Here is a 144179-nt window from a genome sequence, read left to right on the forward strand (position 1 = left end):
ATCCTATCCAAGATAGTCTCTGAAAAGAAACGAGACTGGGATACAAAATTATATGTGGTGGTTTGGGTGTATAATACAACGTTTAAACGAGCCACTAGCCACACCCCATTCAAATTAGTTTACGAGGAGGAGTGTGTCTTGCCCTTAGAAATTGAGTTGCTGACCATACGATTCGCAATCAATAATTCTTTGGGTGATGAAGATGCCTTATTTGAGCAGTTTACTACTATAGCCCACTTGGACGAGCTCAAATTGCAGAGTTTGTTACACCAAGAGGTAGCTAAATGTCAGATGAAGCGGTTACATGATCTAAAGGCGAAGAAGTATACCTTCATAAAAGGGCAATTAGTTCTGTATTACGATGCGCGTAGGGAGCTATTTCCAGGAAAGCTGGAACCTCGCTGGGATGGCCCTTACAAGTTAGTTCGAATAGGTAAAAATAAGTCCATGGTTTTATTAGCTGATCTACAAGGAGTGGAATTTAAGAATAAGGTTAATCTTAATAATATTAAACCTTATTATTTCTAAATATGCTAATGTGCTAAATGCATGCAGGTCCATGTTGGGGCTGATTTGAGACCTACAGGAGAGCTTAAACTAGTTCATGGGGCGGTTAATCCCTTATTTGGAGCACCCATATCTAGAGCAAAGATATCATCAGGGGAGGCTTATCTGGTGGAGTAAGAGATACAAAGTGGTTGACCAAGAAGACGGTACTTTTGTGTGGTGATGGACCTAAAAACGGACTGACACTGGCTCACGCACTAGCCGGGCCTCGTCACTACGCACAAGACAACCCCTCGGCCTCGCGGCCAGGAGCGTCTATCAAAATCTCTGCCTTCCTAAACATTGCGTTTGTAATACGTTGTAGTCCAACTGATCCTACCCAATATTACTCCTTAGAGGGAGTCCCTTTCACATAGCCAAAAGGCTCGAATCACATACACATGGGGTTCCTCCTACGGCTGAATGCCGTCAACCCTCTGCGACTCTCCTACACCTTGGGGATTGGCCCCTCGATGCGTGCTCAACATATAGACATATCGCACAAAAGTCGCTTAAGGTACCAAATAAGCGTGTCCAGGAATGTACCATTGTCCTCACTTGATCTCCCCTTTTAGGACCCGCGTCTACCTACAGCATGGGTACCTCACTGCCTCTCAACGTAGGTCATGTCCTAATAAACCAATTGCAATGCATGTCCAGGAGCTGATCACTGATACTTTTAAATTCTTTTCATGCTCTATGCATTTGGTAGATGCCTAGTGCTCAAACATTTAACAAAACAGTATTGTGCACAAGTGCAAAAACATTTGTTTAATGGTTTCCAACTACCGTTCGTGCTTCGTTGCATGGGCCTAGCACCGAGGTGATCCTCGTGCTACTAAGCTCTTAATTTTAATTATCATCCATCCTAAATGCTATGCATAGAAATCAGCAACTTTCCCATCATCTTCACACGGCATTTAGACATATTTCAACTCCTCTACCCTTCCCCGTTTAAATATTGTATCGTTGGATAGGTTTATAGGGTATTTTGTCATCATTTTATGTGAAAAAGACGGAAAAAGACACACTAGAACGAGAAGGTGGAGTTGAACTGAGGCAAATCCTCATGCTTCAATCCCCACAAACATTCACAAACATTGCTCTTATTTATCCTTATTTTTCGGAACCCAAAATGCATTTTTCCCCTATTTTTTAGGGTTTTTCCACCCTTTTCTTGTATTTTTCCTTATTTTCCTGCATTATTTAATTACTGAAAATTAAGAATAGGTTATGGGTTGTGGCCCTTAGTTCCTTCTTGCAGAAAAATGAAAGTTTAGTTGATGTTCCTATTTACTTTCCCATTTTTATGCCAAAAAACCATCATTTTCCCTTGTTTTCTCATGTTTTATGTGTTTTAGCATATTATTTTGAACCACAAGATGCATATTTTTTCTGCTTTTTTGATTAGGACCAGCAAGAACTCATAGAAAATAGCAACATGAACAATTTTTATCCCACATGAACAACATTTCATCCATCAAAAGCCATAAAAGCTCAAATTTCCTTTGAAAATTTTAAATTACCGCTTATTTGCGTGTTTCGGGTTTCATGTCCATGGCTGTAGATTCGGAAATGAGCAGCACTTCATGTCCAGCACAATCATCAATCACCATTTCCAGCCCGCGGAGCAATCCGATCCATGCCGGACAAGCCTCCATCATTCTTTCTTCTTCCTTCTTCTTCCCACATGAATTCCCCCTTAGAAGAGAGAGAGGGAGGAGAGAGAAAGACTGATTTTCTCTCTCCCTCTACAGGCCACCATTCCCTGCGCGGATTGAAGTGATGCGGAGCGTGGATCGATTGTTGAAGCCTGGCATAATGCACTCCATAGCTTGCTTGTCAAGCAGCATCACGATTTGGGAGGGGGAGGGGGCGCGTTTTTTTCGGCGGCTGAAAACAGTCGCCGCCCCCCCCCCCCCCCCCCCCCCCCCCCCCCCCGCCCCTACATCACGTTTTTTGAAAAGGGGGGGGTGCCAAAGGTCACCCCCCTCTCTTACACCTTTTGGAATTTCAAATTTGGGCCCCCTTTTGGGCACCCCGGCCGGTTTCGGACCAACTTCCGCATTCAGGCTCCGATTGACGTGCTGTAAATTTCTGGGCGTCCGCCTCGGCATCCCGGACAGGCCTGCAGCTCCCACATCCTGTCCTGACTGACAGAAAAATTACTCAAAATCCGGAGGTGTCACTTGGGCGCCCGTCGACTGCTTATGCTTAAAATCGTCCTAGATCGAGCCGCCGCCTTTGACAGTGAATATTTTTCCCTTGATACTCATAATTTTTAGCTATTTTTAAGCACTTCCCGTCACCTAAATTCCGCTCTCATTGGCGACCACGGGATAGGGCGACTCAGCCCGTCGAATCCACGAACATATCTGCACATAAACAACCAAAGAAGCATCAAACTGATACAAAACAATTATATAATCAAACTCAGCACAATGCTCCCCCTACCCCTGGACAGAACCAAGGCATATCATCCACAAGGAGTAGGCCTAGCATCATCTAATAGAAGATCCGAAGTGAGTCACGAACCAGCTGCTCCAACACAGCCAAACTAAAAAAACCTATCAAAGAGGTTGCCCTAAGTGGTAGTCTGCACTACTTACCAACTAAAGACAGCACAACAAGGAGCTCCTACTAGGCGAGGACTCCTATAGCCTGATCAAGGAGTATTTTCTTTCAGTACATTTCTTCTTTTAGGGTTTTTATTGGATGAACATACTTGGGCATGTAAAAAGGAGGGAGCTGAGCGTAGTGACCCAAGGAGAACAGGGCATCGGCCTCAGGACCTGTCTCGGCACCCAAGAACCTACCAAGCCCTCGCAAGGTGACACTTAATCCTTTTCTAATGCTCACTTTTATTTTCGCTCCAACCTTCCTTGTTTTGGTATTATATTTCCACCAAGAAGCCACCCCTAGGAAGACAAGGTATCGGCCCTGGGTCTGATTCGTCCCCAGGAACCTACCAGGCCTCCGCAAGGCAATGATCAACTGCTTATATATTTTCATTTCTTTTCTTTTTCTTGGGATAGGAGTTAGAACCCCTTTTTACACACCTTCGTATTTATATTCATTTGTTAGGATATTCAGAGTTTCTGGGCATCATCATTAATATCTTCTGGCAGGCTTCTCTAACTGCCTCACTACTAACAAGAACTCCTAGAACAGCTGCCTAGCAGGCTAGCAGGACAGGGCCACTAGGACTTCCTTCTAAAACAGGTCATTCAATGTCTAACAATGTCGTTGTAGGAGGCAATGACTACTCCGACCTCCGTCAAACATACTCAACCTAAACCTGGGACTTCATGCCTTAATTGCCGGTCCCCAACAAAAATGTATCCCCTCGACAAGTACAAATACAAATATAACAGGAAAGAAAGGTACTCGTAAAGGAGAAATATCACCTGGATTGGGCACAAGAAGCTTCCATCGCAGCAAAGGCTCCTCCAGGCTCCATCAAATTCCACAAAACACGAAATCTGTCCAGCACAACACTAAAACAAAACCCCAATTAAACGTACCTGCACTAGACAGGGAAATGGCCCTCTTGGCCTAATGAAATCAGACATGACTTTGCTACAAAACTGAATCGGCCCTCTTGGCCTAATGAAATCAAACAATACTATGCATAACATCCTCCTGGAAACAACCATGATAGACATCAAAGCATACCATTCCCAGGGGAACAGGGCTCATAGCCCTAAACTAGGTGCATTAAATTATGACCTATCCCTCCTGCGTATATCGCAAGAGGTGTTCGCATCACATGTTGTCTAATCAGTCTATGGGTCCCAGATAATAAAGGGAGATGAGTCTCGCTTACCCTCTGCATCACCCAAATCAACCATCGTCTGCCAAAGAGGGCATGTTCAGAAAGCATACCCCACAAACGACCGGGTCCTATCTCATCATCAATAGATATATCGGGACAAGGGCCACAATTAAAGAAGATGTCTTCTTCATACACAAAATTAGCCAATGAATCGGCAAACTGATTCCAGTTTCGTGGAATCAGCTGAAAAGACACTCTATCGAATTCGTCTAGCAGGGCTATAGCAGTATGATGGTACATACAAAGGATGGGGTTTCGCACCATGTACGTCCCATTGAGTTGATTTAAAACCAATTGAGAGTCCCCTTTCACCAACAACTGGCGGATATCACCCTTCTTTGCAATATTCAAACCCATAATCAGGGCTTTGTATTCTGCCATATTATTGGTAAAATTCGCCCCGAGATAAGCAGCTAACTTTATGACAATGCGGCGTCGGGGGTCTCGGATGACAACTCCTACACTTCCTTTTTTGCATGGACCCCTGGACGCCCCATCAAAGTACAAGGTGTACGTCCATAAAGGGTTTACATACCCCGCCATCCTGGACTCTACTCGTAATTATGATAATCGAAATTCAGCATATTCAACGGGTGGACTTTAGGCTCCATCCCTCCATCATCATTGAATTCAACAGGGATGCTCATCAAAATTTGTAGGTAGTGATGGCAGAAGACCTTGATCTCCCAAATAAATGTCCCGCCTTCTTGCTCAATCACCTTGTATCCTTTGCTCCACCAAATGAGCTTTCCCTGATGATACCTCTGTTCTAAATATGGGTGTTCTAAATAAGGGATCAGACGACCCATCAACCTCTATCACGATTTCCTTGCAGATGTTTGATCGATCTCCTAGACCTGCAAGGCAGTCATAGTATTAGGGCAATCAGAAGTAATAAGGTTTAATCTTATTAAGATTAACCTTATTTTTAAATTCTATCCCCTCAAGGTCAGCTAACAAAACTGTGGATTTATTCTTTCCTATTCTAACAATCCTATAGGGCCCATCCCATTTGGGCTCTAGCTTGCCTGGAAATAATTCACGTCGTGCGTCATATTACAGAACAAGCTGTCCTTTCTTGAAGGTGTATTTCTTGGCTTTGAGGTTGTGTAGCTGCTTCATTCGGTGCTTCGCCACTTCTTGGTGCAATAAGCTCTGTAGCTTAAGCTCATCTAAATGTGCCAGTGTCGTCAAGCACTCAAAAAGTGCGTCTTCATCGCTCAAAGAATGATTGATGGCAAACCGAATAGTCGGCAGCTCAATTTCTAAAGGCAAGACACACTCCTCCCCATATACTAACTTGAACGGGGTATGGCCAGTGGCTCGTTTGAAAGTCGTATTGTAGGCCCATACTGCCACGTATAACTTTCTATCCCAATCTCGTTTCTTTTCCGACACAATTTTGAACAGGATGCCCACAAGCTGCTTGTTGGTGCTTTCAACTTGCCCATTGGCTTGCGGATTATATGGGATTGTCTTCTTATGCTTGATTTGCCACAGCTCTGTCAAACCTTTGATCACCTTTTTCAGGAAATGGGTTCCGCGGTCCGATACTAATTCTTTCAGCGGACCAAACCGGCATATTATCTGCTCTAAAAGGAAACTAGCAGTTTCTTTAGCATCATCTTTCCTTGTTGCACGTGCTTCTGACCACTTTGTGAAGTAGTCGATTGCTACGATGATGTACCTCTTTTGCGTAGTCGACGACGGAGTAATAGGACCCACAAAGTCTATTCCCCACTTCTCGAATGGAAGTATCGCCATAATAGGGGTGAGTGGTCGTTTCCTATTCTCTCGACTATCATGTCGTTGGCAAATATCGCATCGCTTAACATACGCAAACGCATCCTGGAAAATGGCAGGCCACCAATAACCTGCTCTTAAAGCCTTTTGTGCTGTAAGCCGTCCAGCAAAATATCCACCGCAAGCAGAATCATGGCACTCTTCCAAAATGAATGGCACCTCATCAGGCATCACACATCGGCGATAGATGTCATCAACCCCTTACCGATATAATGTACCGCTTATCAAAGAAAACTTTAACGCTTGTTGCTTAATTTTCCTTCTCTCAGCTTTAGATAGTTCGGATCCCGCCTCTCCCGTTGATAAATAATGCGTTATTGCAGCATACCAGGAGGGAATAGATGCCGTATCTATCTTAAGTAACAACTCCATGTCACTACCTTCAGCCACAGATTCTTTCGGCTCCCCAAAGTCCACTAGACATTCCACTATGCCTTGCAACCTTGGTGGCTTACTCTTGATTTCATAATCAAATTCCTGCAAAGTGATTAACCACTTTGCTAGATGATCAGGCGGTTGTAACTTATTCATCAATAGTTGAAGTCCCTCCGCCTTCGTATAAAGCACGACTTTCTCATAGAGAATATAATGCCTGAATTTCTTGGTCCCAAAGACCATTGCTAGACACAATTTCTCCATGTAAGTATAGTTGATTTCGGATACCCCCAGCTTCCGACTAGCAAAAGCAATCGGGTGGTACCACTTCTCTTCCCAAATTTGGGCTAAACAGCAGCTGATACTATACATAGTGGCTGCTGAGAATATATAGAACACCTCACCTCTTTTAGGTGCTTTTAAAACGGGCGCTCTTGGTAGCTCTTGTTTCACATCCTCGAATGCTACCTTACAAGGGTCACCCCATACAAACGAACAGCTAAAGGACAATAAATTTGTAAGTGGCAACGTTCTTTTTGCTAAGGCGTTGATGAATCTACGGTAGTAACCAACCGAAGACAGAAAGCTATGAACCTCTTTCGAAGTGCGTGGTGGACCCATGGCAATTATAACTTTGACCTTCTCGGGGTCTATCGCAATTCCTACCGAACTGACCACATGACCCAACAATAGCCCATAAGGTACTCCAAAAACACACTTTCGTGGGTTTAGGGCGATGCAAAATTGTCTACAGTGCTCAAAGCATTTTCTTAAAATGATCAACTGCCTTTCTCTCACGGTGGCAGCCCCTAAGTCATCAATAAACACCTTCAACTCTTCAGGTGATATGTCACCGAATGTTTTATCTGCTGTTTGTTGCCACGAACCAGGCCCATTGCATAAACCAAAGGCCATCACATGGTACGCAAAAGTACCAAATACAGTGATGAAAGTTGTTTTCAACTTGTCCTCTTCTGCAATTGCCATTTGGTTGTATCCTGCAAAGCAATCCATAAACGAATATATCTCCCTACCCGCTAATTGATCCAAAATCTGGTCAATAAATGGCAACGGGTAGTAGTCCTTAACTGTCTGCTTATTCAGCTCCCTAAAGTCTACACATAATCGGATTTGATTATTATTCTTCTTTCTTATCACAACCAGCGAACACCATTCCGTGTGTTGCACAGGAAAAATCAAACCCGCTTTTCGAAGCTTCTGTAACTCTTCAAACAGCCCGTCCCTCAGTTCAAAAGGCATACGCCTTACTTTCTGCCGTACAGGACGACTGCCCTCTTTCAACGGAATTGTATGAACAGCAAGACTAGGAGGAATGCCTCTCAACTCATCATAACTCCAGGCAAAGATATCACGGAATTCCTGGATCAAGGCCACATAGTCCTCCCTTTCTGCTGAGCTGAGCATAGAACCTAATTTAATTGGCCGCGAATCATCAGGCGTACCAAGGTCTAGCTCGATAACATCTGCATCTCTTATACAATCTTGACCCTCTATCGGCTCATTCAAAGTGATCTGATAGATGTCCTCCGTGGTGGATCCCTCTTTGGACTCATCACTCGATGATGTCTCACTGCCAGATAAATCTTCTAATGTCTCCAATTCTGTAGAAGATAGAGGAGCTCTCTCACTCTGCGGGGACTTAGGATAAGCATCAACCACCACACACTGGGCACCTCTGCCGAATATCAGTCGACCAGCGGGTATATCTACTTGGCAGTCCGCTTGCAAGATCCAAGGTCGTCCGAGTAATACTTGGTAACTTGGCCGCCCTGCAAAACGAATCACCCTAAAGTCCAACAGGCATTCTACATTTGCAACAGTGACATGGACCTTAGTAATGCAGCCTTCTGGCTGTCTCAAACTATCATCTGCCATTCTGAGAATTGTGGAGGTATCTTTCTGGATCGCAAGACCCAACCTTTCCATCAGTTCAGAACTCATAATGTTGACCGATGATCCCATGTCGACAATGGCATAATCTACTAATATCCCATCGACATAGGCTGCAACCCTTGGGCAATGCTTCTCAGCATGCTCGAACCAGTCATCACCAACTCGCGCAATACCCAAAGGTTCTACGATATACTCGGCACGTAGGATCTTTCTAAATTCCTTGCGTACTCCTGGGGAAAGCTTAATAAGCTGTAAGAGATTCACATCCGGCTTGACTTCGCAAAGAGAGCTCGCCAAATCGAATTCATGATAGTTCGATAGAGCTCGCTTTTCACGCCAAACCATCCGCTCTTTAGGTCGTTGAACTGGCTTTATTGCCTCTTTCTTAACTTTCACCTTCTTCCTTGGTGGTTCCTTATCGGCTTTACTTTCTACGGGCTTCAAAGGTCCCCCTTCCATGGAAGGGTCCAAGACTTGCATCCCTTTGTCGCCTTGTTTAGGGTTTTCGTTGACAGGCTTATCCTTGTCGGCCTCTCTACCCTTTTGACCTCTTGTAAGGACAGCTTGCAGATTAGAGGTTTCAGCATCATTAACGCGTACAGCCTCAATCAAACTAACCCCACTACCACTTGGTAGCTCCTCCATTGTATTCTTTGGTCGTTGAAGTATTTGTTTAGGCCCGTCCTCTCGCTGGGAATCATTTCCTTGGGCACGATGATTAACAAGCCCTGGTTGCCGACTTCCTCGCTGGAGGGAACTGATCTTACTCCAGCAAGTAGCTGCTAAATGCCCGGATTTCCCACAAATGTCGCACTTAACATTTGGGCAATTTCTTGGATAGTGCTGCCCACCACACCATTTGCAACTAAACCTCGACGGCGCACCCTCCTCTGGGTATCTACTTCCTATCAAATTTTGTTGTTTCTTAAGGAAGTTGACATCAACGACTATTTGTCGATACTGCTCCGTAATCATGTCAGTATAATGCTTCATCATGTCCTTAACCTCGCCAAGAACATTGGAAGCACTCGACTCGTAGCCTTGGTCATTACTATGTCGTTCCATCAGCCTAACAATTCAATTAGGCATAGGTTGTTGAGCCACAGGCATAGCATTAGAATTGACCACCTGGCCTCCACCACTTGGAGCCATTTGACTGCTCGTAGGCATCGATATGCTAGGGGGAGCTGGTAATAAAGGCACATTCTGTATCATGTTCTCTCTCCCATTAGGGTTAGCCATCGCTATCCCTTGACCACTACTGCCATTGGCCATTGCCACATTATTTCCCAATTCTAAACCCATATTCGAATTTCCTCGAGAAGCGTAGGCTGCTTGTAGTCGGGATTCCACCTCTTGTGCTCGTGTAATGGCAGTATCTATATCCCCCAAGGAAACACTACTCAACTACAATTGGATATTAAAGTCCAAACCATGTAGGAAATATTGCAATTGGGCAGCTGCAAGGATAGGAATAGAGGTGTCCAACTTACGGAAAACCTCTTTTATCTTCTTCGCATAAGCACGAATATCCTCGTGTGGTTCCTGGCGGGTCACGTTGAGTACACGCAACCAATATTGCCCACCCCTTTCAGGGGCAAACTCCCTTCGAAAAGCTCCATAAAATGCATCAATGTTCAATATGGTTCCGGCTTCTAAACCATGATACCATATAGCGGCTCTTCCTTTGAGAGTCATATTGAAGAACATCATTAAATGTCATTCTTCTTGGATGCGACAGTTAAACATCAACTTTTGAAACTCCCTAATGTGAAGTTCTGCATCTTCCTCAACTAGCCCATTAAAAATGGGTAGCGGGTAACCTAGAGCCGGCAAATCCGTCGTTCCTGCTGGAATTGCAATAGGCTGCGCCATGACGCGGATCAGATTTGCACTAGGAATAGGGGACGGTGGGGTTACACCTCCCGTACTTGACGTGGACTGGCTTATAGAAGGAAGGGGAGCACTAGAGCTTCCACCTTCTCCTAACTTACTGCTTGTGGTACTAAGACCACTAGATCCAATCCCTCGTAAGGGTTCAGCGCCGCTATGCTTAGGAGAATATCTCCTAAAAATTTCAGCACGTCGCCTAGCTCTTTCGTCTCTTTCTTGCTTTTGGATCTCTGCTAGACAATGCTTATCAATAAATAACGGATCAATCTCAGTCTCCTTTGGCATAAACTACTAGTTGGTCCCTAAACAACCAGGATTCGAGAACCGCCACTTTTAAGCTGCTCTCGGCAGACGCACCACTGATGGACCTAAAAACGGGCCGGCACTGGCTCACGCACTAGCCGGGCCTCGTCACTACGCACAAGACAACCCCTCGGCCTCGCGGCCAGGAGCGTCTATCAAAATCTCTGCCTTCCTAAACATTGCGTTTGTAATACGTTGTAGTCCAACTCATCCTACCCAATATTACTCCTTAGAGGGAGTCCCTTTCACATAGCCAAAAGGCTCGAATCACATACACATGGGGTTCCTCCTACGGCTGAATACCGTCAACCCTCTGCGACTCTCCTACACCTTGGGGATTGACCCCTCGATGCGTCGCTCAACATATAGACATATCGCACAAAAGTCGCTCAAGGTACCAAATAAGCGTGTCCAGGAATGTACCATTGTCCTCACTTGATCTCCCCTTTTAGGACCCGCGTCTACCTACAGCATGGGTACCTCACTGCCTCTCAACGTAGGTCATGTCCTAATAAACCAATTGCAATGCATGTCCAGGAGCTGATCACTGATACTTTTAAATTCTTTTCATGCTCTATGCATTTGGTAGATGCCTAGTGCTCAAACATTTAACAAAACAGTATTGTGCACAAGTGCAAAAACATTCGTTTAATGGTTTCCAACTACCGTTCGTGCTTCGTTGCATAGGCCTAGCACCGAGGTGATCCTCGTGCTACTAAGCTCTTAATTTTAATTATCATCCGTCCTAAATGCTATGTATAGAAATCAGCAACTTTCCCATCATCTTCACACGGCATTTAGACATATTTCAACTCCTCTACCCTTCCCCGTTTAAATATTGTATCGTTGGATAGGTTTATAGGGTATTTTGTCATCATTTTATGTGAAAAAGACGGAAAAAGACACACTAGAACGAGAAGGTGGAGTTGAACTGAGGAAAATCCTCATGCTTCAGTCCCCACAAACATTCACAAACATTGCTCTTATTTATCCTTATTTTTCGGAACCCAAAATGCATTTTTCCCCTATTTTTTAGGGTTTTTCCAACCTTTTCTTGTATTTTCCCTTATTTTCCTGCATTATTTAATTACTGAAAATTAAGAATAGGTTATGGGCTGTGGCCCTTAGTTCCTTCTTGCAGAAAAATGAAAGTTTAGTTGATGTTCCTATTTACTTTCCCATTTTTATGCCAAAAAACCATCATTTTCCCTTGTTTTCTCATGTTTTACGTGTTTTAGCATATTATTTTGAACCACAAGATGCATATTTTTTCTGATTTTTTAATTAGGACCAGCAAGAACTCATAGAAAACAGCAACATGAACAATTTTTATCCCACATGAACAACATTTCATCCATCAAAAGCCATAAAAGCTCAAATTTCCTTTGAAAATTTTAAATTACCGCTTATTTGCGTGTTTCGGGTTTCATGTCCATGGCTGTAGATTCGGAAATGAGCAGCATTTCATGTCCAGCACAATCACCAATCACCATTTCCAGCCCGCGGAGCAATCCAATCCATGCCGGACAAGCCTCCATCATTCTTTCTTCTTCCTTCTTCTTCCCACATGAATTCCCCCTTAGAAGAGAGAGAGGGAGGAGAGAGAAAGACTGATTTTCTCTCTCCCTTTCAGTCTTTCTCTCTCCCTCTACAGGCCACCATTCCCTGCGCGGATTGAAGCGATGCGGAGCGTGGATCGATTGTTGAAGCCTGGTATAATGTACTCCATAGCTTGCTTGTCAAGCAGCATCACGATTTGGGGGGGGGGGGGGGGGGGCGCGTTTTTTTCGGCGGCTGAAAACAGCCGCCGCCCCCCTCCCCCCCTACATCACTTTTTTTGAAAAGGGGGGGGTGCCAAAGGTCACCCCCCTCTCTTACACCTTTTGGAATTTCAAATTTGGGCCCCCTTTTGGGCACCCCGGCCGGTTTCGGGCCAACTTCCGCATTCAGGCTCCGATTGACGTGCTGTAAATTTTTGGGCATCCGCCTCGGCATCCCGGACAGGCCTGGAGCTCCCACATCCTTTCTTGACTGACAGAAAAATTACTAAAAATCCGGAGGTGTCACTTGGGCGCCCGTCGACTGCTTATGCTTAAAATCGTCCTAGATCGAGCCGCCGCCTTTGACAGTGAATATTTTTGCCTTGATACTCATAATTTTTAGCTATTTTTAAGCACTTTCCGTCACCTAAATTCCGCTCTCATGTGGGAGATTAAAGTTTTCTGCCATCACTGTTTACAAATCTTAACAAGCATCCCTGTTGTGTTTCATGAAGAAGGTGGGATGCAGGTGTCAGTTCATCCTCTAAATATGTTGAATTTTGATTATCATACTTATGAATAGAGGAGTTCCTGATGACTGGTTGTGCAAACCCACTGTGGACGTACACGTTATACTTTGATGGAGCATCCAGGGGGCCTCATAGGAAAGGGAGTGTTGGAGTAGTCATCTGAGATCCCCGATGTAGAGTTACAATGAAACTAGCTACTTATCTTGGGGTGGGATTTACTAACAACATGGCAGAGTATAAAGCCCTCATTATGGGATTGAATATTGCCAAGAAAGGTGGCATTAGGCAGTTGTTAGTAAAAGGGGATTCCTAACTGATTTTAAATCAACTTAATGGGACATATACAGTCCGGAATCCTCTCCTTCGTATGTATCATTGAACTGCTATAACCCTACTTGATGAATTTGAGAGCTTATCACTTCATCTCATTCCACATTATTGGAATCAATTTGGGGATTCATTAGCTAATTTTTCTTATGAGGAGGACCTCTTTTTCAACTGTGGTACTAGTTCGGATGTTGTTATTGATGATGAGACGCGACCTGGTCGCTTGTGGGGAATGTTATCAAACCACATGTTATATGGTAGGCGATGGTTGATATGGGTAATGAGAAGAGTAACCGAGACCCATCTACCATTATTATATTGGACCCATAGGATCCATAGGCTGATTCAACGACATGTTATGCATATGTCTCTTGCAATATATGCAGGAGGAATGGGTCATAACTGGATGCATTTAGTTTAGGGATGAACGCCCTGTCTTTCCCCTTGGAGTGAAGCATGTGTTTGTCTATCTGCCTTTTTCCAAGGAGGGATCTATATGAGTAGGCTTGCTTGATTTCTTTAGGCCAAGAGGGCCAATTAGTTTGCAGTGTAATGTGATATTTCTTTAGGCCAAGAGGGCCAATTAGTTTGCAGTGTAATGTGATATTTCTTTAGGCCAAGAGGGCCATTCGTCTGTTTGGTGCAGGTACAGTTAATGGTTTCTTGTTGTAGTGATTGCATCATATAGGTTGACGAAGTCGCTGGAGGGAGCCTTTACTGCGAAGGAGCTTCTTGTGGCCATTCCAGGTGGTTTTGTCCCCTTTCCGAGTCTTTTCCCTTAAAGCAATTAATGATATATATACGTGTAAGGGTTACTTTCTTTTATTTGTTGGGGACCGGGACTTGAGGCATGAAGTCCCATGATTAGCCTCTGTATGTCTGGGGGAGGTCTGAGTAGTCATTGCCTCCTGCAAGGCATTGTCAGGCATTGAAAAACCTGTTTTAGATGGGAATTGTAGTGACCCTATTCTGCTGACCTTCTAGGCGGCCGTTCTAGGAGTTCCTGTTAGTTGTGAGGCAGTTAGAGAAGCCTACTACAATAATAATGGAAATAGACAAAACCCTAAATATCTGAAAGACAATATATAAATATACGGAGGTGTGTAAAAAGGGGATCTAACCCCTATAAAACATAGAAATGGAAAGAAAGAAAAATCTTTGAGTTGTTGTTTATCGTCTTGCGACGGCCTGGTAGGTTCCTGGGGACGAGTCAGACCCGGGGACCGATGCCTTGTCTTCCTAGGGATGGCTTCTAGCTGGAAAAATAAGAATATAAGAAGGTTGGAGCGAAAATAAAAGTGAGCGTTAGAAAAGGATTAAGTGTCACCTTGCACGGGTTTGGTAGGTTCTTGGGTACCGAGACAGGACCTAAGGCCGATGCCTTGTTCTCCTTGGGTCACTATGCTCAGCTCCCTCCTTTTTACATGCCCGAGTATGGACAATAAGAAGCTACAGACCCAATGTGCTAAATGAAAATATTTGGTAATCAGGCTATAGGAGTCCTCACCTAGTAGAAGCTCCTACTTGAGTTGTCCTTAGTTAGGTAGGTAGTTCAGACCACCACTGAGGATGACCTCTTTGATGGTTCTTTTTATCTTGACCGTGCTGGTGCATTTAGTTAGTAACTAGCTTTCGACTTTCTGTCAAATCACACTAGACCTACTCCTCGTGGATTTCATGCCTTGGTTTTGATAAGGGGGTAGGGCGAGAGCTGTGTTGTGTTTTGTTGTGTATCTATTTTTTATCAGTTGATGCTCTTTGTGGCTGTGTTTATGTGCAGAGTTGTTCATGGGATTCGACGGGCTGAGTCGCCCTATCCTGTGGTCGCCAATGAAATATGATTTTTGATGTCAAGAAGTGCTTAAAAATAGCCAAAAATTACGAATTCCAGGGAAAAATTAGACTTTGTCAAAGGCGACGGTGGCAATCAGTACGATTTTAAGTGGCAATGCCCGAAAAAGGCTTAAAAGACCCACTTGACGACAGTTGGTGAATTTTGACAATTTTTTGGCCTGTCATATGAGACCTTGTGAGATGCTCGGCATGGGGGGCTTCAAGACGAATGCCCAGAATTTTTTGGATCGTAATTCGGTCATCGGACGAGGAAATGGGAGTGCCAGGGAGGCCAAGGCCAATTGTTAAGTGGAAATGGACTTAAGGGATGCCAAAGGGCATGACCCTTAGGGGCTCCCTAAAGGGGCCCCAATCAAAAAAACGTTTTTTTTAAGGGAAGAAAAAGGCGGCTGATTTTTTTTCATGCCAAGAAGAAGATGGCGCCGTCATTTGTGGACAACCCCCCAACCGATTACATGTTTGAGATACTATTGATCTTCGCCCTCGATTGCTCCAGTCCACTCCTCAAATGGCTGCCTGGTTCAAGAGATCAGAGTTCAGTCTTTCTCTCTTCTCCCTCTCTCTCCTACAAGGGGCAATTCCTGCGTCTGAAGAAGAATGAAGCCCGGTTGATGAATGCTTGTCCGACATGGTACCGGATTGCTTCCCAATCGAAGGTGGGCTGAAGATTGTAGTGTGGAGGCAGGCTGAGTATCAAATGGGCCCTGATTTGCAGACTTGCAACAAGTTTCAAAACTCGAAATAATGAAAAATATACGGTAATGACATTTTTACAAAGAAAATGGCTCTTTTTTCGCATTTGATGAGGCTAGCAATGCTCATATGCGTTGAAAATTGATACACATGTTGTTTGTTGTTGGTTTTAGTCTTTCTTAATAAAAAAACTCAAAAAAATGCACTTAAAGTGTGAAAAATAAATGGAAAATATCCGAAAAGCATGGTTTTTAGAGTAAAAATGTAGTTTTTTGGGATTAAAATCGGATAAGCATGAAACAAAATGCCAATAAAATCTACATGGTTGTTGTTTAAGGACTCAAGAGTCACAGCTTTGAAATAATGCTAATTTTCTTCCATTTTTATTGATAATAAATAGGAAAAAATAAGAAAAATGAGGAAAATTGCTCTTTAAAAGGGCAAAAAATAGAAAATGGACGAGGAAAATTATGGATGTGTCTGTGAGTGTATAATGAGGATAAAGCATGAGGGTTTACATCAGATTATCCCCATTTATATGTTTTTGTGAGTATTTACTACTTATTTTATGTGAAATACACATGAAATTGTCATTTTACCTATCACTGCAAGCAAAACTTTAAACGGTAGGGAGAGAGGAGAGTTTGAGCGTTGAAATATGATATAAAATCGGATGTATTTGCTACACTATTCATATAGGATGACGTTAAGTTAAATAAAAGGAAGTATAACACGAGTGTAAGGCTCGATGTCTTCTCTCGTTACAGCAATCATGTGTTAGTGTATGGAAGCATGAAAAGAATGGATTTGCACAATGCACGAGGCTGTTTTCCAATTGTTTGAGCACTTAATCATATACACATTTGCATCAAGCATTGTTAAATGGTATCAGTTACAAGTTCCTGGATGCATAGCACTTGGTTTCTTTAGGACTTGACCCACGTAGAGAGAGTGAGCAACTCGTCTGTAGGTTTGGACGGTGGGTCAAAAGGGATGGATAAGTGAGGATAAGTGCATTCCTAGAACGTTAAGTATATTGGCACTAAGAGGGGAGTTTGTTTTGAATATGTCTATGTGTGGAAGCAACGCATCGAGGGGCCAATCCCCAAGATGTAGGAGAGCTGTGGCCACGGTAATTAGCTGGTGGGGTGCCCTTGTGTCTGTGATATGCGGTATTCATTGCTGATATATGTATATTCTCCCTCTGATGAGCAGACGGGGAAAAGGGAACATCCATTGGATTACAGACTATAAACGCGAAGTGATTAGTGTTTAGGATAGTGTATCCCTCGACAGACGCTGCTAGTCCGCGAGGCTGTGAGGTGGGGTTGTCTGTTGAGAGCATGAGGTCCGGTTAGTTCCTTAGCCAGTGCCGGCCTATTTTAGGTCCCATCAAGTATCCATAAGAAATGGATTAAGAAGAATAAACCTTCCTTCAGCAGCAACACTGGCTCTTGTCGCCCTAATCCACCCTTCTTAAGAGAAGATGATGACAATGCACCGTGCCAACAACCACTAATCCTCTAGCCTGAACATAACTCAAAGGGTTCCTATCATGTAACGTTCTCGGATGCATCTTCAAAAGATGAATCCTCAAGTCACGAGATAAATAACTCTCCTATAAGATCCGAAAGAGCTCTAATACCCTTTTAGCTTCCCAAGGAGCAAGCTAAATCCCCCTTGAAAGAGGAAGTTGGTTCCAGTGGATCATTAGAAGAGAAAACTACTCCCTTGAAGGAGTCAGATCTATACCTAGAAGAAGTCTGTGAAACCTCCATCCGTAAAGTGGGGACTAAGAAGGATCATTTTCCTATTCCTTTCACAGACCAATTGTTGGACATAGTAGCTAGACATGAACTTTATTCCCTCTTGGATGGATTCAATGGATATAATCCTGTCCAAATCGTAGAAAAAGATCAATCCAAAATGATCTTCACAACAAAATGGAGAACCTATGCTTACAAACTAATGTCGTTTAGGTTTCTCTAATGCTCTTGTTACATTCCAACGACTAATGATGGCCGCATTCCAAAATCATATGCATGATTTCATTGAAGTATACCTAGATGACTTATGTGTTTATAGCCTAATCTGCAAGCATTGGGATACCTAGAGCAGTGCTTTGATAGACATCGAGAGTATGGGATCTCTCTCAACCCCAATAAATGCTGAGGGGATACCTTGGCCATGTGACCTATTACAAAAGATTCATTGCACACTTTATGACAAAGGTAGCCCCCTTGAATAAGCTCTTAAGGAAAGATGCCAAGTTTACATGGACTACTATATGTCATGAGGCATTCAACACTTTGAAGTAGTGTCTGATTGAAGCACCTATCCTGCAATCTCTTGATTGGACGAAGGAGTTCCATGTACACATTGATACATCTGTAGAGAAGGCCTAGGTGCAATCTTAGGGGAAAAGGCCCCCTTGAAGTTAGATCAACCTATGTATTATGCAAGCCGAAAAGTAATCGATAGAGAAATGAACTATACCATGATGGAGCTTGAGTGTTTAGCAATGGTGTTTGCCTTGGAGAAATTCTGACACTACCTAATGTTGATGCACTTTAAATTCTATGTGGACCATGAAGCCCTATCCTTCGTGATGAACAAAGTAGATGTGAAGGTAAGAATGACAAGATAGCTCCTTTTGTTTCAGGAGTTTGACTTTGAAGTGGTTACTAAACCCGATCGTTCCCATGTCCTAGTTGATCATCTATCACGAATTTCTCGGAGCAATGAAGAAGAGCAAGATGACCCTGACCTTCCTGATGCTTCCCTCTTTCTATTCAACATTGTTACCCCATTGTACGTAGACATAGCTAACCTCTTGGCAACACAACAGTATCCCCTTGGTATTTCCAGCCATGAGAAGAAGAAGCTTATGTTGGAATCAACCCCCTACACCCTGTTAGGCGGCACTTTGTACAAGGAAGGTAAGGATGAAATCTTGCAAATATGTGTTGCAAGAGATGAGATTGGGATCATTCTAAAAGCATGCCACAATGAGCCCTCTGGAGGACACTTCATAAGAGAAGCAACAGCTAGAAAGGCTTTTCTCACAGGATATTGGTGTGGCGAATGTTAAAATACGTGGGATCTAAAGCATGGCTATGGTCGCTTGTAAGCATAGACTAAACTCATGATGACATTGACTGAAGACCACAACTGTTACACAAGTGAATTAGGTTCCAAGATAGAAGCTTGGACTCATAAACACAATCTTGTGTAGGACTGACAAGTACAAGACTGACACTAACTGATAAAGAAAAGCATCATCATGTATTCATTCATCTATCAAAAGTGGTAGTCAAGTATAATGCTTTATAGTTGTTGGATGGGTACAGTTTTCCCTTTTGTGCATATGGGATTCTTGCAGCACCTGCATGTCTTCATCCCAAACTGCATCATACAAAGAGGCTACATTAGGTGTGATTTCTAATATCTCAACACCCCTCCTCAATCACAACCAGAAAGTACAAAGTGTGTAGAGGCTTTAGTGAAAGTAACACCTGCAAAGTGTGGGCACACCATAAACATGGCAAAACACTGGTGCTGTCGTAGAAAAGGCTAAGTGTGGATACCAAAAATATGATGGTCATCCAGAGGCTATAGCAGGGGCCTTATAGAGGCTGTAGTACAAGGCTACATGAGGAGTTTATGAGCTTATGATAAAGACATTTGAGCTAGGCAATATAAGGCTAAAAAAGTCAATTAAAAATAGGATCAAGGACCGTGAGGCCCTTGCGGTTTTTAGCAATTCTTTTGACATAGATCTTCGATTCATTGCAGTTCTTCTTGTTTAGCTTCATGTACTTGTACTTCACTTTGTTTGCCACTTCAACGTCTTCATGATTTTTCTGCTTCTTCTTCTTCTTATTCTTTTGGTCCTCTTGATCTGCTTCTTCATTGACTTTTCTTGCAATAGTTGCATCAGTCTTTATGTCCATGTCCCCCTCAAGCAAAGGTATCATTGTCTTTGAGGCAGTAGAAATGTCTTCAAAATCTTCAAATAAATTCATCGATTGCTCTTCAAAACAAGTAAATCCATCCATCCCTGCAAGCGAAATAAACAAGTCTTCCATGTAGTTGAATTGAGAAACAATAGTAATGTTACTCTTCATGAGAAGCATCTTCATAAAAGACTTGATTTTGGTCATTCCCATGATGGAAATCAACTTCAAATGACTAAGAATAACCAACAATGAGCTGATCTTTGTATGTGTCAAAAGACACAAGCAATGGCAGTGAAGTATCAAAAGATATTAGTTTGAAATTTGATGTTTGTTGCTTGAGTTTGACTTGATGATCTTCAAAAACTCTTCATAGCTTCCCCTCCTTGCTGATTTGATGGTTGAATACTTGTTGAAAACTTCAAATTAGAGTGGCCTTGGCTTGGTTTTAGTGGCAGGAGAGAGGAAATGAAGGAAAAATGAGCTTGAAGGTAAGTGGCTATGGCTGTCCTGTCAAAACAAGGACCAATGACTAGTAAATGAGCTCCCAGGAGCTCCACATGTCGAATCTTTGAAAGGTGAGAAGGGTCGAAGCTTGCACTTGAGAGATATGGTGAGAGAGAAAGAGTAAGAGCAAGAAAGAGAGAGACAAGAAATGGGAACTCCAACTGTCACAATGTGTGATCGGGCCTTCCTTTATTCAAACTGTCACTAAAAGAATAAACAATAAAGTGATGGTGACGGGTGCCCGCCACTTGCAGTGTACAGTGGCGATGACTGTCAGTGTAGTAATACATGGGCGGCTAGGCGGAGGTGCCTTTACCCCGAACAACCTCCCACTTAAAGGCAAATCTTCCCTAGTGAGGAGTGAAAAGAAAAAGAAAAAAGATAGTACAACATGTACACATGTACAATAGGATGAGGAAAGATGTCATCTCATCCCACGCCCATCAATCTCCTGAGGAAGGCAAAGTGCTCTATAGAGAGGCCTTTCATTAACAGATCTGCAAGATTCTGGCCAGTTGAGATCTTGACAAGATCAACAGGCTTCTCCTCAACGACCCCACGTATGAAGTGATACCTCACCTCAATGTGTTTCGTCTTTGCATGGAAGACCGAATTCTTGGCTAGAGTCTATGTACCCCACGATTCCTGTATCCTAGCTGCCATAGCATATGCACATATTTGCAATGCCCTTCAGGTACCTCATGATACCCTTCACAGCATCCCAATGCTTCTTGCCAGGTGTAGCCATATAGTGTGCCACAACACCAACTACAAAGGCAATATCTGGACGAGTGGCTATCATGGCATATATAAGATTTCCCACTACGGATGCATAAGGAATCTTGGCCATCTCGGCCCTCTACTCATCTATTTGCAGACAATCAGCCTGTGATACCTTCACATAAGAAGGCAATGGATAGCCAATAGGCTTTACTTCTACATGCAGAAGCACTCAAGGACTTTATGAATGTACTCCCTTTGTGACAAGTAGAGGAGTCCTGATGCCTGTCGCGTCTATTGCGCATACCAAGTATGTGAGAGGCATGTCCCAGATCTTTCATCTCAAAGCTCTTCTTGAGTTGAGCCTTAAGAGCATCTAGTGCATCATGATCTTTCCCTGCTATCAATATATCATCCACATAGAGTACCAAAATCAATAAAGAACCATCACGCAATTTCTTCCTGTAAAGATACAGATCCATAGCACTCCTGCTGTAGCCCTGTGACTGCATAAAGGCATCAAACTTATGATACCACTCCCTAGGTGCCTGTTCTAAGCCATAAATACTTTTCTTCAATTTGCACACTAGGTGCTCCCTGCCAGGTTTTGCAAAGCCCTTAGGCTGCTCCATATAAATCTCATCATGCAAGTCCCCATATAAGAAAGCCATCTTGACATCCATCTGGTATAAATCCAAGTCAAGCTGAGAAACCAAAGCCAAGACTAAGCGTAGGGTGGTCATCTTAACCACAAGAGAAAAGACATCATCAAAGTCCACACCATGCTTCTGCTTAAAACCCTTTGCTACCAATCTAGCCTTGTATGCCAGCTTGGAGTGTCTAGGGGTACTTTTCAGCTTGTACACCCACTTACATGGCAAAGCCTTCTTGCCCTTAGGCAAGGAAACCAAATCCCAAGTATCATTCTTATGCAAGGAGTCTATCTCAGACTACATAGCCCTCTCCCAGGAGTGACTGTCACCCCTGTGCACAGCCTCATCATGTTGAGATGACAAGCTCAACACATGTGGACATTGATGATGGACCGCTTGGTTAGATGGGTCTACACGTCTAAGCACGTCGATGGTCATTATGACTCTCACATGGCCACTGACTCATTACTTACTATATTCAGGTTGTTACACCTATTTACAGCTGGCATAGTTATAGCGCCAATCGACTAGTGTAGTTGGTTATGCATTGTTTGACTTAGTAGGCCACTTTTCTTTATGTTGTACCTTATCTATACTTTGTGTACATTGTAAAGTGTATAGAAGAAGAAGAAGAAATCAGCAAGAAAACGTTTTGGCCTCCATCTCTCTTATTGTCTCTTGAGTGAGCTTCTCCTTGTGCATTCTGTGTGTGATCAGCGCAGCATCTTGAGCAAGTCTCCCCACCACGCGATTCTTGATATGGTATCAGAGCCGCACCACTGAGAGAGGCTGATTTTGAAGGCTGAAGCAAAAGAGAAGAAGCAAGGTTCGAGCAAGCAAGCCACAGGTAAGAAGCTCTCCCATCCTTCCACTCTTTCTCTTGGATAGTGCATGTGGAGGCACCGGAAGCAGGGTCGAGCAAAAATCTCAGATTGCAGTGAGATTTGGTGTGTGTGAAGAGCACTGTGTATTCTGTAGATAAGTCCTTTAGGGCTAATCCGCAGTTATTTTGGGCATCTGAGGCCGTTTCAGGCCCCGTTTTAGAGCCGCAAGGTTGCGGACAACAGTTTCAGGGTACACTGTGACTTCGACTGTATTGACCGAAAGTGGGTGCGCATGTTACAGATTTTAGATCTATAAGTTCAAAGGTGTTTACCAGCAAGTAAACACAAGGTTTATCTACAAATTGGTTGCAGATTGCATGTATTGTTGAGCAGATAGTGAAAAAGGCTGTCTGGTGTATTGTTGTATACTACAGGTCAAGGGTTGCAGAAGATTTGCTTGCTGTTTGGTATTAGTTTTGTGATAATGGCAAAGAAAGTGGAAGCCCCATCGTTGAGAAGCTCGACAAGAACAATTACCCTTCATGGAAGTTCCGTGTCACGAATTTCCTTATTGGAAAAGGCCTCTACGAGTTTGTTTTAGGTGAAGAAAATGAGCCGGAGGTGAATGATCCTCCAACTGCAGAAGAGACAAAGGCACGAAAGGAATGGAATGCAAAAGACAAGAAGGTAATGTATCTGTAGTAATTGACAATAATATGCTGGGACACATTCGAAATGCAAATAATTCATATGCAGCTTAGACCATACTTAAAAGTATGTTTTCTGTATATACAAAGGTACGAAAGATTCAACTCAAGCAAGAGTTGAATACATTAAAGAAAGGGAAGATGTCTATCAATGAGTATGCACTGAAGGTAAGAAGCATTGCAGATGCATTGGTAGCGATTGATGCAATGCCTGATGATGATGATTTGGTGTCGTCTACCTTAGGTGGACTTAACAATGAAAAGGCTTGGAAGTCTTTTGTAACTTCCGTATATGTCAAAAAGCCATTTCTAGATTTCGATGAGTTGGTCTCCCTTATGATCACTGAAGAGATCAACATGCAGAGCGAGACATTTGAAAGAAGTGGTGAACAGGTCCAAGCTTTCTACTCCAGTTCAGGAAGGGGACGTGGCAGGTTCTCTTCAAGAGGCTGTGCTACAGGACGTGGTAGTGACAACCAGCAAAACAGATTGAATCAGCAATTTGGCGATATGCAGGTTTCAGGAGGTCGTGGTAACTTTAGAGGCAGGGGGAGCTTTAGAGGAAGAGGTGGATGGGAGAACAGAGGTTTTAACAACTCTGGTATTGTGTATCACTACTGTGGCAAAACAGGTCATATTGCAGCCCAATGTTATGCTAAGAAAGATGATATTCGGAGTGGTAAGTTGCAGCAAGGAAACTATGTATCGTCTTCACGAAAGAATGAAGACAAAAATAAACGTATGTTTGTTATGCAACATAATGCTGAATGCTGTTATAGGAAAGGGAACACATGATGATGTTTGGTATATTGATTTAGGTGCATCCAATCATATGACCAGCCATGTAGAATGGTTTGGAGAGATGCAGAATTTGCAAAATGCAGGTTATGTGTAGACGGGTGATGATTCGTGCCACCCAATTTCACACATTGGAAAAGTTCCCTTGTCCTTGCATGATGGTAAGACAAAGAGTCTTTCAAATGTATTACATGTGCCATCTATTACAAAGAACTTGGTGTCAGTGGGTCAGATGGTAGAGCAAGGGCTGCAAGTCAGATTTAATGCAAAGGGCTGCTTTGTAGAAGACTTCAATGACAAGTGCAGGTTGGTAGCAAAGGGAAGTAGAGTTGGACATATGTTTACTCTGGATGCTGGAATTCCTACTATGAATGCTGCTATGTATGCTAAAGGAAAAGGTGTTGTTGCAAATATTGAAATTTGGCATAAACACATTGGACATGCAAATGTACAAAGGCTGAAATTAATGTAGTCCAAAGGGTTGGTTACATGTTTTCCTACATTTAGAGTTGCAGAATTTCATAAGGTATGCGAAGCATGTCAGTTTGGTAAGCAGGCAAGACAACCCTTTTCACATGACAGAGATGTAAGCAGAAATATCCTTGATGTTGTGCATACAAACATTTGGGGGCCTACACAAAATGTATCTCTTGGAGGCAGTTCATACTTTGTCACATTCATTGATGATTGTTCTAGAAAGCTGTGGGTATATTTTATGAAGGAAAAGAGTGAAGCGTTTGAGCACTTTAGAACTTTCAAGGCTGCAGTTGAAAGAGAAACACACTTGAAAGTAAAGTGCTTGAGGTCAGATGGAGGGGGAGAGTACCTCTTGAATGAGTTCAGTGATTTTTTGAGGTCTCATGGGATAAAGAGGCAGTTCACATGCAGGTATACCCCACAGCAAAATGGGATTGCAGAAAGGAAAAATAGGCATATTGCAGAAGTTGCACGTGCCTTGGACCAGAGACATCATCTAGTAGTCCTTGGTCTGGGAGACTAAGGAGTAGCTCTACATCTTCAGGTGCATCTAGTAGCACTACAGGTAAAGACAAAGGAAAAAGTAAAGTGTCAGAAGGCATTGATGTAGTTCTTGATGGAGACTCCAGTGGCTCAAAGAACTTAGATGATGAGCTTGGTATTCCTTTTGTGAAGACACCAGGTGTACAGAGAGCTCATAATAGTGTAAAGGCTCCATTGAGTGATCCAGTGGTATGCAGGTCTAGCAGGGTGAGATACCCTGTTAAAAGATTTGGTTTTGAAGGTTATGTAGCTCACCATTATGCTTATATGGTGAAACTAGTTGAGGATGTTGATCCCACATGTTTTGAGGATGCTGTTGGTCATGCTCGTTGGGATGCAGCAATGGATGAGGAGATGGCTGCATTACAGGCCAATAAGACTTAGGATCTAGTATCATTGCCGAAGGGCAAGAAAGCCATTGGATGTAAGTGGGTTTATAAGATTAAGCACAATGCAGATGGTTCTATTAGTAGGTACAAAGCTAGGTTGGTTGCAAAAGGCTATGCCCAGATATATGGCATAGATTATGATGAAACCTTCAGTCCAATTGCTAGGATGACAACTGTCAGATGTGTGATTGCTTTGGCAGCAACCAAAGGTTGGAGGTTGCAACAAATGGATGTGAAGAATGCCTTCTTGCATGGTGATTTGCAGGAAGAAGCGTATATGGATCAGCCAGCAGGTTATGAAGATTTAGAGCATCCCACGTATGTGTGCAGGTTGAAGAAGGCGCTCTATGGGCTCAAGCAAGCACCTAGAGCATGGCCTGACAAGATCAGAGAGTATCTTGTCAATATTGGCTTTTATGTTTCTGATGTTGATCACTCACTTTATGTGAGAAAGGGAGATGCAGGTTTGGTCATCATAGTCATCTATGGGGATGATTTGATTATTACAGGTGATAGTGATAGTGGGATTGCTGAAGTCAAGGACTTTTTGAAGAAGAAGTTTGAAATGACGGATTTAGGTGAGCTAACGTACTTCCTTGGCATCGAGATGATCAGATGTGATGATGGTATATGGCTATCCCAAAGACAGTATGGCTTGGATATGTTGTCCAAGTATGGTATGATAGCATGCAAACCACTTTCAGTCCCATTGGAGCAGAATGTAAAGTTGAGTGCTAACGTTGGGGATGAGATAGAAGACCCTACTATGTTCAGGAGGATAGTGGGGAGTTTGATCTACATGACCATTACAAGGCCAGACTTGAGCTACGTTGTTGGTCTTGTGAGTCAGTTTATGCAAGTACCTAGAAAGCCACATTTGGATATAGTCAGACGCATATTGAGATATGTGAAGTCCAAATTACATTATGGACTTTTCTATGAGGCAGGTACATATGTACAAGTGTCTGGATACACAGATGCAGATTGGGCTAGTAGTATGTCTGACAGAAGATCTAGCAGCAGATACATGTTCTCTCTTGGTAGTGTAGCAGTTGCTTGGAGCAGAAAAAAGCAATCTACAGTTGCTTTGTCGAGTACAGAGGCTGAGTATAGAGGTGCTGCTGTTGCAGCATGTGAGGTAGTATGGATACAAAAGTTAATGGGTGATTTGGATGTGCAGGTGGAAGGTCCAGTTGTCATTTATTGTGACAACATGAGTAGTATACAGTTGGCTAGGAACCCTGTGTTCCATGCCAGGACAAAACATATTGAGGTACACTACCACTTTGTAAGAGAGAAGGTACTAGCAAGTGAGATTGACTTGGTGTATGTCAGCACACAGGATCAGATAGCTAACATCTTCATGAAGACATTGGATACAGAGAAGCTTCAAAAGTTTCGAAGCCTCCTTGGAGTTGCAGAGATGCAGTTGAGCTTGAGGGGGAGTGTTGAGATGACAAGCTCAACACATGTGGACATTGATGATAGACCGCCTGGTTAGATGGGTCCACACATCTAAGCACGTCGGTGGTCATTATGACTCTCACATGGCCATTGACTCATTACTTACTATATTCAGGTTGTTACACCTATTTACAGCTGGCATAGTTATAGCGCCAATCGACTAGTGTAGTCGGTTATGCAGTGTTTGACTTAGTAGGCCACTTTCCTTTATGTTGTACCTTATCTATACTTTGTGTACATTGTAAAGTGTGTGGAAGAAGAAGAAGAAATCAGCAAGAAAACGTTTTGGCCTCCATCTCTCTTCTTGTCTCTTGAGTGAGCTTCTCCTTGTGCATTCTGTGTGTGGTCGGCATAGCATCTTGAGCAAGTCCCCCCACCACACGATTCTTGATACATCATAAGTGAAAGGCTCTCCTGCATCTGTAACCAAGACATAATGCATCGGGGCTAAAATCTATCAGGTGGACATCTGTCTCTAGTAGACCATCTCACGGTAGGCTTTGTTGCCTGCCTAGCTGCCTATCCAACACCCTGACCATGAGCATCTACTACATCTGTAGGCTGTCCAACTAGCTGTGCGGGAGCTCTTGACTCCTCCTGAAATATGACCCTACAGATCTCAACAACTCTCTCAGGTTGCATGTATATCGTCTTCATGGAAGACTACATCATGACTGCGGATGACTTTTCGCGCCCGCGGATCCCAGAGATGGTAACCCATCTTGCCTACATCCCCATAACCAAGGAAAATGCATTTGACACTCTTAGGATCCAGCTTACTTCTCTTGTCCCTGGGCACATGGCAAAATGCCTCACATCCAAAGACATGGAGATATGCATATGAGGGAGGTTTTCCAGTCCATACCTCCTCTGAAACCTGGAAATCCAAACCACTAGAAGGTGATCTGTTTATGATATGCACAGTTGTACTAACTACCTTAGCCCAAAAGCTCTGTGGTAGGCCTGCATGGCTAAGCATACTGCGTACATGCTCTGGATGGTTCTATTTATCCGCTCAGCCAAACCATTTGGGGGGTGTAGGGGGCGGTCAATTGACGCACCCCACTCGTCACTCAAAAGCATGCGAGGCATACTCACCCCCATTATCTGTCCTTAGGCATTTTAGCCTATACCCAAACTGGTTCTCAAACAATGCAAGACATCCCTGAAACACATCCAAGACATCATATTTCAGCTTAATGGGATAAGCCCAAACTTTCTGTGAAAAATCATCTATGAAATTAACAAAATACTTTGCACCACCCATAGGCTGACAAGGCATGGGCCCACAAACATCTGAATGTACCAATGCCAAGGGCTCACCCATGCGTGGCCTACCAGACTTCTTATGCGTAGACCTAGTCTTCCTGCCATAAAGACAATGCTCGCATGAATCAAAACATGCATAATCAAGGGACGGTAAGTATTGCAAACCAGAAAACATTTTCTTTCCCTTCAAAGACATATGGCCCAAATGGGCATGCCAAAGAGATACATGTGGGATAGAACCCACAGACAAAACATGATCAAGGGAAGAAGCAGATACAATCAAGGGATAGAGATTGCCAGCCTTGGCACCTCTCGCAATCACAAGTCCGCCACAAGTGATCTTCCATGCGGAGTCTCCAAAAGAGACATGATAACCTGCATCATCGAGCTGTCCAGTTGACATAAGACTGCGTGTCAAAGCAGGTACATGACGTACATCCTGCATAACAAAACTGCTACCAGAAGGAAACTGCAGCCTAACATCACCAATGCCCACAATATCAAGAGAGTTGTCATCACCCAAGCACACAGAACCCGAAACACTATGGTATGAATGAAACCACTCAAGGTGTCACATGAAAGAACGCACCTGAGTCCAAGAGCCAACACTGTGCATACATAGAGTGTATCTCTGTCATCTAGGAAGCACTAGAAGAAGCTGCAAGGATATAATCATCATCATCAACATCCTCAGGCTGCATAACATTGATCTCTTCAATTTTAACACTGGACTTTGCAGGCACTATGCTGCAATCAGAAGACTTATCCTGCATTTTGTCTTTCCCCTTATCTTTGCACCTTTCATTGTGCAGTTCATGGCATTATGGCCTAATATGGCCCTTTTTCCCACAATGGTGACAAGTAACATCTACATTCCTGCCATGGAATTTGCTACGTGATTTCCCACGAGACTTGGACTAAGATTTCTGAGAATCCCGTCCACGGCCACTACCATTGACATGCTTTCCATATCCATCATTTCTGCCTCTAACTATCATAGCATGCGACACACGAGACGCATCCAAATTCTTACGATTAACCTCTTCCTATAGAAGAGCACTCTCAACATCAGATAATTTCAAGGTAGCAGTAGAGGCACATAGTGCAGTGCAGAATACATCCCATGACTCATTAAGAGTACCAAGCAAGAAAAGAGGAGTGACATCCTCTGCAAAAGTGGTCCTATGAAGTCAAGTTCTTGAGTATAGCATGGAACTAGCTCAAGTCAGCAGACATAGTCACATTCTCCTTCATGCACAGATCCATAAGCTGCTTCAGCCAATACATTAGACTCGTGGGACTTTTCTTGTCATAGAGATTCTTGATTTTATCCCACAACTGCCATGCACTCTGTTCTTCCTCAAATACATTGTAATAAACCTATTCTGTGAGAGATAATACAATAGTGGACTTGCATAACTCATCAAGCTCAAGCCATTCCTCATCTGGCATAGTTGCAGGCGGATGCCCGCTCAACCTCAAAGATTTGATCTGCGATTTCTACACCAACACCTGCCAAATCTGGCTCTTCCAATAAGAGTAATTTGTACCATCAAGCTTAGTGATGTTGAAAATAGCATGATCAGTGGACAAACTTGCCATAATGCAGGCTGGAAGATTACAGAAGTGCAAAACTGCTTGCTGTTTACTGCAGAAAATGACCAAAAAATCACCAAAAATCGAGAGAAAATGGTGAGAAAAGTGTAACCAAAGATACTGTCCACCAAGTACTAGTGAAAGTACATCATTTTAGAATATTTCAACATGAGAAATCTATGTGAGTCCGGAGTTATATGCTTGCTGTAATAAATGACAGCAGGGTACAGTGAGAGTCAATTGCTGACCAAATCACTGCACCAAGTCAATAAATGATAGCCAAGACATGATCAGCCATAAACGGGCATAAATCAGCACCAAACAGTCATCAAGACCTTGAGCAAACACCCAAACATGTCACCAAAGCATCCGTCAATGAGTAGGCATACCCCCTGAACAGTAGGGAAAAGTATACATAACCCTCACAAGAGTGCAAAGCCCAAGCTCAGGTCAAAAGCAACTCCAAGATATCAGTGCATGAACCATGCAACATATAAGTGTAAGAGATCCCAATGTCTCAAGTATCTGCAAAATGTTCAAATAGCATAAACCTCCTACTCAATGTCGTTCAAGCATACAAGATGCTCCTACTGACTCAAAAGGCAGATAAACGAGCTCAACAACTCAAGCAAACCAAGTCAAAGTACCAAAGACAGGTAACCAAGACGATGCCTCAATAGCATCCCAAGAGCATGACGGCTACAAAGCAATTGTAAGTAGCATCCATGAGCAAGACATACATCCCAATAAAGATCTCTGACAACCAAAATGACATCCAATACAAAATTCCGGAATAGCAAATGAGAATCCAATCCAAGTCTTCAGAGAGCACTAAAGCTCAACAAGTACATCATACACTATGCCAAGACAAATGCATCAAGCCGTAGGCGTGTCGGGTAAGCATGTACCCAAAGAGCATATAACTGTCAAAGCACTGACCACTGTCAAGCATAGACCGATGTCAATAAGTGCAGGCTGAAATAAGCTCAAGCTTCCAAAAGCATCTGAATCCAATGAAAAGCTCGAAGTCATCTCTCGATGATCAATACATCATGGCATAACCCAAGACATACACCCGAAACCAATAGGCATATGTCAAAGCATGAAAGATAGCTTTAGCCCAAGAGTATTCAGCATGCATTTGCTATTATAAATTGTGTATTTCCAGCCCCACAATCAGGCCAAAATCATAGCATGACATGTAGCTTCAATCCCCTAATCAATCGGGATGCAATAGGCATCAAACCGGTTATGTATTCATGCCCAAGCAAGCATAGGCATAAACTGTGAATGTAGCACTAGCATCAAATGTATGTGGACTATTTATAACAATCCTGAAACATTGTTTTCAGCCACCAAACCAATGCCTAATCTCAAAGGATCAATGCCAAGTATCAATACATGTGCAAGAAGCCCGAAATGGAGCCCGAACAAGTGCTTAATGCCAAGGTAGAGCTAGAGCTGAAATGGCTGAATGGTGGCTGTCCAGAATTAGGCACAGATTTGTGTGATGTTGCTGCTGCTCCTCTGGTCCATATGGCAGGTTTGGAGAGGTTGGAGAGCTCAAACATGAGCCAAAGAGGCCTGGGAACAAGCCTCTAGCAGCCCACAACCAGTGGCAAAGATATATGAAGCTTGGAAGCTTCAATGGTGGCTGCCCTGTTTACCTAGACCTGTGGATTGAAATAAAACTCTGAAATAATGAAGCAATACCTCAATGTCAATGCCCTAATGGTGCCTCAATAGGCTGGGAAGAAGCTCGGGAAGCCGCGGAGTGATGGGAGCTCAAGAGAATGAGCTATGGCTGCCAAGAAGGAGACCCAATGCGAGTGGGGAGTCAATGGGAAGCTGAGAATGCCACGAGCCAAGCTCAAGAGTCGAAAGCCGTGCTCTGATACCAGTTGAAAGGTGAGAAGGATCCAAGCTTGCACTCGAGAGCTATGGTGAGAGAGTAAGAGCAAGAAAGAGAGAGACAAGAAATGGGAATTCCAACCGTCACAATGTGTGACCGGGCCTTCCTTTATTCAAATTGTCACTAAAAAAATAAAGAATAAAGTGACAGTGTGACGGGCACCCGTCACCTGCAATGCGTAGTGGCGGTGACTGTCATTGTAGTAATACATGGGCGGCTAGGCGGAGGCACCTTTACCCCCAACAATCTTCTCAAACCCTTTGACATGGAGGACCCTCACTAATGGGTCTAATTCCCCCTAAGAGGGTTTGTACTCGTTTTACCCAAGTTGAGAGATTTAAGCCTTCAAAGTGGTAGTTGTCAAAACTGCACCCAGATTTGGGAAAATACAAATGTCGGGCATGGTGCGCATCAATCTCCTTGATTTTTCTACCAAGAAGTTGCACCTTGACCTAAAGAACAACTGTCGAGAAGAAAGCTCGAAGAGATATGGCCTGGTTGATGAGACATGGCTGCTCCAACAGAGGTAGGTAGTCGATATCAACAAACACAATTATGGTAGCAACTCTGAAAAGAGGCAATGCTAAAGCTATAGTTGCCCAATCTCAATGATTGAGGTGCCAAGAGGAGCTCTGGAAGTAGAGAAACACTTCTGCAGAAGGAATTTTAGAGAGATTTAGCCTGTGGAGAGAGATATGAAAGCTTCAAGCTGACAGGGTGTTGCTGGCTATGGCTGCCATGGAAGCTTCATTGAAGATAGGAATGCAAATGAACTTGGAGATAGGGTCCAGTACTCAAATTGAGCTGAGCAGAGATGGAAAGGAGTTGAGAGCAGTGAAAGGAGAGTTGGGCCATACTTAGCTGAGCTCTAATACCATGTTAAAATATGCAGGATCTAGAGCATGGCTATGGCGGCTTGTAAGAATAGACTAAACTCATGATGACATTGACTAAAGACCACAACTATTACACAAGTGAATTAGGTTCCAAGATGGAATCTTGGACTCATAAACACAATCTTGTGTAGGACTAACAAGTACAAGACTGACACTAACTGATAAAGAAAAGCATCATCATATATTCATTCATCTATCAAAAGTGGTAGTCAAGTACAATGCTTTATAGTTGCTGGATGGGTACAGTTTTCCCTTTCTATACATTTGGGATTCATGTAGCCTACATGTCTTCAACCCAAACTTCCTAATACAAAGAGACTACGTTAGGTATGATTGCTAATATCTCAATAGCGAACCCTCCACAAGGATGCTTATGACTACTACAAATGTTGTGATGCTTGTCAAAGAATGGGAAAGCCAACCAAATCTAGCATTATGCCACTACAACCCATCATTCCCCTTAAGCCATTCGAGAAGTGGGAAATTGACTTCGTTGGTCCCATCGATCCACCAAACTAGAAGGAAGTAGAATAGATACATCCTGGTATGTACAGACTATGTTACAAAATGGTATGAAGCTAAAGCTCTCAAGCGGGATGATGGCAATAGCATGGCCATGTTCTTGTAGTACGAGAACATCCTCACATGTTCCTATAGTATGAGAACATCCTCACATGTTTTGGCATTCCCCTATAGCTCATAAGTGACAAGGGTACGCACTTTCTTAACAAGATTATGGAAGAATTGATAGAGTTGTACAATACGCCATCGTAATTCCACATCTTACTATCCCATAGCCAACAGCCAAGTCGAACTTACCAATTGCATACTTCGTATCAATCCTGACAAGAATGATAGTTGCACATCGTTGAGATTGGGACGATCAACTTATAGAGGCCCTCTAGGTGTACAGAACCTCTCATAAGGCTGCTATAGGACAAACCCATTTCCAATTGGTGTATGGTACAAAATTCATCCTCCCTGTTGAGTTCAAGCTACCCTCTTTGTGCATGTGGCTATCAAAGAACGCTTGGGAGAGATGATGAGTCCTTGGAATGTCCTCTCTTGCAGCTGGAATGTCTAGATGAGACTCGCAGGATGGTCTTACAGTGCATGGAAGCCATGCAAGCTCACAGAAAGGCCTATCATGATAGCTTCATCAAGCAGAAGGAGTTCAAAGAAGGTGACTTAGTCTTGGCCCATGATTCCCAATTTGGCAAGCTTCAACAAGGATGGATGGGCCCCTATAAGGTACTTACCACATCAACCCTAATGGCTCTATCCAACTACAAATGCTCGATGCTTTTGATGATTCCTTCCTAAATAATGGCTATCGATTCAAGAAGTATTACCTTCCCTAGGGATCTTGACAATCACTGCCGATAGAGCTCCCTCATTCTTTGCACGTCGATCAGTAAGGCTTTACCTATTGCTCCTAATAGCCCTCTTGCTTATCCTGACGAGGTGGCCTTGCTCTGTTAACCCCTCACAGCCACCTTCCACCCTAACAGTGCTCCCTTTCCATCTAATCCAGTGTAGAGGTGGCAAGGATGGTTTTGATACATGTTGTTCCTACCATGCTCCTTTTTCAAAAGAAGAAAAATAGAAAAAAAAACATATATCGATCATGGGAGAAAAGGACTTTGGTCCTTGTCATGGTGACCTATTCCTCGAGAAAATGTGGGAACACCCTCACAAATAGGGAAAAATAAACAAAGAGAAAAAAAAGGAAGAAAAAAAATCAAATCAAAACTGTTATGAGAGAAAATGAAGAAATTCCCTATCATAACATGCCTTGTTCCAAGAAAAGCTGGCACACACACCCTTGGACGAGAAGCTGGCTATGGAAAAGATGGTAAAATCCATAGTCCAAGACAGCAGAATTACTAGCAGAACTCTTCCAAAAGCAATTCCAAATCCGCATCCCTTGGTGTGTTTAATCCTGCAACCCCATCAATGCTTATGATTTCTACAAAACAAACAATATTTTCAATGTGCAATTTAAGTACTAGACATGTTGGCTACCTTCTTAGGTACTCCTCTTCATCAATCAATACAAGTTAACATAATCAACCAAATGTATCCCATCTTCATGGACAAACCTTGAGCAATGTGAGCTTTTATCCTAACCAGATGGATATGTGAGTATGGGTTGCCCTTTGTAATCATCAACAGAGCATGAGACAAAGGGTGGGGTGAATGACCGATCCTTGTCCTTTATATGCAACAGAGAGGTGAGATATGTGAATGGAGTGTTGCACGCATGGGATGGGCCTCTCAATGCACAAAGCATAAATTATTCCTGTGTGCACGGCACTATAAGGCCCCCTAGCCTTCCTTTTCGCATAGTATGCCACCACCAGGCGGGATGCACTATTGCACCATAAATTGCACACATAAAGCATACAACCATCAATCAATGGGGTGTGAGGAATGGGTTGCCCTCTTGTAATCATCAACAGAGCGTGAGATAGAGAGGGGGCTGAGTGTGATTGATTTTTCCTTCATCAACTGAGAGGTGAGGATTAAGTGACGTTATGATAATTGGAGACAAGTACATTCTCGTTTCCCTATGCATGCACAGGACATGCCTCCTTTGCCATCACTATATACCTCATTCTATTTGGCGCACTGCCCGCCAAGGCTCCCTGGCCTTCCTTCTTGCACCTATGCCAAATGGTTTGGGACGCATTGATGCACCATCAACTGTACACATTGGTATACTCCCTTTGAGCCATCTCTCTTGTCGGTCTCTAAACCAGGTGTAAGCTATGGGTCTGATTATTATTTATAGAGAGACGTGAGCCATAGAGCGAGCAATTGATCTAACATTCCAACATGTGTGACTGTCGAGATTGAGTACTATATGCCTCGCCATCGACAATTCAATCAATGCTTCATCAAAGCTACCTCCTTGGGTGCTAATGCATGGTCTCTACCATGCTCGATGCATATGATATGGCGCATTGTGGTACCTTCTATGTCGACAACTACGATCCTTTACGTGACTGCGACGATTCACCTTGATCATTTGCAAATCGAGCCGAGTTTTTCTAACCCTACCCCTACCCCTTTTGATTGCAAGAGTCAATCATGCTTTAAGTGTGGGGACGTACATGTATGAGTTATAATCAAGTGTCAGGCCCCTATTGATGAGTCCACCCGATCTATTAAGGTCTTAAGTGTAGGGATGCATCCCTATGCGTCCACTTTATGTACATTCATGGAAACATCCCTATTGCATGATTCAAGAATACTATCTCCTGGTCCTACCCTAATGGGGTCCCTTCCCCACCCAACTGTCTCCTTTTCACCTGGTCTTGGGGTCATTTTTTATCTATTTGACTATCTCATTTGTTTTGACGTGTTTTCCTAAGAGCACATCCTTTGATCACCAAAATAACAATCTGACCTTATAGCTCTATTTTCCCCTTTGAATTGGCCACTTTTCCTTTTTACCGCCCTCAGTTTGGAGCCACCGATCATGAGTTATTAATTTTTAAAGAATTTTTTGCTTATTTCATGTATTTCCATGTGAATGCATCTTTTTTGCCTCAAAACAATGCTATGATGTGATAACCCTGACCTACACCTTCTCCTTTACAAATTTTCTTTTTATTGCCCATCATTTTGATGTGTTGTTTTTTCATTATTAAATTTGTCATCTTTTCGGGTATTCTCATGTACCAATTTTGAATCTTTTTCCATGTGACCCTGTCCTAATCACCTCAGAATCCAATTTTGATCAGATAGACTTGTTCTAATTGTTTCCTTGCACAATTTTCCTTTTCCCCCATCGTGTTTCAGTCCACCTATTCTATTTTATTAAAATTTTTCTTAATTTTTTATGCTCCCTTTTTCTTTTTTTTTCATGTGAACACTCCTTAATGCCTTCAGAATTGCATTTTGACCTCACAACCCTGTCCCACAAGTTTTCTCTAACATTTTTCCTTTTTGTTGCACTCCGTTCCGATGCACAGATTTTCTCATATTAATTTTTGATTGTGTTTTCATTAGTATTTTTGTTGTTCTTTCTATGCGAATATGCCCTACCACCCCCAAACCCACGTTTTACCTTACCCATCCTGTCTGTCACTTTCTTGTGGACATTTTTCATTTTTATTCTTCCTTGTTTTAACTATTGGATTTTTTTAAAATATTTTCTTCCCATTTTTGGGCGTGTTTTTACCATTTTTTCCATGCAAACGGGTCTTATCCCTATTGGACCTGCATTCTGATGTGATCCGTTGGTCTACCCCATCATCCCAGATATTTTTCCTTTTGACTGCCCCTTCGTTTTGGCTCACGGATTTTCAGTATTAATTTTCGTGTGTGTTTTTCAGCTCAATTTTTGCCTTTTTTCCATGTGAACGCCCTTAATTGTCACAATGACATCTCATTTCACTTTTTCGCCCTCTTCCTCTCATCCTTTTACTTATTTTTCCTTTTTTTAATTTGTTCATTGCTTTCGTAATTTACATTTTAACATGTTGCGTGTATTTGTGCGAACGCCCACGTTTTGCAATTTTCCACACATTATTGTGTTCGTGCCGCCATCTTTCTCCTAGGTGTATGTCTGGCCACCATGCTGAACCCTCTATTGTCGCAAAATTTTTTACTCCCCGACCCGTGATCATACGTGGGCTGTCGTGGAGAGGATCTCCATGTTTTTTTAATAAATAGAACAAAACCAAAAAAACAAACAAACAAACAACAAAAGCCAAAACAAATAGAAACACAATAAATACCCCACAATAAAACACAAAAGAAACAACAAACAACCAACACTAGCACCAATAAACTCATTCCACGCCCCTTTCCCACCCCAACCGTTCTCCCCCCACCATCCCAGAAATTTTTCCTTTTGACCGCCCCTTCGTTTTGGCTCACGGATTTTTTGGTATTAATTTTCGTGTGTGTTATTCAACTCAATTTTTGCCTATTTTCCTGCCTATTTTCCATGTGAACGCCCTTAATTGTTACAATGGCATCTCATTTCACTTGTTTTCCCTCTTCCTCTCATCCTCTAACTTATTTTTCCTTTTTTTAATTTGTTCATTGCTATTAATTTTTTCATAATTTACATTTTAATGTTTTGCGTGTTTTTGTGCAAATGCCCACGTTTTGCGATTTTCCACACATTACTGTGTTCGTGCAGCCGTCTTTCTCCTAGGTGTATGTCCAGCCACCATGTTGAACCCTCCATCGTCGCAAAATTTTTTACTCCCCCGCCCGTGATCATGCGTGGGTCATCCTGGAGGGGATCTCCATGTTTTTTTAATAAAAAGAACAAAACCAAACAAACAAACAAACAAACAACAAAAACCAAAACAAATAGAAACACAATAAATACCCCACAAAAAAACACAAAAGAAACAACAAACAACCAACACCAGCACCAATAAACTCATTCCACGCCCCTTTTCCACCCCAACCGTTCTCCCCCCCACCATCTCCTCTCACGCTCCTCCACCTCCACCTCCTCCTCCTCCCCCTCCTCTTCCTCTTCTTTCTCTCTATTCCCTCCCTCCCCCCCTCACGTCATTCGCTAGTGGAGGCCGCCGTGGCCATCGTTGCCTCGCCACGTGGCACTGTACACCATCCGCACTACCACACTCACCATGCCATCTAACATTGCCGAGTCCACGTGTGGCGCCACTCGTCGTTGCTCTCATTGCCGACCACTAGTCGACCCCCCACAGCACCGCCCGCGACCTCCCCCGCAACGCTAGCTGTGACCTCCTTGCCATGCTCCTCCCTGCCACCTCCATTTATCCACCATGCCACCAACTCTCTCCCGTGGCCTTTTCTGGTGCGCCCCCGCCTACGCTGTCTAGCTGGCCGTGGAGCGGGCTAAATGGGAGCAGGTGGCTCCTCCTGAAAGATAACTTTGTGTACCTCAACCACTTTCTCAAGCTGCATACGCATTTTGTCTTCATGAAAGATGACATCATGGCTACGGTTCACTTTCCGTGTCTACGGATCCCATAGACGGTAACCCATCTCTCATGCATCTCCATAGCCAATGAAAATGCATTTGATACTTTTAGGATCCAGCTTATTTCATTTGTCCTTGGGCACATGGCAGAATGCCTCACATCCAAAGACATTCAAATTATCATAAGACGGGGGCTTGCCTGCCCATACCTCCTCTACAACCTGAAAGCCAATGCCACTACTAGGTCACCTGTTAATGAGATGCACTACAATAGTAACTGCCTCAGCCCAAAAGTGTTGCGGTAAGCTAGCTTGGCTAAGCATGCTACAGACCCTTTCCTAAATGGTCCTATTCATGCACTCAATCATACCATTCTAGGGAGGGGTGTAAGGGGTGGTCAACTGACACTTAATACCCCACTCATCACAAAACTACTCAAAAGCACGTGATACATACTCAATCCATTACCTGACCTTAGGCATTTCAGCCTTTTCCCAGATTGGTTCTCTCCTAATGCAAGCCAACATTGAAATGTGTCTAAGACATTGGATTTTCTCTTTATGGGATAAGCCCAAACCTTACATGAGTAATCATCTATTAAAGTAACAAAATACTTTGCCCCACCGAGTGACTGACACGGCATGGGCCCACATACATCTGAGTGCACAAGAGCCAAGGGCTCACCCATGCATTTCTTACAAGACTTTTTATGCGTATTTTTAGTATGCTTGCCATACAAACAATGATCACAAGAATCAAAATGCAAAGAGTCAAAAGGCGGAAGATACTGCAAAGCATGGAGCATTTTCATTCCTTTAAGGGACATATGCCCCAAATGAGCATGCCAAAGGGATACATGAGGGATAGAACCCACAGACAAAACATAATCCAAGGTAGCTCTAGATACAAGGGATAGAGGCTGCCAGACTTGGCACCTCTTGCAAGCACAAGCCTGCCACGAGTAATTTTCCATGCAGAGTCTCCAAAAGACACAAAATACCTTGCATCATCATGTTGTCCAGCTGACATAAGGCTGTGAGTCAACACAGGTACATGGCATACATCATGCAAAACAAAGGAACTACCAAACAAAGGCCCACAATGTCAAGAGACCTATCATCACCAAGACACATAGAACCAAAGATGGTACGATAGGTATAAAACCAATCTCTACAGGGTGTCACATGAAATGACACACTTGAATCCATAAGCCAGCACTACGCATACATAAAATGTATCTCAGAAGCCTATAAGGCATCACATGAAGAAGCTACAAGTATGTAATCTTCATCTGAATCAATGGCTTGCATGACATTAACCTCTTCTATCTTCACACTAGACATTGCAGGTACAATATTGTGCTCAGAAGACTTTTCATGTACTTTCCCTTTTCCCTTTTCCTTGCGCTTATCATCGTGCATCTTATGGCATTGCGGCCTAATATATCCTGCTTTTCCACAATCATGACAGGTAAGATCAGACTTTTGTCCACGGGACTTACTGCGACCACGTGACTTGGGCCTGGACTTCTGAGAGTCCCTACCCTTATGATCATTATCATCCCTAACATGTCTGCCACCTCTAACTGTCAATTCATGTGAAGAGCGAGAAGCATCATTGTTTCTCCTATTGATTTCATTTAGTGATGACCATCCCAATCGTCTTTAGCTCATTTGCTAAGAATCATGTTTCCCTAAGCTAAATCATAGCACCCACTCTTCCTTTGTCATGCTATACTCTCACTAGGGGACTACTATCTCGAGACTATGCTTGAGTACTTGCCTTGTGAGTTGTAGCTTCTTCTTGTGATTCTCCATTGTGTCATCCTCACATGGATCCCACACTTCAAGTAGTGTGTTAGTGAAACTTTGTTGTTGAGCTTGCATTATTATATTTATTGCTCTAGCTCTTTCAACTACCAAGCTCTTTTTACACTCAATTGGCGCTAAGTGGGTGGCCATATTTCATAGTGTATACATATTCTTCTCCTCCAATTAACTCACCTATTTCTTTGCCAGCTCTAGCTCTTGGCTTTGCCACTTCACTCAAGGATTTCCAATGAGGTTTTCTCTTATTTCTAGGTTTGGGTTAGGATGTTTCTTTGTTGCAATTCATAATCTAGTTTCTTTTGGAGTTAGGCATAATTATGCATAATTTTTTTGATCTCATTTTCCAACTCCATGAGCTATTTGGTTTTTCATTGGGCCTCCTCTTTTTCTCGTTTTCCTTCTTCCACCTCCTTTACCCATTGCCTTTGGAGCTACTTCAGGCTGTTTATGCATGAGATCTTCCCCAAAGATAACATCATTGCTGCGTACTACTTTCCTTTTCTCGGGATCCCATAATCTATACCCCATTTCACCTTCATCACCATATCCTTGGAAATTGCATTTATAGGACTTTGACTCAAGTTTGCTATGTTCTTCCTTACGTATGTACACAAATGCTTCACGGCCAAACACTTTCAAGTATGCATACGAAGGTAGCTTACCCAACCATGCTTCTGGGAAACTTCTCCCCCCAACGACCTTATTACTTAAGATGATTTCTATTTGATTAGTCTCTCCATCCTCCATGCAAGATTGATATCCCATATTGGATATTTTAAGCCCCTTCGAAGTCCTTCACCCTTACCCTTATTTAGAAGCATGGTCTCTCTAGTTCCCATACACTATGCCTATTATTATCTTGTCTTAAGGAAGCATGGGGTTAATGTTAACATGTCCAAATCCCCCATCTAGCCCAATATTGCCATAGAAGGGAACCTTCCTCAAACATTTGATCTCATCCTTTAGGTGGAGATCTCACAATTTAGGTGGTAATTAATATGGTCGCATGATAAGGCCAGGTCTTGCAAGGCTCAAGGGGAGTACAATGCTAGTATGAACTTTTCTTGATTTACAAATTTCAATAATCAATTAGTTCTCATCAACCACATCCACAACAACCAAGATAGTTCTCTTCAATTGCATCCACAAATAACCATATATTGAGGAAATAGCATTTTTACCAACAATAACTCCATTTTAAACAATCCACTTGCGTTCACAACATTCCAAGTTGATACCATTGATAATTTGGTGTTAGAATATCTTTTACTACAAGTTCTACATTATATTAGGCAACTTCTATCAACTCATGTTATCCTATTTATGTCTTATCTATGGTGCAACAATACCATTATCAAATGCTAAAATTAGACTCTCTCTCTCTCTCTCTCTCTCTCTCTCTCTCTCTCTCTCTCTCTCTCTCTCTCTCTCTCTCTCTCTCTCTCTCTCCCTCCCTCCCTCCCTCCCTCCCTCCCTCCCTCCCTCCCTCCCTCCCTCCCTCCCCTCTCTCTCTCTCTCTCTCTCTCTCTCTCTCTCTCTCTCTCTCTCTCTCTCTCTCTCTCTCTCTCTCTCTCTCTCTCTCTCTCTCTCTCTCTCTCTCGTTTGTTTAGGAATAGACTCGCTGCATGTATGTCTTCTGTGTGTGTGTGTGTGTGTGTCTGGTTTGGGGGGGGGGGGGGGGGGGGGGGTGGGTATATGGAGGCATGTACCTCCCGATGAGCTGGTGGGGGAGGTGGATGGCAGAGTACAAGGAAGAGGTGGATTAGGGTAGGGAGGGGGAGGCATCATGGGGAGTAGGAGGAGGATTTGGCTAAATTTGCAACTTAGGCTGCTAGTCCTCCACCTTAAAGCCTCCCTCATTACTAACTCAATTAACTTATTCTCTTGAAAAATTCATTAGTCACTAATCTATTGTCATGACTTGTATGTCTCCCTTGGGAAGAGGAAAGGGAGGGGAATTTTATTATTATTTTAATTTTATTTGGGGGGGAACAGGGGGTCACATGGGGGGTATGGAGGCATGTATGTGGAGTAGGGTGGGGAGGGCGAGGGGGAGGCATCATGGGAAGTAGGAGGAGTGGGCTAGTTGAAATGGTAGTCTGATTAGGCTATTATGACCCCCCTTAAAGCATCTCTCATTACTAACTCAATCAAATTCTTTTAAAAAATTAATTATTTACTAATCTATTGTTACCAATGTAGCGTAGTTAGATACTAACTGAACTAATTACTAACTTTTTAACCAATGGTTATTACTAACTTGATTTAACCAAAATTACTAACTAATATTAATCTATCTAACTAACTAGATTAATAATATTAATATTCTTTTCTTTCTTTCTTTTTCCTTTCATGTGTTTCTTGAAGGTTTGCATGCAGACTCAAGGCAAGGACCAAAAAGGGTCAAGTATGCTATGGCATTGTATAGTCGTATCTCATATATCCATTATGGACATTATATATTCATATTTTATATATTCATGATGATGATGCAATCATTACATCTTATTATGAAATAAATGTATTTATCTTTTTTTTCTCACAAAATGCGTGAAGAGATTTTCACTAATAGCAAACCATAATGAAACTATCTTAATTTTGTGGGGACGTCAAATGTGTGTTTGTGTTTTAGATGTCACAATTGACCAATGCAATAATTGAGAAAGTTGAGAGACCACTTGCATCCACACCCAAGTTGAGAGAGAGAGAGAGAGAGAGAGAGAGAGAGAGAGAGCATTGAGTTCGGCTAGCAAAATCCTTATAGCATTATGTTAGCGAGCTAGCATTGTTGAATCATTGGATTAGTACGTACCATACCCATGCAACAATGTCAAATGTGCAATGTTAAAAAATTTTCCTAATTTATATTTTTGTTGCTATGTAATGATAGAGATTGTGTCGCTTGAGGATCAACACTTATATGTCGTACCGTAGTGACGATGACACTATATTCATCGTATTAGTGTTGAAAAATGGTGTTGCTATGGACCCTTTTTGCATTAGTGATACACACATACATGCATATGTACAACATACATACATATGTATATTTATGTACTATATACAATGTGCATGAGAGACACACACACAAGCAGAGAAAGAGAGGGAGAGAGGGAGGGAGGGAGAAATAATGTGTGCATGTGCGTGCGCGTGCGCGTGTGCGCGTGCGTGCGTGGGTGTGTGTGTGTGTGGGTGTGTGTGTGTGTGTGTGTGTGTGTGTGTGTGTGTGTGTGTGTGTGTGTGTGTGTGTGTGTGTGTGTGTGTGTGTGTGTGTGTGTGTGTGTGTGTGTGTGTGTGTGTGTGTGTGTGTGTGTGTGTGTGTGTGTGTGTGTGTGTGTGTGTGTGTGTGTGTGTGTGTGTGTGTGTGTGTGTGTGTGTGTGTGTGTGTGTGTGTGTGTGTGTGTGTGTGTGTGTGTGTGTGTGTGTGTGTGTGTGTGTGTGTGTGCGTGCAAAAGGCCAATGTGGCCTATGAGAAAAAACCAAAGTACATCTCTGTCCAATGTCATCTAATCACGAAAGTGAAAGAAAAATGCATCCTAGTATAGGCTAACATCTAAAGATCTCTATAGAAAACTGAATGTATAAAATGTCTAGTTATAGCAGCTTCTCTCTAAATGTCAAGATCAACACATGCTCCCAACCATAATGTGTCAGGACTGCACTTTTCATGTATTGAGTAGTGAATCTCCTATGTCTCGTAATGATGGCTTTGATCCATGACTATGGTATGGGCTCCTCAGTCATCAACCGCGTGGTCGAGGTCGTCCTACTCGACAAAGTGTGATGGCCTGCATAGTGTGACTTCATGGCATGGGTGGGTGCTCTGAAATTGAGTGCAAAAACATGGGTGGCAAGGTTGTCTTACACAACTTCTATCTACATAAACATATACCCAGTAACCATACAATATCTAAGATATAAGGAAGGGGTACAAAATAATTTTCATTGTACATCATATAAGTGTAAAAAAGGGGTTCATATTACTATTATATGATAGCAAATATTTTTGCACAACTGATGGCTCATTTACAAAAAGTGAATTTGGATGCCATAGCTAAAAACCTATGTAACACTATAAAGTCCATTGGTATCCAACATATGATGCATTATATATTCCCATAATGGATAGTTGTTCCCATCCAACAATAACATTATAACAATGGCTTCTAGAGATGTAGAATTGAACAAATATGACTTGCACAAAAAGACACAAGACAAAATAGCAAACACCTATGTAAATAATGATTTCATGAAGAACAACTGTGGTGGGCTAAATGCAACACCCTAAGAGGTTGTGGTAACCTTTTAGCACATGAATGCCCCCCAAAACACACCCAAATTTGAAAGTTGATTTGAAAAATGTAGCATCAAGCTCATGATTCTCCTACCATGACTCGTCAAGGTGAAAAACATGAAAGTACTCTAAGATGTTCCAGACACACTACAAGACTTGAGAAAATATATATATGCATAGGAGAAAAAACTTCTTAAAGTGGGATGAAGTAGGCTTGCCATGAAGAAGTTTCAAGGAAATCTATGTATGATTTATTGAATATTTCAATACTATTTCATGAACATTTTATACGTTAGACTACATTCCCAATTATATATGAATAAATTTGGTCAAAAATCACAAAAGCATTATGAATTTAAACTAAAATAAACCCTAAATGTTACCATATATATACTTAGATATATAGCACAAACATATAAATAAGCAATATGATAGAATTAGTATGCTTCATCCATGCATGCAGGTGCACACACACACACACACACACACACACACACACACACACACACACACACACACACACACACACACACACACACACACACACACACACACACACACACACACACATGCATGCATGCATGCATGAATGCATGCATATACACACAGTATTTGCATATATGGGACAACTCTACCCAACATATCCTTAATTTTTTATATGTTCCTTACTCAAGATCTTAGAATCTTTGTACCAAACTTTTGGAAGGATCTTGGAGAACACATAGTTCACCCCACATATATTATTCATTTATCTAATTTATAATTATGGAGGTTCTATTGGCCATAAATGAGGTCATTTAATATCCGCCTTCTTGGTGTTGAAAGATATGATAAATGATGTATGCTCCAAGAAGAGATGCCCTAAATCCCATATGCATAGTGAGGCAGAATGCTACTATCCAACTACTATTAAGCATTGTACTTGACTATCACTTTGAAGAGTTGAATGCAATATATCATGATGCTTTCTTCTTTTATTTAGTGTCATTTTCATTGTTAGTCTCCTACACAAGATTGTGTTTATGAGTCCAACCTTTTGTCTTGGAACCTAATTCACTTGTGTAATAGTCTGTCAATCTATGTCATCATGAGGCTTGTATTCATCTTCCAACCTCCAAATCTCTTGTCATGCTCTAGGTCCGTCTTTTTGACATGGTATCAGAGCTTAATTGAGCACAGTTTAGCTCTACTCTACTCCTCCAATCTCTCTTTTTACCTCTGGTTAGTTCATTCTTAGCTCATGATTTCATTTCTCACCTCCATCTCCAGTTTACCTTCTTGTCTTCCATAGCCAAACTGGACCAGCAACACTTGGTTGCTCTACAATTCAGGGTGCTTCATCACATCACAAAAATTGAACTTATTGATGCCTGGACCAGCCAACATTGCTGAAATTCATTGATGTTGTCATGTTTGTGCTTGTCATTGTTCATACCATCAATTCTCCTCTTGCATGATGTGGTTCATTCTAAGCTATAGGGCATTTGAAGCCCATCACATAAGCTTTCTCTTGATAAGTTTTGAGCCCAAATATTCCACTATGGGAGCTGCTACAACAGAAAAACTAGTCATGTCCTGAAACCCCAAACAGAGACTTCGTAGCCATTTTGCTTCAAGCTTTTTTCCACTTCAATTTCTCACGGTTCTCAGCTCAAGTAACCCTATGTTACTCAGTTCTGATCAATTTAACCCTCAAGAAGAAGATTTGGAGCAGTCCACCTGAAGATCAAGTATCATCAAGCTTGACATCAAGTTTTTCACATCTAGTATCTTTTGATACTAATCTAGTGCTTCTTGGCACTTGTGTTTTTTTGGCACATTCAAGATCATTTGGTTTGCTAGTTTTACTTCAATTATTGCAATGACAAACATAAAGATTTTTAATATGGAATGCCCAATTTATTAAATCTCTTGTAAGCCTCAGTCTCATTGTAAAAGAATAGACACTACTCAAGTATACTCGTGGTAAGACCTCCTTCAAAATGTCTAAACTTGAGCAAATAGCCAAATTCAATTGTAAAGGCATTCACGTCTGGAAAGAAAAGACAATGCACCACCTCATGAGGAAAGACATCTAGGATCTATTTGAGAATGATACAAGAGATGCAAATGGCAAGAAGGAAGATGATAAAGACGGGTTCATTGAAGAAGTCCAGCTCAAGACAAAAGAGTGGAAAAAGATGAACAACAAGGCTCTAGGCATCATTGCGTGGGGATTATTTGATGATGTATTGCACCATATCTCTAACATCAAATATGCAAAAAAGGCATGGGATGAGCTTGACAAGATCTTGAAACTCAACTTAAATTCTCAAAAGTAAAATTACTCATGCAGTTCTATAAGTTAGATGTAAAGGATAGTTCTTCTATGACCATGCACATTAACAAGTTTAAGAGCCTAAAAAATCAACTTGCAACTTTAAAGAAGAACATAGATGAGGATGAAGCCATAGAATTGCTACTAGCATGTGTAAATCAAGAACCATATAAGAACCTTGTGTCTACCCTAAGTAATGTTCCTAATATCTCACTCAAAGACATTGAGCATTCTCTACTTGATAGAGAAAGTGAACTTAAAAACAAGGATGCAAAAAAAATCATCTCAAAGGACAATCTCTTGTACACCAAGGGAACTTATGGAGCAAAAGGATGTGGATGAGGATTCAACACCAACAAGGATCGGGTCACATGTCATTATTGTGGTAAGAATGGGCATATGGCCAGTGAACATTTCCACATGAAAATAGCACAACAGATACAGCATGGTAACCATCAAAATTAGGTCATGAATGAAGAAGATGAAGAAGATGCTTCCGCTATCGACAACAACTCTTTGACATATTGTTTTGAAGAAATTTTCATTGTATCTTTCCCATAGTGGATCTTGTGTTTTTCCATAGTGGATTTTGTTTCCCTTAGTGGATTTGCTTTGGTTTTTTAAATTAAAAAACCATTACCAAATATATAAAGTTTCAAGCTTTAACTTGACTAGGCTACCTATGAGCTAGTCTCCTGTACCATGTCATCATGTAGGGGGGGCAACAACCAGCAAGTGTAGAAACTCATCATTTAAGGGGGGGTGTTGAAAGATATGACAAATGATGTATGCTCCAAGAAGAGTTGCCATGAATCCCATATGCACAGTGAGGCAGAATCCTACTATCCAACTACTATAAAGCATTGTACTTGACTATCACTTTGAATAGTTGAATGCAATATATCATGATGCTTTCTTCTTTTAGTTAATGCCATTGTCATTGTCAGCCTCCTACACAAGATTTTGTTTATGAGTCCAAGCTACAGTCTTGGAATCTAATTCACTTGTGTAACAGTCATCCCATTGTCTATGTCATCATGAGTCTTGTATTCATCTTCTAACCTCCATAGCTCCTACCATGCAAAAGATTTGTCTTTTTGACACTTGGATGGCTAAATATAATTCTTAAAGCCTCCAATCTATCCTATATATCACCCTCTTTGCTTTTTTACATGACTAGGACATCATGAGTCCACCGAATGATGACAATGGCCCATGATACTCCCCATTTGGTCAAGCGATGTCTCTCCAAAAGGGTCCTAACTTTGTTTTTGGATACAAATAGAGATTTAAATTCCCATGTAGGTCTTATTGAGGGCTTGTATTCTTTCCTTTCAACAGGAGGTGTTTACTTTTGCTAAGTCTCACATTTTCTCAAGTGCCATTTGAATTCGTTCTTGATGGTATTTGATCTCAATCATATCTCATATTGGCACTTAAGTGCATTGAAATGAAACCACCATCACTATAATTGGGAATGTCTACTTATCTTTCTACTTTCCACAATTGAGGCATGTCCCCCTCTCTTCTAGGCCTCTCTCTTGTAATATCGCAATGCATTTTTAAGGCATATATCCATGTGCCTCTAGCTTTGTGCCACCACCAAGCTTTGCATTCATGTGTCACCTTCTCATTAATGGTTTCTAGTCTATGATTTTCATGCATATCGACTTTGCCTTTGTTGAGAATCAGGCTTGTGATTAGTATCACTGACATGACTACAACTATCATCATAGCTGTCACTCTACATGTGTGTTGAAATAACTGAGTCGGTCAGACTCAACTAGAGTTAGTGGTACGATCAGTTAGTGACCTAGTGTGTTTATCAATTATATGTGATTAGACTTCAATAAGCATTATGGAATAATGAGAATAAGATAACAATGAGAGTTCACTACTCTATTTTACAGCTCAATGTATTTGTCTCTCTCTCCCTCTGAATCTTGAACATGGTAGCAGAGCCATCATGAACGGGCTCTCTGGAGCATGGCAATGAAGGAGTCTCGATCTAGAGCTTGAAGATAAGGGTCTTCGCTGCTGAAGAAGAAAGGCGGCCTTTGTTTTTGTCAAGGTATGCATCAGGGTTTAGCATGGAATGAGTTTTCAGCTACTACATATTACAAGTATAGGTTTCTTAATAGATGTTGGTACATATGTCATAAATATTGAAATAACAAGAGATTCTATATAAACAACATGTAAACTACCTAGGAATGGCATTGTTATTTACTGAGTATTCAACAACAATGAAGGAGCCATGCACCATAGGAAAAGCATGTACAATAGTAAGGAAAAATTAGAGATGTTACGGTTCAGCTATGGAGATGTTTTCAAAATATGAATATGCAGGTGAACTAAGAATAGTGTAACATCTCAACGCTCTATCCAAGAGGGAAGACTCAAAAAATGAAGAATTCAAAAGGATAAAAAGAAAGGCCTATGGTTTCTTCCAAAAGGTTGGCTATATATGGAAGCATGCTAGGAAGTAGCAGTGAGCTCCATTGCAAGTTCTTAAAGGTAGAGCTACTAAACCTAGATTTCACTTTCAAGTATAAACTGTTACCTAAACACCACCACAAGGGGAACACTATGATGCCTTGATATTGGATGGGTGATCTGCAACTTTTTTAAAGTTGCTTGATGCATAAATACATGTATCAAAGGCTCTAATCCAAGAAATATAATGAACAAAAATATAGAGGAATGCATGGCATATAGATCTCCTTCTTTGGTTCTTGTAGAGAAAAATTTGGGCATGAGAAATATGGAAACTCACATAGATTCACAGCAGCAAAGACACATCCCTATCTTATTTGATTGTACTATTCAAACCCAATGTGGGATTCATTGTGGATGGCTTCAATCTCGTGGACAAATTTCCCTTATAAAAGATGAGCACACTCCATGCACTCATTATTTACCTTGCTTAATGCCTATGTCCACTTGATGACACAAGCATCTTCTCTACTCATTATGTGCATATTGCAGGGAATTGTCCAAATATCTGGCACCCTATGCTCCATATCCTCCAAAATGAATCCTAGAGAAACTAGTTTAGATGTCTCCTCTATTAATAAACATGACTGCTTGGATACCTTTGACATTAATGGTGCTAGTCCATAGAAGCATTGTCTTGGCATTGCATATCCACTCATAAAAAGGTTGAGTATTTTATAGGATTTAAGTGCTCTTAGTAGGTTCTATGCTCAACCATTGGTATGCTATTTTGCCATTACCATGACATCAGAGACATCAAATCTTTTAAAAAAGTCATCAAAGGAGACTATGCCTACATCCCATTTTTTTGCAGAAGTCATATCTTGCTACATAAATGGATTTTGGAGAAATGACCCACAACTCTTGACCATTTTGACATGGTCTATAACTTTGTAGTAGAATGTTTTTTTCAAATTCTTCACAAATTCTGAGATATTTAGCACAAACCTGTGCATAAACTAGCTGTTTACTGCAGTAAAGAGCAAGTCGTTCCAGGGCACTGGTGGCTTTCATGCTAACAATGTATATGCTCTTATTCTCATGCATTTGAGCATGATATTGGAGTGTTAAATGCTCAATTTTTGAGCTTATTTGCAGACTGGAAACAGTAAACTAGTCGATGTCCTAAATTTGGAAACAGTATACCTACAGGTTTGAAGTATCTGTCACGCTTATTTACTATTGATAAATGCTTGGATTATACCACTTGAGTCGTAGATGCTTTCTAGGATACAATGAGTGTCGAAAGCCCAAATTTTGGACTGATTTGTTGCTAGTTATACCAAGGTATTGATTGGTTATTGTTTGCAAAAAGAATACCTATCATCTTCACTTGGCATACATGCAATCTATTTTGACCGGTTGGACATGTATCAACTCTTGCATAGAGTGGCAACTAAATGACGTGTTTTGGGGTTGTTTTGAGGTCCGAATACTCTTGTCTTAGTAGAGAAAATACTCCTAGTTATAGCAGTGGACTAGCTATAAACAACCTGTGGAAAGAGTATTTGGCACTGCTACTTTTTACATACAGTACAAACATTGATGCATGTTTGGTCACATATTGAATCCCCAATGTACTGGAACATGTCTATGGTGGTTTAATGATATTTTTGAGATAAGACCTTGATTATTGCAAAGTTTATGATGTTGGTCATAACAGGCTGCTTGCTTGTCATAAACTATGGGAAATTCTAGTGATTGTCAGCATCAGTTCTATGCATCTATTGATGCTTGTATGAACATAGTTTGTTGCTGGGATGTTTTGCCACTACCATAGAATGTTTTGAAATAATTTAAGCTTGGTTCATGCCTAGTTGACTGTGTTTTTTCATTGCTAGAATACAATTTATAGCAAGGAGGTTGTCAGGAAACTCTACTTAAAGAACTACATGAAACTGTTCATGAACTACAAGAAACTATTCCTGAACTGCACCTCAAGGTATATGGCTATTGCAAAAACAATATGCTCATGATATGTTGCTAAAATATTGCATGATGGAGTGTAAAGCCATGGAAACACCATTGGATCAAAATGTCAAACTTGCAGTTGATGTTGGGACTGAGATTGAAAATGTCACTATGTATAGACAGATGGTGGGTAGCTTGATTTACCTTACTATTACCCGTTGTGACTTGAGTTATGTAGTGGGGTTGGTTAGCTAGTTTATGTAGAAACCTCTTAAGCCACACTTATATACACCCAAGAGAATTATGCGGTACGTGAAGGGTACTACTGATTATGGATGGTTTTATGAGCATGGAAAATCATTTAACTTAATAGATTATACAGATGTTGATTGGACTAGTTGTCTCTATGACATGTCAACTAGTGATTATGCTTTCAGTTTGGGCAATAATATGATCAATTGAAGTAGTAAGAAGCAACCAACCATTGTCTTAGCAGTATGCAAAGCAGTTTGGCTTGTAAAACTACTACATGACTTTGATATACAATGAGACAACAAAGTCACGTTGCATTGTGACAATCTCAGTAGTGTGATGCTGACTAGCAACCCTGTCTATCATACTAGATCCAAACACATAGAAGTTCATTACCATTTTATCAAGAAGATGATACTTGCTAAAAAGATTGATCTACTTCGTGTGAAGACAGAAGATCAAGTAGCAGATATCTTTACCAAATCACTTGGTAAAGAGAAGTTTGTGCATTTCAAGGAACTACTTGGAGTACAACAATTAGCTTGAGCTTAAGAGGAAGTGCTGAGAATCAAGCTCGTTATTAGTATCACCAACATGATTGACCTTATCTAAACAACTATCGTCTTAGCTATCACTCTACATGTGTGTTGAAATAACTGAGTGAGTCAAACTCAACTACAGTTAGTGGTGCGAACAGTTAATGACCTAGTGTGTTTATCAGTTATGTGTGATTAGACTTCAATAAGCATTATGGATAATGAGAAGAAGAGAACAATGAGAGTTCACTACTCTCTATTATATCTCAATGTATTTATCTCTCTCTCCCTCTAAATCTTGAACCTTACCAATTGTTGACCTAACCATCATAATTATATGCACTGATATGGACTCTTGTTGATGAAGCTACGATGCTTTTTTTAGGCTCTATCAAACATAAACATGCCTTCTAAATTTTGTTACTTAAAGTTCTTGCCATGGTTATCTACCTCCTTGCCTCATACAGTGTCAATATCCACATCTACTTTTGAGTTACCCATGATTACTTACATGGATACTATATTGACCTTTACAATCTACACTTATGGACCTATTGATGTCTTGGACTTAGATATCTATCACTATTAGTTTTCACTCATGCAATGTTACTGCTAGTTGCTTCCAATTACCTAAACAAGGACCACAATTGGATACTTAATTTAAACATGAAATTTCCAATAGAAAAAATCAAGTTCTTACCAATTTGTTATTATTGGATGGGTGAAAAAAGGTAATATGCTTGGGTAGTCATGTGTTCACTCAACTTTTAGCAAACTTGTACCTTTATTATTCACACACATACACAAAAGCTAAAGCATATCATATTGAACTTTGTTTTGACATGTCTATTCTCTCTATAGTCGCACCTTACCCATATTCTTAAAACATACAAATATAATAACCTCACCTTGGGTTTTTGTTAGGTTGCGAGAAAAACAAAGAGCATATCAACTTTTTAGCTTAGACTAGACATTGTGCTTTACCTTTGATTTGTTATCTTCAAGAATTTAGTGTTGCAATTTCTTTGGTGGGCACTTTGAACAATCTATTTATGATTGCTTTCACTTGGTGAGACGAATCAATCATCTTTATTCTAACTTCCAATGTTTCTAATCTTTGTGAAGTTATATATATTGGCATCAAATAAATTAGCATTAATAAGAGCATTGTGTCTACTAGAAATGTGTGTGAACTTATGTACTTATATGCATGATTTAAGATGAGATATTATTTGTTAATTTCAAGAATCAAATTATGAATTAGCTACCAAACATGAAGATTATGATGAAGAGTACCTCTTCCATACTACGTGATCCTTCCATATACATGAGATAGTTTCAAGGGGTAGACCCTTTGTCTCAGGCAAAAGAAAGTAGGTAAAGATGAGTGATAGGAAGACCCATATTGCTACAAAGAAGAAGAGCCCTGCCTTGAGATGGCAAAGCATGAGCAAAAACAATTGTGCTCCAGCAAATATGAAGAACAATATAATACATGTGTTGATACTTTGGCATGCTGACCTTATCTCTAAAGGGAAGATTTCACTCGGAATTAACACACCCACCGGTCCCCAAGACCAACTAAAAGCAGCCACATATATGCACACAATCACAACCATCACAATGCCAACATCCCTCTGAACCACATTATGGGCTCCCAAATAGAGATACATCAATGTTCCAATTATCACCTGCACATACAATTTTATACATACTTGTCAAAAAGTTGCAAACAAATATCATAATAACATTTGCACCATCATAGTCACAATTGAAGCAATTACGTTATAATAGTTATGATTAGGATTTTGTGTGCATCTACTTCTCTAATGGACTTGTGGTGCAATATACTTGTAGACTAGATAGAGAATTGTACCACAAAAGTATTATTCCAATTAGTAACGACACATGCACATCTACACACACATACATATCCACACCATTTGCATGTATAGAGATTCATGCATCCATATATGTTTTGACATTGGACATGCATTTAAAAAAAGTAAAATTGTCTTAGGAAAAGTAAAAAGACCATGATCAATAAATTATAGCGCATAAAGTGAGGAGCGATTTTTATACAAAGATAGTATACATTAGAGTGAAAATACATAACCATGCTTCTAGAGAAGACGTGCTTGTTACCTTGTTTGCATCCGTGTTCGTGCACGTGTGTACACATTCATGTGCATGCACACAAGTGTGTCTATGTCTATGTGCACGCATGTATAATCATCAAAAATGGTAACGAAGATACAAAAAGTGCATGATCATCAAACAATTTTTCCTTGTTTTGTAAATAAGGAGTAAGGAGTTGCTTCATTCACACTCCAAGAAACATTAGTCTCGATGCTATGTGTCATTTTCAAGTAGAGAAGAAGAGATTTCACAATAACCATATCTACCATGTTCACATACAATTTGAAGTTGCCTTGATAGCTCATGGAGGAATGACGTGATTTAGGTCTACATGGTGGAACATTAATAAAGGGCAATGTCCAATACCCATAAGCGTTTTATCTCAATACCTTGGTGTTGTAAATACACAAAGCATTTTTTATAGATTGTCCATTCCTTCAAAGATCCTACATTATATTCACATCATCTTTCTTTTTGAAATATTATGAACTGTTATGTCTAAGACCAAAATGAGCACTACATGTTGTCTAGATTATACCCAAACTCTCTCTTCCCTAAAACACAAGTCCCAAAGTATCATGTAAAGACGTGTGTGAAAGGGGACTTATATGTAACCTTAGTGCAAAGGTAAAAGAGTCAAAAGCACTTAGTTTAAAAAATCTCAAAAAATGTTCTAATTAAACATTTCCTTCTTCTCCTTGTCTGATATCATAAAGACAATGTGTCGTCTTCACTCTATTAAGAGCTGCCAAGAGCATTATCTTTCTTCTAGTCATCTCCGTCATCTAACCACCACCAAAAATGAGGGGAAGAGACAACAAATCACTCACCATCTCACAAAATAGAAGCCATTGAAATTCAAGCTATCATGCATGCTAAGGAGGGGACGTCCAATTCTAACAATAGAGTAAGTGAGGCAATCACTTGAGAAAACAATAAGTGGATAGCGCACGGTAGTTATCTAAGGCTTTAGCCTTAGAACAAATGCTATATAATAAGCCTTAGAAACAAGCAGTAAGGTTGATAGTCCTCTCGGAAGAGCACGCTATGAAGTAAGTGAGGTAATCACTTGAGAAAACGATAAGAAGTGGCTAGGGTAGTTATCTAAGGCTTAAGCCTTAGAACAAAGGCTATATAATAAGCCATAGAAACAAGCACTAAGGCTTAATCCTTAGAACAAAGGCTATATAATAAGCCTTAGAAACAAGCAGTAAGGTTGATAGACCTCTCGGAAGAGCACGCTATCAAGTAAGTGAGGTAATCACTTGAGAAAACGATAAGAAGTGGAAAGCCCAAGGTGGTTATCTAAGGCTTAAGCCTTAGAACAATGGCTATACAATAAGCCTTAGAAACAAACACTAAGGTTGATAACCCTCTTGGAAGAGCACACTATCAAGTGAGGGGGGGGGGGGGGGGGGGGGGGTGTCGGGGGCGGCGCTTTGGGGGAGGGAGGGAGAGAGGGAGAAATGAGAAGGGGAGGTAGATAGGTTAAAGAAGGGATTCAAGACACGAGGTTTGTCAATGCTCACTCACTCGATAGCCTTCATCGATCCCTTCCCTACTCATCCCCATCATCTTTATCAAAGTTCCTTCCCTCCAACTTACCTCCACTATCTCTCCATTACTTGAATCAACCACCTACTCTCCTTAACTCCTAATTGCAATTATTACCAACTCCACCCTACTACATCCCCTTCCATCTTAACCTCCATCCTTAATCAAGATATATCAAGCTTTTGTGCCAATATCTAGAAATACCATGTCACTCCCCTCCTCATCATTTTACCAAGCTCTCCCTAAGGATTCTTCTCTTTCACAAGCCAAGATTTCTTACATTGCTAAACTCTATGCACTCCATTGTCCTTCTTGCCTTGCCAAACTCTACATCAAGCAGTGTGAGCTCTAGAAGGCACTACAAAAGTCCAAGGGAGAGCGAAGCAAAGGATGCATTAGAAGAGTTAATGTGTTCATATTGATCCCAAATCGAAGGAACATTAAAGCTAGGCAAGAAGTTACACATACAAACGAGGTTTCGATTGCATCGGCTCAAGCCCAAGTGCTCAATCTGTCTTTGAGAATTACATTTTTCAATACAATAATAGTGAAGTATCAATTGAAAGTTAGGATAATATAGGGGGGACTACTCAAGTTTTTTCGAGGACCCTTATGGGTACCTCAAGATTCAAGTGAATGGATGAATGAGTAGTTGCCTAATAGGGAATTTCTAAAAGGAGCATCCCCTCCCATAATGGGATTAAGTCTATGCATAGAGTGTTATTCTAAGATGGTTGGATCTTCCTTGCTTACAATTATGATGGAGTGATTGTTTAGCAACTTTAAAGAACCTATCGTTAGGGGTTAAATCATTGAAATGTTAACTTAGTGCTTGCTCTCTTTTCTTTTAAAAAGGACGTTAACAAGGCAACGAGAACATAATATGTGATCAATCAAACTAAGAAGGGAGACTTAGGTTTAGCAAAAGATCCAAATAGTCTTGGCATCATTTCAATAAATCATATCCAATAAGATCTACCCCTTGAGCTATGTCAAGTTCATGATAGCTTAGATGAATCAAGCAAGACCTCGTGCTAAAGGGGATGGCACCTAGAATAGATTCCTATGCATAAGTTGTATTATAACAATTGCTTGGTGCATTAGAAAGGAATGTTTGAATGATTGTGTATTCTAAGTTCTAGTTATGCCAACACAATGTGAACTTTTGAAGATGTGTGTTTGACCTCCCTAAAGGTTAGCCATTAAGTTCTTCACAAGCAATTGTTCATCCGGTTCAGATGCTAGGACTAGCATCAAACACAATAGATCTCTCCATAGGGATTAGGAGTTAGCTAGGAGGTGCTTGGGCATGTTGGGACTAGTTTAACCTTGGGTGTACTAAAGCTAGTCTAACCCCCTCTAAGCCTAAGATGGGTTTTTCAAAAGGCCCCAATACTAGGTAAGGGTAAAATGGGCCTCATCAATTGGAATTCATGTAATAAGACAAAGTTGAAATAAAGGTTATAATTTCCAAAAAGAATCAATTTCTATTGCCTTTGTGTTCGTCCTTATGTTACATGAATGAACTTTGTTTTAGCAGGTTAATTAAAGAAGTTTGTATATTTTAAACTAATGTGATAGGTAATTAGAAAACTAAGTAAATCCCATCTTCAATGGGAAGCAAGAGGGAGAATCCTCAATAAGGTTATGGTAGGGTGGTCTCAGTTAGTCGAGAGATTTTCCACAAAAATGTATTAGACTAGGAACTTCTAGGAAGAGATGAATGCTTACCATCTTAGAGCATTGTCTTATATCTTAACTTAGTATTATTCTAAGGGACCAAAGTGACACTTTACCCTAGATGTAGAGGGGTCGGTTCATCTAGTTCCCCCTCATTTCTCACTATCTTTGAACCAAGTGCAACATAGGTTCTCTTTGGTTCAAGTTGTCTTGCATATATAGCTACCCATAACCAATGCTAGAAACTTTGTTAAGAGATTTGACAATCAACTAGGAGCCCTCTTTTCAAGTTATCCCTCATCAAAAGGAGACAAAGCTTCCCCTATGAGGGTAGATTCAAGTGATCCTACATCATGAAGTTTAAATATTCCATGATGATAGAATCTATCAATTCTAGACAGTGTCCATGTAATTCGTATGCTGTGGACACAAGTGTCACTTTTATGTGTGTATACCTAGTGTCTTAACATTTAAATGTAGTGACACTAGGGACTAGAGTTAGTTAGCTTAACTCTAGTTAGTTGGTGGAGGGCTAATTGGGTCAACCCTTGACCTAACTTAGGTTGTATCCTCACTCTTTTTGATTCAATTCAGCAAGGACACTCTACTTTCTTGTTCAACTCACTCACTCTCACTGTCTCATTTCTCTCTCCTCTATAGCCGATTCATTTTCTCACATTTGGTATCAAAGCAGCTGTTCATGCAGGTTCTATTCAACCACCACTAGCCAAGCTTGCTCCACACTCGAGGTCCTTCTGAGAAAGAGAAGAACAGCTAGGAGATTCTACTATTGCTGCCATCTCCACAGCCTGCCACCTCGACCCACTCAGTTTGCAAGGCCGTCGTTTTTGCTATTTGACACCACCGGCAATCCCATTAGAGCCTCCCATACCGCTGCTCTCCTAACTAAGCAACACCAGCTGCATCACCACCTGCGCCACTCTTATGCCCAGTTATAGGCGCTCTTCAACAATTATCTACTTGACAAAAGCTAGTGTTGCAATGCCAGATTAGCCTACTCATGCCACTAGTACTCGGTGTTGCCTATGCACGCATCGCCACACAGTCCAGCAAGCCACTGCCTGCTAGTTGCACCAATGATGCCACTTGTGCTTGCCACATGTGTGCATTGCCAACTGCTCGACTAGTACATTAGGTAGCTTCGCCTTCTCATGCACTTCTTCACCTGCATGTGCCCTGTCTACCCACTACCCTATACTACGCCTCCTACAGGTGACAATAACACCACCTATCACCATATTTCCACTACCTACACCTCCTAAACTAGCCAATATTGTCTCTCTAATGTAATTCTCTACCTTGTCTCAACATTTTGAGCTATCCGAATGTCTCAGACTCTATATACACATTCTAAGGCATCTGAAATTTGGGGCTTTTGCTCAAATCAACTTCCTACACACACTTCCACATTAAAAACATTGACATTACACCATTTCCTTAAGATTTGTGTAAGAAATTTGAGGTTTTTTATTTTTTAGGCTCCAATATGCATCACGAGGTAGATTCCAATTGTTGCTCACTATTGGCACATATTCCAAGGTCACATTTTTGCAAACATTCAAGCTATAAAGTATAAATTTCTTCAATCTCTTTGAAATTTTATGAAGAAATTTGGGGCTTTTACCTGGCACACATTCCAAGGTAGAAAACTGGCAATACAAAAATATTTAATTGTTGTTACAATCAAATTGAGCAAAACATTTTTAAAATTTTTGATAAATTCTCGTGAGACTCGACATTAAGTTGATGTAAATTGTACTTTTGTGGGCATGCATTTTCGAGGGACATGTGGTAAACTATGCATTGCTATTGTTTGCGAGCTAAGTGTTGATTTGTGTGACATTGGGCACACTTTGGGTTGTTGCTTTTTGTGCATAATTGATAGCATGGCACATCAAGGACATAATGATCAAAGCAGATCCTTGGTATCCTCACTCAAGAGGATCAACTTGATGGCATGAATTACCCATTGTGGAGTTTTATGGTCTGCAACCTTTTTGTGACAAACAACTTATCGCACTGTCACACATGGTTTGCAGCGACCAAGAGGTCTTGCACCTCAAACATCTTAGTGTAACACTCGAGGACATGTTGCTAATCCTACTACTATTTGATCCTCCTATCGAGGATCGAAGGAAGTGAAACTCCATGATACACATGTACTTTCTTTTATTACCTTATCAATTGAAAAGGGTAGTTATTCCACATATGCGGTCTTGTCATAGCTTAAAATTAGCTTGGGATGTACTTGAGCGCATGTTTGCAGCATACAATAAGACCAAGATATCCTATCTCCATAGAGAGCTGACCAATGTGAACATGGATACGCGTGATAGCATAACAAATCACCTTACATATAGGATTTGCATGAGCAATTGCTCAATATTGACAAAGTCACTTAGGATTCTAAATTGGTAAACATCATATTGAACTCTCATCCTGAGTCATATCTTGGTTTCCACACCTCTTTGATGTCATCTTTGAGAGGGGAGGGAGAGGGGGCAACAATCCCTTTCATTTATCGACTTCGAAGGCCTCTTGCTACAAAAAGAACAAACTCAAAAGGATGTTGCATTGTGTTCAAGTGAAGTGGCTATGCTTTCGAAGTATAAAAGCAAAGTTAGACAAAATGTAAAAAATCATCAAAAGGTTGATGTTGGTGGACAACCATCAAATAAGGCTACCCAAGACGCAAAAAAGTCAAAGAAAAAGGAAAAATATTATTATTGCAAGAAGCCTCATCACTACATTGATGAATGCATGAAGAGATTGGCCAACAAGAAAGGGGACTCTATTTTGGTTGTCCAAGAGACATCAGCCAGCAAATCTATTGATGGCGATGCTTCAGCCAACTTTATGAAGGAGGACTATGCATTTCTCACATTTAGTTTTGATTACTAAATGGTTGTTCAATATTTAATACTCTTGAAACACAGCAAACATGGTATTTTGACAATGGGGCATCAAAGCAGATCACTTCCAAGAATTGTTTGTTTACCTCTTTGCATTCAATCCCTGATAGAAAGCGTGTTAAATGTGGAAACAATAGCAGTTATGATGTATGTGGCATTGGTACAATCACTATAAGTGATACAGATGGTTTCGATTTCATGTTTCTAGATATCTCGTTTGTGCTTGGCATTACAAATAATTTATTGTCTATCTCTACTTTTAATAAGCATGGCTTTCAGGATGGCAAATGCATTATCAAAGACTGAGAGATGGATTAGATACTCAAGCTATTCGACACCCTATATAAGGGCCTCTTTTTTATTAAGTACTTATGACAAACAGTCTCATGATGCTCTAGCAATTACGATGACACTTCAAAGGTGAGATCATATGGTAGATGTCTCACCTATAGTGGAGACTCCACCTATTCATGCATGCAAGGGATGTATTTTGGGCAAAATGCACATATTTGCTTTTAAAAAGGATGGTGTAGTATGCGTTGCAGCTTGTACACTGATGTTTGTGGTTCCATGAGGACACGTGTACTTGGGGATCGTCTTTAGTTTGTCACATTTATTGATGACTACTCTCGATATACATTAGTATATGGGCTCAATGCAAAATCTAATGTGTTTTTGCATTTTAAACATCATATTTCAAATCTTGAGGCTAAACTAGCTTAAAAGTATAGACACTTCGCACAGATAGAGGAGATGAGTATATATCTCATGATATTTGCTTAATCAAGGCATTACGCATCAAGCCACTATTAAAATGAGATGTCAGCAAAATGGTGTTGTTGAAAGGAAGGATCAAACTCTTACGGAGATGACTTGTTATATGCTTAAAAGCAAGAGGTTGCATATTCACATGATTAATTTCAAATGCTAGTCACCTATGACATTGGTAACGTCTTTAAGGGTCTTTTCTTTCAATAAACATATTCTAAAAGCATTCACTTTCGATGATCTATCCAGTAACATCATTGATCCATTTTATAAGAAAGCTCTTAGATTAGAGTAGTTCATGTCAAAAGAGAAGCCATCAAAATGAAAAAAATCCAACAAGTCTACCACAAAACATCAAAATGATGGCAACAATGAATCAACTTTTGGTTCTAATCTAGAAGCAAAATCCAACAGTATGGAATCTAACTTTGAAGAGAACGAATAAAAAAAGTAACATAATAGTACAAAGAAGGACGAAGGAAAGAAAACAACAAAAAACACTAAGAATGAGTTCAAAAACCTAAGGTGCACATAGTGCAACAATCCCAAGCACATTTAGACAGCTTGGCCCAAAGATGGTGCAATATTTGTAACATGGTCATACAAAACACTGAATACTATCGATACAATGGCAAGTACCAAATGGCCCATCCCTGAGGATGGCAAGGTATTGGAGCAAACACTTCTAGCCAATGGACAAACCTCCAAGCCAATCCGGTTCCTACCCCGACCATTGTATATATCAATCAAGACTACCAGCAATGGCCGTGGTGGGCATGGTAGAGGTGGAAGAGGCCGAGGGAATTTTTGACCCTTTGCTAAACATTGTTTCTTTTGTATGCAAGGACACTAGTGATCCGAGTGTGCACACCCAAGTCTATGATGCACAGAAAAGACAAGGACAAGGCCCGATGCATATGCCCAATACAAATACAATGGAGATCAAGGAATTGCCTGAACCAGAGATACATGTGATTACCTAGTCCAACAAAGCCTACAAGGATGCCGCTTTGCAACCCACATGCCCTTCATGGACTGAGCAAGAGAAAATCTACCACCAAGTGGCAGGATGGACCACATGTGAACCAACGGCTACTATGAAAGATTAAACCCCAAGCTTTAATATGAAGGTCCAACCTGAAAATCGGCCTAGGAGCTCAAAGCAACCACAGTCTACTCAACATATCCCACCCCCCCAAGGAATGCAACAATATGCAAAGACTCATTCCCAACCAACATAGAAAAACCCAAACCCAACTTAGTTATAAATTTAGAGGCTGCAAAGTTTAAACCACAGTTGTACTTGGCACAATGAACAACACACCTGGGATACAAAGGAAACAAATAGGTTGCACAACAAGATCTGCAACCACGTGGAGAGAAGAATCCAAGCAGTAGCCTTGGAATTCAAAAAGGGAAGCAGATAGAAGCTCATCCTGGCTAGTAGAAAAGTACCAATCCTGATACCAACTCCAGAAAAGCTCACAAGAAGAATCTAAAAGATCATCTCAGACAGAGGCAAAGCAACACCTTGAATGCTAACCCTGGAGATAGTGGAAGTCAACAAAAGGAGTTAAATCCACATTAGCAGAAGGGAACATGCCACACACTTCAATTGTTTTGGACTCATCTAAAGCATCAATCAGATAGGGACCTATCAATATTACTATTCCTCTAGGTGGATCTACTAAATGTAATGTCAGCTTTCAAGGATCACCTCCTAAAAATGATTCAACTCGAGCACTCGGTATTGCCTTGAATCAAAAGTAGCGGCGATGACAATCCATGCTTTAAAGGAAAAAGTCCATAAGATCTAGTAACAACCCATCCCACAGTAGGTCTCCCGTCTAATCCAACCATTCCGATGATTGCTGCTCGGTGCAAGGACAAGACCATCCAAAATATCCTAGTCGACAACAAATCAAGAGTACATAGTGGCGACTTGCCCACAACTGGGACGATTGGTGGATTGGGAACCAATCCCCTTCCTAGTGAGGATGGCCAATCAACAGCAGGTACGACCTCTAGGCATTTTCAATTCTATACTTCTAAAAATTGCCACATTCCAACTTCTAGTTTCCCTCATAGTTTTGAATATGGAGCATGCTAGTGAAGATTACCATCTACTATTGGGAAGACTTTGGCTATGCCAAGCAATAGTCATAACTGGGGCAAGGATAAACCAACTATCCATATTAATCAGCACAAGGTAACGGTCTTCTTGACCAATATTGCCCCACATGTCCCACACTGCTGACCAACTATAACTAAAATAGTCAATATGGTTGAAGGCTTAAGTGATGATGAAGAAGAGGAGTTCCTGAAGGCTAATGCCAACTTGCAACCCTGGTGTCCCATTAATGTTCTCCAAATCAGTGAACAATACATGCAACCCCAAAGTTTGCAACCTCAAGCCCCAAAAGAGTAGGAAGAGGACAATAGTCCACACAATTTCGAAACTCAAAACCCGAACTTTATAAAGAGGAATATCAATATTGATCAGATTGCTTATGCTAATATCAATGAAATCCTGAATCAAGAGCGTGAGTTACAAGTGCACATGTAGAAAGTCACAAGAGTAAAAGAAGATGAATTTAACATAGTCTATCTAACCAAACTTAGCAAGATCAGTTATAAACTACAACTAGCATTTCACCAGCAACTCATCGATTTGTTGATCGAATTCAAGGATGTGTTTGCATGGGAATATTCAAAGACAAAAAGGCTGGATCCTTAATTATATCAGCACCAGATTCCTCTAAAATTGGATGTTGTTCGAGTCCGGATGCAACACTACAAAATGAACTCTCACATGGCTAAACAAGTCAAAGAGAAGCCAAATCAACGATGAGAGTAGGTTTCATCGCTCCAGTAGATCGAGTGGATTGGATTTCAATGATCGTCATTCTTTCTAATTGTAAATAAGAAATCTTCTCCTTACTACTCACAAGCTAATGGCTTAGCTAAGTTCACCAATAAGGACTTTTGTAAAATCTTAACCAAGTTGGTAGATCAGAATACAAAAGATTTGGGACACTAAGCTTCCCACATCACTATGGGCCTTTCAAACTTCCTTCAAAGTTGCCACCGACATGACTTTATACAAACTAGTATTCAACATGGAAGCCATTACTCCCCTAGAATTTGTAGTCCTGAGTTTTTGGCTTCAATGAAAGACCTTGGCTCATTCCAAAAGAATTACTTCCATTTCGAATAAAAGCCATTACCCAACTAGAAGAAGACCGAATCCGCAGCATGTATATTCTATCTGAGGTCCAAGCCCAACAGAAGCACCAAGTTGACCAGTTGAACAAAAAACCACTATTCCAAAAGGACCAGCTCGTCCTAGTCTTTAAGACCCACATGGGCAAAGCTCAAGTTCTGATGGTGCAGTCCTTTCTAGGTCTTTCATGATTTCAACACTAATTCATTCTATCTAATAGATTTACAAGGCAAGCTGCCAAAGCCGTGTCAACGAATTCCAACTCCGACACTATCATGATCAAGGCCTCCAATGCACATTTCCAATCACACCAAATTCCCTTGTTTCCACTTCACCATTGAGTTCTAGCATTCCTTCCCCACTTATTGCCCACCTCAAAATCGAATGGCTCTTGGAAGTCCGCCCCTATGCTAGCATGGCCTCATTTATGAAACCCACTCATTAGTTCAAGTAGCCAATGACACCCTCGCATCTCAAAAAACCCATTTTAATCGTGTTTGGTTATGGTGTGTTTTGCTGACACAGCACTCATGCATTGGCCACTCTCCTTTCGCATTAATCACACCATCCCTTAAGAAAGAATATCTTCCTCAACACCCTTATTTTGTGCCCAACACTTGTACACATCTCTACTTCACCTCTTCTCGCCCTTTCTGTCTCTTGCACTCTTTCACACTCTCTACCATAGCATCCTTCCAGCTTGCCATACCGAGGAGGTTACACCAATCAACCCTACGGCGCTTATTGATGCTCAAGCATGGATCAAGTCTCTGTAGCTCACCCAATTCGCCAACCTCCCATGGAGCTCTACACATATGCACCCTGACACACAATCCATCTTGGAGCATTTGATCAATGGCTCCACCATCCAAATCCAGGGCAATATATGCAAGCTCTCCACAAAGAGAGTATAGAGAATGCTTTGCTTGCCCGACCATGGTGAATAAGACCCACCATCCCTCCCCACTCCCACCATGGAAGCAATCTTCAGCCCCATCGTCAACAAGGAGTACCAGCTCACTAACCTGGTCGATGACCACAAGAGCAAGCTCGATGCCCTCAGATTCCTACTCAAGGCCCTCTACTTGCAAGCCAAGGCATTCACTATCTCAAAAAAGGTAGTTGTTCTTTTCTTCTCCCCTCCCGATGCTCCTATTGCTTAGGCACATGTGTAAGATTTATCGCCCTCTTGGAAGAACACGCTATGAATTGAGGGAGAGAGGGAGCGAGCAAAAGAAAGAACGAAAGAAAGAAAGAAAGTTATGTTAATGTCTACAAAAGGCTAAATCGGCCTATGAAACCAAAATGAATACATAGTTGATGAGTACAAATTGATGTTTATGCCCGATACAATGTAGAACTGCTCAAGAAGCACTCTCATCTTAGGACATCTCACATTGGTCTATCTAGCATAAAGAGGCTAAAGTGGCAAGGTAGGGTTCCCCCCTGTAATAACGGTGGAGTATCCTTTATATCTACAAATGATGCCTCTTGCAAGAGCATGGACCAACTAGACATGGACAACAAACTCTGCATCCATGGTCATGTCTAAGGTGGTCCCTCATGGTGGGGCCATCGATCGAGACCAAGGACTCAATGGTGGAGTAGTAGATGCTCTATAGAACTCCATGAGTTCACCTTACTACATCTTCCATTTTACCCTCCATTCTTAATCAAGATATATCTCTCCATTCCCATTCCTAGTCTCTTTAACTCTTAATTGCATACTATCAACTCCACCTTACTACGTCCCCTTCCATTTTACCCTCCATCCTTAATTAAGATATATCAAGCTTTCGTGCCAACATCTAGAAATGTTTTGTTACTCCCTTCCTCATCATTTCGCCAAGATCTCCCTAAGAATTATTCTCTTTCACAATACAAGATCTTACCTTGCTAAACTCTATGCACTTCTTTTTTACCTTATCCTTCTTACCTTGCCAAACTCTACCTCAAGGATGTATGAGTTCTAGAAGGCACTACAAAAGTTCAAGGGGGAGCAAAGCAAGGGATGCATTAGAAGAGTTAGTTCGTGATGGCCCCAAACCAAATAAACATCAAAGCTGGGCAAGAGTTAGCACATACGAACGAGGTTCAAAACGCATCCACTCAACCCAAGCTACTCATCTTGTGTTTAAGATTTACTTTTTTCAATAAAATAATAGTGAAAGTATTGATTGAAAGTTAAGATAATAGAGAAGGACTACTCGAATTTTTCAAGGATCCTTATGGATACCCCGAGACTCTAAGTAGAGAAACAAATAAGAAGTTGCCTAGGAGGAAATTTTTTAAAGGAGTATCTCCTCCCATGATGGGACTAATTCCATGCATAAAGTGTTATTCTAAGATGGTTAGATCTTCCTTGCTTGCATATATAGAGTGTTTGTTTAGTAGCTTTAAAGAATCTATTGTTAGGGGTTACACTCATTGAAATGTTAAGTTAGTACTCGCTCTCTTTTCTCTTAAAACAAATGTTAACAAGGTAAGTAGTATATCATATCTAATCAATCAAACTAGGAAATGAGACTTAGGTTTAACAAAATATCGAAATAGCATTGGCATCATTTCAATAAATCATATTCAATAAGATCAAACCCTCGAAACCATTGGTTAGAAGTGTATCAAATCCTTGGCTAAATTTTTCCTCTCTCAAGCTAATAAGGTATTATCCTTGATATGAAGTTTTGAGATGATTTAGTTGAAAAGAAACCTTAGAGCCTATACACTTAGAGAATTTCCTTCTATGATCCCTTGTTAATAACATTTTTCCCCCAACTTTTGAACAAATTGTAATGAACCCTTATAACCTAAGAAAGAGATTATGGTTAGAAGATACCTAAGACCTCAATAAGTTATCAATTTAAACCTAAGAACAATTGAAGTTCCAAAAAAACAGAACTATGCTCGATTAGAGATGCTACAATTACCCCAAGGCTGATTTTCCTTTCAAGAGATATGCTAAAACTTATGCCAAGTTCATGTCAAAATAACATGTATGCTCTGATACCATGTTAAAATAAGCAACAGTGCAGAGACACACTAGGATGGGGAGAAACATAGTGTGTACGGCAATACTGAGAGAGAAGAGAAACTCAGACACACAAGAAGAACACGATCATGATGCATTCAATCATGCTATGAGAAGAAAAGATAATACAACGGAGTCGAAGCTCAAAAGATAACTACACTATCATGTCTGAATTAGGTGGCAACACTTGCCAAAAATCTGCACAGTGAAGAGAGTGAAACACAATCCTCTGGGTAGTGGGCTATCGAAGTAATCACTTGAGGTGAAGGATAGTTGTCGAGGGAGCAAACAGTAGTCCTCTGATACTGGGGAATGACCTAGGCAACAAAACACAAATCCCAAAGTGTTAGAGCTGTCAAACACCGGGAGAGGGGTGAAGGTAGTCATGAGCTGCGAATCACAATGTCCTCCTGAAGGCGTATGAGGGCAATGGAAGGGCCCGGTAAGAGAAGGGAGGTGGTGGTGGTGACCGAAGAAGCTGGTCAAGAATGATTGAAGAGTGCAAAAAATGAATGAAGTGACTACCTATTTATAGGCATAAGTTGTCCAAGGTGGCGCACCACTATGTGGGCGCCCACTAAAAAAGTGTCCAAAATGTGGACACCAACCCTTTTTGGGATTGTTAGTGCTAATGTCGGAAGAGGAGCACCGAGTGGTCTATCCATCCGCCTGTGGAAAAGTCATAACACCAAAGTGTCAACCTGTACAAGGGAGCGTGGGTAGGAGAGGAAGGGAAAAATCAATAGATGATGCCGAACCCACAACCTGTCTTTGTCTTCTCTTATGAACAAGGTCTTTAGCTCTCTAAGCTATTGCGCTTTGATACCATGTCAAAAATAAAATGTTTGCTCTAATACCATGTTAAAATGAGCAATAGTGCAAAGAGACAGTAGGGTTTGCGGGTAGTAACACACAAAGTGCACGATAAACGCAAAAACACAAGAAAAACAAGGTGATGATACATTGAATCATACTATGAGAAGAAAAGCTAATACAGCAAAGTCGAAGCTCAAAAGATAACTACACTGTCCTATTTGAATCAAGACAACACATGTGGGAAATTTGCACATTGAAGGGAGCAAAATGCAATCCTCCGAGCAGGGGGGCTATCGAAGTAACCATTGAAAGGTGTCAAGGGAGCGAACCACAATCCTCTAATGCTATCAGAGATGTGGAAGATGACAACCAGCGATCGAGGAAGCGAACCACGATCCTCTGAAGCTGGTACATGACCTGGGCAACAAAATGCAAATCCCAGAGTGTCGAAGTTGTCAAATGCAAGGAGAGAAGCCCAGATGTTGATGCCAGGTGAATAATGATGACGCTAGATGATGGAGGATGAGTCGGGTTGCAAAAACACAAGTCCCAACAACCTCTGTGACAAACAAGTGATGCCATGTGATGAAGGAGGAGCCTGGCTGCAAGAACGCAGATCCCACCAATCCCTATGATACATGAGTGATGAAATCACTGACGCTCAATGATGGAGACTGTTGCCAAAGGCTAGGATGCTGATGTTAAGCTAGAGATGATGACGCCATGCAAGGAGAAGATCTCCACACTGAAAAACACATATGAAGGTGGAGCGTGATGGAAAAGAGTGTTGACACCAAGCAGATGATAATGAAGTCAAGTGAAAGATGCTCCAAACACAAAGCCTGATAATGGAGCGGGGTGCCTCAAGCAATTGAGAAAGGGTGAAAGCGACCACGAGCCACAAATCACAATGTCCTCCTGAAGGGGTGTGAGGGCAATGGAAGGGGCTGGTAAGAGAAGGGAGGTGCTGGTGGTGACCGAAGAAGATAGTCAAGAATGTCTAAAGAGAGTGAAAAATGAATAAAGTGACTACCTATTTATAGGCATAAGCTGTCCAAGGTGGCACACCACTATGTGGGCACCCATTGAAAAAGTAGCCAAAATGTGGACACTAGCCCTTTTTGGGACTGTCAATGCGAATGCCGAAAGAGGAGCACCCAGTGGTCTGTCCATCTGCCTATGGAGAAGTCATAGTACTGCATAGGCAGAAGTCATAGCACTGAAGTGTCAATGTGTAAAAGGGAAAGTGGGTGGGAGAGGAAGAGAAGGGTATCTCTATCTCCTAGTGATGCAGCGAAAATGAAGGGGAAAACCAGTACATGATACTAAATCCACAACTTGTACTTGCCTTCTTTGATAAACAAGGTCTTTAGCTCTTTGAGCTCTTGTGCTCTCATACCATGTCCAAAATAACAAGTATGCTCTGATACCATGTCAAAATAAGCAACATTACAAAGAGGCAGTAGGGTTTGCAAGTAGTAACATGGAGTGTGTACAACAAACACTGAGAGAGAAGAGAAACACAGAAACACAAGAAGAGCACGGTGATGATGTACTGAATCATGCTATAAGAAGAAAAGCTAATATAGCGGAGTCAAAACTCAAAAGATAATTGCTCTATCTTGTCTGAATCTGGTGGTAGCACCTGTGGGAAATCTGCACAATGAAGGGAGCCAAATGCAGTGCTCCAAGCAATGGGCTACCGAAGTAATCATTGGAATGTGTCTAGGAGGAGCGAAACATAGACCTCTAATGCTGTCTGAAATGTGGAAGATGATCACCAATAGTATCAAGGGAAAGAACCGCAATCCTCTAATACTAGGAAATGACCTGGGCAACAAAACGCAAATCCCAGAGTGTCGAAGCTATCAAACACAAGGAGAAAAGCCTGGATGCTAATGCCATGTGGATAAAGATGACACCATGCAACTGATGGAGGATGAGCCAAGCTGTTGTTAGAACACAAGTCCTAGCAGCCTCTGTGTGATAGAGGAGTGACGTCAAGTGATGGAGGAGGAGCTAGGCTACAAAAACGTAGGTCCTAGCAGCCCCTTGTGATAGACGAGTTACAAAATCACTGACGCTCGGTGATGGAGATTGTGGCCAAAGGCTAGGATGCTAAGGTCAAGCTTGAGATGATGACGCCAAGCAAAGAGAAGATCCCCACACTAAAAAACGCAGGTCAAGGTGGAGCCTAATAGAAAAGGGTACTAACGCCAAGCAGATGATGGTAACGCCAAGTGAAAGATGCTCCAAACACAAAGCCTAATGCTAGAATAGGGCACCTAAAGCAAAAGAGCAAGGGTGAAGGCAGCCACGAGCCATGAATCACAATGTCCTCCCAAAGGGCTGTGGTGACAGTGAAAGGGAGCTAGTAAAAGAAGGGAGGTGGTGGTGGTGGTGACCGGAGAAGCTAGTCAATAATGGCTAAAAAGAGTGAAAAATGAATGAAGTGACTACCTATTTATAGGCAAAAGCTATCTAGGGTGGTGAACCACTATGTGGGCGCCCACTAAAAAAGTGGCCAAAACGTGCACACCAGCCCTTTTTGGGACTGTCAATACGAATGCCAAAAGAGGAGCACCCAATGGTTTGTCCATCTGCCTATGGAGAAGTCATAACATCGAAGCGTCAACCTGTAAAAGGGAGAGTGGGTAGGAGAGGAAGAGAAAGGTATCTCTATCTCCTAGTGATACAATGGAAATGAAGGGGAAAATCAGTAGATGATATTGAACCCACAACCTATCTTTGTCTTCTCTTATAAACAGGGTCTTTAGCTCTATGTCAAAAATAAAATGTATGCTCTAATACCATGTTAAAATAAGCGACAGTGCAAAGAGACAATAGGGTTTGAGGGTAGTAACATAGAGTATGTACGACAAACATGAGAGAGGAGAAACATAGAAACACAAGAAAAACACGATGATGATGCATTGAATCATACTATGAGAAGAAAAGCTCATACAACAAAGTCAAAGATCAAAACATAGCTGCACTATCTTGTATGAACTAAGTGGCAACACCTGTGGGAAATTTGCATAATGAAGGTAGCAAAACGCAATCCTCTGAGCGATGGGCTATCAAAGTAATCACTGGAAGGTGAAAGACAACTGTCAAGGGAGTGAACTAAAGTCCTCTAATGTTGTTGGACATGTGGAAGATGATCACTAGCTATCGAGGGAGCGAACCGCGCTCCTCTAATGCTGGGGAACGACCTAGGCAGTAGCAAAACGCAAATCCCAAAGCGTCGAAGCTGTGAAACACAAGGAGAGCAGCCCAGATGTTAACGGCAAGTGGATAATGATAACACCACAAACAATGGAGAATGAGCGGGGCTGCAAAAACACAAGTCCCAATAGCCTCTATGACAAATGAGTGACGAACAAGTCCCAAGAGCCTCTGTGACAGGATGAACAAGTGATGGAGACGAGTGACGAACAAGTGATGGAGAAGGAGCATGGCTACAAAAACATAGGTCCCACCAGCCCTTGCGATAGACAAGTGATGAAATCACTTACGCTCGGTGATGGAGACTATCCCCAAAGGCCAGGATGGTGACGTCAAGCTGGAGATGATGATGCCAAGCAAGGAGAAGATCTCCACACTCAAAGACACAATAGAAGGTGAAGCCTAATGAAAAAGGGTGTTGATGCCAAGCAAATAATGGTGACATCGAGTGAGAGATGCTCCAAACACAAAGCTCGATGTTGGAATAAGATGCCTAAAGCAAAAGAGCAAGGGCGAAGGCAACTGCGAGCCAATAACCGAAATATCCTCCTAAAGGGGTGTGAGGGCAGTGGAAGGGGCTGATGAGAGAAGGGAAGTGGTGGTGGTGACCGAAGAAGGTACTTAAGAATGACGGAAGAGAGTCAAAAATAAATGAAATGATTGCCTATTTATACGCATAAGTTGTCTTAGGTGGTGCACCACCGTGTGGGCACCCACTGAAAAAGTGGCCAAAGTGTGGACACCATTGCTTTTTAGGACTATCAGTGCTTGCAAATGTCGAAAGAGGAGCACCCAATGATCTCTCCATCTACCTATGGAGAGATCATAGCACCAAAGTGTCAACCTATAAAAGGGAGGGTGGATGGGAGAGGAAAAGAAGGGTATCTCTCTCTCCTAGTGATGCAGCAAAAATGAAAGGGAAAATCAATAGATGATGTCAAATCCACAACCTGTATTTGCCTTCTCTTATGAACAAGGTCTTTAGCTCTTAGAGCTCTTGCGCTCTCATACCATGTCAAAAATAACAGGTATGCTCTAATACCATGTCAAAATAAGTGAATGTAGAGAGAATGTAGGCATGTCAAAAATAATAGGTATGCTCTAATAACATGTCAAAATAAGTGACAATGCAGAGAGTGTAGGGTTTACGGGTAGTAACACAGAGTGTGTACAACAAACACTGAGAGAGAAGAGAAACCCAAAAACACAAGAACATGATGATGATGTATTAAATCATACTATGAGAAGAAAAGCTAATACAACAAAGTCGAGGCTCAGAAGATAACTGCAACCTTTTTTTGTTGTCTTTGATAAACAAGGTCTTTAGCTCTCTAAGCTATTGCGCTCTAATACCATGTCAAAAATAACAGGTTTCCTCTGATACCATGTCAAAATAAGCGATAGCTCAAAGAGTTAGTAGGGTTTGCGTGTAGTAACACATAATGTGTACGACAAACCTTCAGAGAGAAGAGAAACGCACAAAATATAGTGATGATGCACTAAATCATGCTATGAGAAGAAAAGCTAATATAGTGGAGTCCAAGCTCAAAAGATAACTACACTATCATATCTAAATCAAGCAGTAACACCTATGGGAAATTTGCACAGGAAAGGGAGCGAAACGCAATCCCCCGAGCGGTGGGCTATCGAAGTAATCACTGGAAGGTGAAAGATAGTTGTCGAGGGAGTGAACCGCAATCCTTTGATGTTGTCGGACATGTGGAAGATGATCACCAACATCAAGGGAGCGAACCACAGTCCTTTGATGCTGGGGAATGGCATGGGCAACAAAACGCAAATCCCACAATGTCAAAGCTGTCAAATGCAAGGAGAGCAGCCCAGATGTTGATGCCATGTGGATAATGATGATGCCAGATGATCAAGGATGAGCTGGGGGCTGCAAAAACACAAGTCCTAGCAACCTCTTTGACAGATGAGTGACGTGAGGTGATGGAGGAGCCATGCTACAAAAACGTAGGTCCCATCAACCCCTGGGATAGATGAGTGATAAAATCATTGCGCTCGATGATGGAGACTATTGCCAAAGGCTAAGATACTGACATCAAGCTACAGATGATGACGCCAGGCAAGGAGAATATCTCCACACTAAAAACACAGTTGAAGGTCTCCGAAGCCTAATGGAAAAGGGTGCTGACGCCAAGCAGACGATGGTGACATTGGGTAAGAGATGCTCCAAACGCAAAGCCTGATGCTGAAATAGGGCACATGAAGCAAAAGAGCAAGGATGAAGGCAACCACAAGCCACGAACCAAAATGTCCTCCTCAAGGAGTGTGAGGGCACTGGAAGGGGTTGGCGAGAGCAAGGAAGTGGTGGTGGTGACCAAAGAAGGTGGTCAAGAATGACTGAAGAGAGTGAAAAATGAATGAAGTGGCTGTCTACTTATAGGCATAAGCTATCCAAGGTGGCGCACCACTGTGTGGGCACCCACTGAAAAAGCGGTCAAAATGTGGACACCAACCCTTTTTGGGACTGTCAGTGCGAATGCCAAAAGAGGAGCACTCAATGTTTTATCCATCTGCCTATGGAGAAGCCATAGCACCAAAGCGTCAACTTGTAAAAGGGAGGGTGGATGGGAGAGGAAGAGAAGGGTATTTCTCTCTCCTAGTGATGCAATAGAAATGAAAGGGAAAATCAATACATGATGCCGAACCCATAACTTGTCTTTGCCTTCTTTGATGAACAGGGTCTTTAGCTCTCTGAGCTCTTGCACTCTAATACCCTGTCAAAAATAAAAGATATGCTCTGATACCATGTCAAAATAAGCGGCAGTGCAAAGAGACTATAGGGTCTGAGGGTAGTAACAATGAGTGTGTACGACAAACATTGAGAGAGGAGAAACGCAAAAACACAAGAAAAACACGATGATGATGCACTAAATCATACTATGAGAAGAAAAGCTGATACAACACAGTCGAAGCTCAAAAGATAACTACGACTTGTCTTTGCCTTCTCTGATGAACAGGGTCTTTAGCTCTCTAAGCTCTTGTGCTCTGATACCATGTCAAAAAAAAAGTAGGCATCCTCTAATACCATGTCAAAATAAGTGACAATGCAGAGAGATAGTAGGGTTTGCATGTAGTAACATAGTCTGTACGACAAACACTGAGAGAGGAGAAATGCAGAAACATAAGAAAAACACGTTGATGATGCACTAAATCATACTATGAGAAGAAAAGCTGATACAACAAAGTCGAAGCTCAAAAGATAACTAGATTGTCATATCTGAATCAAGCAGCAACACCTTAGGCAAATCTACATAGTGAAGGGAGCAAAATGCAATCCTCCGAGCAATGGACTATCGAAGTAATCACTGGAAGGTATCGAGGAAGCGAACCACAATCCTCTGATGTTGTCGGAGATGTGAAAGATGATCACCAGCTATCGAGGGAGCGAACTGCAATCCTCTGATCCTAGGAAATGACCTAGGCAACAAAATGCAAATCCCAAGGTGTCGAAGCTGTCGAGTGCAAGGAGAGAAGCCGAGATGCTGATGCAAGGTGGATAATGATGACACCAAATGATGGAGTATGAGTCGAGCTGCGAAAACACAAGTCCCAGCAACCTCTGTGACAGACGAGAGACATCATGTGATGAAGGAGGTGGCTCACTACAAAAACGCCAAGTCCTAGCAGCATCCCTTGTGACAGACGAGTGACGAAATCACTAACGCTCAGTGATGGAGACTGTCGCCAAAGGCTAGGAAGCTGATGCCAAGTTAGAGATGATGATGCCAAGCAAGGAGAAGATCTCCACACTAAAAAACGTAGGTGAAGGTGGAGCATAATGGAAAAGGGTGCTAACACCAAGCAAATGATGGTGACGCCAAGTGAAAAATGCTCTAAACGTAAAGCCTAATGTTGGAGCAGAGTGCCTCAAGCAAAAGAGGAAGGGTGAACGCAGCCATGAGCCACAAATTGCTATGTCCTCTTGAAGGGGTGTGAGGGCAGTGGAAGGGGCTAGTAAGAGAAGGGAGGTGGTGGTGGTGGTGACTAGAGAAGGTAGTCAAGAATGACTGAAGAGAGTGAAATTTTAATGAAGTGATTGCTTATCTATAGGCATAAGCTGTTTAGGATGGCACACCACTATGTAGGCGCCCACTGAAAAAGTGGCCAAAATGTGGACACAATCCCTTTTTGGGACTATCAATTCGAATGCCAAAAGAGGAGCACCCAATGGTCTATCTATCTGCCTATGGAGACATCATAGCACCGAAGTATCAACCTGTAAAAGGGAGGGTAGGTGGGAGAGCAAGAGAAGGGTATCTATGTCTCCTAATGATGCAACGGAAATGAAGGGGAACCCACAATTTGTCTTGCCTTGCTCTGATAAACAGGGTCTTTAACTCTCTAAGCTCTTGCGCTCCAATATCATGTCAAAAATAGCAGGTATGCTCTAATACCATGTCAAAATAAGTGACAATATAGAGAGATAGTAGGGTTTGCACGTAGTAACATAAAGTGTGTACAGCAAACACTAAGAGAGAAGAGAAACACAGAAACACAAGAAGAACATGGTGATGATGCACTAAAATATGCTATGAGAAGATAAGCTGATACAGCCGATAATTGCATTGTTCTATTTGAATCAAGTGGCAGCACCTATGGGAAATCTCAATAATAAAAGGAGTGAAACGCAGTCCTCCAAGCGGTGGGCTATCGATGTAATCACTCGAATGTGTGGAGGGAGCGAACCAAAGTCCTCTGATGCTATAGGAGATGTGGAAGATGATCACCAACTGTATCATGGGGGTGAACCGCAGTCCTTTAATGTTGAGAAATGACCTGGGCAACAAAACACAAATCCCAGAGTATCAAAGCTGTCAAACGTAGGAAGAGAAGCCCAGATGTTGATGCCAGGTAGATAATGATGACGCCAGATGATGGAGAATGAGCCGGGTTGCAAAAACACAAGTCCCAGCAACCTCTTTGGCAGATGAGTGACACCAGGTAATGGAGGAAGAGCCTGAGTGCAAAAACACAAGGCCCGACATCCCCTATGATAGACGAGTTATGAAATCACTGATGCTCAATGATGGAGACTGTCGCTAAAGGGTAGGATGTTGACATCAAGCTAGAGATAATGACGCTGGGCAAGGAGGAGATCTCCACACTAAGAACGCAAGACAAGGTGGAACCTAATGGAAAAGGGTGTTGACGCCATGATGGTGACACAAGGTGAAAGATGCTCCAAACACAAAGCATGATGCTAGAACACGGTGCCTAAAGCAAAAGAGGAAGGGTGAAGGCAACCATGAGCCACAAATCGCAATCTCCTCCCTAAAGGGGTGTGAGGGTAGTGGAAGGGGTTGGTAAGAGAAGGGAGGTGGTGGTGGTAACTGAAGAAGATGGTCAAGAATGACTGAAGAGAATGGAAAACGGATGAAGTGATTGACTATTTAAAGGCATACATTGTCTAAGGTGGCGCACCACTATGTGGGCGCCCACTGAAAAAGTGGCCAAAATGTGGACACTTCCCTTTTTGGGATTGTCAGTGCGAATGCTGAAAGAGGAGCACCCAGTGGTATGTCCATCTACTTGTGGAGAAGTCATAGCACCGAAGTGTTAACTTGTAAAAGGGAGAGTGGGTGGGAGAGGAAGAGAAGGGTATCTCTGTCTCCTAGTCATGTAGCGAAAATGAAGGGGAAAATCAATAGATGATGCCAAACCCACAACCTATCTTTGCCTTCTCTAATGAACAGGGTCTTTAACTCTCTGAGCTCTTGCGCTCTGATACCATGTCAAAATAAGTGAATGCAGAGAGACAATAGGGTTTGCAAGCAGTAACATAGAGTGTGTACGACAAATACTGAGAGAGAAGTGAAACGCAAAAACACAAGAAGAACACGAAGATGATGCACTGAATCATGCTATGAGAAGAAAAGTTTATACAATGGAGTTGAAGCTCAAAAGTTAATTGCATTGTCTTGTCTGAATCAAGCGGCAATACCTGTGGGAAATCTACACAATGAAGGGAGCAAAACACAATGCTTTGAGCGGTGGCTATCGAAGTAATCACTGGAGGGTGATAGACAGTTGTCCAACGAGTGAACCGCAATCATTTGATGATGTTAAACATGTGGAAGATGATCACCATCTATCGAGGGAGCAAACTGTAGTCCTCTAATGATGGGAATGACCTAGGCAACTAAACACAAATCCCAGAGTGTCGAAGCTGTCAAATGCAAGGAGTGCATCCCAGATGTGAATGCCAGGGATCATGGAGAATGAGCCAGGCTACAAAAACACAAGTCCCTACAGCCTCTATGACAAATGAGTGACGCCATGTGATGGAGGAGCCAAGCTACAAAAACGTAGGTCCCTGGAGCAGCCACTGTGATAGACAAATGATGAAATCAGAGGCGCTCGGTGTTGGAGATTGTCGCCAAAGGCTAGGATGTTTATGTCAAGTTGGACTAAGCAAGAAGAACATCTCCACAATAAAAGACGCGGCTAAAGGTGGAACCTAATGGAAAAGGATGCTGATGCCAAGCAAATGATGGTGGTGCCAGGTAAACGATGCTCCAAAAGCAAAGCCTAATGCTTGAATAGGGTGCTTGAAGCAAAAGAGAAAGGGTGAAGGTAGCCATGAGCCACAAATCACAATGTCCTAAAGGGGTGTAAGAGCAGTGGAAGGGACTGGTAAGAGAAGGGAAGTGGTGGTGGTGGTGGTAGTGGTGACCGGAGAAGATGGTCAAGAATGATTGAAGAGAGTGAAAAATGAATGAATTGACTACCTATTTAAGGGCATAAGATGTCTAGGGTGGCGTAACATTGTTTGGGTGCCCACTAAAAAAGTGGCCAAAATGTGGATACCAACCCTTTTTGGGACTATCAGTGCGAATGCCGAAAGGGAATCACCCAATGGTGTCCATTTGCCTATGAAGAAATCATAGCACCAAAGTGTCAACCTGTAAAAGGGAGGGCGGATGGGAGAGGAAGAGAAGGGTATCTCTCTCTCCTAGTGACGCAGCAAAAATGAAGGGGAAAATCAATAGATGATGCCGAACCCACAATCTATCTTTGCCTTCTCTGATGAACAAGGTCCTTAGCTCTCTAAGTTCTTACACTCTTATACCATGTCAAAAATAACATGTATACTCTGATACCATGTCAAAATAAGTGACATTGCAGACAAACTATAGGGTTTGCGGGTAATAACACAAAGTGTCTATGGCAAACACTAAGAGAGAAGAGAAACGCAAAAACACAAGAACACAGTGATGATGCATTGAATCACCCTATGAGAAGAAAAGTTGATACAACAGAGTCAAAGCTCAAAAGATAACTGCATTGTCCTATTTGAATCGAGTGGCAACATTTGTGGGAAATCTACACAGTGAAGGGAGCCAAAACGCAGCCCTCCAAGCAATGGCTATCGAAGTAATCACTGGAAGGTAAAGGACAGCTATCAAGGGAGCGAACCGCAGTCCTCTAATGTTGTCGGAGACTTGAAAGATGATCACCAGCTATCAAGGGAGCGAACAGTAATCCTCTGATGTTAGGGAATGACCTCGGCAACAAAATGCAAATCCCAGAGTGTCAAAGCTATCAAACACAAGGAGAGCACTCTAGATGATGACGTCAGGTGGATAATGATGACGCTAGATGATTGAGGATGAGCTAGGCCACCAAAACACATCATAGAAGCCTATGTGAGATAGATGAGTGATGCCAAGTGATGGAGAAGAAGCCAGGCTACAAAAACGTAGGTTCCAACAACCCCTCTGATAGATGAGTGATGAGATCACTAAGGCTTGGTGATGGAGATTGTCTCCTAAGGCTAGGATGCTAACGTCAAGTTGGAGATGATCATGCTAGGCAAGGAGATCTCCACATTGAAAAACGTAGGTGAAGGTGGGGCCTAATGAAAAAGGGTGTTGACGCCAAGCAAATAATGGTGACGCTAGGTGAAAGATGCTCTAAACACAAAGCCTAATGTTGGAACATGGCACTTGAAGCAAAAGAGGAAGGGTGAAGACAGCCATGAGCCACGAACCGCAATATCCTCCTGAAGGGGTGTAAGGGCAATGAAATGGGCTGGTGAGAGAAGGGAAGTGGTGGTGTTGACCAAAGAAGATGGTCAAGAATGACTAAAGAGAGTGAAAAATGAATGAAGTGATTGCTATTTATAGGCATAAGTTGTCTAGGTTGGCGCACCACTATGTGAGCGCCCACCAAAAAAGTGGCCAAAATGTGGACACTGGCCCTTTTTAGGGTTGTTAGTGCGAAACCGTAAATGAAGGATGTAAACTAAATAAGTGGTTTCTTAACAATTCGTGACAACTTAGATGAATTGTGTGTTGCCTATACCAAAGGAGAGGGCATCTGGAATAGATTCATATGCATAAGTTATATTGCAACAATTACTTGGTGCATTAGAAAGGACTATTTGAATGATTGGGTATTCTAAGTTATGGTTATATCAACACAAGTTGAACTTTTCAAAATCCACACTAGACATCCCCCAAGGTCAACTACTATAAGCTCTTCACCAAGGAGTTGTTTGTTTGCTCTGGATGTTAAGGCCACCATACGACACAAGAGCTCACTCTGTAGGGATTAGGAGTTAGCTAGGACAGTAGGCACGCAATTCCTTCGGCGTGCTAGGACTAGTGTAACCCCCTGTGAGCTTAGGATGGGTCTCCTGAAAGGCCCTAATACTAGCTAAGGGTAGATTATGATTTTGCCTTCACATAGAATCCTATATATTGACTGAAATTGATGCAATAAGACAACAATTGTACAACTTTGAAATAAAGATTATGATTTCCAAAAATGATTGCTTTCCATTGACTTTGTATTCATGCTAATATTATGTGAACGAACCATATTATAACAAGTTAATTAGAAAGTTGTTTGTATATCTAAAACTAATGTAATAGGTCACACAAGTCTAGACAAGTTTCCTAGTTAAACTTGCACTAATTGGTTAAACTACCATGTGTTAAATAGAGATAGGCTTTCCACCTCTTTGTCTACCATGATGCAAAACTATCCAACCAACCTGTACTAGTCACTTTACATAGGCAATGGCCAATATTTTCACCAATAGGCACACTCCAACTTTGTGTAATCATCCAAGCCACAATTATGTGTCCAAATGAATGTGAAATGGGGTATGGATCATAGTATGGTGAAAGAGCTTCATGGAGAGTCTTAGATAGCTTATGATCCACCACAACTGGGACAAGGGGGGGATCACCGACAATGGGGCAATCCAAATCTTTTGTAGGAGACACGAATCTCCTCTCCTATCCTCAGCTTCTTCCCAATGCACCTCGTTTAGCATGCTCCTCCATTCCTTGACAAGGGCTTGTGCACCTAAGCTTGTGGCAGTAGTATGGGAATTTGGGTGCACAATAGATCCTCCCAGCTTATGTCAAGCCGTGCACCGCCTTTAATACGAGCACTAGCAATCCAGTGCTTCATGCTAAGAGTCCATGGCGATCAAATTACCTTATGTTCAACAATGTAAGACTAGCTAGCCTTGCCTTGTTAGGCAAAAGGAAAGATGCATTCCTCCTTCAGGCTTGCTGGTAGTAAACATGTGCCTATTGAGAAACCCATTCACCTGCAATTTGTGTTTTGTGTTTTGCATTTAGGGTTTCACAGTTGAACAGCCCCAAAAAGGGGCTGGGCGCCCACAGTGGGGCACCACCCTAGACGGTTGGCACCCTTCCTCCAGGCGCCACCCTAGACAATCTCTTGCCTATTTATAGGCTGCCTCTGTCACTCATTCTTCATAGCTAATTCATTCAGTCCATCATCTCTTCTCTCCAGCCTCTCCACTACCTTCACACCCATTTAAGAGGACATTGTGGTTCATGGTTCGTGGCTGTCTTCATCATCTTCCTTGTGCTACGATACCCTTGTTCCCTTATATCACATTCACTCCATGATTCAAAACTTCATCATTCCATTCATCAGAGTTTCTTCTCTCTTCTCTTCTCTTCTCAGTGTTTGCCAAGCTCACTCTATGTTCCTCGCCACAAACCCTACTATCTCACTGGTACGTCGTCTTTTGACATGGTATCACAGCTCGATCTGCTCAAACAATGGCAAAGATCGCGGGTTCGGCATCCACTTCTCTTTTTTCTTCCACTCCATCAACACCTTACCTAGCGGCTGCTCTCCCCTACACCTATTGTTTTTTGCCTGTGTTTCAGCCTACTGATAGCAAGCGGCTCCTCCTTGTTGTTGGCGGATATTCTCTACAACCCGGTAGCTCTTTCTTATTTGCTGAACCTTGTGTTTCTAGCTAGCAACTCCTCCTCAATCGATAGCTCCTCACTTCAGTTGGCAGCTCCACCATACTCTTGTACCCTACGTTTTTCTGCTGGCAGTTCTACCTGGTCCGTTGGACTGCTGCCAGTACTTCCTGACTACTGATGGCATTCCAACACGTACTTCTATTGCCAGAAGTTGTGTTTGTAGCCGTTGGCAGCTCTTCCAAGTCAGTCGATGGCTACTCCTAGTTGTTGGATGCAACCTCTTACTACTGGTAGCATCCTCCTTCCACCGGCAGTTCACTTCCAACCCTTCCACTACCCTCCCACCCCTTGAGGCGAACAATGCAGTTCATGGTTCGCGGCTGACCTCTTCCTTCTTCAGCAAGGCACATTGGTACCCATGGCTTCTCTACCAGCAGATGACCAGTCTACTAGGTGCTCCTATTGTGGCATCACCAAACACACAACCGATGCTTGCCGATTTCAACCTTTATTCCCCACCCCCCCCGGAGTATATGCCTCTCCCACTCAACACTACCTGTGCCACCTCTCCTTTCTGGGCCACAAAGATCATTTTGCATCAACTATCAGAGTAATATGCTCAAGGCAATCAAACGCATCTGATGTGCACTAAGTCCTTTCGAGCACATGGAGGATCGATTAGCGCTATGACCTCCTGGAGATCATCGCAATGCCAACTGCGGTCTTCTCCCACCTATTTTCAGGTACAATGGCTACCACGGCCCACAGTTCTACAATCCACTCCATCGAGAGACAGTGATTGTTTGATACCGTCTCCTCATCAATCCGCTCCTTCAAGAGACAATGGCTGCTCGACTCCTTCCTCTTCTTGGCTTCCCAGTCCGCTCCATTGAGAAGCAGCAATTGTTGCCCACTCATTGCTTAGCTAGAGCTCCACCCTTCTCCACCCTCGCTTACTCAGGTTCAAGAGGCTACCTCTGGAAGTTCTTCACCACCCCAGATACCTTATTCGGCACAACCGGCGGCACTTCCTTTGTCGTCCTCAGACATCTCAGAGTCTATGATCTATGTGTTAGAGATCAGTCGCCTAGTCAGACTGCACAGTCCACAATCCAGTCGGACTGTGCAGTCGAACTGCCACGTGGCAGTCCGACCTGCTTCCGTACAATCAGCTGCATTTAAATGCAGCCGACATGCAATTATCTGGCACCTAGATTTTGGCTATTTATAGTCGTGATTTCTAGGAGTCTCCTACACTCTTCTACTCGCATATTACAGGCTGGAGACTCGCGCAGATTCCGTCTCTGTTAGACAGGAGATTGTGCAAACTGCAACGGACTTCGAGGTGAACAGCAGGTTGCATCATCGAGATGGAGACACGCAGTCCAGCGCACTGCGCCCGTGTACATATCTGCATATCTTTGTATACAGCACACTTTATACAGCAGATCTTCATCTTCCACTGTCTCTTTCTCTCTCCTCTCTCTCTCCGTTCTCTCTCTTTCACTCTTACGCTTCCGCACCGCTGCACTCTTGACACTAGAGTTTTTGGATTCCCTATCTACCTCAAGGGGGGGATTCAAAGGGGGATGATCTTTCTTTGCCCTCCGAGGGGGCATCTACATCTACTGCGACTTCAGAGGGGGCTCCTCTTCCTCCTGCTTCAAAGGGGGTCCCCACCCACCGCTCAATCTTTCGCACACCCTGGCATAAGCCTTTTACCTTCTTCTTCTACTCTTGGATGGGGTGGCTTCCTTCCAACGGTCATCTCACCTATTGATACCCAGGATCTCGAGGATCTACCTAGATCGAGGCCTTGGAGGTTCAACCACGTCTTGGTGACGAGGCCTTCGTATTCCTTCCCGCATGGATGCACAAAGCTAGTGGCTTTTCTCCCGAGGTTGAGTTTCGAGTTTTCCAATTCACTCTGTCCACTGTTCTTTACTGCAAGTGAACTTTCAAGTGGAAATCTTGGATCTTAGGGATCCTCTACATCTTCTTCCTCCTCTTCTTCTTGCCTTGGTCAATTTTGCACAGCAAGGGATTGGCTTTGAGGCAAAGAGCAAGGGTGACATTGTTTAACCAATCTCCATAGCTCAAAGGGTGTAGAAACAGCGCTAACACACACTAAAGCATTTATGAACAGAGTAGCCACCATTTTAACAAAGGTAGAACCAAAACCCATTGCCTCGAGGACAGCCAAGATGAAGGACCAACTTGCCCGATCATATGCTTTATTGAAATCCATGTTGAGAAGCATAAATTCAGCTTCAGAATTAAGAACAAGATCCATTGAAAAGACAAGATTTAAAATGGCATCTTATATTGTCCTTCCATAGACAAAGCCATACTGCCTAGGATGAATTATCTTGGAGAGAGAGAATTTAATTCTTAATGCAAGCAGCTTCGCAAAAATCTTGTAAGCAAAATTCACCATAGTTAAGAGCCTCCAGTGGCTAGGTTTTCCTCCTTTCCAGCATCTTGGGTATTAGTTTGATAAGGCCCAGATTAAATTCAGCAATGATGGCAAGATTTTCTAATATAGTTAATTAAGTCAACCAAGTCTTGGCTCCACACATCCCACAGCTCGTGAAATCCGTCCACCATCCTCCCCCTTCTCAACTTGTCATCCAATAGGTACCGATAGTTATTTTTATTCATTTATCCCACCAATAAGTATTGTCCAACTGTAGATAGATCAAGGTTTTATGTGGCAAACATACAAATCATAGCTAAAATGCATTCATTAAATTCCATTTGTACCCATCCCATCAACCATTCATTGTTTTCAATGGGAGCAACATTACATTTTAGGGTAGTGTCACACCTAGAGTCTTGACTAGACTTTCAAAGTAAAAGTAGCCATACTTTTAGTAAGGAGTCAAAGGACATGCCACATGATGTTCAGTTTACTTGCAAGACTCCCAAAAAGACTAGTCCACCGAGCTGTGTGTGGTATGACCCTTAGCACACCAAAAGCTAACTAAAAGCATCTATTGAATGCAGCTAAACGTTAACTAAGCACATCCGCAGCTAACTAAGTACAAGCAACTAATTTAGGTTTTACTACAGAAATAAGCATCTGCCACAAGTTAACTAAGCACACCCAAAAGTAACTAGAAAGCCCCTAGTTTGGATTTTCTCAAGAGAGAGAAGAATCTGTTTAATGCAGCCAAAATTTAAGCGAGCACAGTACCTTATTGAGGTTTTCCAAAAGTTAATCAAGCACCTCATTGGGTTTTTACCAGAGAAAGAAGTGTCTGTTCTGCAGCCAAAACTTAATTAAGCACACCAAAAGCTAACTAGAGAAGGTAACTGGGTCTTACATGAGAGAAAAGCATTTGTTTAGTGTACCCAAAGTTAATTAACCATACAAAATGCTAAATAAAAAGCACCTAATTGAGGTTTTATCACAGAGAGAAGCATCTTTCAGTGCAGCCAAAAACTGAATAAGCACACAAAATGATATCTGACAAGCACCTAATTGAATATTAGAGAGAAGCATATGTTCAGTGCAGCCAAAAATTGAACAAGCACAACAGAAGCCAAGTAGAAAGCACCCTAAAAGAGGTCTTACCAGACAGAGAAGCATCTGCAGTGCTCCATGTATTAAGAGAGCGCGTCTGCCGACCTTGTCAACTAGCAGAGCTGCCAGAATGGCAGACAAAAGAGCTGCTGCTCCCAGGATGGCTGCAGAATACAGGGATGAACTGGAGCCCAATCCCAGCGTTTGGAAGAGGACAGGCGCATAGAAGGTGACAATGTTGATCCCTGTGAACTGCATAAACCAAGGAATAGCAACTGCCATCACCAGCTGAGGCCTGTATTCCCTCTTCATCATGCACCTCCATGGGTTCTCCACTGCCTTGGATGCTTGGCTTGCCTGTAACAAGTCCTCATACTCAGCCTGTACATTGACTGTCCCTCTCATCTTCTGTAGCACATGCAGTCCTGTCTCAATGTGGCCCCTTTCAATGAGGCTGCTAGGTGTGTCAGGCAAGAATGTGGAGCCCAATGTGATTAAGATGGAGGGGAATATAGAGCACCCTAGGGAGATTCTCCATCCCCATTTCTTAATCTTTGCAGTTTCATAGTTGATGAGGAAGGCTAGTAATACACCTGTGGAGAGAGCTATCTGGGACATGCCATTGAGCCCACCTCTCATGCTTGGAGGGGCCATCTCACAGAGATATATGGGCACAGTCTACAGGGAAAAAAGCATGTTGTTTAATAATGACATAGGTGTCAGCTCAAGTTAAGTGCAGAGGTGAAAGATAAGTCTTACATATATTATAGGAATTTGGTGATAGCACTACATGTCACACGAAAAGAACATAAGAAGTCTTCGACATTTTCCATGTAGGAACAGGTGCTCTTTTCCCTTGTCTTTCCCTAACATAGTCGTCAAAATCATGAGCTGCTGCTAGGGAGGCACCGCATACCTAGCTAGGTACGGAGAGGAGGCTGGGGGGCCGGGGCGCCCCCCACCCGAACCACACCTAGCAAGGTATATGGTCCCTCCCACACAGAAGCTCAACATGTTGTCACAACTCACAATGTGGGAATAACAGTGGGAATTTGTCTAAATTTTCTTGTGGAAGCTTTAGACATTTTCCTGCATACAGATCTCCGCTTCTCAAAACTTTGGAGAACTCCAACGTCATCATATTCTTCTTCAAGGGAGCTAGCACGTACCTAGCTGTTGCAGTGCGGAGACAGTGATAGCTGGTGCACCCCTAGCCTGTTGAAGTAGGGGATAAGGATCGACCGCAGGCACAGGGCGCAATGCAATCCCCTTCCCCCACTAGTGCAACAGGCTAGGTATGGGGTGGCTCTTTTGCAAAAGTTCATGATGTTGACAGTTACTGCATGTGTAATTAATTTCTTGTGTTATATGGGCATACTTGACCACGCACATGAGTAGCCTTTAGTGAATACACTCAACATCCTTAGGCTTACTCCATACATGTTAATCTGCAAGCCTCTAATAAGAATATGTTAACAAGCCTCTAGTGAGAAAACTCTGACATGCTGGGGCTTATTCCATGTATGGGTTAACTGTATGTGAAAACCATTGAGCAAACTGTAAAGTTATATTGAGGAGACCTAGTAGAAGACAAGGAGTACCTGGATGGTGAATCCAAGTCCAATCCCAAGTACAATACGCCCCAAAAGCAACATGGCAAAGTCTTGAGCAGCCCCATTGATCACTGACCCAACAATGAAGCAGATTCCTCCTGCCATGATGCAAGCTCGCCTCCCATGTTTCTTCATGAAGACTGATGCGCCCATAGCTGCAATCAGTCCTGCCAAATAAAGGGAGGATGTGAATGCAGTGAGAACCTGGCTGTCAAACTTGCAGTAGTTGTCAGTTTTTGCTGAATGCCTTTGCTCATAAACCTTGGGGAAAAATTTCAATAGGAAGTCATCCATGCTTGTAACGCCCCCTGCATAGCAAAACATTCCAAAAAGATCATCAGCTTCTCTCAATACAGAGAACCACAAGGTCTGTGTATCTGACCCATGAGACAATGTAGCAGGCTGAAAATTAAACAGGTCTGTGTAACTGAAAATTGAACATGGAGATAAAACTGTCTTGCAAGCATAGCACATATGCAATGTGAATTGAGCTCAACTAATCCCATTCGGGCGTCCAATTGAATTGCTGTGTGAAAAGTTGGCATCATCACAAGGAATGTAGTAGAGCAACAATCTCAGAGAGGGGGGATTTTTGCTCCTACCGGATATACCGAGGTCATAGCCAAAGATAAGCTGCCCGGTAGCAGCCGTGATGCAAGCAAGCGCCACGTACCAAGTTGTGCCTTTCGCATACCCATACCCTGCTTCACTAACCATATCCTGCACCGAAGAAAAACACACACCAACACTGTCTTTCTCTCTCAAACTTCTCTTAAAATCTCACACACACACACACACTCTCTCTCTCTCTCTCAAACTTCTCTCTTAAACCAGCCCCCTTCCCCTATACACACACACACACACGTCACAAACACCTTTGGAGGATATACAAACACCTTTGAAGTATACTTTTGGAGCATACTGGGATTCTTCCTATTGTGTTGGAACTCAAAACTATTCTCTTAAGACTACACGGTCTATATCTCTCTCGATTGATATATTAGCACATTTGAAGGATGCTTTTGTATATCTTACTATAGTTGTTTACAATTTTCTTCTAGACAATTTTTTCCTTATGAATATAAAATAAGGGTCTCAAACATATTTCCAAAATATAAGGTTTTTTTGTGTCTAAAATTGTTATCAATATCTACTTATGTTAAAGTAACTAGTTTGTTAGCTTAAAAGAGAAAATGTCAATGCCCATCTTACAGCATCTCCTTTCACACACATTATAAAAGTTGGTTATGGAAAAGGAGGTTGGTTTAGCGAATCAAACTAACTAACTAACTCTAGTAGTTGTAATCGACTAACCTATTAAAGCAAGCATGGCTTGATGGAAAAGGCAGATTGTAAGACCAAAACTAAAGCTCTATTTGATTATGTATCTTTCTCCAAGTAATTGACTTCTTCTCTTTCGAACTCTACAGCTATGTGTTATTGAAATCTAGTCTTGTAGGAATTTTACACTACATATAGTTAGGCTAATGCCACAAGGAACTATGGGCGGGGGAGGGGGGGGGGGGGGGGGGTGTTAAACCAAGTCCTAACCATTGAGCTACCATTTAAGGGACCTTCCACTCTCTTGCTCCATTTCCCTTGTAAGTACATAAAGTATGCTATATGTGGAAGCATGCCCAACTATTATACAAATATCATAGAGGTCATCATAAGGCCCGCCCTCATGCACGCACATTTCTATTAACTTTATCATCACCTTTCTTGTGAAAATGCCAATCCTTTAAAATGAGACCACTCTTTTGATTTGAACAATTGAAGACTATTTACAGACATGAAAGGGATACAATGATGTACCATCTTTCAAATGTTACTTACTACCATGCAAGTTAGGAAAAGCAAATCCATTTGCACATGATGCTCTATGACTTGTTACCATGCATTAATTTCCTCCCTGCTATGTCAATTCACAATTTAGTCACCAATTCCATGCAAGGTTGAAGTGACCCTTCCATTTCTTCTCATACTTTGGACCACAACATTGACAAAATTTGTAGCTTTTCCTACATGGAAAAGCCATAATGATTTCAAATTGGTGTATTTCATTGTCGTTTCACAAAATACTGCAAGTTTGGCTCTCACCATTTCATTTCCGAGTCAAATGTAGTTCTCACTAACAACCACAATATACTTGTATACATAAATATACAGAGTCATAGGGTATATACTACATACACTCTTGCACACAATATCCATGCCTACCTTTGAAGTAGAGTCCCATGAGTATTTCTATGTACTTAAATATGTTTTAATAAGCAATCCATATCGTCTATCTATATTAACATGAACTTTCGGTGGGGGTACACACACATCAAGTGCCCCCCCCCCCCCCCCCCTTGAAAAAAGGTGAGGGGCTCACTGTGCAAAATGTGATGACCCCACATCCCCACCTGCGCAACCAAGATTACTGACCCACCCATGCACTTTTGTCCACCTAACAAAGGGGGGGGGGGAGAGAGAGAGAGAGAGAGAGAGAGAGAGAGGCTAACTGAGACTGAGACTGAAAGATAGATAAATAGATAATAAGAGAGAATCTATAATAATATTAAAAATACTTAATAATTAATCATTTAAATGTAGATAATTAATAATATTAATATCAATAATAATTAACATATATTTATATATTAAGAAAAATAATATATTAATAATATTAACATTCTACATTATTATATTAATATAATTAATAAATCACTATAATTTACAATTGTAATGTATATAATAATATTAATAATACTTATATGATTAATAATTCTAACAAATACAATTATATAAATAATAATTAATATTATCAATGTATATAATTAAAGATTTTAATATAATTCAAAATATTCAATAATGATCAATATTATCAACATATATGACCAAACATTTTAACCTAGATAATAATATCAATAAGAATTAAGAATATCAACCTATATAATTAAATATTATAATGTATATGTTATATGAATATGTATATATGATTACGTACGGGTGTGTGTGTGTGTGTGTGTGTGTGTGTGTGTGTGAGATTAGACATAGTATATATAATTGATAATATATATAATATATTGATGTTATAATACGATATGTGTGTGTGTAATGCAATTATATGATTAGATGATTAGACATAGTATATATAATTGATAATATATATAATATATTGATGTTATAATACAATGTGTGTGTGTGTGTGTGTGTGTGTGTGTGTGTGTGTGTGTGTGTGTGTGTGTGTGTGTGTGTGTGTGTGTGTGTGTGTGTGTGTGTGTGTGTGTGTGTGTGTGTGTGTGTGTGTGTGTGTGTGTGTGTGTGTGTGTGTGTGTGTGTGTGTGTGTGTGTGTGTGTGTGTGTGTGTGTGTGTGTGTGTGTGTGTGTGTGTGTGTGTGTGTGTGTGTGTGTGTGTGTGTGTGTGTGTGTGTGTGTGTGTGTGTGTAGAGAGAGAGAGAGAGTAGGGGTATCATATTTCTAATGAAGTCTATATGCTTGGGTATGGGTTGTAGACCTTAACTTTTCACTCTAAGAGCATGGCATGCTTTCTTCTTAACTCAAGCTCCATTTATACTCCATTCGGTATGTAGGGTCCCTACATCAATGTTGCTAGATCATTTTTTACCTTTATTAATAGAAGCTCCTCATATTGAATTTCAAGGTTTAATCTTATTTTGGTGAGTCAACCTAATCAATGGATAAAGCATACACACATATGTGCACACACACAAAAGCAGCATGCTATGACCATGTTTAAAACTTTCACTTTAGTTTGAGACTTAGAGAGATAGAATATAATAAAAGCTTTATTAAATATGATAAGAGCTTACATTGACTTTATATAATGTCTACCATGCACTATAGGTGTGCAAGTGTTTAAACTTTTCTATGCTCTCTCTCTCTCTAACCCCACCAAATAAACTCCCCACCAAAAAGACCAATCCCTAAATCTTGATGCCCTCTTCCCATGTGCCTCTAAAATGCTAGACCCCCTAACTTGACCCCCCACATCTGTAAGGGTATGGGCTTTGTAGCTATACCATGGCGTTGGAGCCAGAAACACCTACATAGGTAGTAGTAGAGTGACTCTGAGCTTTGCTTGGTTTCCACTCTATGTGTGATTCCCTATACCCAATGGTGAACCCTCATATATGCAACACCACGAGGGTGTAGTCCTGATATGTGCCTCAATGTTGCATCTTTTGATAACATGAATACAAAGATTCCTTATTGATATATCTTGTGCGCCTTTCCGTTGTGCCTTTTTGTGCCTCATGATAGGTTATGACTTGAAGTCTCGATTTCCACTATATGTGTGATTCCCTATACCTAGTGGTGGTGAACCCTCATACGTGCGGTGTCACAAGGGTGTAGTCCTGGGATGTGCCTCAATGTTGTATCTTTCGATATCATGAATACAAAGATTCCTTGTTGATATAACTTGTGTGCCATTCCGTTGTGCCTTTTTGTGCTTCATGACAGGTTATGACTTATTAAAATTCCATGAAGGTCCGTAACAACATCAACCCTAACCGCCTATCAAATACTTAATGCTCCCCACTCCCCTCCCCCCTCCAAAAAAAGAAAGTTAAAACCCCCACCTAGCCCCCCGCTTGAAACCTAATCACCTCCCAAAAACTTAATGCTCCCTCCCCCCTTCCACATTGAAACCTTGAGTCCTCAGACTCCCCCACCACAAAACCCTAAAGCCCTATTCTCAAAAAATCCTAAAAGCCATGCATTATCAAGAGCTTCATGCCTACCAACAACTTGGATTTGTATCATTACATCTATGGAGAGGGTATACTATTCAACGAGTCATAATATTCAATGGCGGGTAGTAACCATTAGATTAGGTTAGTGTAATTAATCATAAAGGGGTTGATCTATTAAGTAATTGTCACAAGGAATAACCTACCATCAAACTTCGCCTAGACATCCACATTGTAAATGTTTCTTTGCCCAAAACACTTTAGAAGTGGGCTAATCTTATGGTGACTACAAACCTACCTCTAAATACAAAGAGAAGAATTAAAGGATAGATCTTTCACCCCTATCCAACTACCAATTGCTACCAAAGGGATTGAGTCCTTTATAACATTTGGCAAGACAAACTATGTGCATGCACCTTTGCCATCTCCATGTGCTACAACAATACAAGTAAATATTTATGGTACCAATTAAGGTGTAAATGTGAGCATCATGAGAATACAAATAAATCTTCATCTCACACAAAAGCTTTGGGTTTTGTCATGATTGGCTTTTTTGTGACTCATGCATCAATGCACCCCCTTGCCATGTAAAACATGCCTTTTAATCTCAATGTGAAGCACCAAAGAATACCTATGCTTTGAGATTGTTGATGTGAAGCACTGTAAGAATACCAACATGAAGTGTGGAGCACCTATAGGCATTCCATGCCTAGTCTCCTCTCGATGCTTTGCGTCGAGAGACTGGTGCTTGAAGCACTAGTATTGTTCTCTTGGTGATTGCACTAAAGCTCAAAGCACTTCTCTATAAATGTAGCAACATATTTAAATATTTTTAAATATGATTTTAGGGTGCATTTAAATTGAAACTAAGAATGTTGTTCCAAATTCTTATTTGTATACAAAGAGCCTAGATCATTCTAATGCTTCACCCCAATATTCTACTACACGATGCGCCAATGTTCTCTTGATGATTTGCATTGAAGCTCAAAGAACTTCTCTATAAATGTTGCAACATATTTAAAAATATTTTTAGCATGATTCTAGGGTGCATCTAAAATTAGAGTGCATTTCACATAATACACCACATTGCACCTGCCAAAGCATTGGAACGCATACATGTTTCACACATAGGTATCACATTCTGTGTTTGTAGCCCATGTGCACGAAGGTGCATTCCATGTGCTATGTTTATGATTCTTGAGCCTTTGCAAGTGCAACACATTAGGCATATAGGCTATCCATACCTCAATGGATGCTTATTGTGAAGTGCTCCATAAGTACTCTCTATTCATTGTGTCAGGCACAATATAAGCATGCTCAAACATCTTCATGGTGCCCCATCCTTCCAAGCCTTGAAGGCTAATACTTGATGTTCCAAAGTTTGAGAACTATGCCTTGTTGTCCAATCATAGTACATTCAAAATTGATCCATTCCTACTGTTATCTAGGCTTCATGCCTAGATGTGCCTTGAATGTGGTGGATAGTGCGCTTTGCATGATATGCCAATTGTCTAACAACATGACTTCAACTCACATTTGTGTATATATTTTGTACATGATAGGACCTTTTGGCATGTTGTTTGAATGGCTATTTGGAGCATGGGTTTTGGGAGCTATTCTATTGATTTAGGTAGTAAAAAGTAGTTTTCATAGAACAATATCATGCATATGGGAAAACATAGCACTACCAAAGGCAATGGACAAACTTTGCCAACTCTATCATCTCAACTTCTTAATGGTAGCACACTATTGCTTACAACTTATAGGACTATATTTATAGGACTATTTCACACCAATGCTAGCATGTAAGGAGCCTTTTTTTGCAAGGGACCTTCCTTTTCAAATGTTTATTTTGTAGCTATAGAGACCCCAAAAACCATTATGAAGCACTTGTATTATTAATAGTTAATATATTGCACTTCCATGTCAATTATTGAAATAATAACTTGATTTTTTAAAAATCAAATGTATTTCTTACATATATATAAAAACATGCATTAAATACACCTAAAATATTTCTTTGATAAGAAATATTAGTGTTTTCCCTATATATTTGTAGTTTTCATCTACAAATAAATAGTTTAAATTTCCAAGACCATTGTTAAACAAAAATTTGTAGAAGGATGTAAAACATATCTCTAAGCATAGGGATTAATACCTCAAATAGCAAAAAAAAAAAAATATATTTAAAGCTATAGAGGAACATAATCTCTACTTTCTATGTCCAAAATCCCAAAGTTAAAGAGAAAATGTCATAAACATAAATTTGTACAAAGGATAGCTTCCTCTTCCTTCCATATATTGTCAAAACTTGTGCCCTAAGCACATGGAGAGGTGAACCTATCTCACGTTTTCTCTTAGAATATGTTATTTCACCTAGAAGTCAAAAAGAACACAAATTATTAACTCGCATATGTACTCAATCTTAGTTTAAAAATAAGTAGGTCATACCTGGTGAGGTAATTTGTTGGGTCTTTACGTTCGTTGAGCAACTTGCAGATTGGGGGTGAAATTGATGTAAAGTCACAAAGCAAGATAGGTCCTAGAATTCCCCCTTACTCTAATCATGGGGGGTATGCTTTGTGTGTGAGTGAGATATAGTGCCCTCACAATCCAATGGCAATATGTGATAGCATTGAACATAGCTATAATAGCAAATGTTTATCAAAAAACGAGTGCCCATATCAATAAAGTAATCATTGGGCAACCTCTCTATTACATGTGTTAGGCTTCTACAAATGATATCATTTGAAGCCAATGGATGAAACATCTCTTGTAATTTTTTACTCGAACATAGTAGTAGCCATCTAAAGAAAAAGCTAAAAGGAATTAGTAAGAAATTAATTTGAAAATAGTACTATGGACTAAATTTCTTAATAACTAACTAATCATAAATAACTTTCAATAACAAACTAAGTTGAATGAAGCACAAAGTAACATTATATTAAAAATTTCTTAAAAAGATAATTACTAAACTTTTGAAGCAAATACTGAAAGACTTTCCATTTGCACCCAAATATTGACAAATAGTTGAAGTAGAAAATGAGTGGTTTAGGGTTGAACTTCCTTATATACAATGTTCACTAAGCAAGACCTTCAATCTATGCGATGATTTTATTCAAGAGAAAATACATATGAATATGTTCATAACAACTTAAGTACTAAAGTCTTTGAAGTAGGCAATGAAAGACTTTATACTTGCACAAAAATATTGACAAACTGCTAAAGTAGGAAATGAGACCTTATAATAGAACTTTCTTATATACAATGTACATGGTGGTATTTACCATATCCTCTTTCTTACTAAGCAAGATCTTCAATCCATGTGGTGATTTTACTTGAGAGAAAACAACATAAAATTGCCCATGAGTAAAGACTTGGGCCTTTAAATATAACCCCAAATATGATAGTGTTTGTCCTTGAGATTTATTAATTGTCATTGCAAATGCTAAACAAATAGAAAATTACATATGTTTAATAGGGAAAGAAAGTTGCAATGCAATTGGGATAAAGGTTATTCTTGGAATAAATGCTCTGTCCCCAACATTGGTTCCTATTATTATCTCAACCTTGATGACCTTTCTATTAAATACCTTGGATATAATCTAGCACCATTGCATAGACCTTTAGTAGGATTCAAATTTCTAAGCAATAGTATTGGAGCATTTTTTTATAATAGCATTGCATGAGGAATACCTCCACCAAGGTGAAGAGATTTAAGATATTCCATAGATTATAGGAAGGAATTCTCATTAGTCTCTACATTAGATTCGACACTATAATATTGTCATACCTCTCCCTATATTAACTACAATGCATGATATTTAGCATTTCCACCTCACTATTTTGGTATGCAAGAATGGTACGCTCATTGAAGAAGGACATGTGATCATTTAGGCTATTTACATCTTGATAGATACATCTAACCAAGTCTTGCATTGACCCCCCATTCAAAACCATTCCAACTGGAATTTATAGTATACCATCCTTATCTGACAAACATTTTCCATCTCCAATGTTTTGTAACCATTTGATAAAATGATGCCCATCGACTGCCACCCACATGTTCTGTGTTAGTTTCAAAACCTTGACATACTCCTACAAATTGGGACAACAAAGAGTTGCACCCACAATATCCTCACGACTACCCTTTCGTACACAAGGTAAGATTTGCCTAAAATCTCCACTAAGCAAAACAACCTTACCACCAAATGGCTTATTACTATGCATTAAGTCCTTCATAGTCACGTTAAGCCCTTCAAAAGTGTATCAATATGTCATGGGAGCTTCATCCCACAAAATAAGGCTACTTAAATTCAATAATTCAGTAAGGTTACTCTAAACAAGTATATTCCAAGTAGAATGGTTATCCAATTGTGTAAGGGCATTTTAAATTTAGAGTAGACTATACAACCATTTGGTAAAAATAATGTGGCAATACTAGAAGATGGTGTGGCTAAGGCAATGTGATCTTGACTACATAACTTTGCTAGTAAGCATTTATAGAGGAATGTTTTCCTTGAACCACCAGGACCATCTAGAAATAATATTTTGCCTGAACCATTATCAATGGCATTCATTATAGCTAGAAAAGCATTCCTTAGTCCATCATTAAACATAACTTCCAAAGTAAAGAAAGTTTTCTCTTCTTCTATTCTATCATAAATTAATAAATCATCCTGCGATAAAGGGTTTGAATGGTGATACATTCTTAGTTTAGGTAATCCTAGATAGTTAGCTAAGGTGCGACCATGTTGATACAAAAGATATTGCATATGCATCAATGCTTCATTAGTAGCCTCATCCTATAAATAAACATTTGGTCTATTTTGCAAAGACAATTGATATACTATATTCTCTAAGTGGTACCAAAAGTCTTCCCAAATTTGACTAGGTCATGTCGACTCACAAAATATCAAAATAGAGACAAATAAAATCCTCAATTGTATACTTGTTTGCATCAATGCAGCTTCTTGCAAGCACATATGCCATCCATCAGTTGCCAACATACATTTTGCTATGCAAGCTTCTTTAAAAGTGGAATAGGTGACATTATCAACTGTACACAAGGTCTCAAAAGAAGTACACCCCCTACATACAATAAGGAGTAATTGCAAGCAGTATTGTTCCCCACATGTAGGAGCAACAAAATAGATCCGACCATATGTGTTTCCCTACTTTCTCTTTGTCCATACTTTCCTTTGTGCATTCCAAACCCAATACATTGGGAACTCTTGACATAGAACTGCGTTGGCCTCATGATGCATATGATTACAAGTAAATCACTTTGTCAAAGATGTTTTTTGAACATTTTCATTTTGGATCACCTTGCAAATATTATCTGTGTCACGAAAACATGGATATTATGATGATCAATTGTATCATGATCACCTTGCCTAGGTATAATTGCAATAATCTCACTTATAATCGAAAGAGAATATTGTCTAGAAGTGGCCCAACTCTCAAAAATAGTTATTCTCAAATCCACAAATGGATTGGCTTACAAACATGCACCCAATTGATCTAAATGCTCTCGCATAAACATTGTGATCATGCATCATACATTGAAGCTCCTCCAACAAATAGGTAGAAGACCAAACATAGCTTCTATGCGATTTGATAGTTCATGTTTAGTATCATGAATATAAATTTGTGCAAATTTTGGCCTTTGATTTTCAACCACATTTTGTAAGAGAGAACCGATGCAATGATATATTAATCCATGAACTCAAAAAGTATAACCACTTCCATATTGAGGTAAAAGCCCCTCTATTCTTGCACCCATTGAAATAAATGCCAAAGCATTATTGTAGGCATGTATGTTCTTTTTGAATTCTCTACTATGAGGGTTTAAGCCACCCAATAAATTACATAATGGTTGCAATGGCAGGTGTAAAGATGGTAAAAGCACATTTCCACATCTATAACAATGTTTTCCTATCAAAATAGAGTGTTTACTCTTTGACATTATATGAGGGAATTCGGGAATTCTAACATAGTTTGGGAATTCCCAATATAGTTAATATTTGGCCACATAATCAAATCTTGCCCCCTTACTTAAAAGTGGAGTCTACCCTAATTACTATATAGGTCATCTTTCCAAGTTCCACTTTGAAGCATGTGTTAAGATTTAGCCACATGGACAAAACTTTTTCCCTTATTTGAAAATGGGACTTGGGAGATATCCAAATTCTTTAATAAGGTGTTTTTTGTTTCTGACCACTATAACTTAGCTATACAAAGCTCACAAACCTCGCATTGTATTCCAATATTATGTATAGTTGGTTTTGGATATAGAAGAATGGGTGCTAATGGATGAAATTTTAAGATTGGCAATTCATGAATAATAGAACAAAATCCACCATTTTTAGGAAGAAACACAAGGTGCTTATTCCTACATTGCCCAGCCATCATCTCAACATCAAATTTACTTCTATTTTACGCTAGTTCTCTAACTAATATCCATTGCATTATGTTCATTGACAACTAGATGCACTTCTAAACCCGGCATTTCATGGGCAACAGAAAAAAAATCCACGATTCTAGAAAAATATTGGAAGATTAGCTTTTCATGGTACACTGACCATTTGAACATCAATTTGCATTCACAGTATCTTCCTGATTATTGATACAATGTCCATTTATAGTTGACAACAGAATACTGATAAGTTTTCATTCATAGTTCCAATGGCAACTTGTAAGCTAAAATATATTGTGCAACCACCATATCTTTGTTGATCATTAACCAAGCCCATGCTCGTATCCAAAGATAATAAAGATATAGAATGATCTTGCCTCTTGAGAATGGTATTGTATTTATGAATATCTCTTGTAGACATAGATACATGCATATTCTATATGCAAAAATTAGCTATATATAGCTAGGTTGAGGCAATCAACCACCGAGATCCACTGACTGCTTATTGTTTCAAGCGTTCAAAGTTGAGCACTAATGGCTACCTCTCACATAGCTAACGCGCTATCCATCCCTATAAGTGTAGTGAGCTTACCTCCATGCCCAATCGAGTTGCCTCCTCTCTCGAGCACTCCGATAGCTCCATGGTCCAAGTGCTAGCTTCAAGCAAGCTCCATTCTCAAGCTCCATGCTCTAAGCTCCATCACCGTGAGCAAGACAAGAGAAGAGAAGAAGAAAGGAGAAGATGGAAAGCTTCTCCACCACGGTCCCTCACCCTCACACCCTCACACACTCACTCCCTCACACTCTCACACTCCCTCTCTCAAGCACAAGCTCAAGCAAGCAAGAAGAAGAAGAAGAAGAAGAAGAGAGCCACTTTTGGCCACACATAAGAATGAGCTTCTCATTCACTTTTCAACTTTATATACAAAACCCTAAATCCATTTTGGGCGGTCATCCCCTTATCCCCCTTTTTACATGGCCGCCCTTTTTCCCATTGTCCTCCTATCTTCCTAGCTTCCTTCCTACAGCCCATCTACCTTTACAATTTGCACGAGTGAGAGCCCGGCACTCTTAAAATAAATCATGGTGTGATTTGCGCTCTTTTACAAAAGTATCGACTTGCACTTTTTCTTGTGCGTCTTTCTCCTTGATTTAGGACTTTTTTGTACTTCTTGTGTTTCCAGATTCGTCTTGGCACACCTTCATCTTCCGTTTAACTTTTGCCTTAGCCTTGTCTTTTGCTTTAGATTTTTCAGATTTTCCACCTTGTTCGTTTGAGGGTTTTGTCTAACGGTTAACATTACTCCCTCCTAGACTAGTGTCAGTCCCATGGCATTCACTATTGTAGGTAGCAAGATTTGGCATGCACCGAAGACGTGGGTGGAAGGGACATTTGTGGTTTAGTTGGAGGAGTTTTGGTGGTGGTGTGGATGAAGCGCATTGGGGGCACGCTAGTAGTCTGGGTGGATGGTGGTAGGGTTGTTGGAGCTAGGGATAGAGCTGTATAAGGACACATAATTATGTCATTTATAATGTCACTTTATACCTTAGTCGGGATATGAGGAGTCACATTGTCATGTGGACGGTCTCTTAGTTGTCATGTGAGGAGTCACCAAGGAAGCCTTTAAAAAAGAAGCATAGACTTTGTAATGTCATGCACATATGGAATAACCAATTGTCAGTAACGTTCTCTCTCTCTCTCTCTCTCTCTCTCTCTCTCTCTCTCTCTCTCTCTCTCTCTCTCTCTCTCTCTCTTCCTATCTCAGTGTGTGTATGGAGTTCCAGTGGGAGTCGTTTTCCGATGAGAGTCTCTCGTGTGTCTCGTGTATCTCTTTCTCTGCGCACACTCGTGATGGTTTACTCATAACACTTGGTGATCACGCTGTTCGATGAGAATTCACAATTTCATGTGTATGGAGAGGAGATGGCGAGGTGATAGTCCCTGCGGATGTAGCAAAGCAAGAATGATGCAAAAAATGTGGCAGCGTAGGTCGGCTAAGCGGGCAAGAGAAAGAAGGCAGCATGTCAAAGTAGTTTTGACGCTAGATGTTGTGGCCATAGAGGGGTCTCGGAATAGAAGATGCAAAGCGCCAAAGGCTGCAAAGCAAAGCATGGAAAAGGCTACCGCCTTGTCTGCAGAAGCATGGTATCAAGGCAAATTGGTGTGCAATATGTTTCAAATGGGCTTACAGAAGGAAGCACAGATGAGCATGGTTGATCAGATCCGAGAAGGCAAACAAGGAGCGTTGGTGTCGAAAGGCATGAAGCTAAAAGTGTTGAGTGTAGAATCGATTGCAAAAGGAGCAAAGTATGGATGTAGTGCTGATTCAGTCAGAAATTGGGAGAAGGGCGAAGCACAGAAACCCTTCGTTTTTTCGCTGATGCTAATTCGGGCGTTTGTTCTTATGACCCAAGCCTTTTATCAAATTAACTTGGGATATATCAAGTCTAAGTCTGTCAAGGGAGAGTTCTTTGTTGCTAAGGTTCTGACAAAACGAGAGCCAGATGTGCAGAATGCCGAATCAGAAGAACCTTTTATTTTTCTAATGAGCTGTGATTATTGCAAAATTTCAAGGGACTATTCATGTGTTGTGTTCAGAATCGGAATTCGAGATGTTTTTTCCTACAAGCAGCGAGTCTTGGATGCAGAGGATGTGATGATGTAGTCGATGAGGAGATTTTGCAGCAAGCTAATGCAGATTTTAAAGTTTTCGATGGTGATGTGTGAGCAAGTTCAACGTAAGGTGTCAATCAAGAGGAAGTTTCTCAAGGTAGCGGCATCAAGAGGAGTACTTCAAAAGTGGATTCAGGAGGGTGACTTTTTGCAAGGACGGAGTGATCTGATGGGGACATACCAGGCAAGAGACAGGATGTACCACCTGGTGATGCGAAGCCTGCAAGGGAGCACAATCTTGGACGAGCGGATGGAGGCATCTTTTGGTGAATCAATGCTAAAGAGAAATTTTCATTTGGATGTCAACCCTAGGATAAGACATTTGACCTCTCTCAAGGGAATTTGTGGGTTCTCAAATTGCTACGCAATTTTTCCCTCGTGTGTGCCAGTGTATAAGGGCACATAATTATGTCATTTATAATGTCACTTTACACCTTAGTCGGGATATGAGGAGTCACTTTGTCATGTGGACGGTCTCTTAGTTGTCATGTGAGGAGTCACCAAGGAAGCCTTTAAAAAAGGAGCATAGTCTTTGTAATGTCATGCGCATATGGAATAACCAATTGTTAGCTACATTCTCTCTCTCTCTCTCTCACGTTTCCTATCTCTGTGTGTGTATGGAGTTCCAATGGGAGTCGTTTTCCAATGAGAGTCTCTCGTGTGTCTTGTGTATCTCTTTCTGTGCGCACGCTCATGTGTATCTCTTTCTCTGCGCACGCTCGTGATGGTTTACTCATAACAAGAGCTGTTCGGTGTTGGGAATTGCATGGCGGCTAGCACAGGTGGTGGTCTGTGGAGATTCTGCACACGACGATTCTTTGGTGGGCTTGCATGATGAAAATGGACAAGAGTTCAGAGTTGAGTGTTGATGAAGAGCCGACGACATTTTTGTTGGAGTCTGCAATGCCTGTAATTGGAAACCTCGCAGATGTGGTCTCTCCATGGGGGTAGTGCTAGTCTTCTAATCGTGCACAAGACATAGTTTGATTAGTTTGGGAGATAGGTCGATGAACTCTAGCCACGATCTGAGAGTAATGTCTAGCACTTGAGGACCCAAACTGTGTATAGATTGTGGTGTAGATGTTATGTGAGTGCACGTGGATACTAAGATATTACATAGGTAGAAGACTATTGGTCTTGTGCCTCGTAACAACGTGTGGATGAAGCAAGGGTTCAGTGGGGTGGAAAAATTTGCCAATGTTGAGGAGAAGTACATATGAAGGTGTATGAGACATCATTTTGCTTTGTGACAACACAATGTAGCATAATTGAACTCATCGATGCCTTAAACTTTTGGTAGCTCATAGCTACTTGTCTTGCTTGACGAGTATGGTGTACTTTCCATGGTCATTCATGTGTTGCTTACCACAATCGATTGCAATGCTACTAAAGTGGAGTGCAAAAAAGGAATCGTGCAAATGGGTTAGGGTGACAGGCCTAACCATAGGCGAGACAAGCACCCTAGATATGTCATGCCCTTGATGTGCCCTGAACAATTGTGGGGGATCTGAAAAGGACTAGGGGATTAGGGACGGAGCCAGCTGACCAAGGTCACTGGATGCACCTAATTTGAGGACCCCTAGGTGTTGTGCTATGATTGTGAGTGCTTTTTCTGTTTGCATTCTTTGTTTATTTCTTTTTAATTTTAATTTTTAGTCTTTTCTTTTTGTTTTCTCTTGTTGTCTTTTTCTTCTTCTTCTTCTTTTTTGGAATACAACCATTGCAATACGTTGAGGCGATCAGCCTTTCATTTGGATTGGAAAATGTAGAGAGTCAAAGGCTGTGAAGATGGATATTACAACGATGATTGTATTACTAGCCTCATTGCTAGGAGACCAGTTGTGGAGATGGGGAGATACACTTGAGATTTTGCAAAACTTCTATGTAACATGCGATGTCGGTACAATTGAGGTAACGATTGTCGTGAGCCAAATGAAGAGTTTGACCCAGAAAGAGAGAGTAGTCAATGACTATGCTTCGGGACATGCGATACGGTCTTCAAGGGTGATTTTCACTTTCGGTAGTGAGGCTTCCATCATGGCTCTTTGTGGAGTTGGTGGTCTTGTGGTACCCTAGACATTGAATGCTTTCGTATAGAGAACCTGTGTCATCTTGTATCCACTTGACAACTCGTGAGGGTACATGCAAGTCATACGCTTCAATTATAATGAGCGAATGCAACGCAAAGAGACATCACTTATTTAATTCCCATGGTGTTGACTTAGATGCATATCACCTGTGCTTGATTTTTGTTAAAGGCGTAAAATATATTAAAAGTAGATATGGAAAGTTTGCACAATTGGAGACTTTGCCCCTTTTAACCATCTAATGACAAAAAGTCGTGGCCAGATAGCACTTCGTAAGCATTACGTACAAAATAGGGCTATTCTATTTGTATGAGGTGGGGTGAGTTTGGGTGACCAAGAGATTAGGGCGTTGCCGGTGGGGGGACTCCTACCACACCGGGCAGGAGAGATATCGGCTAGGACCCAAATGGTTTAGTCCCTAGCCGCTGCCGTATCAAGAATGCTTTGAAATAGTTTAGTAAATTCCTTCCTTTTTTTAGCTTCCTTCTCTTCTTTTGAGTACCTGGTGCCTGAGCGTCTGGGGAGCGCCTGCACGGCAGAGGCCGCTACTCCCCGGGTGTTCCCTTGAGCCTTCCTCTTCTTGGCATGGGGAGTTTGCGGCCTGCGTCTTGGACGATGTTGCTTTGGGCCTCACCTCGGTGCATACCTCTTTAGGGTAGGCATGTAGCGTTCTAGTGGAGGAGCTCGTGCCGTATGCTCCCTTCTACGAAGGAGAGCTTCTTTGTAGGCCAGCTGCATTGTGTGCTCCATGATGGGCTATTGTGGGGGAACCTGCAAAATGTGAACCAAGGGTTAGGCCCTGAGGCAGGATAGAACGATTCACATGAAAGAGATTAAACAGTGGATTATCAAGCGTATATGACGAGGAGGGGTGAGGTGAGGCATGCAGTGTTTGTTGTAGAGGGACAACCCCCGTGATGATGTTCGTCCTTCCTTAACTGTGGGGTGTATTCAATCCAGTAGCAGATCTTTGCTCACGCCAAGTTGTGCGGACTGGTTTTGATGGAATGGGGCAGGGCTTGTCCCTAGAAGGATGGATTGAAAACGGGGGAAAGCACATAGAAGGGGACGATGCTTCATGTACACCCTCAGAGGTGTTGGTCAGGGCTTCCCATGGTGACAATGAGGGCTACATGCCCTCCACCTGGAGGCAAGAAACAGTCACACAAATTCTAGACGTGTGGTGAGAGGAGGACCGTAGGAGCTCAGCTTGTCAAACCTAAACTTTTTCTCCCTGCGCTTGACTATCATTGCTTGTGTGTGTTGGTATTATCTATACATAGTTACATAACTCATTGTTTATTTATGTACATATTTATGAACCCATGTCACTTCGTGAGGATAAGAACCAATTGTAGAACTCAGGACTGTATTGGAGTGTGGCACACACATCCAATACTCATGGCAGCTTACTTAATATCAACAGATATTTTGCAACATCGAGTAGCATGGTACCTTGTCCGAGTCTAGTCGCAACATGTAGCTCCTCCTCAGTGAGGTTTTTATCAACCAGAGAGTTCTCTTGGCTAGTTCCGGCTAAGTTGATACCCCTAATGGCAGTCAGGACTCAAAGGGAAGTTGGTGCCACATAGGTTGAGTCTCTTTGAGACTGCCATTTGGCCAATCGCTCCTCTGAGACCGTCATAATCTAGGCTCCTAGTTTGGCTGTTGTAACACGGTTTTCAAACCAACATTTTTCAAATTGACTTTGACTCTCTGATTGTCGCTTTAGTTGCTCTATCTCTAAGAGATTTGGTTGGAAAAGTGCTTCGTTGAATGTCATAGTTAAGCATAGTTCGTCGGCCTCCTCGTCAAAGATGAGTTGCATGTGCTTATGTAGGAGCGTGTCATAGTGGTTGTTAAGATATTCCTGCTCTTCCCAGGATAGAGAACATGGCAAGTATTCTTCAAGCTACTCCCTAGGGAATGTGCTCATGTCTACAAGGATGTAGACACGTACGAATAAATTGAGTTTAGCTTCCAACTCAGTCAAGCACTCTGTGATACTTCTATGTTCTATGAAGGCTTGCTCAGTTGCTGTTACACGTAAGGTTCTAGGAGTTTCTCTAGGCTTTAGCATAGCTGGGGGGTCGGGCCTAGATGAGCAAGATTGGTCAATGCTAGGATTACTTATATCCTTGAGGTTTTTGTGTTTCTCTTGAGGCTTTGCTGCTATTGTGTCATGGTTCTCCTCAGATGTAAATGGTATAGTTTTGTCAACCTATGGTGACAGTGTTGTATCCACTCTTGATGATTGGTCAAGGCAAGTTCTGTTATCGGTGGATTGAGTGTTGCAAGCAACCGTTGATGGTAATGGTTGCTTTGACTTATCAGAACACATGGATGTGTCTGAGGTTTCACCACTGTTAGGAGAGATGGCAATGGGTCCATTGGTGGATGGGCTTGATGTTTTATTCCTTAGCTCTTCAATGCTCTTGGTCTCTATCTTCTTGGCATCTACTGCCACTTACAACTAATGTTGTTTTTGTTGTTTTCTCCTCTTTTTCTTGGGCAATTGAGGTGCATCCCTTGAAAACTCGGGACCTTGAACTAAGTCAGTGGGTTGACGTGCGTGATCAGGCCTCAACATTCTCTATTTCTGGTGTGTCCTCATGGGACATAGCTATGACCTGTTGAACACCCTCTCTAGGTTGTGAGGATACAATTGCCTCTCCCCTTGGAGAGTCTAGTTCCCTCCGTTTAGCTCCTCATCTGATTGCATTGGTTATAAGTGCAAGTGCTGTGTTTAGAGCTATTTTTCTCTTGCTTTAAAGGTTCGGGTGACTCTAGTGTAGAACCAAGAGACAATTTAGGGTTCTTGTCCTGTAGGCTTGGATGGAACCAACTGAAGAGAGTGAGGCAAAAGACATATGTGCTAACATCAAGTACCATGCTCCCTGCTCCTAGCCTACTAGCCACATGTAGATCTTCTTCTAGAGTAGTTTATCATACAAGGGATGTTTTTGGATAGTGGAAAATGGACCATTGCCAACACTCTTAATGAGGTTGGGGCAACATACGTGGGATCATGTATTGATGTCCAAAGGGCTTTCCTTTGCTTGGCGTTTGGCTACTAAACTTTGATTGGAGTACCATTTCTACACAAGCTCACCTTGTCCTTTCCCTTTTTGTTTGATTGCTTTGAGCTATTCCTTACTTGTCTCACATTGAACAGTATAGAGTGAGGGGATCAAGCACAAATATCTAGATGTGGCTTTTAGGATGTCCTTTATGGATTCTTCTGCAACAACTACATAGCGGGAGCAAACATGTAGTTGCTCGTCCCAAGTTAGGGGTTCAACTATGAGCTTTGTGCACTCCGATGTTGGCCTTCCAATGTACACATGGACGTATGCACGTGTGATGGCTATCAGCTTGTGATCAAGCTCTTCATCAGGCACTTCACCTCTGGTTCATTGGCGAGATGCGCCATCTCCTTGGCCAAATCTTCGAGATATTTCTCCTCAAGCCTAGGCTTTAGGTGCTTTGGCAGTGTTGGAGGTGTCACGGATGTTTGCTACGACACCTCTTCCATAGGTGAATTGCTAAGGACACGTTCCGTAAGAGGCATTGTCATGGTCAAAGGCTGTGACTGCTGTGATTCCTAATTGGAAGTAGTAGCGGCTAGTTTAGTGGATTGGCCACTATTGGTAGACTGCGGTATCAAGTCCTTAAGCAAATCAGAAGTGGCCGTGTCTTTTGTTGCCCTTTGTGCATTCACTTGTGTAGATTGAGCTAGTCACGATGAATTGCACATGCATATCCTTAGGTTGAGAGCTAAGGGTGGAGTCATGTCCCACCTCTTGGACATTTGGAAGCTTAGATGGAGATAGAGATTGGGATTGAGCAGCAACACTTGACGACTGATGTTTTGCTTCTTGTGTCCGTTTAGGAAAAGAGGGTGTAGGAGACTTGGGACTCCTAGGTAGGCTTGGCACTGGGGCTGGGAGATTTGCTTGTGGGCTGTTAGATGATTCTCCCATTTGCTTTGTTGAGCAATCAACCATACCATGAGCAATGCTATGCCTATGATGCTCATTATCCTATTGGGAAATCAAAGGCTCCTTGGGCACTAGTGGCTTTTGTGCACACTCGACGGTCACATCTGATATCCACTTGTTAAGCACGCTAGGCTGAGGATCTACCTTTCGAATAGTCTTGTTTAGTTTCTTGATTTCAATCGCGAGGGGCTTAGTCACTCCAATGTTGTTGACTTGAGACTTGGTTTTTCATTTAGATTTCCTCCTGTGCTTCTTCGCTTTTGATACAATCTGTAGTTCAGCTGACAAGGTGGTTTAGCAGGGGGTTTTGGTACCCAAATCCATCGGTTACCTGCGTAATACCCTTGAGCACGTAGCAATGCTTTGGATATCCATCGTAGCATTGTGCTAGCTCTCCATTGATACCTTCATCTATAGTAAGGCTTGGGCTTCTTTTGTGATCTTCTATGATACTTGTAAGTCCAAAGCCTATCCTTGACATTGTCTCCTAACCTTCTTATTTCAAGCATGGCCTCGCTCACTGGTTCTCTCTGTTCAACATGTGCTTGTATCAACTCTTTTAACAAGTCCTCGCTCTTGTTACTGGGCTTGCTTGGTATGCCAGAATATTCCTTCTCTTTCCCTCGAGGCTTGATGAGGTCACCCTTGCTAAAGGTTGTTATTATCCTTACACTTGGTAGTGTCAAATGTATCCTCTGTGCTACATAATCGGCCTCGCACTCTGTTGCCCTTTTGAAGGGTCTTCCTAGGAGGGTTTCCTTCCCACAATTTGCACTATTTGGAGGAACATGGAATAGGATAGGCAAGCTTTCAATTTCAATAGTTACAATGATTTTGCACTTTCCCATAAGTGCTTGTGGGTGTCCCTTGTAAGGACTGAGTTGCATTAGTTGACATGAGCTCTGGCTAGCCTAGTAGGGTCCATGCTTCATAGGTCAAGATATTAAAATATACTCCTTTATCGATGAGAGCATCGACATTATATTCTCTTTTTGCGGTGAGTTTGACCCTAAGATAAGCAGGTGGTACTATGTCTTCATCTTCTGGGTCTTGGCTTATAAATTTAAGCTTTCTGATACATGCCTTTGAGTCCCCAACTACACAGCAAGATGTGGATTCTCCACTGATGTCTTGGGTCATCTGTGCAGTGCCATTCAAGGTGCATCTATCGTCAGGATTGTCATGTCTAGTTATCCTTGCAGTTGTAGCTTGATGTTGTTGCATTTTGCTTTGACTAGTTTAGCAGTCCAAATGCAACCTATACATGTTTTTGTAGTGTGGCCTTTTGGCCCGTGTTGGCTAGATTGGCCCATTGAGGTTCTAGGGTCTCCATTTATATTTGTTCAGGTATGGGATTTTGGTTGTTGTTTTGCAAGTGAGATTCTATGCTTATGTAGAGCCATTACTACAGTAGGATCTAATTTGGAGAACCTGTCGCGGTGCGCATTTTCTCTCCAATCTACTTGGGAGAGGTGCGGAGGGGGCCCCCTTTGTGGGAGTTCCGGGGGGCAATCCCCCTCGGCCCGCAGGACCATTATGCTAAATACCATGTGCGATTGGAAGGATCATTTGTAGACAAGTTTTGAACTACTTACTCTAGATCTCGGCCTAGTGTTAGATCTATGATGTGCTTTTGGCTCTGTATGGTCTCTAGGCCAATTTTAGAATCTGCATGTTAAAAATTTTGAAAAAATCCAAATTCGGCCCAACAAGTCCGAATTGCAGGGGCCAAATGTCCGATACGGCCCATCAGAATGGTCGAGGGTCGAATGCAATTGGTTCGAATGTCAAAGTGGTTGTTCAGGGTTGAATGGTCAAACGGTAGTGGGTTGAATCACCCTGGATGAGGGCCGAGTGGTTCATCTGAATGGGTTTAGGCCGATTGGTTGAGGGCCGAGTCAGCCGGGCCGAATGCGAAGTTGGTCCGAATTGTGAATTCAACCGGGCTGAATGTCAACTTGTCCAAGTGGGGTTGGGCCAAGCTGACAAGGCCAAGGGCCGAATTAGGTGGGCCGAATGCGAAGTTGGTCCAAATGGTCGATTCGGACAAGCCAAGTAGTGGGTGTCCAAGTGGTAGTGGGCTGAATGGCGGAAGAGGGCCGAGGACCGATTCTGGGACTCAGCCCAGAATCGCTGTCACTTGGACGGACTGCCAAACGCGGCACAATTTTGGCTGACACAACAATAAATAGCTGGACGCACACGATTTAGGTCACAGCCTATCACACACACCTCCAGATCAAAGCTATGGATAGAGGGGAAGAGTTGTATATACTTGGAATAGCAAATGAACTCCAAAATGGAAATCGGCAAACAAATCAAACCCTCTTGCTTTGTTATGATAGCAAAAATCCCAATGCTTGTTTTCCTTCTTTTTCTTTATTTTTTCCTACCCTAATGCATACAAATCACAAAGCAACACCTCTAGAGAACCCAAAGTCCTCCTCCTCCTCTACAGTAGCACCTCTGGAGAAGCTAGAGTCCTCCCATTTTGTCTCCCTCTTGGAAGAATCCCCTCTAGTAGCTTTCAAATAGAAACTAGGCCCTCTTGCCTACTCTTTCCAAGTTTCCTCCTTATTTCTTCTCTTTTGACTTTTCACGCTACATGCTGCTTGAAAAATCTTCCATGGTCTTCTCTATCAACCCAAGATGAAGACAAAATCTTTCCTTCTCTCTTAAGAGTTGCTCTCTAGAGAAAAAGAAACTAGTATGCAATCATGGTAGGCCTGCTCAAATCATCAAGATGCCCTCAAGGAAGACATTGAACCAATACTTGAAGTCTGACTGTTGCTGCAATACTTTGCAATCTTTGAAACCAACAGTTACTCCAAATACATTGTTGTTTACAATAGTTCCCTAAACAAACCTTGTGAACTTCTCTTTAGAAATTTGAAGAATATGAAGAGCAAGGATGAATCAAAGTGAAGCCTGAACCAAAGAGTATAAAGAGACATGTCTCAATATCAACATTAGATTTCTTCTCCTGATCTCAATGACGTGTTCCTATTTGAAGCTGTACCCTGCTCTTTCCAACAATAATTTTGCCTTGCGCAAATACAATTTTCAAAAAGAGAAGTCCACCCCACGTTTCAATCTTCATCTTGAAAGGGATGCAGGAGATGCGGGAGAGAAGAGCACACACAATGTAGGTGCTGTCAACAATGTTATGACAGCCTTATTGTACTTTTATACATATACGAATAAATAATATGGATGATCATTGTACATGGGCATGCCCAAGGGCCTTTTACCCCACATTTAGCAGTAGACCATGTGCATACACGGGTGGCCATAAAGATCAACTGCTCCCTGACATACACGGGCAATAGCAGCCTAAATAGCATAGATGCCATACAGCAGAGAAGCAGGACGGCCATAACTGTAAATCCCAAGCATTATCCAAGTCCACTGATTAGTAAGTATCCCGCATATCAAATGCAAACGAGCAATCACAACTCAATAGGCAATTGTCAAAACAAGGGATCAGTTCACTGCTCAATACCTGTAAGTGCATCCAAGTAATAGCCAAGATCCATAATCAGAGCATCAAATCCCATATAACATCCAAGGTCGTAACGGAAAAAACCAAGTCGTAACGGAAAAAGCCAAGTCAATGTCCAAATCCTCAAGGGAATACTCAAATGAATGTCGAGATGAGCTCAAACAATTGCCATCCATAGCCAAAGCATAAAGCATTTACCAAGACATTATAGCCTGTACTGGGTAGCTTAGGCATAAACCATGTCATAGATGAAATGCTAGTTGTAAAGAAGTGACAGTCAAGCCAAAATCGAGCTCTAATCTCAGCTCAAAAGCATTCCGGAGCATAAACAAGACATGTGGCATAGTCCAAATACATCATGATATCATACTGAGTAGCCGGGAGTACCCCGTGACCAATAGGCATAACCCAACTGTAGCATAAATAGCTTCAGCCCTGAAGTTTCCAGCAGCAAATAATAGTCCAAAAATGAGTAAAATAATGCTCAAACCAAGCTCAAATCAAGTGCCAACTCATAGGCATACATTCCATGACATGTAGGCACCAACCGGGCATAATTGGGCATCAAATGCCAAGACCTGTAAGCATAAAATTGAAGTAACAGGTGGCTGCCCTATTTTGGACAGATCTAGGACTATTCAAAATAGTCAATGGCTGAGCTAAATCAGCTCCAAATGCGTCTCACATAAGAGGCATAACATCCACAAGTGAACCGATATCAATAGACATCAATAGAAGCATCACATAAGCCATAGGCATACAAATACATGTTGTCTCAAATCTGTTTTTTTTGTACAATATTTTGTCCTAAGAATTTGGCAAATCCAACATCACCATCGCGTTCGGAGCATACCAAAACCCCAACTTAGAGTCTTACCTTGCCTGAATCGGGTTCTGAATGCCCGAGATATGACAAAAAGAGTGATTTTTAAGCCATTTTTGCAAACATGCACAAATAAAACGTGAGCATGATGTTGTACTTGAGGGGCCAAATCAGGGTGGGTAGGGGATAAGCAAGAGCCTAATGAAGACCTACACAAGCCTAGGACAAGTCCAAGCAAGAGGTGAAGAGAACAAGCTTCAATGATAGAAGCTATGGCTACCTCTTCATAAAACCCTGATGTTCATGTCAAAGAATGGCTGAGAATTGAGTGAGAAGCAAGCTCTCATACCTTGTGTAGATGCCGGGAAGAGCTCACGAAGGAGTGGCTTTGATACTAGTTGAAAGGGATGTAGGAGATGCGGGAGAGAAGAGCACACACAATGTAGGTGCTATCAACAATGTTATGACAGCCTTATTGCACTTTCATATATATATGAATAAAGAATATGGGCGGTTACTGTACACGAGCAGGCCCAAGGGCCTTTTACCCTAACACATCTTGCTCCCATCATTGCCCCATCTACTGTTCAAGCTCTAACTAAAGCCTTAGATCGGCCCCATGTGGTATTGTTCGCCCCAGACACATAATAGATCTACCCTAGGCTCAGAATGCGCTCTTCTTAGCAGTTTCATTTATCACAAGAGCCGCTGCAATCCCTTTCTCATCAAATAGGCAATTGATGTGGAGTGAAAGCTTTGAGAAGAATTTGTAGAATAGGTTCACATATTGACAAATGAAAACAATGTTGAGCCAGAGTATGTAGAATATGATGGCCTTTGAAAAAGGAGAGCTCCAAAGCAACCTGAGCTTGAGCCAGAGTATGCAAAATATGAATCAGTCTGCAAATCTACATGAACCTTATAGGCTACAAGGATACGAATATGAAATTTTTCGGATTATGAAACATTTAGTATTTAAATGATAAACCTTCCAATTGTGCAGACATACAACAAGATACAAATGATTAAAAGACCTATATTCGAGTAGTAATATGGGAGTAAATATATCGACATGTAATCTAGTGGCAATGATAAATGACTAGTCGAGTAGTGTAATCGATGATTGGTCAGAGATGCTACGATAATCGGAGGAGAAATGGTCAGAGGTGCAGCTGGTGCAAGAGCCAGAGGGGGGAGAGGATACTGGAGGAGGGGTGGTTGGAGCTACGATACTAGGAGGGGTGGTTGGAGCTATGATATTGGGAGGAGAACTAGTTAGTGGTGTAGGTGCTCTTGTGCTAGGAGGAGGGCTAGTCGGTGATGCAAGTGTTGCACCAGTGGCCGAAGGCCAAGAATCCGCCCAATCCTCTCTCTCTCTCTCTCTCTCTCTCTCTCTCTCAGTACACGTGTAGCTCCCTTATAGGCATAGGAAATTGGCCCAAACTTTTCTCATGAAGCTAAGGTGTCTTTAGGATTAATTATGAGCTATTGGGGCTTGTACAAGGATGAGGAAACTTTTTTTCTTTGGATTTGAGAAAGCTACCACATGAGTTTAGGTAAGAGCAATTCATGTAGCAATGGCTCATTATCTTTTCAAGAAGCCAATGCTTTAATACTTGATGAAGAGTTGCCAATGCAAATGCAAGGGAAGCTACAAGAGATAACCATAATTAATGTCCTCATGGTGAAGGAAGGTAAGAAGAAGAAGAAGAAGGAGGAGAAAAAGAACCACCACTAGGTTTGTGGTAAGATGGCTCGCGATCTTAGTTGAGATCGTCGGCACAAGAAAACCCAAACATGTGGGAGATTCAGTTGCAACTACTAAGACATAGCCTTTGACCGGTCCAGTGTGGACTCCCCCACCTAAGAACTTATTCTCTTACCTCAGGGCGATAAGTTCCTAGTTCACCTAGCCATAGGCAAGATTATGGGAATGAATGTTGGATGGGAGCAACTAATGCATTCCGAGGAAATATTTGACATTCAATTTGAGACTATGTGATCATTGCTTTTTGGGTGTACTCTTGTTTTACTTCCTTGCATGAAATTCAATGCTAGTTCTTCGAAGGAGATTTCTAAGCCTAATCCTTGGTGTGATTTGTGGCTTGGGACTAAATTCTACTTTGATATTATGTGGCCTTCTTAATGCTACATATGGTTAATAACTATTGGATAGTCTTCTTTGGCTCTAAGCAGCTCTTACTTGGACTATTTTTGGCATTGGTAAGATATCACATGTGGGGATTTGTTTCTTTATCCCATGCTTTGTACTTGAGGAGTCTTCTTCATGCTATCTTCAAGACATATCTAGTTTATGCCCATAGGACTTTGACATCCATGGTTCTAGCATTTTGTTGACTTTCTTATATCATTGTAATCTTCTCTTATTCATAATATTTATTAAGAATCAAGAGAGGGTGTTAAAAATACATATGTTTCTCTATGAAGTGCTATACCGGTTTCTCTGGTGAGGCCCCTCTCAACTCTCTTCCTCTCAGGACTCATCCCACTTACAGCCTATTAGTAAGGGCAACTCAATTTGGCATCCCACACATTATGTGCTACACTCATTGTTGACTTGCTCTTGGTTGATGCTTCACTCTTAGCCCTATCTTGTCGTGAGAGCTGTTGGTAGCTCACTTTGGGATAACTCTTGTGTGGTCTCCATCATTATTTAGTTACTTTCCATTTGTCCTCATTATGAAGCTCACGAAACAAGGAATATAGTGGAGCACCATATAGATAATGAATAAAGCCCTTGACAATAAATTTATATTTGGCCCATTGTGGAAGCTCCTCCTTAAAGGATATGTTGTCCATGAAAAAAATTAATAATATCAATAGCCATAGCTTGAAATGCTCAGCATTAGCTAGGTGGTTAGGCAAGGATTGATTTTTCACTTAGATTGTCTATGTGGCTAAATGCTAGTTAGATGGTTAGGCAAGGATTGATTCGTCACTTGGATTGTCTATTTGGCTAATTACTTGGGTCCCCTTCAAGGAGAATATATTTGTTGTTAATGAAAATCCTAAAATTTCCTATTATATTTCACAAAAGGGAATGAAATGTTGGGAGAACTTGTGGGAACACAAGAAACGAACTAGGTGCCATTGTAGCCAAATAATTATCATACTCCCTAATGTCATAGGAAATGGATTGATTAACCCAAATTATATCAAAGTTTAAGGACATATTGTGCACCCCTGCTTAGGATCAAGCTCAATCCTGGATAACTTATTTGGGCTATGAAGGTATAGAAAATGTGAGAAAAATCAAAGGCCCAAGGCAAATGACTAATTTCTCAAGCCATATACATTTTGAGGTCAACGCAGAAAAACTCATGTATGCGAGTGAATATAGAAGTCTAATTTTTATAACATGGAATACCAAACTTTTTGTTAGTTTAATATGTTTCTTTGGAGGCTAGTTATGTTGATTTTTCCATAGCTATTATAGTCTTAGTAAGTTGATGACTCTTTTACACATTGCCCTTTGTGCCAGGTTGAAAAAGAGAACTCTTTAAATCTCTTTTTGTATTGCATATGCATAAAAAAATGTGTGGAAGAAGGTGCACAAATGGTAAACTACAATTGGTTCCTAGTTTCTACATGTATCGAGCAAAGGGGATTCCTTTCTAATGTAATGCCATGTATACTCCTCCTTGAACTTTGGAGCTTGACACCAATTATTCTTGCACCACATCTTATTATTATGCTAGGTGCTTGCACTACATCTCGTGATTACAATAGGTGATGACATCTTACTATCCCTTCCACTTCCATTTAATACCTCAACCACATTGGATGATGGGCTCATTATATTATCTTAATGCATCAACATAGTTGTCCTATGAAAATAATTTGTTTATCAATTATTTAGAACTAATATGGTCCTTGACTTCTCCTTCGTGTTGTGTCATTGAAGTAGTATGAAATTTTTAGTGCATTGGGATCTAGGTTTCTTGTGACACATCACATTCTTCATGTTCTCAATCCAAGCTATTGATGGTGTTCATCATTGTATAGACTCTATCCTACTATAAACATGCGTAGTCTCCATCAAGTTTCTCTGCCCTGCCATGCTTTTCACAAGATGAACCATCTAGATGTTTTTATGAAAGTATTGTAAGTTTAGGTTATAGATGAAGGTAGGTACATAAAACAATGAGGTAGGTGATGATGTAGATGATGGAAAAACCAATATGGTTGCATTTAACTTTGTGTACTTTGTAGAGGTCTTAAGGCATCACTTTATATAGCCATGTTATCTAAATATTTTACATATATACATGTAAGTTTACATGCGTATGTATATCTAACTACATTTGACCAACTATTAGCAACCCATTAGTAGAAGACCAGTAAAAGATGTATGCTAGCATATTAATTATGCCAACTTAGAAAAGCATTAATGGTGTAAAGATTTTCTAAATAAATCGTGCACTATCAATAGTGGGGACATTATGTGTGTATGTGTGCACATGCATGCATACATCCATGTGTGCGTGCGTGCGTGCGTGCGTGCGTGCGTGCGTGCGTGCGTGCGTGTGTGTGTGTGTGTGTGTGTGTGTGTGTGTGTGTGTGTGTGTGTGTGTGAGATGTTTATACTTCTTTGTATTTAGGCATGTGAAAAACAAATAAAAGCTTTGAAGTTGAACACATTGTCCTAATTAAAACTCCATTTTTTAAATAAACATTAAATAAGGGATGTAAACAAAATGCACATGCAAAAACCCAAAAGACTAGATCTAATTGTCATATACAATACCATGCTCGTACACATGCATCATTAAGTGAGAGTGAGGTTGTTGATGGATGGTTGTGTTTGCTTGAGAGAGAGAGAGAGAGAGAGAGAGAGAGAGAGAGAGAGAGAGAGAGAGAGAGAGAGAGAGAGAGAGAGAGAGAGAGAGAGAGAGAGAGAGAGAGAGAGAGAGAGAGAGAGAGAGAGAGAGAGAGAGAGAGAGAGAGAGAGAGAGAGAGAGAGGGTGTGTGTGTGTTTTAAATTAGTGTTGTAAATAGGGATATTTTTAGTGTTTTAGCAATAAAAGACACATCATTTGATGAGAGACAAATCCTATTCCATGACATTCATGAAACCAACTTGTAGTTTAAGAGCTAGAGTAGTCCAAGATCTACATGAATACAAGTTCTTTAAATAATTAGACATATTAATCCAAATGTGAATAGGAAGGTCATGTCCCTAGGACTTAATAGTCCTTCACAATAGTTATCCCTTTTGAGTGTGGTTTAATATCTTTAAAAGTAATTACATTCTTGATATATAGTTCCTAGTATATAGCCTCAACCATTTTATCTTACGGATTGTATATTGTTATATACCCTCATCATAGAAAAGGAACATAGCACCATCTCTATCTTGCATGCAACCTGCTCCAAATGAAGCACAACATGCCATGGACTTCGCACCTTCAACCACATATTGAGGTGTGCCACCATGTGAGATCAACTAGGAGAAACACAACTCTTTATTCAAAACATCTCATAATGGACCTAGAGGTAATCAACTCCCATGTTTCTTTTCACGCTAGAGTATATGTATGTGAGTGAAATATTTTGCTCTATTGCACCCACTCACTATCCCTCTCTAGCATTTAACACATGAGGAGTGCATGCAACCTATGCAAGCTCCTCCATCAGGGGTTCCCCCCAAAGGTCCATAGGTTGCTCCTATGTTGCCATAGCAACTTGCAAGGAATCAAAGGCCTTACTCTTATATGTTGATTTCTTGACCCACAAAGAGAGAGAGAGAGAGAGAGAGAGAGAGAGAGAGAGAGAGAGAGAGAGTGTGTGTGTGTGTGTGTGTGTCTGTGTGTGTGTGTGTGTGTGTGTGTGTGTCTTGCTAGATTTCCTTCATTAACATTGAAATATTGTCCTATGTTATCATCAAGTGTGATACATAAAATGCAAATCCTCACATAATTTCTCAAGGTTTTATCATGCATGAAACCTATGTAGTGATACCCTATTGAAAGGGTGGCAAACGTTGTTGCAAGCTACTTGCTTTAGCTACAAAAGGGTTGAAATAAATGACTATTGTATTATATCATACCAAGAATCACTATAGCAAAGCCACAACCAAATAGAAAGTGTAGATCAGATAGGAGAGCATCCTTATAGGAGGATTTGAAATACTCAAGATTGGGTAGGTGTCTTTGTGAGAATTGATTCGTCACCTAAATTATCTATTTTATTGAATGCTTTGGGTTTCAAAGTGGATATATTTCTTATTAATGAAACTTATACAATTACAAGAAATTATCTAGGTACCTTTGTAGCTAATTATTTTCTAATACTCCTTAATACATGTGCCTTGAGAAACCAACCCGTTTGCCTTGGGGCTTTGATATCTATCACATTTTCTATTACAATACTTCTAACATCGATTATGCTTAATCATACGTAAGATGAGCAATGTGTCCTTAAACTCTAACATGATTTGGGATAATCAGAGTGATTATAACAAACTAATGTATGCGAGTAAATTAAAAAAGCTTAACCTTACCAAGATGGAATGCCACATCATTCATTGTAACTTTTATATGTTTCTTTGGAGGCCACTTATGTTGAAGCTTTCCATAGAGGTAGATAAGTATGTTGATGATTATTTTAGGACATTACCCTTATGGAAAAGAGAATTATTTTCATCTCTTTTTGAAATGCACATGCATTAGAAATGTTTGGAAGAAGATGCACAAATGGCACATACAATAGGTTCCTAATTTCCATAAATATTGAGCTAGGTGACAAAGCGCTCAATATTAAATTGGTGATTAATATAGTTACCTTCACACGGCTTGATGTACCACCATATCATCTTCAGAGGATTAAGTAGAAGAGTTTTGCCAAATTTTGTAAAAAAGGATGAGAGAAAATGTCATATTATTGAGTGACCACTTAGTTTAAGCCTGAATTTTTTGGTGACCACTTCCCATCAATTATATATTGGCATGACTATGCCATAAAGTATAAATTCTTGATATGGTTATTTATAATTCTCTAGTATGAAATATGGAGAATCGAATTCCCTAGTTATATGGCCTACAATTTCCTAGTATGCTAGGTGGGAGATGGGATTCTCTAGTTACATGACTTTCAAATCCTTAGTTTAAGATGTGACTAGGCGCTCCGCGCCTAGATTCGCCCGGGCGCTGGGGCCGGCGCGATTTTTGCGCTGGGGGAGGGGGGGGGCAGGTGCTGGATGCATGGCACCCGCACCCGCACCCGTGTTCTCTTTTTTTTTTGGGGGGGGGAGGTGGGTAACTAATAGTATAGATGAATAAAATTCCTTCGTTATATATAAGGAAATCATATATGAATGCCAAAATTCCCTACCATGAGATATGGGGAATGTAATTCTCTAGTTATACATAGGGAATCCATAGATATATACCTAGGAAAAAGTAGAGATTTTCTTACATTTGATGAGTTTTCCTATGTAAGAATTATTGATGAAGGCAGTGCTATTGCCAAGGACCGGATCCAACGGCAGGCCAAACGCAAATGATTCTCTATGCGTGTCTGCGTACCTCTCTTCTGTGCGAGAGCTACTAAGAGCTCTCTCTCTCTCTCTCGCGATGCGGCTACCCTGTGCGAGAGCTACTTAGAGCTCTCTATCTCCTCCCAGACATCCGGGCAGGTGCTGGACATGGCAACAGACAAACATGTTTTCTGTGAGAAATCCTGAGCTGTATACAGCTTACAAAAGGCACAGTACGAGATAGCCAGGATGTGAAAATATGCTTATTGTATATTCCAGATGGCCCTGGCCCACATCGTTATAAAATCCAATATCTTGCTATGAAATTTTTGGTCCTTGTCCGAAAGCAGTGTTTCATGAAACTTATATTTTCTCTCCAATCATTTGCAAGTTTACATATGTTTTTCTCCTTTATTTGTAAACTTTCTTTTTTTTTAAAAAAAAATGCTATCTTTATTTGCTTGAAGAAAAGGAGAGCAAAGTTCTAGGTTTGGGTTCTAAATTGGAGGTTCGATGGTTTGGTTGGGGACTACCAAAGCAAAGCCTTCAATAATATATAGATATAGATAGAAACCCCCATTTTATTTGATTGAGCGCCCAAATTTATGACACAATTGGTCCTATTTTCTAAATTTTGATTGGTCCACTTCAACCATTTTTCAAGGTTTCTCAGTGTCATAGATCTCCCCTCCTCTCCGTCACAAAACTTTGGGCAAAATTTTCATTAAACAATTAGCTTTGCAAGTCCCACACAGCGCTGTAGTAGAAAATTGACATCCAAAATTTTGATTATGGCCTCGTTCCATACAAGTGAGCATAGCATGGTGCCATAACTATAATGGTGAAATTATGTGCAATTTGAAAATGTGACAAGGGCCTGATAGCTCACTAAATCGGCCCCCTTACCCTACACACACACACACACACACACACACACACACACCCCACCACCACCCTTGGAGGCTACACAAACACCTTTAAAGGATACTTTTGGAGCATACGGGGATTCTTCCTATCATGTTAGAACTCAGAACTATTCTCTTGAAACTACATGCTCTCTCTCTCTCTCTCTCTCTCTCTCTCTCTCTCTCTCTCTCTCTCTCTCTCTCTCTCTCTCTCTCTCTCTCTCTCTCTCTCTCTCTCTCTACATTAACACATTTGAAAGATGCTTTTGTATATCTTACTATAGTTGTTTACAATGTTCTTTTACACAAATTTTTCATTAAGAATATAAAATAAGGGTCCCAAGAATACTTCCAAAATATAAGGTTAATTTTTGTGTCTAAAATTGCTATCAAGATGTGCTTATGTTAAAGTAACCAATTTGTTAACTTAAAAGAGAAAATATCAGTGCCCATCTTATAGCATCTCCTTTCAACCCATACCTGATAAAAGTTGGTTATGGAAAAGGAGGTTGGTTTAGCGAATCAACTAGCTAACCAACTCTAGTAGTTGAAATCGACTTACCTATTTAAGCAAGCATGGCCTGATGGAAAAGGTAGATTGTAAGATGAGAGCTAAAGCTCTATTTGATGTATCTTTTCCCTTCAAGTAATTGACTTCTCCTCTTTCGAACTCCAAAGCTATGTGTTATTGAAATCTAGTCTTGTAGGAATTTACACTACGTATAGTGAAGATGATGCCACAAGGAACTATAGGGGCAAGGGGGAGTTAACAACCAAGTCCTAACCATTGAGCTACCATTTAAGGGACCCTCCACTCTCTTGCTCCATTTCCCTAGTAAGTACATAAAGTGTGCTATATGTGGAAGCATGCCCACCTATTATACAAATGTCATAGAGGTCATCATAAGGCCCACCCTCATGCACATGCATTTCTATTAACTTTATCACCACTTTTCTTGTGAAAATACCAATCCTTTAAAATCAGACGACTCTTTTGATTTGAACAATTGAAGACTATTTATCGATGTGAAAGGGATACAATGACGTACCATCTTTCGAATATTACTTACTACCATGCAAGCTAGAAAAAGCAAATCCATTTGCACATGATGCATTATGGCTTGTTACCATGCATTAATTTCCTCTCTACTATGTCGATTCACAATTTAGTCACCAATTCCATGCAAGGTTGAAGTGACCCTTCCTCCCAATCTTTTCATACTTTGGACCACAACATTGACAAAAATTGTAACTTTTCCTACATGCTACACCTTATTGAGAAATAGAAGTCAAAATATCCATAAACACATCAATCAAAGTCTATGTATGTCGTGACAGGAAAAGCCAAAATGATTTCAAATTGGTATATTTCATTGTCATTTCACCAAGTACTGCAAGTTTGGCCCTCACCATTTCATTTTTGAGTCAAAACGTAGTTCTCACTAACAACTGCAACATACTTATATACATAAATATACATACTCACATAGTATATACTATATACACTCTTGCACACAAGATACACGGCTACCTTTAAAGTAGAGTCCCATGAGTACTTTTATGTAGTTAAATGCTTTTTTTAAATAAGGAATCCATATTGTCTATCTATATTAACATGATGTTTGGGTGGATGTTTGTGTGTATTGCTAGGAGCTCACTACACAAAACACAATGACCCCCCATCCCCACCCTTGCACCTAGGACCGTCGACGTGCCCACACATTGTGTCCACATGATGTGAGAGAGAGAGAGAGAGAGAGAGAGAGAATCTATAATAATATTAAAAAATAATCATTCAAATAAATATAATAAAAATATTAATATCAATAATAATATAAATAAGAATTAACACTTTAAAAGTGTATCATCATATTAATATACTTAATGAATAATAATTCATAATTTTAATGTATGTAATAATAATAATAATCATCATATGATTAATCATTTCAACTAATATAATGATATATAAAATAATTAATAATGTCAATTTATATAATTAAACATTTCAATGGAATTTAAAGTATTAATATCATTAAATATTTCCAACATATATAATTAAAATTTTAAACCTATATAATAATTACTAATATTAATATAGACATGTAATTATTTTGTGTGTGTGCGCATGTGCGTGCACACACAATGCAATTATATAGTCCGACTTAGTATATATAATCTATAACATATATAATATATTGATGTTATAATATGATTATATAAATAAATAAATAAATAAATAAATAAATAAATAAATAAATAAATAAATAAATAAATATATATATATATATATATATATATAGAGAGAGAGAGAGAGAGAGAGAGAGAGAGAGAGAGAGAGAGAGAGAGAGAGAGAGAGAGAGAGAGAGAGAGAGAGAGAGAGAGAGAGAGAGAGAGAGAGAGAGTAGGGGGGAAGGGAGGGAGGGAGGGGGAAGGGAGAGAAAAATGATTATAAAGGGGAGATGTATATATATATATATATTTCTAATGAAGTCTATATTCTTGGGTATGGGTCATAGGCCTTAACTTTTTACTCTAAGAGCAAGACATGTTTTCTTCTTGACTTAAGTTCCATTTATACTCCATTGGGTATGTAGGCTCCCTAATACCGATGTTGCTAGATCATTTTTTACCTTTAATAGAAGCTCGTCATGTTGAATTTCAATATTTAATCTTATTTTGGTGAGTTAGCCTAATAAGTTGATACAACATACACGTGTGCACATACACAAAAGAATCATGCTACGACCATGTTTAAAACTTTTAGTTCCTTTCGAGGCTTTAGAGAGATAGAATATAGTAAAAGCTTTATTGAAGATGAGAAAAGCTTACATTGACTTTATATCATGTCTACCATGCACTATAGGTGTGCTAGGGTTTAAACTTTTATATGCACACACACACACACACACACACACACACACACACACACACACACACACACACACACACACACACACACACACACACACACACACACACACACACACACACACACACACACACACACACACACACACACACACACACACACACACACACACACACACACACACACACACACACACACACACACACACACACACACACACACACACACACACACACACACACACACACACACACACACACACACACACACACACACACACACACACACACACACACACACACACACACACACACACACACACACACACACACACACACACACACACACACACACACACACACACACACACACACACACACACACTCCCCACATAAAAAGACCAATCTCCTTAAATCTTGATGCTCTCTTCCCATGTGCCACCAAAACTTTGAGTCATGACTCCCCAACCCTTGAGATGCCAAACTAGACCTAAACCTTAGCTTCATCCAAAACATTCAACCCCTCTCTCCCAAACATGGCTTCCCCATTCAATAATTGTAGCAACCTTTCCTCATCAATCCTAGCCCTTGGGCCCCTAAAATGCTAGACCTCCTAACCTCACCCACCACCACATAAATCCTAACCACCTACCAAATACTGAATGCTCTCCACTTCCCTCCCCCCTCCAAAGAAAGAAAGTTAGATCCCCAACTTAACCACCTCCCAAAAACTCAATGGTCCCTTCCCCCTTCCCCATTGAAACCTTGGGTCCTAAGACTCCCCCACCACAAAATCCTAAAACCGGATTCTTAGAAAATCCTAAAAGTCATGCATCATCAAGAGCTTCATGCCCACCAAGCAACTTGGATTTGTATCATTACATCTATGGAGAGGGTATACTATTCGAGAAGTAATAATATTCAATGGCAGGTAGACACCATTAGATTAGGTTAATGTAATTAATCATGAGTGTTGATGTATTAAGTAATTGTAACAAGGAATATGTAGGAGGTATTGGACTCTTTCCAAGTTTTTATGAGGGCAAGGTGGGATAACCTACAATCAAACTTCACCTAGGCATCCACATTGTAAATGTTTCCTTGCCCAAATCACTTTGAAAGTGGGCTAATCTTATGGTGACTACACATCTACCTTCAAGTACAAAGACAAGACTTAAAGGATAGAGTTTTCACCTCTATCCAACTACCAATTGCAACCAAAGGGGTTGAGGGCTTTGAAACATTTGACAAGACAAACTATGTGCATGCACCTTTGACCATCTCCATGTGCTACAACATTACAAGTAAATATTTTATGGTACCAATTAAGGTGTAAATGTGAGCATTAAGATAATACAAATAAATCCTCATCTCACACAAAAGCTTTGGGGTCCATCATGATTGGTTTTTTTGTGACTCTAGCACCCACAAACCCCCTTGCCATTTAAAACATGCCTTTAAAACTCAATGTGAAGCATCATAGAATACCTACTCTTTGAGAATACTGGTGTGAAGCAATGGGAGAACACTGACACTGGGAGAATCTAGGCATGGAGAGTGTTAAATACGAGGGATCTAGAGCATGGCAGATGCGGAAGCTATGGAGGTTGAAAGAGGAAAAAAGAACTCATGAAGACATTGACCTTGACTAGGGCAAATTGTTACACAAGTGAATTAGGTTCCAAGATTGAGACTTGGACTCATAAACACAATCTTGTGTATTGACATTGACATGACACTTAATTGGAAAGAAAAGAGTACTATCATTGCATTAGAAAAAAAGAGTGCAAGTACAGTGCTTTATAGGAATTGAGTGGTGGTACTTTCTCCTACTATGCATATGGGATTCTGGTCCTGAGCCCTCACTGCTTCTCACAAAGGGACTGAAGTAGGTGTGATTGCAAATATCTCAACAGAGAGTCTAGTACACAATTATGTTGACATATGAAGTGTTTACACAAGTCTTGGATCTAATCATCTAATATGTATTTATGGTCAAACTACCTTTTGGTTTGTTCAAGTGTAAATGGGGGCATTCTTTGAAATGGCATCCAATTGCAAGTAGGAGAAAATAGGACTATTGTCAAGAATATGCTAACAAGACATCATATGCAAAAATGGAAACAAATGTTTAAGTAGTAAAATGGCATTTGAGTAATCCTTGTATTTTTATTTGATGATAATTCACTTTCTTGAAAGGTTTGAATCCCAAACAATTTCTTATTGCAGTATACACATCACGAGAATTCTTGGAATGGCATTCTATCGAATCTTTCTCATTGAGATAGGGTGGAGAGTACTTCCATATCGTCTCCACCTATCAAATGATTTTTTCGTGCAATTGCATGTATGCTAGGCAAATTCGATGGCACATGGGATCTTGAGCCTTTATCAACCTAGATGATTCAATGCTCCTTTGGTGGGAAATGGGAGATAAGACAACCCAATTGCTTGTGTTCTCGCCACATCTAGCTATTGAATCCATTACTTTTTAACCTATTGCAACTCCTACAATAAGGTGTTCCTTGCTTGCAATCCGACTTCCTTACCTTGCTCTTCTATCAAAGTGCTATCAAATATCCTCAAGTGATCTCCTCATGCGTGCCTCTCTAAGCTTCAAGTAAACATGTAGGTAAAAGAATAAGAAAGAGACAATGAGAAGAAAAGATACCACTTACTCACTTATTTCGCTATTCTTAGACTCATGACGAAGAGACACAAGTGTACAAAAGAGAGAACTAGGTTCAATCTCATTCTTGTAAAGATATAAGGTCTAGAGAATTAAAAAGTGCTAACTATGAGGAATTTTGCATGTATGTAGGCCTCAATTCACATGCCTATCACTTAAGTGAAATCTCAAACAAATTGGCCTCCTTAAAAGAGGTTTAGGTCTTGAGAGTAGGCTTTCTTGTTTTGACATATTGATTGGGTTCCTTAGCCTACAATTGTTTACAATAACCTACAATTGTTCAAAAGCGAGTACTAAATGAAGTTTTTAACTAGGGAAACTTTGTTGCATCATGTACACTATCACCTTACATCCATAGGTTTAATATTTCTATGAAATTACTTCATTTGATTCACCTTATTAACATTGTCCCCCCTTGTTGGTGAAAGTTGGTCCCATGTTAGTTGATGAGGATTTGAAAACTTAGGAGTATGTGCACATGCCCCAAGAGATAGGTATGCCAATGTTAGGCTAGCCAAGGCCTCCTCAAGTTTTTCTTGACCTTCCTATCAATGTCATAGGGATTACAAGGGGAATGAACTAGGGTAGCAAATGAATAGATCATTCGTCAAGACCATTGAGCATTTGTTGTACTTGAGAAACCCTATGTGTGTCATAATTTCTATGTGTGTTTTTCTTTATCTTTCTCTAATTTTTGAATTTGTGTGAGCTATTAATGTGTAGGAGGAGGTACTAGATACAAGTCATGGACCTAGAACTATGAGTTAGCTATGGTGGATGAAATATTAGAAAGGACACACATATCTAATAAAACAAAAAGGAAATAGAAATGAACTAGTAGAGAGATACAAGATGGCCCAAAGTTGAGATTATTATAAGAACTAAAGACAAGTATAGCATTATATAGTGTCTATTGCAATTTCCCTAATCTGCCTTATGGGATACAACTCAATGTATAAAAGGATAATCTACAACCTAGCACCAATGTTTTTCTTATAGGAAAATTTCGGCTTTTTAGGCTAAAAATAAGGATCCATGAGAGAATTTGGCTACCTAAAGGGTCATTTCTGAGCTCCAAAGAAAACATAATGATTACTAAAGTTGAATTTATAGCAAGCAATTTGGCTTTTGCAACAAAAAAACTACTCTTTCTTAAGAGAAAAGTATAGTTTATAGAAAATAATAGAGAAATATGTTAAATAATGAGAGAAGATACCTCTCAAGTTTGGGGGATTTATTACCAAATGATGATATTTTCTCAATAGAGGTGCTTGGGGGAAAAAGCCATTCCTTAGAACCACTACTCTTTGAACACTCCCTTGGTAGGCTCCCCTCCTTGCATAACACAACTACTCTTTGAACACCCCCTTGGTGCTAAATCACCTATGAGCTAACCTATGTTTAGTTAGCCAAGTAGATAATGGATTCTGTGTGTTGGTATCAAACATTTTTTTATTGCAATGCCATTTAAAATGAAGGCTAAATAAAACTAATATCATACATGTAAGGTATCCATTGCTTCATTAAACTTATCGGTTGCAAAGTGGGGTCTATTATTCCAACATTAATTTTATACATGAACTTCCTACCATTCTTGAACTTTGGTTTCCCTATTTTCTACATGACAGAACTTTCTAGTGGGTCTGATTGTTAAGCCTAGTCCATTTATAGATGTTACTTGATTTTTTTTCTTTGCTTTTTTCAAAAATCCTTTAGAGATCAAGGGAATGAATGAAGTTTCATTAGACTCAAAATTTTCTTTCTTGTTTAGACAATATGCACCCATGCAATCCATCATCCAGCCCGTAGAATATCTATCTACTAAGGCTGAAACCGAAAACTCCTCATGCAAGGATGCTACTATGTAGTCCTTGCTCCCCTCCGGTATGTTCTTCCAATGAAAAGATGTCACGGGGTTTGCGATCTAGGACTTTCCGCGTCTGCCACATAGTGGAAGTATTCTGGCCGTTCCCACTTAGGACCGACCTGAATTAGCATTTTCCCTAATGGTCATTTCCTAAACGGAAACTAGCGTCGAACCCGAGAGAACTACTTTATGTAGAAACGCCAGGTCCGAAGCGGATTCACGTTGCACTTGGTTCAAGGAGAATGGGAAACGAGAGGGATGCCAAGCTCGACCTCTCTGCCATAAGGCATAGTCCCATTCCGTTCCCCTAAGACAGCGTAAATTGGGATTATTGTAACTTAGACTCTAGGTCAGCGCCCTTGTTATTCGTATCTTCTTGCTGTCCATCATGATTGAGAAAAAATCGCGGCTAACCGGGACCACCCATCCGTAGGACGGACCCATGGCCACATCCACTACACTTTCCTCAGGTTGATTTAGTTATCGAATTACCTACCACATTTAGTTGGACATGCATCAATCAGCTTCCTTAATTAGCCCGTCAGGCACTGGTTCCTTCACGTAATCATAGCACTTGACATAGAAAAGCAATGTCAAACAAGTTCCTTTTCAATAGCTTATCATATTTATCTTTGGAATACATTTATAAAGTCCAGCCCGTAGGCTTATCCATAATGTGCCCGAAGGCTATCCAGTAATCCACATGGATTACTAATCCACGATTCTGCCCGTAGACTAGTATGTGGGCCTCAAGATCCAATCTCGAGTCATGTTGGCCTCTTGTGCAGGGCCAGGAAGGCGAGGGATTTATGACCAGAGCCCCCTGGAACCCAAGCGTCCTCCTTCTCCAAGTAATGCTCAATCGAGAGACCTCTCACGGCGGGTTCCACCTTCTCGGCACGGTTAACAACCCCCTTGGTTAGGGTCAGGCAGGCAGTTGGGGGTAACTGAAGCTGCCTCTCCCTTCAGGCCTTCAACTTGAAGCATTAGATATCTTTTCATCCTTTAATTCTTTGAGCAAACAAAGCAAACAGTGCTCTCTAAACTGTTACAAGCACAATCATTTTCAGTGGTCGTTATTTTGGCCACTTGCTAAGGAGTGAATCCTTCTTTCCGAATGCATTCAGCATTCAATCCGGGATCAATTGTGACTTGGCAAGATTCCCAAGGGTTTGTTTGTTAACCCTTATATCCTTGGGTTAGGGCCGTACCCTCTTAACCCAACTTAACCAATACCTTAAGTTCTATTAGCAGTAAATATGTTATTCCAATTTACTGATTGGTCTTTTGCTTCCAAGCAAATATCTAATCCCCGTATCTTGGCCACTTTACCCAAGAAAGGTACTATATCAGGACAATTATTCATCCTCTTGCAAGATAAACTTGTGTAAGGATCTACCAATCTCATTCCGAGGAATTGGCCATTCCTTTGTGATCAAATCACAAGATCATGCGACTTTGCAACTTGTTGCACGAGTGTCGCATCTAATCCATGGGACTATTTTACCCATCAAACGGTGTTTTCTAATCACGGGTCATGATTAGATAAGGAACAGGGTTAGGGTGTCTTCATAACAATCCGCTCCTGAATGCACTAGGCCGACATTATCGGTTCTAAAGGTCCAAATCCAAATCGAGTTTCATTCTTTTAGTGAGCGATCCTTAGGGTAAAAACCCTAGATCGTCTCTCGCAAGTACGTCCTATTGTCCCTACATTTCGTGAATGTGGGCAAGTCTTTAGGGTATAAGGGTTTCAGATTTGGGAATAAGAGCGATTAGGTTACATCCTCAACGTGCTAAATCCTAGTTAGAACTTGGGATATGTTGCATCAATTTAACCATTCCTAAACGAGTCCCTCGCGGTTTAGGTGTTTAGGTTAAACCAATTTACTTGTCTACTCTTGAATATATTTACGATACCATTTTCATAACCACATGATTCATTGTCTACGTTTGAATAGATTTACAAACCCTACTTTTTTAGTTAAAATCAAAGCATATGCTAAGTTACGGCATTACTTCTATTGATTCTTCTAGAACATGCATTCAAGATTCATGCTACTAAGCGTTAGGGTTTTATGTGAACCATGCAGCTTTTTCTAACTTCTTTTCTAAATGAGATATTCGTATGTTGAATGAGCATTACACAACCTTTCGTAACTACCTACGTAATTGTTTGAAATTTATGCGAATTGCCTAGAGTTTAATCTACTTCATGTAGCTCAAGAACCATTTCCATGCCTTGCAAATTCCTACAGATTATTAGCGACCTTCTTTTAATGAATCATTTCGAGGGAAAGATGCCTAATAATGCGACATGCGACTAATTTTTTCCCATGCATAATCGAAGTGTACATCAGTAATTTTGACTTTATAAAGATGGGCATTAGTTAATCTGAGTTCGTTACTTTGTAATGCATAATAACCACTTGCCAGGAATGCATAGAGGTCTTATGCTCTTCATTTTCATTTGTTTAATACAAATGACCGATTCCTTGATCGAAGTTATTTTCTTTAATTTAGCCAAGGTATTTCAATCGAAAAAGTGCATCCTAATTTTCGTAAATGAATCATGCACAATTGAATTATTACGATGTAAAACAAAATTAGGAAGAAAACCTGGATATGGTGAAATGTCCACATGGATGCTAGGAGATGATCCTCTTGAGTTTGCGCCTTGTGCCTTCTTAGGAGCCATCGCGAATTTCGCCTTTTCGCCTTGGACGCAGATTTATGATCTTATGCATCTCCTTTGCACGTGAAACTCCTTTTGTGAATCGGCTTCCTTGATTGATTCCACCGTCTTTTAGAATTGAGCCTTAGAAGGTCTTAAAGTTGCCTCCTTGAATTAGGGAATGGATTTAAAAGACTTGAAAATGGAAGGCTTTTAAAAGGAAACCGGGGTTGTAAAAAAAAGAGCTTTGTGGAATTGCTAGGGAAAGTACTCAATTTCCGAGGATGCAAGGTGAAAGGATGCTTAAGTCCTTGGTTTGTAAAAACTGCTTTGTAGGGGTAAAGGGAAAAGGGTCCACGGAAAGGGGGTTTAAGACATGGGCTAATGGAATGACACAAAACAAAGGGGAAAAAGGGGCTTATTTCTCGGGGTAACTAGGCTTTTAAACCCGCTTGAGAGGGCAATAGGAAAGGTCCACGGGAAGGGGGCCTTGGATCCGGGGGGGGGGGGGGGGGTTATTAAACCCACTTGAAAGGGCTTTAAGGAAGCCCACAAGAAGGGGGGCTTAGATCCCTCCCCACTTGGAAGCTTCTGTGGTCTCAGAAACCATGTGGGGAAAGAGGAGATGACTTTAAAGAATCGATGGTGGGCAGGAGGCGGAATGTAGCAGCGATTGGGACGGCATTTGATGGTGTGTACGGCTTATGGCGGCGGTGCTGACATAGCAGCTAGCGGCTCCACTCCTTCTTTCACACGGCAGCTTCATGATTATTACCACCTCCTCCTCTCTGCCATATCCTGGCTCTCTCCCTCACAAGGTTTTTATAGGGAGAGGGAGAGGTACCTCCCTCCCCCCACGTGGCCATTTGCATGGCATTCACCCCCCCATGGCATCTAGCGGGGTGCTTAGTCATCGCGCCTCCCCTCCCTCTCCTCCAGTACGACCGTCGGCTGGGGGAAAGAGGGGAAAAAATTTTGTCATAATTCCAACAATTTTTCCTTTTGGCCTCCTAAGAGGAGGTTCTTATGAAGAATGTGGTTTTTTAAAAATTAAACCATAGTCCTAAATCTCAATTGGGCCTGTGGAGAGTGTACAATTAATGACTGAATCATTCGCAACCACAATATCGGCATTGTCTTTTGCTCGAGACTTCACACGTGTACGTAATAATTTTCCGCAGGAATATTACATTCTCTCCCCTTTGGAGGAATCGAGATGTCCTCGTCTCGAGATAAACTGGGGATATTGATGGTTGAGAGTGCTTTCATCTACCCAAGTGGCATCCTCCTCCGGATAATCTTTCCATTGGACGAGGCATTTTCTCAAGGTTCTGGATCTCAGTTGTCTCTCCCTAACATCTAAGATCCTGTCAGGCCTTAGTTCAAGGACTCCTTGACTAGGCATTACAACTTGTTGGTCATCAAGTACATGGCTAGGATTAGGTACATACTTCTTCAATAGGCTGATATGGAATACATTATGAACCTTTAGGTTCTTAGGGAGTTGTAGTCTATAAGCATTAGGTCCTAGGCACTTGAGGATCTTGTATGGTCCACAATACCTTGGACTTAGCTTTTTGCAATCTCCTAAGGATAGGGAACTCTTCTTTGGACGTACGCGAATGAAGACCATGTCTCCTTCCTCGAAGATTCTATCTTGATGCTTCAAATATGCGTATGCCTTCTGTCTATCCTTGGCAGCTTGGATGTCCTGTCTTATTGACTTTATTTGGTCATCCATCTCTTCCAACATCTGCCTTGAAGCTTCAACCCTCAAGGTTGGATCTGAGAAGTTTAGGGGACTTCGACAGTCATGACCATACAATGCTTGGAAAGGGGTCATCTGAATGCTCTATTGGTAAGAAGCATTGTAGGCAAATTCCACCAAAGGCAAGTATTGAATCCACCTTTTTGGTTTATGATAGCAGTGTGCCCTTAGCATATCCTCAATGACTTGATTGATTTGCTCCGTTTGGCCATCAGTTTGGGGATGGTAAGTTGTGTTGAAACATAGTTGAGTCCCAATGGCTTCAAAGATAGCTCTCCAGAAGTGTGATGTGAAGAGAGAATCACGATCACTAATGATTCTTCTGGGTAGCCCATGTAGCTTGAATATCTCCTTGATAAACAACCTTACAATGTCTGAGGCTTTATAGTTTGTCTTTACTGGAATAAGGTGTGCAACCTTAGTAAGCATGTCAACCACAACCATGATGGAGTTGTATCCTCCCTGAACTTGGGGTAGGCCAACAACAAAGTCCATATTGATGAATTCCCATTTCATTTGGGGAATGTCGAGTGGTTGTAACTTCCCTGGCATCTTGACATGTTCGGCTTTGATACGTTGACAAGACAAACACTCAGTGACATATTTGAGAACGTCACTTTTAAGTCTCTCCCAATAGTAGCTCTTCCTAACTACATTGAGAGTCTTGGCATAGCTAGGATGTCCTGAGAAAGGGGAATCATGAGCTTCCCACAATATCTTCTGCTTAAGTGACTGGCTTGCCGCTATACATAGCCTCGTTCTATAGTAGACAAGTCCACTATTGATAGAGAATTCATGATACTTAGCCTGTAAATTTTTGTCCTGATCCTTGATAGAGATCTCCCTTAGCATCTTTTGATAGGCTGGATCATGGGATGCTTCCTCTCTAGCTAGCTCAAGCATTGGGTTGTTTGGCATGGGCACCTTTGTAGCTAGAGATCTAGCTGTTGATGGGTTTTGCAAAATTAGAGAATTAAGGAATGCCTTGCGACTGAGTGCATCGGCAACTACATTCTCCTTTCCTGGTCGATATTTGATTTCAAAATCATACTCCTCCAGCACTTCAATCCACCGACGTTGCCTCATGTTGAGCTCGTTCTGGATAAAGATCCACTTGAGACTTTTATGATCAGTCGCTAGAGTAAACTTGTTACCCAATAGGTAGTGTCTCCAAAGCTTTAGAGCATGAATGACAGCTAACACTTCTAGATCATGGGTAGCATAATTCTTCTCATGGCTCTTCAGTTTCCTTGAAGAGTATGCTATAGGATGACGTTCCTGCATGAGCACACATCCTAAGGCAAGCGTGCTAGCATCAGTTACTACCTCGAACTCCTTGTTGCTGAGGTCTGGAAGTCTTAGGATAGGTGCTGATACCAAACTTTGCTTCAATTTCTCAAAACTCGTTTGTTCGGGAGTTGACCATGCAATGGAAGTTTGCTTCTTCAGTAAGTCCGTCAGAGGTGCTGCAATCAAAGCATAGTTTTTGATGAAGACCCTATACCATCATGTCAATCCAAGAAAACTGCCTATTTCTTTGATAGTTGTTGGTATTGGCCATGCTAGCACATCTCTGACCTTGGTTGGGTCCACTGAGATTCCTTCCGCTGATACGATGAATCCCAGATATTCAATCTGACGTTTGAAGAATGCACACTTCTTCATCTTAGCATACAACTTATGTGCCCTCATTGTCTCAAGGACAATCCGAAGTTGGGGTTCATGATCTTCCTCCTGTTTGGAATAGACTAAAGTGTCGTCGCAGAAGAGGAGTAAGAAGTCATCAAGATATGGCCTAAAGATATCCTGCATTAACCTGTTGAAGGTGGCAGGCGCATTCCTAAGCCCGAATGACAACTAAAAACTCAAAGTGCCCATATCTTATGTTGAAGGCCGTCTTTGGGATATCTTCCTCCTTGATTCTTATCTGATAGTAACCAGACCTGAGATCAATCTTGGAGAAGATCTTCGCACCCTGAAGACGATCAAGAAGCTTATCTATTCTAGGAATAGGGTACTTGTTCTTGACATTTGATTGATTCAACCCTCTGTAATCAATACACAGTCGAAGCATTCCATCTTTCTTTTTCTGGAATAGTACTGGAGCTCCCCATGGTGAATTGCTAGGATGAATGTAGCCTTGATCTAGTAGTTGCTTGAGTTGTTCCTTCAGCTCAATTGCTTCCGATATAGACATTCTATAAGGTCTCTTCGCAATTGGCGCAGCTCCAGGCACTAGCTTGATCTCATGATCCACTTCTCTTTGAGGTGGGAGTTCAGTCAACTCTTCAGGAAATACATCCGCGTATTCCTTTAGCCATGAAGGTCCTTCACTAGACTCCTGCTTTTGCTCTAACTTATTGAGCTTAATCAAGTAGACAGGTAGTCCTTTTTTGACTCCCTTTATAATCCGAGATGCTTTGGCCAATTGAATTTTTGGCACTCTAGCCTCACCTTGAGTTGTGACTAAATCCCCTTTAGAGTTACGAAAGGAAATTTGGCCCTTTCCACAATGAATGTGGGCGTCATTAGGTTTAAGCCAATCCATTCCGAGTAGACACTCATGGATACCTAAGTTCATGACTCTGAATTTGACCGAAGTTGTCTTTCCTCCCAGAAAGAATTCCACCTTAGTAGTTTGCCTGGTACAAGTGACCTCAATACCATTTTCCAATTCCACAAGCAAGATAAGTGCTTCTACTGCGGCTATTCCTAATCTTTTTGCATAAGCTGGTGAGATAAAGGAATGTGTACTGCCACAATCAATCAAGGTTTTGAAACCTTTACCTTGGTAGTGCGATGATGACTGAATCACCGAGAACTGGCGATTCGGCCCTTTCTTGTGAAGAGTGGCATGGACTGTCGCCCTTTCAAACTCTGCTTCCATGGTCGAATCTTCTTCTTCTTCGCACATTTGCCTATTGGCAACGCAGGTGGTTCTTCCTCTGCCTTGGGTAGCGGCTCCCTGACCACGGCCAGTTCCTTGGAAAGGTGCTTGGAGATATCCTCCTCCAAGCTTGGGACATTGCCTCTTGAAATGTCCTGGCTCGTTGCAGTGGAAACAACGGAAGTTCTTGCTTTGGGTAGGGACAAAGCTGTTGGCATTATTAGACCTTGCTCTCTTTCTTTGTCCTCGATTCTGACCTTGAACTCTCTTTATTTGAGGTCTATATGCTCCTCTGTTCGGGTCATTAAAAGACCAAGTTTTGTTACCTCTTGGTCTAGCCTACACCTCTTGAATTATAGGGGCACCTCGAATGAGTGCATCCTGTAGATCTGATGGGCGCATAGATTCAAGATGGGTATTCACTAGTGGATTTAAACCAGCAAAAAAATTTGACACCTACTGTGTCATGTCCATCTGTGGTGCATACTTAAGAAGTGAGATGAATTTAGAGTAGTATGCGTCAAGAGTGAGTCCCAGCTGTTTTAGCTCGTAGAACTCATTCATTTTCTGCGTGTGATACGCAGGTGGTAAGTATCTTCCCTGCACGGCTTTCTTCAGCTTCTCCCAGGTAACAGACCTTCCGCGATCCCTTGATCTCTGCACCATTGTCTCTACCAAAGCTTGCTGGCTTCGCCGGTGAGCTTCAGCTTGGCCAGCATAGCCTGGTTGGCGGGTGTAGTACCAGCTGCTTCAAAGTAATCCTCCATGGATTCAATCCAAATTTCAGCATTTGCTTGGACAGTTCTTCCTTTCCCATCAAATTCAGGTGGCTTAATTTGCTTGAGAAGAAACTTCTTCTCCTGGATTACAACAGTACTTGATGTAGGAGGCGAACTGGGATTTTGTACCTGGGGTTGTGCCTGGATAAATATTTCTTAACGTTATTACTCATTAATCGTTATGATTTATATTTCATACCCAATTCAACTATCAACCAAGAATCCTAGCCACTTAACTTTTTATCAATTCTCATCGTCAAAGCAGACTGATAAAAAGAAGTCTTATTGCATTCATATGGGCATAGCCCTTTTTGAGTACAACAATTCCAGAGGTGATAGAGCAACTATTTACGTTTAGTTTGGGGAGAATAATGTTGTATTACATATATGTACGAGAACTGGATAATAGTATGGTTTCGGGTCATGGATCTTCAGGAATCGGTAAGTCATTGGAAGATCAGGGTATCCTTTCCTTTGGAACTTATTCTTCTCATAGCGCCCCAACACCTTGATCCTGTCGGCGGGGATTACATGGGTCACTTTCTCATATACATATGAGTTCAGCTCAACCCTCCGACCTCGAATATATAAAGTTGAGTTTACGTGAGCCTCCACAAAAATGAACAGCTTCACGATCTTCAGGTCTTCCAACCACTTGATCCTCTTTAGGTTGGTCTGAAGGTATGCAAACCGATGGGTAGCTATATAATAGATTCCTGAGGCACCCGTCCATCTTCGTTCCACGTACAAAGGCGATGGATTATAGATACGCTCTAGGATGTTCATCATCTCAACCCTTTGTTGATAATCTAGGGAATGCATTGCAGTCATAAACATGACTCAGAACACTAAGAACCTATTCCATGCTTCATAATTCTGCAAGACAGCATCGAAAGTAAGGAAATGTTCGGAAGGCTCTGATACCAGCTGTAACATATCCACATGTTATCATCAGGACACGTCTTAGCAGTCCATCGGAAAAGATGTCTAGAAAGCTTTGCCCAGCACTCCCATGGAATGTCACAGGGTTTGCGATCTAGGACTTTCCGCGTCTGCCACGTAGCGGAAGTATTCTGGCCGTTCCCACTTAGGACCGACATGAACCAGGGTTTTCCCTAATGGTCATTTCCTAAACAGCAACTAGTGTTGAACTTGAGCGAACTACTTTACGCAGAAACGCTAGGTTCGAAGCAGATTCATGCTGCACTTGGTTCAAGGAGAATGGGAAACGAGAGGGATGCCAGGCTCGACCTCTTTGCCATAAGGCATAGTCCCATTCCGTTCCCCTAAAATAGCGTAAATCAGGATTATTATAACTTAGACTCTAGGTAAGCGCCCTTGCTCTTCGTGTCCTTTGAACGATCTTCTTGCTGTCCATCATGATTGAGAAAAGTTCACAGCCAACTGGGACCACCCATCCGTAGGACGGACCCATGGCCACATCCACCGCACTTTCCTTAGGTTGTTATAGTTATCTAATTACCTACCACATTTAGTTGAACATGCATCAATCAGCTTCCTTAATTAGCCCGTTAGGCACTGGTTCCTTCACGTAATCATAGCACTCGACATAGAAAATCAATGTCAAACAAGTTTCTTTTCAACAGCTTATCATATTTATCTTTGGAATACATTTATAAAGTCCAGCCCGTAGGCTTATCCATAATGTGCCCGAAGGCTATCCAGCAATCCACAGGGATTACTAATCCAAGATTCTGCTCGTAGACTAGTATGCGAGCCTCGAGATCCAATCTCGAGTCACGTTGGCCTCTTGTGCAGGGCTCGGAAGGCGAGGGATTTACGGCCAGAGCCCCCCCTGGCACGTTGGCCTCTTGTGCAGGGCCCGGAAGGCGAGGGATTTATGACCAGAGCCCCCTGGAACCCAAGCGTCCTCCTTCTCCAAGTAATGCTCAATCGAGAGACCTCTCACGGCGGGTTCGACCTTCCCAGCACGGTTAACAACCCCCTTGCTTAGGGTCAGGCAGGCAGTTGGGGGTAACTGAAGCTGCCTCTCCCTTCAGGCCTTCAACCTGAAGCATTAGATATCTTTTCATCGTTTAATTCTTTGAGCAAACAAAGCAAACAGTGCTCTCTAAATTGTTACAAGCACAATCATTTTCAGTGGTTCCCAAGGGTTTGTTTGTTAACCCTTATATCCTTGGGTTAGGGCTGTACCCTCTTAACCCAACTTAACCAATACCTTAAGTTCTATTAGCAGTAAATATGTTATTCCAATTTACTGATTGGTCTTTTGCTTCCAAGCAAATATCTAATCCCCGTATCTTGGCCACTTTACCCAAGAAAGGTACTATATCAGGACGATTATTCATCCTCTTGCAAGATAAACTTGTGTAAGAATCTGCCAATCTCATTCCGAAGAATTGGCCTTTCCTTTGTGATCAAATCACAAGATCATGCGACTCTGCAACTTGTTGCACGAGTGTCGCATCTAATCCATGGGACTATTTTACCCATCAAATGGTGTTTTCTAATCACGGGTCATGATTAGATAAGGAACATGGTTAGGGTGTCTTCATAACAATCCACTCTTGAATGCACTAGGCCGACATTGTCGGTCCTAAAGGTCCAAATCCAAATCGAGTTTCGTTCTTTTAGTGAGCGATCCTTAGGGTAAAAACCCTAGATCATCTCTCGCAAGTACATCCTATTGTCCCTACATTTCGTGAATGTGGGCAAGTCTTTAGGGTATAAGGGTTTCAGATTTGGCAATAAGAGCCATTAGGTTATGTCCTCAATGTGCTAAATCCCAGTTAGCACCACTTGGGATATGTTGCATCGATTTAACCATTCCTAAACGAGTCCCTCATGGTTTAGGTGTTTAGGTTAAACCAATTTACTTGTCTACTCTTGAATATATTTACGATACCATTTTCGTAACCACATGATTCATTGCTTACGTTTGAATAGATTTACAAACCCTACTTTTTTAGTTAAAATCAAAGCATATGCTAAGTTACGGCATAACTTCTATTGATTCTTCTAGAACATGCATTCAAGATTCATGCTACTAAGCATTAGGGTTTTATGTGAACCATGCAGCTTTTTCTAACTTCTTTTCTAAATGAGATATTCGTATGCTGAATGAGCATTACACAACCTTTCGTAACTACCTACGTAATTGTTTGAAATTTACGCGAATTGCCTAGAGTTTAATCTACGTCATGCAGCTCAAGAACCATTTCCATGCCTTGTAAATTCCTACGGATTATTAGCGACCTTCTTTTAATGAATCATTTCGAAGGAAAGATGCCTAATAATGCGACATGTGATTTATTCTTTCCCATGCATAATCGAAGTGTACATCAGTAATTTTGACTTTATAAAGATGGGCATTAGTTAATCTAAGTTCATTACCTTGTAATGCATAATAATCACTTGCCAGGAATGCATAGAGGTCTTATGCTCTTCATTTTCATTCGTTTAATACAAATGATCGATTCCTTAATCGAAATTATTTCCTTTAATTTAGCCAAGGTATTTCAATCGAAAAAGTGCATCCTAATTTTTGTAAATGAATCATGCACAATTGAATTATTATGATGTAAATCAAAATTAGGAAGAAAACATGGACTTGTGGTGAAATGTCCACATGGATGCTAGGAGATGATCCTCCTGCGTTTGCGCGTTGTGCCTTCTTAGGAGCCATTGCGAATTCCGCCTTTTTGCCTTGGACGCAGATTTATGATCTTGTCCGTCTCCTTCGCATGCGAAACTCCCTTTGTGAATCAGCTTCCTTGATTGATTCCACCGTCTTTCAGAATTGAGCCTTAGAAGGCCTTAAAGCTCCGTCCTCGAATCAGGGAATGGATTTAAAAGAGTTGAAAATGGAAGGCTTTTAAAAGGAAACCGGGGTTGTAAAAAAAAGAGCTTTGTGGAATTGCTAGGGACAGTACTCAATTTTCGAGGATGCAAGGTGAAAGGATGCTTAAGTCCTTAGTTTGTAAAAACCGCTTTGTAGGGGTAAAGGGAAAAGGGTCCACGAAAAGGGGGTTTAAAACCTGGGCTAATGGAATGACACAAAACAAAGGGGAAAAAGGGGCTTATTTCTCGGGGTAACTGGGCTTTTAAACCCGCTTGAGAGGGCAATAGGAAAGTCCCACAGGAAGGGGGCCTTGGATTTGGGGGGGGTGGTTATTAAACCCACTTGAAAGGGCTTTAAGGAAGCCCACAAGAAGGGGGGCTTAGATCCCTCCCCTTAGAAGCTTCCAAGAAGCTTCTTGGAAGCTTCTGTGGTCTCAGAAACCATGTGGGGAAAGAGGAGATGACTTTAAAGAATCGATGGTGAGCAGGAGGCAGAATGCAGCAGCGATTTGGAAGGTGTTTGATGGCGTGTACGGCTTATAGCGGCGGCACTGATGCAGCAGCAGATAGTTGGCGGCTCCACTCCTTCTTTCACACGGCAGCTTCACGATTATTACCGCCTCCTCCTCTCTGCCATGTCCTGGCTCTCTCCCTCACAAGGTTTTTATAGGGAGAGGGAGAGGTACCTCCCTCCCCCCACGCTGCCATTTGCATGGCATTCACCCCCCCATGGCATCCAGCGGGGTGCTCAGTCATCGTGCCTCCCCTCCCTCTCCTCCAGCACGACCGTCGGCTGGGGGAAAGAGGGGAAGAAAATTTGTCATAATTCCAACAATTTTTCCTTTTGGCCTCCTAAGAGGAGGTTCTTATAAAGAATGTGGTTTTTTAAAAATTAAACCATAGTCCTAAATCTGAATTTGGCTCATGGAGAGTGTACAATTAATGACCGAGTCATTCGCAACCACAATATCGGCATTGTCTTTTGCCCAAGACTTCACACATGTACGTAATAATTTTCCGCAGGAATATCACACAACACCATGCCTTCGTGAGTAGAGTAAATGCACGGGATCTCCTCTTTCCTCAAGTAGTGCTCCACAGAAGGCCATCCATGCCTCATCGCTCTCCTCCAAGATAGTCTCTCTCCAAGATGGCTATGACTTGAAGCCAAGCACCAGGCTAGGCTTTTCAAACGCCTCATTTTGCCAATACTTTGCCTCCTCTGCTCATCATGAGTTAGGATCTTGCATCTTATGATCTAGCATTGTCCCAATCTGTAATGTGCTTGCCTATCGGCTATTCGGGCACGTTTCTAGAGGTCCATCGACAGATGAATCTAAGCGATGCTACCCAGCACTCCCATGGAATGTTACGGGTTTTGTCACGTAGGGTTCCTTGAGTCTGCCTCGCAATGGAATGTTCATAGCTGAACTCATTGGGGTCGACTTGAATTTTAGGATCCTTGTGGTCAAGGTCTCTTGAGAGCATTCTAGCATTGGGTCCTACACATCCTACTTTATGCAGAGATATCCAAGCCAAAGCAGATCCATGCCACACTTGGTTCAAAGAGAATGGGAAATGAGGGATGCGCCGCGCTCAACCTCTCTACCCGTAGGGTATAGTCCCATTCTGATCCCGTAAAACGGCATGAATCGGGGTTCTAATCTAACACTTACTAAGGGTCGGTTGTTCGTAAAACCTTGTGAGGAGCTTCCCAGTTCTTTGAGACCACCTTGCCATAGGGCGGACCCGTCGGGGGTTCCGCCCACCCACTTCCCTCAATAGGCGTTCTTTAGTTATTTAATTGCCCTATCACATTTATGTGTGACATTTAAAATTAGCTTCCTTAATTAAGCTTTTTAGGGATAGGGTTCGTTCATGTAATTTATAGCACTGATACGAAAACAGAGCAAGCAATCCTTTTGACAACAAGTTCAAACAAGTTCCTTAACTTATCTTCAAGTTAATCTTTGTCTCCTACCCATACAGGAGAAATTATATGTCCCTTGTGCCGTGCAAAAGTACCTGGTCCAAATCACATGGCACCACAAATTCCATCCTTTATCTAGAATATGAACTTCCAATGCCATAGATGTTGGGGCCACAGCAGTCTTCAACTCTATTCTGGACTTGGCAAGGGGTGTCCAGAGCTCCACTTGACCCAGAAGCTGCCTAGGAGTGAAATACTATTCCCGTGGCTGGCCTTTTCACCACTTGACATTTAGCCCGTGAATCGAGCAGCAGTGCCCTTCTTGGGTTGAGATCCGCATTGCGATCTTGGAGGTGATCCACCCATGCAAAGAACCTTTTGGCTCGTGAATCGAGCAATGCTCTTCTCAGGTTGATCCATGGGTGCGATCTCAAAGGTGATCCACCCGTGCAAAGTACCTTTCCTTAATTAAATCATTTAAGAGTCAAGCACAAACAATGCATTCAACCCTAATATCATCTTTTAGAAAACATTCCTTTATTCCCATGGCAACTTGTCATCACAGACCCCTACCATGAATTTGCCATCAATCACAAGCACTTGGAATAATCATCCAAACCAGAATCCAACAATTAGTTGAATGTAAAAGCATTTAGGGTGTTGCTTGATCAACCAACAAAACCAATTGTATCAAATCCAAACAATGCAAGAATAGATACGATAACATTTTCATCCACCACTTAGGTGTAGATGCATTTCCCATGCATGGATGAGTGCAATTTTTTTTTCATAGTTTTAACTCTTGCACTTGAATATGCATCCTACAATTATAAAGATGGAATTTATCCCTTTCAATGGCCTATTCTTATGCGGCATAGTATGGGACCTAATGTATCTCACGCGGGAATCAAAGCAAGCATCTAACAATTTGGAAATGTATTACTTATATCCGGTATCGTAGTTGTATTGACAGTGATACCCTTGCTCGAAGCTTCATTGCTGGATGTGGGATTGCCATCTGCACGCGACAATATTTGGTTGGGGTCCATTGTCCGCAAGTAGATTCGAGAGATAAAGAAGGAGGAATGGATTTGAGATGGGAGACTGTAAGAGAAGATGGCTTACCGAGATAGGGGGAATTGAGTTAACTCTCTCCCTCGTAGCCTCTCGGGGTAACTCCTCTCTCTCTCTCTCTCTCTCTCTCTCTCTCTCTCTCTCTCTCTCTCTCTCTCTCTCTCTCTCTCTCTCTCAAGCTCCTTCAATCTCTTGGAGGGGTATCCTTCTACCTCCCTCTCTCTACCTCTCTCTCGCAACCTCTTGGGGTCTCCTTGTGCTTCCTTGTGCCTCCTTGTGCCTCCCTAACTACTCCCCATGCCTCTTATTTATAGTGAATTAGAGAAGAGGGGTTGTGGCTAAGAAGAAGACCTCTTTGTGGAGGGGATCTTGGAAAAATCAGTGATCTGATGCTCAAATCATAAATCTGATGGTTCCATTGGCTCCAAAAGGGGGGTAAAACCCCAAGACACTTAATTAGAAATCTTCCATATCACTCCTTTTTCTCCTTGTTCGAAGTGATGTTTACTATCGCAAACTGCGATCGCGACGTGTACGATTTTGCTAATCCTTCTTTTTTGTATTAAATCTCCAAAACTAGCTAAAAAATCACTTATTTTTTTTACATGACATCCAGTTCTAGAAATTTCCATATCTTTTTAGGATATTTACAATAAGTAATATCTAAAATATCTAAAATATGCTAGTTTTGCCCAAAAATCTAATATTTTTGGACCATCCATACTCTATACATTAACACTAGTGATTAATATGGCTCATAACTCTCGTTCACGTTGTAACTTCCGTGAAGGGTGGCTATAGTCATTGTTAATCTGAGAAAAATGTCAGATTATGACTCTCGATTTTTAAAATATATATTTTTAATTAAATAAAATTGTTAGTTATTAATGTTAGTTAGTTTTTACTTTAGTTAGTCTAATAACCTTACTAACTTATTAATTGACTAACTAACTTTTGAACTAACCAACTAATTTTTAATTGCGTGGAAATATTACACAATCTCAATCACCTGCTTCATGAAGTTCATTAGGAGTATCTAGAGCTTTGCCATTTTGTTGAAAACAAAGGTCATCGGTGCATCCCATGACTCCATTGTTTCTAGGGTTGAGAGCTCTTCTTTCCAATGTATGTTGACTTCTTGCGGTTCTCTTAGGCTCCTTGTGAACCACGAATCCCAATCTTATTAGATGCTCCCTTGTGAGGCCTTCTTGTTCAAACTACTAGTCCATTTCATCGCGAGTGGACTCGTACTTTGGTAGTTGTGGTAGTGGCCCCAAAGTGTTCTAGAGGGCTTCCCTGGCCACTTGGAGTTTTCACTTTAATCCCTCCATTGTGTCCTCTTCTTTTGGGTTGGTGAATTCTATGAGAGTCTTTACAAAACTCTTTTGTTGGATTCTCATCATCTTTGTTGGATTCTCATCATATTTTCTACCAAATGGGCTCTCTCTTCTACTACACCTTTGTCATGCTTAGCCTTTGCAAAACTCTTCTTCCAAGTTGGTGACTTCTATGAGAGTCTTTACAAAATTCTATTGGATTCTCATCATCTTTTCCACCAACTGGGCTCTCTCTTCTACTACACCTTTGTCATGCTTAGCCATTGCAAGTTTGCAAGAAAGGTCATGGGTAGGCAATGAGATTTCTTTCTCCCATTGGTCAATCCTTTTCCTTGTTTGCTCCAACCCTCGCTCTTGTCTTTTTTTAAGGGCTTCTAAAATGTTGATGTTTCTTCCTACTCCATTGGAGGTGCTCCTTCTCCTGGATCAGCATGGCTATAGTCCTCTTGAGATATTCCTTTCCTTTGGTGGCTTCCTCCCATTGCTCTACCAATTTGAGGGTTCTCTCCTTCATCTGCATCACTTCTTCATTGTCTATCCATAATTGTAAAATTTGCTAGTCTTGCTCCTTCAACCTCTCTTCCAGTTCTACCATAATTTTTTAGGTCTCCTCATGGATGGCCTTTGCCTTTTTCTTATTCTGTTTCTCTTGTCTATACTATGTTAGTAACTCCTCATACCTGTCATTATCCATCGTTTTTCTAGCCAACATGGCTAGCTCCATTCTGAAAGTGTAAACCTCCCTAGTGTACTTGTTATACCTTCAAAAGTTCAAGATGGAAAAGCCTCAAAAGGTCAGAAATGGAAGATAGCCCCAAGATGAGAAAAATGGAAGAGAGAGCCAAGCTCAAAAAAAGTGTAGGAAAAGCCTCAAATGTAAAAGGAAGCACATAATAATAAATGTACCAAATATTCTAGTAAGAAAACTATTGGGCACAATGTAATTCATTTTGTAAAAGAGCACCGGGCTCTCTCTTGTGTAGATTGTAAAGAATGAGAAACACGGGTTGAGGCCT

At 41.2% G+C, this 144179-nt stretch overlaps 1 protein-coding gene across 9 annotated transcripts; it reads right to left on the reverse strand.

Annotated features, from left to right (window-relative positions):
- Positions 1-53356: 53356 nt before the first annotated feature.
- Positions 53357-87783, reverse strand: LOC148028859 (sugar transport protein 7-like). 9 transcript variants are annotated; one of them, XM_087687624.1, is made up of 5 exons: positions 87460-87549; positions 87119-87165; positions 86846-87024; positions 85296-85922; positions 53357-53808 (listed from the first exon to the last, which is right to left on the reverse strand). In XM_087687624.1, exons 3-5 carry the CDS (start codon positions 87008-87010, stop codon positions 53398-53400), a joined length of 1203 nt encoding a protein of 400 aa, XP_087543750.1. In that variant the 5' UTR covers positions 87011-87024; positions 87119-87165; positions 87460-87549; the 3' UTR covers positions 53357-53397. The 9 variants fall into 9 exon arrangements, with proteins under 9 accessions (XP_087543750.1, XP_087543748.1, XP_087543757.1 ...); XM_087687625.1 differs by adding an exon at positions 84915-84978 and having other exon boundaries at positions 53676-53808; positions 86846-87165; positions 87460-87780; XM_087687628.1 differs by adding an exon at positions 84915-84983 and having other exon boundaries at positions 53676-53808; positions 86846-87165; positions 87460-87780.
- Between the last annotated feature and the right edge of the window lie 56396 nt (positions 87784-144179).

Source organism: Lygodium microphyllum, chromosome 11 (genome assembly GCF_053477565.2).
Source record: "Lygodium microphyllum isolate KBCC chromosome 11, Lygodium_microphyllum_v1.1.10, whole genome shotgun sequence".
NCBI classification, from domain to species: Eukaryota; Viridiplantae; Streptophyta; class Polypodiopsida; order Schizaeales; family Lygodiaceae; genus Lygodium; species Lygodium microphyllum.

Excerpts from the sequence above, each read along its gene's own strand:
- LOC148028859 (XM_087687622.1), bottom strand. The coding sequence starts at position 87,574 with ATGGTTAGTGAAGCAGGGTATGGGTATGCGAAAGGCACAACTTGGTAC. Across the intron at positions 87,166-87,459 it reads CTATGACCTCGGTATATCCG|GGGGCGTTACAAGCATGGAT; the intron begins GTAGGAGCAAAA and ends TTTGCTATGCAG. Across the intron at positions 53,809-85,295 it reads TGCAGATGCTTCTCTGTCTG|GTGATAATTGGAACATTGAT; the intron begins GTAAGACCTCTT and ends TTGTATGTGCAG.